The 144,179-nt window shown below is 42.8% G+C and overlaps 1 protein-coding gene and 1 non-coding gene across 2 annotated transcripts; both read right to left on the bottom strand.

The window, feature by feature from the left end:
- Positions 1–28,176: 28,176 nt before the first annotated feature.
- On the bottom strand, positions 28,177–136,213 carry LOC147895896 (nuclear pore complex protein NUP93A-like). Its single transcript, XM_087382612.1, has 16 exons — positions 135,940–136,213; positions 134,802–134,893; positions 131,866–131,932; positions 129,699–129,758; positions 127,570–127,659; positions 126,713–126,967; positions 108,788–108,883; positions 108,492–108,626; positions 108,347–108,400; positions 108,152–108,235; positions 92,365–92,451; positions 49,081–49,980; positions 48,495–48,676; positions 33,406–33,697; positions 28,657–28,734; positions 28,177–28,597 (listed from the first exon to the last, which is right to left on the bottom strand). Exons 1-15 carry the CDS (start codon positions 136,039–136,041, stop codon positions 28,657–28,659), a joined length of 2,574 nt encoding a protein of 857 aa, XP_087238738.1. The 5' UTR covers positions 136,042–136,213; the 3' UTR covers positions 28,177–28,597.
- LOC147895897 (small nucleolar RNA SNORD36) lies at positions 108,730–108,792 on the bottom strand. The gene has a single exon (XR_015541939.1). It is a non-coding gene; the product is annotated as a small nucleolar RNA SNORD36 (small nucleolar RNA).
- Positions 136,214–144,179: the final 7,966 nt, after the last annotated feature.

Raw genomic sequence — 144,179 nt, 5'->3', positions numbered from 1 at the left:
TTGTGTATGGGATATTATGGGGTTTTTAGCAAATAGGAAGAGTGAGTCATATAAACAGGTGGGCTCATGTCCATGTGTTCTAATAATATAAGAGAGGCCACATGCCAAGTGTGTGGAAGGCATGTGGAGGAGTGTGGAGTCACAAGGAATCCTTCTAGAATTCCCATGTGGAATAAGGAGGATGTGGACATATGGAAAAGAGAGGGTCCCTATGGGCTCCATGTGGGGAGACTCTTAACTTTCTCAATATTTTAGGAGTCTTGAGCATCTTTTGATGGGACACATGGTAAGAGTAGCCAAAAAGGACATGGATGGTGACATGCGGGCTTATGTGATTGATGGGGAAAGGAAACTACAGGCAGCAATTGTAAATGGGTGAAGGAGGGTGACGAAATCTCTATAAAAGGAGCCCTCCTCTCCCTTGTTCATCATCTCTTCCACCATTAGGCCTCATGTTGCTGTAGCTCTAGTCTCCTCAAGCCTCTTCCAAGAGCATTCTCTCCCTCTTATAGATATTCTCTTATGTAGACTCTTGAGGCCATCTCTCTCTAGTTTATTCTCTCTCTATGAGCAGTCTTGGAGCTTCTGCTCCCTCTTTTTTTACCCCCTTGGAAGCTAAGAGGTGCGTACCCCCAACTTCATGTCACATCTTTTGGTGGAAACACCGAGTACGTTTTGTATTGGATTCATCCCACCTTACTAAACGGTCTCGGGTATACTTGATTGCATGTTATGCCTAGTATAGGCATGTGTTTTCTGATGTGATATAGAAGATGCCTGGAAGAACTCCGTTAGAAGAGATTATAGCCCGTTTAAGAGAACTAGAAGATTGTGAAGGTGATACTCAAGCTATTCGCACGGTCATTATGATCATATCCTTTATGTTTACACTCTTTGAATATGTTGGTGAATCAACAACGCCGGCAACAAGCACAATGATAGATTGGGGATTGTTTTATGCACTAGCAACTTGGTGTGAAGAAGAGTTGATCTTTGGGTAGTCTTTGACTATAACAATGGAGTGGTGATTCTCAATGCTTTCAACTTCTTTTGCTATGCAAATGATGAAGAGTACAATATCTTGAAGCTATTATGTGCACTTCCAATTGTGAGAAGGGTGATTCTTAAATGCATGTATACACAATGTTTTCATGGTGCTGGTTGGTCACTTATTTTTGAAGATTTTGTTGAGGATCACATTGTGGAGGGTTTTCAACAAGTGGTTATGCATAATAAGTTGGTCTTGGTATACTAAGGCTTGGTGGGATCTTGTTTTGATCTTGTTTGGGAAATTTGTTGGATCTTGGTGTTTCCTTTTTGTGTTTCATCATGGTGAAGATTCTAGTGTTTCGAGGGACGGAAGACCCGGAGTCTTATCTTCGGGATTTTGTTCGAGGATGCCGGCTTTCTGGATGGTCAATGAAGGATCGGGTGGAGATTTTGCCTGATATTCTTGAAGGTATAGCCTTGAGTTGGCATGAGGCCTTGCCGGACTCTACCAAGGAGGATTGCGATCAAGTGGTGGCAGCAATGAAGCAGAGATTTGGGATAGTGGAGTCACCAAATGCTTTGATGTTGCAGTTGGACCGGTTCTATCAAGGAGAGGGTGAGATGGTCTCTGCGTTGGCAATCCAATATGAAACTTTATGGACAAAGTACGAAAGGGTAGCTTTGCGAGCTCTGGCATCTACATCATCGGCACCTCAAAGTCTCTCAGGGATGGAGCACTTAAAGATGAGCAAATTTGTTATGGCTTTGGAGCCTCGCCTTTGCTCAAAAGTAATGAGTAAAGATCCAACAACATACATGGAGGCACTTCGCATTGTGACCAAGAAAGAAGCTTCTCTAAAGATCGAATCCTCTTTTGTGTCTTCAACAACTTCAACTTCTAAGATGGAGGTAACTCAAGTACCAAAGTCCTCTGAGTTAGATCATAATATCTCCCAATTGATGGCAGAGTTTGCTGATTTAAAATTGCGTTTGGTTAATGCACGACAACCTAGACCACCAAAGAGTGAGGATAGGCCTCGAGATAAGAGTGGGATCACTTGCTATGAATGTAATGAAAAGGGTCACTATCACCCCGAGTGTCCTAGATTAAGAAAGAAAGAAGAAAAACAAGTATCCTTGTTAGAAGCTTCTTCAAGGGATGAGGAAAGAGAGGTAATGATGGCTAAATGGGGGTGTGGTAAAGCAAAAGAAGAAGAAGAAAGCAAGGAAGAAATAGATGAGGAACATCAAGAAGAGAAATGCCGTAGTAAGAAAAAGAAGGCATCTGGAAGGAGAATTAGCTAGTCAGACTTTCCTTTAGGACAAGGCATTGGAAGCTATGACTTCTTGTCCAACCTTAAAGAAAAGGAAGCTCATATCACCTTTGGTCAATTACTTGCTTTGTCTCCAAAACTACAGAAGAAATGGGGAAAGCTAGCAAGCACAAGAGTGTTAAAGAGGAAAAAGAAGAAAAGTGCCATTTCTATTGTTCAAAAGGTAGATATAGATGTTGTTGATGATGTACCTATGGTTGATGTGATCATTGATGATCAAGTGATTTCTAATGTTTACATTGATGGAGGTGCATCGATTAATGTCATGGGTGAGAAGACCATGATGGATGCTGAATTAAAATACTTTAGTACTACCTCTCCTTAGCACATCAAGTTGGCTGACAACACTACGGTTAAGACCTTGGGAGTTGTGAAGAATCTAGAAGTGGATGTATGTGGAATTTTTGTGCCGACTACTTTTCAAGTGATCCCTACCAAGCCAAATGCACGTGCCTATGCATTGATTTTGGGAAGGCATTGGCTACGCAAGGTGAGGGCTATTCAAAAGTGGGATACTGGACAATTGATTTTGCAGGGAAATGATAAGAAGGTGCGCTACAACATCAGAAGCCACAAAAAGGAAGTTGTCAAGGAGGAGTCTTCAACATCAGAGTTTTCAAACTATGACTTAACCGATGAAGAAGAAGAAACAGGGTGTAGCTCCGAGGAGTCCAACTCAGAGGGTGAGGTGGAAGGAGTGGCCTTTGGTCTTTGTCTTGGTGCTGATCGAGACGAGTCAAGAAGGAACAAGGTGGTGGTGCATGAAGATCCTGTAGAGACACTTCATGTGGAGGATGTGGAGCACACTAAACGACTCCAACGCAATGAGGAGCTTCTTGGTGATTCTCTATCAGGTAGTGAGAAGCTCTAGTACTTGGATATGTTAGATTATTTTCCATGTCTCTTTGCAACAAGCTATTCACAGGTTCGACCAGTCTCTTTTGTGGAGCACAAGATTGAGTTGAAGTTGGAAAGCAAGCCAGTTGTGCAACGCTTAAGGCGATTGGGGGTGATCCAAGCTGAGGCACTAAAGAAAGAGGTAACACAACTACTTGAGGCGGGATTCATCTTTCGTGTTGATGATTCAGAATGGATATCTCTTGTAGTTGTCACACCAAAGAAAGGAAATAAGTGGGGGGTCTATGTGGACTTTCATCCTTTGAATGCATGCACTAAGAGGGATCCTTTGCCATTCCAAGATGAAATACTAGACCAAGTAGTAGGGCATGAGATGTATTCTGTATGTGATGGGTATTCTGGGTACTTTCAAATTCGTATTCGAGAGGAACATTAAAACAAAACATCATTTGTCACAATTTGGGGAGTTTCTGCTTACAGAGTGATGCCTTTTGGGTTGACCAATGCACCAGCTACATTTCAAAGGTTCATGAGTCAAGTGCTTGAGCCTTACTTGGGAAAGTTCATAAGGGTGTTTTTGGATGATTTTTGCATTTATTCTCGACACATAGATCACATGGAGAAGTTAAAGATGGCCTTAGCTAGGATTGATGAAGCAAAAGGGTGTCTAAATCCTAGCAGCTGTCATTTGGATCAAACAAAAGTAGTCTTGTTGGGGAATATTATATTTGAAGAAGTCCTGCAAATGGATCCTGACAAGGTTCAAGTAATCATGGCATCGCCAACTCTTGAAAGTGTAACTGGTGTTCACAGAATTCTAGGAAAGGGCAAGTCTTATCAACGCTTTTGTGATGATTTCACAGAGATAGTGCATCCCATGAACTTGTTGACAAGAAAGGAGTTTCTTTTTAATGGGGTGTGGAGCAACAAGACTCTTTGTAGCAACTTAAGGAGGCCATGAGTAAGGGCCCAATATTGAAGCCCCCTGGTTGGGGTCTCAAGACTTTTATTTAAATCCAAGTGTATCTTTGCATTCAGTTGGTGCTGTATTGCTACAAAAAGGAGAGGTAGGAAGAATGCAACCCATCTATTATGACAGCCAACAGCTTACAAAGGTGGAAACAAGGTATGAAGAAATGGAGCAGCAAGCTCTCTCTTTGGTGTTTTCAGTCAGAAAGTTTCGCTCTTATTTATTACCTCGACCATTTTTCTTCCTTACCACTCAGTTTGTATTAGCATATCTAGTTCGCAAGCTTTATCTTGGGGGGAGATTTGCAAAATGGTTGTCAGAGCTTCAGGAGTTCTCTTTCTCTTTTGTCACTAAAAATACCACTAGGTCCACTATGGTAGATTTGCTCACAGGACGGGAGGATCTAGGAGAAGAAAAGAAATGTAAGGAGAACATTAAAGATGAAAGGGATACACCACCAACATCTTTTGTTTTGTATTTTGATGGGGCTTTTAGTCCACACCAACACGGAGCCGGGGGGATAATCTTAATGAATTTTGAAGGTCAAGAGGTGTGGGCAAGAGGACAAGAGCTTTCAAGTATCACAACTAACAATGCAGCTGAGTACGATGCTTTGATTCTTGGTTTGGAGGGTTGTCTTCAAGGTCCAGTTAAAGAATTGGAAGTAAGAGGAGATTCTCAATGTATTATAAAGCAAATGCAAGGGCATTACAGGACAAGAAGTCCTCATTTGAAGGAGCTTAATCAGAAGGCTATGGCACTATGTAGTTAGTTTGATTTTCGCAAGTTTGTTCATATAAACAAAAAAGAAAATCAAAGGGTAGATGATATACCTAGTCAAGCCATTGTAGTACAAGACCGAGGGGTGGTTCCTTTGGTAGACACTGGATGGCCAGAACTGCAAGATGTTCAGCAATATGTGGAAGTAGAAATTGGTAAGGAAGGCTTGTCCCTATACTATTGTTGATGACATTCTTTATAAATTGGGAAAAGACAAGGTGCTCCGTCGGGTGGTCCATCCCATGGAGACTAGCAAAATCCTAGAAATGTGTCATGAATGCTCCTGTCATTTTGCTTCAGCAAGCACAGCTAGGAGAATTCTTAATGCAGGTTACTTTTGGCCATGCCTCCATAAGGATGTATATGAATGGTGTCGAAGTTGTAAAGTATGCCAAAAGTTTGGAAGGCGACGATTGATTCCTGGGCCCTTGAAGTCTATTCCAGCATATGGACCATTTGAGAGGTGGGGGTTGGACATTGTGGGACCACTCCCTCGCTCATCTCAGGGCAAGCATTATTTACTGGTGACCACATATTATGTGACTCGGTGGGCAGAGGCCAAGGCCATAGTCAATAACAAGGCAAGCACAGTTGCAAAATTTCTCTTTGATCAAATTTGTTCACGCTTTGGTTGTCCTTTGAAAATTCTCACTGATGGAGGAACCTCTTTTAGAAATGAACTAATTGAAGATGTGGTGCATAAGCTAAAGATAAATCATAGCATGTCCACACCATACTATCCCCAATGTAATGGCTTGGCTGAGACAATAAATGGATTGTTGTGCAATTCAATGGGAAAGCTTGTAGACACCAAGAAAAGGCATTGGGATATGGACTTGGCAGAAGTTTTATGGGCTTACAGAACCACACACAAGCTAGCTATTGGGTTTACACCATTCCAACTAGTGTATGGAATAGAAGCCATTTTGCCTGTTGAATTGGAGATACATAGTCTTTGCACTGCTGTTGCAAGAAAAGAAGGATAGGAGGATGCCTATGCTCAATGCTTGGTACAGCTAGAAGCCTTGGATGAATGCAGATTATAGGCCACACAAAACTTGGAAGCTTCTCAAAAAAAGGCGCAAGGCCCGTTTTGACACCAAATTACGCAAGAAGAAAGATATTGCAGAAGGAGATTTGGTAATGAGATTTGATAGCCATCTGGACAAGTGGCTAGACAGAAAGTTTATCGGCCGATGCGAGGGACCATATCGAGTCAAAAAGAAGTTCACAAATGGAACCTATCAGCTTGAGGATACTGACAGCATGGTGATACCCGGATGCACCAAGGAGTATCACCTTAAATTCTTCTATGCTCCACCACCTTGAGGGCCAGCAGACCCTCTCTGTCATTAGAGAGGATTTGCTGGGGGAGGGAAAGATGTGACACCAGAAATTGATATTTTTTATTTGGCATTGGTATTGTTTGCTTCTATGTTTGATAAGAGTTTGAGTATCAAGTGATAGCCTAGCGGCTCTCACTTACTTCTATTTTCTAAGATATTGTGTGGGATTGAGAGGATGAGTGGAATGGATCATTGTAAATACCATAGGTATGAATTATAAATACCTTGGTATGGGGTGAGAGTTATTTGTGTATGGGATATTATGGGGTTTTTAGAAAATGGCAAGAGTGGTATGGCAAGCACTAGCAAGACACGAGGAAAGGGAAAAACAAAAGGAGGAGAAACGTAGTTGTATGCCACCCAACCGCCTAATCATATCCCACCAATCATAGCACTAAACCCCATTTCCAACCTGGAGAACCATCTACCAAAATAGAAGGGATAACACACATGTTACTCCCCACTAGCTTCTTCTAGCCCACCATCACACGGTGACCCTAAAAAGGAAACTTGATCCACTTCACAATTTAATCTTATGCAAACATGCCTTACATGATAAAGTCCACCATAGAATTATGACTACCCCATATGATATAATCATCTTGCATTTACAAGGTTTAAAACTGAAAAGAATTGAAGGAAATCTTTCAATAATTGGAGCGCAGTATTAAGGATTAATCACACCATGTTTACCATAAGGAGGTGGGTAGCATGAGAAAAGGAAATCCACAATACTACAATACCATTCATTTGCATAAAGTGGCATTGCAATTACGTTGTCCAAACCATATAAGCAAATGATAAAAATTGAATACATGTGGAACATATAGGCAATATGTATGCTTAATTTATTGCCCGATAACAGAGTAATTCCAAACCAAATTACAACTTGCAAAAAATGCTAAAAATCCAATCAAAGTAACAAAGTACTAGAGCCAAAAATATAGGACATTCCAAAATATGCTTTGTCCAACTGCTAATATCCAAACATTGCAAAAGTAAAGTTATCAACAACCCCACACTACTATCATTCTATTATCCAAATCACACCATAATAGAATATGCATGAGCCAACATATGACAACACAACACTACTATCATTCTATTATCCAAATCACACCATAATAGAATATGCATGAGCCAACATATGACAGCACAACCCACACCAATCAAAAGTAGGCACAAATAAAATCTCCTTGCAATTATCATATTGATAGTATACTATCCTCAAGAATATTCTCCTAGTGAATCATTCCTCAAGAAAAGTGATGGTCCCTTGCATTACACATATCATGCACAAGGAAATGAAAGTGTAAGTACTACTACCAATTAGTATATATCCACAAAAGGGAATGTGGGCAATGGAAAAATCAATTAGCAAAGCAAAAGCATCCCATAGCAATGTGTGTGTGTGTGTGTGTGTGTGTGTGTGAGAGAGAGAGAGAGAGAGAGAGAGAATGTGTGTATTTGTGTGTGCAACTAAGTGTACTTGTGTGAGTATATGTGTATGTAAGTGTGTGTGTGTGTGTGTTCTCACAAAAAAAAAGTGTGTGTGTGTGTGTGTGTGTGTGTTTGTTTCACCAAAAAAAGTGTGTGTGTGTGTGTTCAAAGCAAATAGTCATGACACGAGTCGTAGGCATGTGCATTGGGAGGACGGTATGCTCATATCTTTAAAGATTTTGTATTGAGCAGTCGATGCAGAAGGTCATGATTCATGAAGTCCACGGAGCAAAGTATATAGCCAGTCGACTATTCCACCATGCGTGAATTACTATGCTCACCATGTGTTATCTATAGTCGTGTCCTTCCCATAAATGAAGGGTTACCCAAGAAATGAAGCGCCACATTGCCTTTTCCTATTCCTATGTCCGCAAATAGAAGGGTCACTTGCTAATTACAAATATCCCACACCCTTTTTCATACATTCTTATTTTTTAACCAATAAGCAACAGTTAATAATATGCTATTGGGGTAAATAAGAAACCCTTTGTGTTTGAGTGATTTTGTCACAAATAAAGGTCATGTGCTAATTAATATATGACCTGAATTTTACAGGGTTACTTAAATTCTTTTATCCCTTTTTTTTCCATAGCCTTATGACTCATTAAAAGCCAAAAAAAACATTTTGTTGGAACTATTATAACGAGAATCAATCTTTGATCATAAAAAGCCACAAACTTTTTGACTTGTTGAATGTTATGCAAAAAGATGGAATTTACAGTACATGAATTCTTGCATTTGATTGTTAGGATGTGTGTGTGTGTGTGTGAGAGAGAGAGAGAGAGAGAGAGATGTCAATAGACATGCATAGATCACTCCACAATAGAAACATAAAGGTATCAATAGGCATGCAAAAGCACGTACCTGCGCACTCCCCAAATCCTGGATAGTCATGCATGGTCTACATTAAAATTGCCCTAACGCGCATGTGTGCAGCTCGCCTCGAGGCTCTAGAAATATTAAAGACACCTATGTCCCTCCCTAGGGTCTGCAGCTCCTTGATCAAGGGTGTCATGTACACGTCCATATTTTTTGCCTTGTACTTCCCCGGCATAAGTAAGGAAAGCATGAGGTGTCCCTTCTTTATTATTAACCATGGCAAGATATTGTAGCTCACCAAGACTATGGTCCATGTTGACCAAGATGTGGAGCATAACCTGAAAGGGTTCATGCCATCCATTGCAAGCCCGAGATGTAAATTGTGTGGCTCCCTTGCAAAGTATGGCCACATGTGGTCTACGTGCTTCCAAGTAGCACAATCTGCTGGGATCCTCAAAGTGTCATCGGTGGACTAGTGTGTGTAGCATGCCACATCATCAGTTGCACAATGGAGTTGCATCTAAACATGTGCTATATTCTAGGGATGATGGGAAAATGTCTCAGGACCTTCACTAGGATCGTCTCCCCCAGTAAGTCCTCTCTATAGCAGTGTGCTCCACACTCTGGGCAATTAACCAAATTGCCATACTCACGACGAAACAAAATACAATCATTAGGGCAAGCATGGATGGTGTCATAATCCATCCCAACCATCGTCAACATCTTCTTTACTTCGTCTTTGGAATTGGTCATGGTATTTGGGATAGGCAACATGTTGTGGAGCAACCTATTACAATTTGGATATCCAAGAAACTTGTGAATGAGATACTTACTTAATAAAAAAATTTAGGAACGAGATACTAAGATCAAGGCTCCAAACCTCATCAAGGCTGAGACACTTGTGTTTGACCATCCATACTTTGCTTGCAAATTCAAGATTGAGAGGTACACTCGTAGTTTTGATATCCTTGCACCATCATACAACAGTGTGTGTCATGCTCTCATGCTCATAGATATCATCCCCATCTCCCGTGGTGCCTCCAAAAAATGAATCCATCATGTGTGCCATACGCTCGTCTCCTCTAGAGGATCATCCTCAAGATCATCTTGATCGAACAGTGGTGGTGGTGCATGTGCTCCCTCATACTCTCCTCATCCTATATAATATAATGATGCAAGGTTAGTCCGTACAACAAGGACAAGCAATATAAATATCCATGAATCATTCAAATATCATTGGTTTACTGATGATATACTAGCATGTCAATGTACATCCTCTTTTGGTGGCACCTTTCCATACATTTGCAAGTGGCACATGGCAATACAGCACTGATGATGAACCCCTCACCTGCAATGCATGCAAGGACAAAGGCAATCTCTCACAAAGCCACTCCAAACTCTAGGGAAGTGTCCCCCTATCCGATTAGCTATCACTACTCTCATTTTCTCCACCTGCACACATCCAAATCTCCTAGATTCCCTCAAACCCCCGTATCCCCTCTCTTTTACCAAACACCCAAGGGCGTAAATCCCATCAAACACCCACTCACCCTCCAAAATCAAACCCCACTCCCCAGCCCCCCCCAAAAACACTAAATCCTAAACCCCCAAAAAACCCTATTTTGCCGGTATGTGCATTGATATATTCTAACGACCTTGTTTCATCGGTATGGGCATCGGTATATACTGATGGCTATACTGATGATCTGCTTTTATATACCCACAGTAATACCGATGCCTGTACCAATGTTTTTTGGGAACCAAAATCACTCGATGTTCAACTCGCGACGCCATTCATTTTTTTGTGCGTTCTACTCCCTCGCTTTTGCTTTCACCTTGTGAGATCACCCATAACCCTTGCCTCCTCACTCCTCCTCCCTCCCCCTCCCACCTCTCCATCCTCTCCCACATTGTCCCCCTGCACCTACTACAAGACTTGCTGCAGCTTCCTCTCCATCTCAAGGTAAGAATTCCTCTCTTCCCCTTCTATTTCAAGTTGTTTGGTTTCTTTGTCTTTCTTTCTACCTCTCCTCTTGTTTCCCTTCCTCTACTTTCACTTTCCCTTGCTTTCTCTAAAGTGTCTCTCCTCCTTCCTTTCCTTTTCTTTCTCTAAAGAAAGAAACAATACCCAAAAAACAATTATGAAAGAGAAGAGTATGAAAGCTCTTAGACTACCGATTGTTTTCTTGCTTTCTCCTTGTTTGTAGGCTTCTCTTTGTCTCCTCAATCCAATCCCTTTGTAATGTTGCTACTCCAAACTCCTCCTTTCACTAATTAGTTTTCTTAAAATGATATGTTTCTTCTATTTTATAGAACCAGGACACGAAACACCTCCTCTTTCGAGCGGGATCATGTAGTGCCAGGACACGTCATTTCCAAGTAAGAGTTTGCTTTCTCTCTTTTCCTATTTTTGTTTTTGTGATTACATTGGCCTGCAACTAGCACCTTAAGCGATAGTTGTAGTGATGGGCGTAGGAACTCTTTTCCTCTCTTCTCCCCTCTTCTCCTCTCTTCTCCCCACTCTTATTTCCTCTATTCTCTTTTTTCTCTTCTCTTCTCTTTTCCTTTTCCCCTCTCTTCTCTTCTCTTCTCTTCTCTTCTCTTCTCTTTTCCCTCTCTTCTCCTTTCTCTTATCTCTTCTCTTCTTCCTCTCTCTTTCCTTCTCTCTTTTCCTCTCTTTTCCTTCTCTCTTTTCCCCTCTCTTTTCCTCTCTTCTCTTCTCTCTTTTCCTCTCTTTTCCCCTTTCTTTTCTTCTCTCTTTCCTTCTCTTTTTTCCTCTCTTTTCATTCTCTCTTTTCCTCAATTCTCCTCTCTTTTCCTTATCTCTTTTCCTCTCTTTTCCCCTCTGTTTCCTTCTCTCTTTTCCTCTCTTTTCCCCTCTCTTTCCCTTCTCTTTTCCTTCTCTCTTTTCCTCTCTTTTCCCCTCTCTTTTTCTTCTCTCTTTTCCCCTCTCTTTCTTTCTCTCTTTTCCTTCTCTCTTTTCCTCTCTTTTCCTTCTCTCTTTTCCTCTCTTTTTCCCTCTCTTTTTCTTCTCTCTTTTCCCCTCTCTTTTCTCTCTCTTTTTTTTTCTCTTTTCCTTCTCTCTTTTCCTCTCTTTTCCTCTCTTTTCCCCTCTCTTTTCCTCTCTTTTTCCCTCTCTTCTCCTCTCTTTCCCCCTCTCTTTTCCTTCTCTCTTTTCCTCTCTTTTCCTTCTCTCTTTTCCACATTAAGCTTCAACAACTGAACATTGAGCAAGCATATGCAAACTTGAGTCATTACACCCCTCTCCAAATCATTCTTTGAATTCTTGAAAGTCTCAGTTGTCTCAAATGCATGTTGGACTTTTGTTTTCTGTGTCATGGCAATTAGAGGCTAAGATTTGAGACCCATGAATTCAAAGAATGATCTGAGTCTGTAAATGCTTGCTAGGTCCTAGGCTGCACCAGTGCAAGGAGCCTATCTTTTTCAAACTTTTTCTCCTATCTTTTCTCTCTTTTAACACTTTTTCCCCTATCTTTTCTCTCTCTTTTCAAACTTTTTCCGCTATCTTTTATCTCTTTTAAAAAACATATAGCATAACGAATAACAAAGAGAGGGATACAAGATAATCTCATGATATATCATAACAAATATCCAAGAGGGGTTAGAACAAATATCCAAAAGAGGGCTCCCTCTCATACACCAGAAACTGTAGCTAACATTCTCCAAATCGGAGTATTTTATAAACTATAAAGACATTCTTCATCGAACACATATGGTAATGTAACTTATGGAGATATATGATAATATATGATGAAGTCTTAAGTAAATAATTGTCTTTTCATACTTTTAGTAAATTGAATATGAGTTTCAAGTAATAAATTGTCTTTTAAGTAAATTGTATGTACTGTATTTTCGCTACGTACCCGCTCTTTTGTTTGTGTTTGTTTTCATGTTTGTCTATGTTTGTCCAATCCCCCCAAATTAGACATGTGAGCATGTCATGCGCTAGGAGAGTACGAAACCCTTTGTAGGAGGAGACATCATGATCTGTGCCCTCTAGAGGACTTTGATTCCACTCAACCAACTCCTTAGGGGCCTACTCCTGTGACTACCCCTAGGTGGACTCCCCATGGGCCAACTCCTCTCAGGCCTACCCCTGTGACTATCCCTCAAGGAACTCGTTCGCTAGCAGTCCATGGTTTCGTCAGGAGTCCCGATGATTTTGCCACATCCATGAGGGATGCGGAGGCAACAAGATTCTTCTCTTTGCTGTCCCAGAGGACCTCAGCTATTCCCTCTCCTACACCCCTCGCGGGTAGATCAGGGCCATCGACGGCTTTACCTACTTGACAGCCATCCGCTGTAGACCCTTTGATCAAGGGGTCATCACCTGGGCATGCCCATCGTAGGTCCAAGAAAGAATCGAGGTGGTTGTGGTGGCTCAAGGGATGTAGACAAGTCTACAATCACATCCCTATAGGTCTCCAATTCGTCATGAGATGCAGTACCAGTCATGTCCCTTACCCTCTCCACTCCTAGGCCGCGGCACCCCAGAGTCCACTCCCTTCGCTACTCCTCGCTCCTTAAGTGCTCGCACCACCCCTCTCTCTAGCTCTGCTACTCCATCCACCCCAAATCCTTCGTACTTTGTTTTGCGCGAGGACCTTTCCTACAGAGTGAATAGCATTGGGGAGGTTATACAGGATGAGGAGAGAAAGGTGATCAATCACTAGATACATGAGGAGGTTGGTGAGCACCCACTTCCCCAATGATATATTCAGACCTTGGAAACAACATGACAAAAGAGCAAAGGATGCCTGCTTAGAAGCCCTTAAGAGACAATTTTCAAATCCTAAAGGGTTTAAGTTTGAAACAAATGCCATGCTTACTCGCATGGGGAGCTCCTTAGGTCTCATAGATATGAACTAAGAGATGTTGTAATCAAGGGTAAGCACAAGCTAGGGTGGGCATACCCAAAGGATTGAAAGAAAGTGAAGAAGTTTTATAGGGAGAATCCAGATGGGTTTGAGCCTCAGCGATGATGGCGAAGGACAACAAGGATACGCCTGGAGACTATAGGTCCTTCCCACCTCGAAAGCAGTGGAAGACTCAGCAAAACGAGGCATGGGTGGTAAGTATATATTTATCTTCTACTGAATTTCTAATATGTTCAATCATTTAAATGTCTTATCATTCATATCTAACTAATTGAATTTGGATCCATAGGAATCTGTGATTGGAAGGCCTCCAAACAACAAGGAGTATAGAAAGGCCTTCAGGATTTGTGCCAAGGCATGGTTTAAGTAGAAGGAGAGAGAATGAGTCAACATCGATTGGGAAAGGGTAGCGGCATGTCATGTGAGTATACCCTATTCCTCTTCATTATCGTTTGACTATCACCATTGCCTTACAATTAACGCTCTTAGTTTTTCTAACTTGTTTCATTCTTAGGGAGGCACGTTCAACCCATCCGGAGATCCAGATGGAGAGACAGGATCTGAGGAAGAAGCGCTAGGTATGCAATAGAGGAGGGCAAGGAATCGGGCACATGTAGAGAGACCGAGGGCAAGGAGGGTGACAAGGAGGCCACACATAGACTAGAGACCAAAGGCAAGGAGAGCGACAAGGATGAGGAGGAGCAATAGTAGGATAGGACAATATTTAGTGGTTCAATATTTCAGCACTTCTGCCATTTTACAATAGATTGCACGCCTCGGCAGATTTGCCATTTTGGAGTTCAGCACTTTTGCCATTTTGTAGTGCATTAGCGCAATACTTCAGCATATTTGCCATTTTAAAGCATATTGACATTACTTTGTAGACTTTCATTGCAAAATTATGATGTACACCTCCGCATTTGTAACATTTAATTGTGATTTTGTACCATATTATCATTACTTTGTAGACTTTCATTGCAAAATTGTAATGTACACCTCCGCATTTATAACATATAATCGTGAATTTAATGGGAAAAAAATTATGTGGGCCAAGATGGGACTAAAACAAGCCCCATCCTGCCCCACATTATGTTTTTTAAGCTTCTATAAAAACGTCACTGTATATACCGATGCTAACATCGATGCCCGCACTGACGCTTTCTTTGCGACATCCACACCAATGGAGTTTCTGACTCTTTCCACTCATTTTTTTCTTTTTAATCTTCATATTTAGCATCAGTATCGGTGTTGAAAAGAGGCCCGTGTCTTGTAGTGTCTTCATTGTTCAGTTTGTCAGGGATCCACCTAGTGCATTGCTTTATGCCAATTCCACGCATCCCATGCTCCAATATATGGATCATCTGGTGGCAACAGACATGCTCCATGGTTTGGAGATTCCTGAAAGTGGTACTATGATTGCTCAAGCTTATGCTGATGATTTATTTTTTACGCCTCAGAATAATGAGTAGGATCTATCTTCGCTGATGCATGCACTATCCCTTTGCTGGTCTTCATGTCAATTTTCAAAAATCGAAGTTGTTACCTTTTCATTCCAAAGATTGGCATTCTATTGTATGGCCGAGTGAAATTGTATGCAACTTTCTCAATTTCCTCTTTTTTCAAGCACTCTTTGTAGCAATTCTTTTATGATTGCTTGTCCATAGACCATGATGTATACTTCTCATGTATTGAGATCTTCTATTGATGTATTTGAGCACATCCCATTTTGGGATAGTGACATTGTAATATAATGCCAAAAAAAAATCACCCAGAAAAAAAGGGGTGTGTGTGTGTGTGTTACCTATTATTTCAATGGATCTAAATCTCCACTAATCCATGCTCTTAATCAATGCCTTTAAAGACCCTTGGCAACCATTGCTTTATCAAGGCTATCTTCACCTTCACGTTAGTGCTACGGGGTGCAGTAGAGTCTACAGATAATCCTCAAGAAAAGAGAAATACATTTAATTACTCTAGCTGCATTTTCAATCATGAATCCAAGGGGATAACACTGTGTCAGTTATTCCAATGGTGAAAGCCATAAGACAATTTCTAAATTAAGCAAGTTGCAAGGTAGTTCATTTTCAAGCTCTTAAATTGCAAATACATATAATTGTGTAAGCATGCATAACAGGGTCGAGAGCACTATATCTCTCTCAAGTGTATTCCTCAAGGTTGCCAACGTGTTCTTTCGCAATGTCGACTCTCCTTGCAAATCCGATGGAGAGGTGTGTCAACTCACCTGGCACCATCACAACAAAAATGAAGGTTAGAACAATACATTTTTGATGTGGAAGCCAGGCTTCAAGGCTAGCACACAGTTGTTATCCGTGTCACTCTATCTAGATTAGCAATGAACAAATCTCGGCATTTTAATGCTTCAAAAGTAGTCAGAGGTTGGCAGGCAATAAGTAAATGAAATATATTCAAAATTTCTAGAAGATTCCAAGGGAGTAACTAGAAACCCCAGCACTATTGGGGACCTTAAGGTAAAGGCATTAAGGATGAAATGGAACCTTGTGGTTTCCATTCCAAAGTAAGTCATGCCCATACACCTGCAAGATAAAGTGTTAATAGGGCCTCCAATTCCTGCATCACCATGGTTATTCCATTCACAAGTAGTAATGGATGTTTATCGATCTATTAAACTATTAAACCCTTAGTGGTCCAAACATTTTCCTAGGGGGATCCCCTCAGTTGTGGGATAGGAAATCCAAATTTTATTTTAGAATTGGCAATAGCCCAAGGTCTCTTCCTTTCGATTACCTTATATATAAGAATCTAATAAGATCTCCAAGGTAAATTCCTCTTCAAAGAATGTCTTGAAAAAACCTCGTAAAAAATGTTTAAAGAGTAGAAAGGTCCCATAAGAAATAAAGGGGATATCTTATGGATATCCTAAGTTAAAGAGCATGTTATAAAAATGGCAATGGCAATCGTTATTGCTCATGAATCTTATTTAGTGGATTATTCAAGAAGCCACTAACACTGCAAAAACCTTCAATTGCTTTGATCAACAGCTACACCTTCCTCCTATAAGACGTTCAATCGTGTTAATCAACATCTGCCCCCCTCAAAAGAAATTAATTAATACCCCCGAATTCAATCTGGTGATACCTATTGATTTCAATTGACAAGGGAATTGTAGGAGGTGCAAATGCTAGCATGAAGCATCTAAATTTATGGCTTGACAAGAAGGTGGAAGACTCTTGTAGGATTGGGTGAAGGCTCTTACTCCAAGAGGGGCATGACAAACCCTTCCAATGTGAAGGGTCCCATGTATGCATTGAATTAATTGGTTGTGGGAGGGCTGTGCAGTGTCCATGAATGTGTGAAGGGTCCCATGTACACAAACCCTTCCAATGTGAAGGGTCCCATGTATGGATTGAATGAATTGGTTGTGCGAGGGATGTGCAGTGTCCATGAATGTGTGCATATTAGGCTATTATAAGGGGAAAGCAGAATGTAGTAGCAAGCATCTTTGTGCCACCCTCCACTTGTCCACACAGATGCTTTGTGTGCATTTTAAATAAGGGAAGGGTCCAAGGAGGCGAGTCATCTAGTCTTGACTTTGGGGATTGGTGGATCTTGATCCCAGGGGATTCACAAGGGGAAACTTATGATATCACGTGAGTGTACAATAGGGGGTTTTTTAGAGATGAGGCATAAGCTTATACATTAGGGTTGGGGGCCCTTTTTTAATTTTTCCCAATCTTAAATGTAAGTTAAGGGGGCCTTGACATCTATGGGGTGGAAGAGGGAGGGGTGTAGGGAAATACAAGTTTTTACCCCTAAACATAAAAAGTACACACACATACACATTTCACTAGTGACAATTAGTCATGTACAAGTGTGCATGAACTAAGCTCAACTTGTGGCTAGTTTTACGCCATGGTAAGGAAACAATTGAATATTACCCATTGGTGAATATTTGAAGATGATTTAATCAATATCATCTAAATTTTCTTATGGTCTAATCTAAATAATTGAGAAAGAACATACATTTAAGGAAAGGGGGACATAGTGTGCTTTTGGTGGTATCCTTATAAGCTTAAATAGGGGTGTTTTATTATGCTACATGGACCGTATATAGGGGTTTTCTTGAAGTTCATGCATGTAGGTGACATCCCCCTTGTACTAAGAGTGAATCCCTCGGGATCTTGATTTTTTGAAAAATAAGCTAAGGGCAGTCTCACCCCATTGAGATGTATTGAACAAAGATTCTCACATCAAAGATACCCTCTAAATTGGTACACACTTTGAAATGAAGGGGGTGCATCCCTTTGTAATTCTTCTCCACACTGTTAAGCACTAGATTCCCCCTAGTTGATGTGTCATGCCTACAACACACACCAAGAGTGTAACAAATGGTTGCCCAATCCATGGCTCAAGGTACCTCCAACCACAAACCTTAACAAGTTATAGGTGGAGTATGATGCATTGAATATGTCCCTTCACTACCTCAATTGAGAGGCAATCCTTCATCTACAAAAAATCAAGTGATAATGGAGACAAATAGAGTAGAGCTTGCTAAAATACATCAGTAGGTTAAGGCATAAAGACATATGGTCTAAGAACTTGACTCAGCCTTGTTGTCGGAGCATCAAATCCTGCCCCCATAAAGAGCTCAACAAAGTGTGAGCCACAAATTCTATCCTCATCCAAATTGATTGTGCACTCTAGAGAAAATTAAAAAGTTGATGATGTCACACTAAATGCTTGATGAAAACCCAAGCAATGTGCCACACTGATGTGGCCTAGATGACAAAGATGTTCTAATAATTCAAGGTGCTTCCCATTCTACTTTGCAACCCCCCTCAAAGTTTCACACACTAGCAACATCTACCAAGATGATTGGCTTCAAGATAGTTGCCTCCAAGGACACAAGTTGATAGGTCCAAGCACGCAGGTGTCTAGACTATGTCAACAATAACACTCAACTCAAATGATGGGTCTATTGCCCACACATTGCTACTAGTAGGCGGCCTCATTCGGGCTAGCCCTTCTTACCCCAAGGAGTTAGAGTGACAGCCTCTTATCTCACATTTGAAGGTCAAGGATCTGGAGGGATTTATGTTGGGATAGAGGACACACATCGGATGGCCCTAGTGGGATAGGGGATGTCCCAGCACATGCATGTGGGATGCCAGTTAATGAGGGAACAATCCACTATACGTGAGGTGTGTGAGGAAGGAAGGTGTGATTCTATTTTATGCACCTTCTATTATTCATATCTCCTATCATCTATATGCCAACATTCTCTCTAATTAAGCTACAAAGTCTTTAACCCTTCCTTCATGGATTCTATCCTTTTCCATCCTTCTCCCGCCATGACTTTCACCATCCTCTACCTATGTGTATATTTCCCTTCCCCCCCATGTGTATATTTCACTCCCATTCGTGGTCCTCTCCTTCCCTTCCTCCTATATTTATGCCTTGCTAATGCACTCCCACAGATTGCTAGTGGAGATATGGTGTGGCACAATAATACACACAAAGCACAAGATTCTATCTCTCTCTCTATGTGTGTGTGTGTGTGTGTGTAGATTAAAAATTCCCATCAATAATTGAGCCATACAATTAATTCCATCAATTGGATAAAAAGTTAAAGAAGGAAACATATAAGGAAAAAATGTTTGAGACATCTAAGTTGAAAAAGGTAACTAGAGCTTGCAAAAATTTTGATCAAATTAAGAATTTTTAATAATATTGAGTTTGACAAACATAATATTGAACAAAGATGTCAAATCCTTAGGCAGTCTAGGTTCGAGGTTGGGGTCCACTTACCTACCACCATCCAAACAAACTAGGTGTTAGAACATCATAGTTCTGTTTGGGTACACAGGTAATGCCTATTTTCCCTGCCTTGTTATCGCTTTACCTAGGAATATAGACAACCATATGGATTCTTAGATAATTTAAAAAACAATTTAGCACAAATGAAGTTTAAGTCACAAGTGGAGTAAGGAGCGAATGAGTGCATGGGTTAAGAAGGGATTAAAGGAGGTATGGGACGATTAGTGGGCTTGGTAGGTGGGGTGGTTAAAGAAAGTGTAAAGGGAATATTTCAAGGGGGTACATAAAACAATCATTCATAGTTACAGAAGTATTTGTGTGTGTGTGTGTGTGTGTGTGTGTGTGTGTGTGTTCGTCTATAAAGAAATAAGTGTCTATGTGTGTGAGATACATTTACTAATCAAATTTATTTTTTGTGTGTATGTGTGTGCGTGCGCACGCACATGTGTGTGTGTGTGTGTGCACGCATGCTCATTGAACATAGGCACACACGCACACACACACACACATGCCTGCACACATGCACGCATGTGTGACTCCACGTACACATCTTTTAATATCATATGCCACCCTATGGATCCACATTGAGGAATTCCACATAGCAAAGGTCATTCTTCAATTTTATGTCATTTGAATCATTTGATTCTTCTTGCTAAGAATCTACTTGTTGCTTATGTATAACTATGTATATAGTTCCCTCCCATGTCCTTGTTGAAGATAGAAGCATGAAGATATATATAAGATAGTTATAGCCCTAGTGTGTGATTTGACTAGGGGTGGACATATTTGCTGGTGCTAGGCCTATTATAGGCTTAGGTTAGCTAAACATAGGTTCATAAAGGAGAAAATAGGTTGGATATGAGGTCATGCATTGGCCCCATTCAAGGTATTGATTGAGGATTGAATTGTACTATCTAGGATATATTGGCTACAATAGTACATTGAATTTATTGTTTATGCAATATTGTACAACTCAACGTTCAAATAGATAAAATTCCCAAATTATTATCATTCTAACAAACATTAAATGTTAATATAAGATTGTACTTGATTGTGTAAGTCTTATTTTGGTTCTTAGAATATTGATCTAACCTAATCTTCTATGAGTATACTTAATATGCTGGTGAAATTTTCAAATATATATTTATTACATAAAACTTTGCAAATTCTCATGGAATTTATTAACAATTTAATAATTTTAAAGGCTAAACTTACCTCTTTTTTAAATTTTAGTTTCAAATCCTAGAGATCTTTCATTTTTATAAGAGCATATAAACTTTCACAAGACATATAAAAACTTTGCTTATTAACGAAACTAACAAAAAAAAATCATCCCTGCTACAAACAAAGCATGACCAGCTCTAGTTTGATCATGACCTCCTCTTACATCAATATAACAAGGCCATGGGTTCTCTCTCACAAGGAGTAGCTTGGAGTGGGGGCTCTATCAACATTCCTTCAAGATCCCAACACGTGAGCCTACAAAGGCTAAGGAAAGCCACAAATGAGTATAGTCGATTGATGTTATTTGGCTCTTTATCATTTCTATGGCATGACAACATCTACATGATGGAAAAATTGATGTAATGGGATCTAGAGTCCTAAGGTCTAAGGTTGTGAGTGTGTGAACACATGGTGTGCTTGGATAGGTGTCAGCAAGTGTGATTGAGTGAATCTAGGTGTGTGGTGTGTGATTGAGAGAATCATGGAACTGATTGAGAGATTTGTGGATCTAGATGCTCTACTGAGCTCACATGTGATGTCACTACTGGATGTATCTGGAGCCTATATATTGGGCCTATCTCTCTTGAATAAACACTCTCTTTTGCTTCATTTCCTCAATCCTTGTTGCAACTCCAACATGTGGTATTAGAGCCTTGGTTCCACTCTGCTTGAGACCTCCTTGAGTGCTATGTCATCATCTTCTTCCTCACACTCTCTTCTTCTCCATTTTCTTTTTGAGAGCAAATGGTCAAGGGAATGAGGGGAAACTAAGGAAAGACCAATTGGGTTTTGAAGAAGACATGTTTTTGGAGGTGGAGAAGATGCTGCTGCCCTTGGAGGTGTGAAGATTCATTTGGTTTGAGACTGCACTGAGTCTTCTACTTCCAAGTACCTTTGATTGCACAATAAATTCCCTCTACTTGATGCTTTGTGGAGTGAGGTAGCAACCCTCCAAGGTTCCTCTGTTTTCTACAAGCATTTCTAGACTATTTTTGAAGGTTGATGCTACACTAAATGCTAAGGTGATGCTTGAGGAGTTAAAGTATAGATCAGAGATTTACAAATTGCTTTTTCAGTTGTAAGAATGCTCTTTGAAGTTCAGTTGAATGCATTTTTTATCGTTTATATTGAGGTTATGATACTTTGAAGTGGATTTCAAGTCATACTATCTTGTTGACTAGTTGACTAGTTGACTAGTGTGGGTTGACTATGACAAGAGCTTTCATCAAGGAAGAATATATCATAACTTGCATGACGATTTCCAATGGATATTATTGGAACAAAGGTCTCAACTACATCCATTATGATTCTTATTTTAAAGATGCCTTAGTTATGGTTTCAGTATCTTTCATGATGTATGAAATGTACTTGCATTTGGTTGACTATACCTTGCCATACAATCATGACCACCTCTTGTACAAGAGTAGACATTGCCCTTGCATGACAAGTGGTAAGACCATCTTCATTACATACGATTCACAAAATGTTTTTAAGGCTTGGACACTCAAAGAAGGTGAAGGACTACAAGGATCTCGTATTGCAAAATATGGACAAGATACATTGAAGAGTGTAGAGAACGACAAAGAGCAAACGAGTTACAACGTTGGCTACACCAAGAACCTCTCCAATGACAATGAGCCTCACACTATGGTATATATTGGGCTATCTCTCTTGAATAAACACTCTCTCTTTTGCTTCACTTGCTCAATCCTTCTTCCAATTCCAACACATGAACACGCAGGCAGTAAAAACAAGCATTGTTCAACAAAGCATCAACGAATTGTTACCATTGCGGAAGGATGGGTCACTATCAACGTGATTGCAGACTGAAGAACAAACCAAAGTGTCACCATTGCAAGAAGCTAGGACACAAAGAAGAAGACTGCAGATTGAAGAACTAGCAAGTCAGCTATGTGAGTGAAGAGAAATCACAAGATGAATAGGTAAAGGTCAATGCTAGAAGTAAGGACTTCACTTTACAAGGTAATGCCTTCACAACTCTTCAAAATTAAAAAGGCAGTCTCAGGCAAAAGGAGCATCCCCTCAAGTGAAAAGCCCCAACCCTAGGGCTAAAAGGGGGCTCAAGAAGAATTCCAAATAATGTTATATCTCTCCTAACTCTTAATGTTAGGGGCCTAACTGACCTAGTAGGGGAGAGGAAATTGCTCATTAGCTTAGAGATAAATATTCTCTCCTACTTTCCTAGCATTACAAGAGGTGAAGATCTCTGGAATCAATTTAGAGAGTATTCTTAAAACCATAGATAGTAGGAGAAATTGGTTATATTACACCTCTCATAAGGAAGGGAAGGTGGCACTGCCATAGGAGTACTCTCACACTACAATGCAGGGGTATCTCATATTGTTTTAGATGCTCAAAACAAATGGATAATGTTAAAATGTTCGATGGAGGGTCCAGATTTTCATGTCATTTCAATATATTCCCCCAATAGTGATGTAGCAGATAGAAAGATAATGATGAAATCTCTTCATGTTGTAGAAGGTGAATGTATTGCCCTTGGTGACTTTAATATGGTAGAAATAAGAAGAATAGAGAGCAGCTTAGATGGAAAACTTAGCTAGAAATTAGAAGAGATTTTTCCTTAAACAACCAAAGTCAAGCTCGTGTTAAGCAGGATTGGTGGGTTGTGGCAAGGTGACACTCAATGGAAGGGAGGAAGTTTTTTATATATTGCAAGGAATTCAGCTGGGTGGGAGGTTTTTCTTTTTTTCCCAATCCCCACACCTTCTTCTAATATTGAGGATATTTTCAAAACCCTTAATCTAATGTGGGACCTCCAGGATAGCACGGATAAATGGAAGGATAGATTCTAGAAACTATGGAACAAAAAGGTACGTGAGAAGATGTCCTTTTTTACTTGGCTCAGTATGCACAAAGCAGTGTGGACTAACTCAAGTGGCTTTTGAAGGACAAATTGATGTAATGGGATTTAGAGTCCTAAGGTCTAAGGTTGTGAGTGTGTGAACACATGGTGTGCCTTGATAGGTGTTAATAGGCGTGATTGAGTGAATCTAGGTGTGTGGTGTGTGATTGACAGAATCATGGAACTGATTGAGAGATTTGTGGATCTAGATGCTCTACTAAGCTCACATATGATGTCACTACTAGATGTAACTAGAGCCTACATACTGGGCCTATCTCTCCTTGAATAAACTTTCTCTCTTTTGTTTCACTTGCTGAATCCTTCTTGCTACCCCAACATGTGGTATCAGAGCATTGGTTCACCCTCCTTGAGACCTCCTTGAGTGCCATGTCATCATCTTCTTCACCATGAAGGTCTTTGAAGCCTCTCTTCCCCTTCTTCCCCATGAAATTTTCCAAGTGCTTGTTCTCTTTCATCTCTGGACCATTGCTCTTGCCCTTTTAGATGTAGTTTCCCCTAGTTAGGATGCACTTCCACCTGGGAGTAATTGAAGAAATAAAGCTTCTACGACCTGTGCTGCTTCACGCTTCATCCCGCGCCATTTCTTCAAATTGAGCCTGTTGGAGCCACCATTGTTCAAATGCTCTAAGATGCTGCTGGGCGACCTTCTTAGGAAGCTCCTGATGAATTTTGAAGGGCAATGGTCCACTATCTGAGGCGTACTGACGAAAAAAACCAGTCGGGGTTGAAGCTCTTAGCTATGGCGACTTGACGCATTTCTTTGCCCAAGCTTGGTTATAGGTCTTCTCTATCAGTAGACCTTTTATTGTGCACCAAATGCCCTCAAAGAGTTGCTCTCTATCACCTCAATTTTGGCCTCCAAGATCTCTGTATGAAGCTTGCTATTATTGGCTAATTTGACTAAGTTTGACTATATGTGTTGACTGAATCTCAATCAATCTCAGTCAAACTGATCTTTGACTGTCAGCATTGGAAGGTTAAATGCATTTTTCATCTTTTATATTGAGGATTGAGGTTATGATAATTTGAAGTGGATTTCAAGATACTTCTATTCAAAACTTGATAAGCTTGAGAGAGGGACACCTGTAGCTTGGACACTTGTAGATTGGCAAACTAGAATCAAGTTTGTCCTCATGGTCAATTGTTTGACTATCTTTGATGAATGTTTGTTTTGATTATCTTCCATTGTTGCTTGAAATGAATGTCATATATTTGGATGACATAATCATGGCATTTGTGCCACTTGTAAAGGGAGTAGACATTGCCTACGAAGGTAAGACCTTCCCTATGACTAATGAAGGTAATCCATTATTGGTTTCATTACTCACAAAATCAAGGGAAAGATCTGAAGGCCAAGATGATTGTTGAAGATGTAGTAAAGGACAAGGATCAAAAGGGCTACACCAAGAACCTCTCCAATGACAATGTACCTCACACTATGGTAGCTTGGAAGACGAGGAAAAAGACAAGACATGCCATCAAAGGGGGGGTATTTCCCCACATCTTCAACTTAGAATTTTTGTGTCTATGGTCAATAAGGGTTCTCTACCTTGGGATGTCCCCCTCAAATGATTGTTAGTCTTATGTTTTACCTTGCTGGATCTAAGGATACTCCCATGCATCATTGTCTATCTCCCAATTGTAAACCAAAAGACTAAAAGTCACCTTAGAAAACGTAGAAGTCCATGGTGGTGACGCAGGCTCCTGCTCATAATAAGCAAGTGTTGTTCTCTCACACCTCCTCCTCATGAGCTGGACTATCATGAGTCAAAATGTGCATGGGCTCCCCAACCATGCATGGAAACAACCATAGTATTTGATACTTTGCCAAGAGTTATAGAGAGTTGTGCTAGGATGCTCAATGGACTTTCAAATATTAAGGCAAATGGCATGCAAAGATATCTATTCTCTATAGCTTGCCAAATTGAATTGTTTAAAGATTACACATGTTTTGGATCAAAATGTATATGTTCAAGAACATAGGGAAAGCATTATGGGAGCATATAATGGGAGATAATTAGAAAAAGGTATACAATTGCTTCAAGAAAATATCCAATACAAGACCTCACCTATGTCCAAAATGCAATTGTATAAAACCTATTCAAGAAAATACCTTCAAGTAGCCAATCAAAACCTCCCTCCAATGGGGTGTTGGTGATCACTTTGCTCCCAAAATCCATAAGGATGGGAGACCCTCTAGTTCACATAACAAGGATAAAGATGTAGACGTGTCTATCCCCTATCAGAGGGATGATGCTAACGTATAGTCTATTTTTGTTGCTCCCTTTTTGCTTGCTAGACTAGTCACAGAAAACTGATCATTTTGACAACAACAGGCTTATGCTCCTTTTTCCTCTTGTGAAGTGGAGGTTGATGATGTATAAAGTTCAAATGATGATAATATAAATCTCTCTTTTTCTCCAAAAAGAAAAAAGATGGGATAGATTTCTTTTGCCTCTTAAGTAGCACTGAGGCCAAATGTGCTAAATATTGACTTGCAATTGCTCTCAAAATCTTTTCCTTTTGAGTGGAAGATAGCTTTTGCCATGCTACTTCTTCCTGCTTTCTTATCATCACAAGAATAAGCAAGGATACCACGCTTTGTCTTGCCACACTTTGACTTTCAATACCAATGATTTCAAGTGATACATCTAGTTTTACTTCATTGGCATTTTAAGGCATTCCTCTAAGTGGGCAATTTATGCATGCAAGGCCAACTCCGCAATCTCTACACATAGGTTGAAATGTGTTTAAGCTACTTCTATGTGGGCAATCCACCTTATGGTGGTTTCCCCTACATTTGAAGCAATTGATGAGTGCCTAGTAGGTGGTCTATCTTACTTGATTTTCATACACTGGGATGATCATTTTGCACCTTCCATGTAGTGAATGGGATACTTCATATTGCAGCTCTAGTTCTTCAAGTTAGCTTTGTTGAACTGGGACAACTACAAGAGCAAGATTGGGAGCTTGACAATACTATGGAGGATTGGGATTTCTCAAGAGTTGGCACTTGTATCCTCACAAGGATGGGCTTGAGCCTCAACATCTGTATATTGGGTACAAGTGCTGGGTACCTCTACACACCAAGATTGGGGATTGTTGGTACTGGGTTCTGCAACCCTCATGTATAGAAGCATGTATTTACATCATGGCTTAAAAACTTTACAAATTGTGCACGATAACATTGGTGTTGGGATAATTCCACCGAGCTGAGTCTGCTTTCATGATTAGGCATTCATTTGCAATGAGGTTGGCCATACAATGTGAACACCACATTTTTCATTCTTGGGTATTGTGCTTGAGAGACTCACAACTTCTGCTCTATGACCTACATCATTTCTTATTTCACACTTAAGGCCATGGCTTCCACTCAATCCTTAGTGTGGTGATCCTTGGAGAAAGTTCTCTCCTTTTTGGGATTTTTGAAAGACTTCATGGCCTTCCACTCAATCCTTAGTGTGGTGATCCTTGGAGAAAGTTCTTTCCTTTTTGGGATTTTTGAAAGACTTACAGTGACTTGATTAATGGTCATCCATGTAGGTGTTCAAGTTAGTCATGCCATCCTCCATGTCAATTGAGGCTTCATGAGCATCACTGTATGCTCATAGTTACTGACTTTTTTCATTCATTTTGGATAGGATTTTTCTGTCAAAAAATAAACCATGCAATTAAATACTTTGAGCTACTAATATCTTCATTCTTCCCAAGCATGTTTTGTCTCTCTTCTTTTACCCTATTGGATATTGCTAAGCCGGAGGGTAGGGTCATGTTAGTAGCCTTTTGGGTTGAAATATCCTTTTGAATTGTTCAACAAGGAGATCCCACATGGCTCTTTTCTCCGCAAGACTATCTAGATGCCATTCAAAGGATCCGTTGGTTAAGGCCATGGGAAACCAAACTGCTTTTGTTTCATCCAATTGGTCCCTGCTAACATGGCATGTTGTGTCAAAACTTTGGATAAATCTTTCAAGATCTCCCTATCCATTGTACTTTGCATCTCCAATTTTCCAAAATGTCATCCTTGATTGTTTTTGTTGGCATTGTTGCGTTGTTAATTGAAAACATTTTAACATCATGCTTGATTGTTTTTGCTGGCATTGTTGCATTGTTAATTAAAAACATTTTAGCATCAGCATCTTCGTTCACTTCTCCTTCATCATGTTGTCATTCTCGCCATGTTGCTCGTTGAGGGACAAAGATTGAATTGTTAGAGAGGTTGAATTGTTGGAGAGAATCGAGGGCACAAGAACGTTCTCAAAAGTAGGTAGATTCTAGCCTCCTCCTTGACCTTAGGTGGATACACAATTCTTATTTCTGGATTTTAAGTAGGTGCATAGGACTGAGAAGTGCACATTTGATCTTTGTAGGCCCAAAAATGGCCAAAAATGTGCAAGCAATGGGTCAAAATCATTACCTATGTGGAGACATCTAGTGGAGCCCTAAATGATGGAAAACAGAAATAGTTGCCATGACAACCTATCCAACATCAAACAAACAAACCAATCTCTAAACTTGGAAGGATGACACCAATGTAACAAAAACGCTTTTAGTTTTTTAGTATGCAGCAGAAAAGCCTTTATAAACAAATGTGGCCTGCCAAGTCCCCAAAAATAAAATATCTACCATTCCATAAACACCTAGCAGACAATGAGTAAAATATCAATTATGAAAACCTATTGGCACAGTGTCAGATCTTGTTAGTTTTAGAGTATGCAGCAGAAAAGTCCTTATAAAGAAATGTAGCCTGCAAGTCCCCCAAATTTATTTATTTTTTTAAACTCCATAAACAACTAGCACACCATGAGTAAAAAATCAACCATGAAAACCTCTTGGTACAACTTCAGAAGATCTGACTGTTTAAACATTGACAATAGGATACAAAATGTCATCCCGCCATTGTGCAAATAAAAACTCTTCAAGACTATTCTTTATCCATACTCCCTTACACGTTAAGGGCCTCTGTATTGTACGTGCCTCTGCCGTGGCATACTTTTGTGCCAATTTGATTTAGCTCTCATTATGGTTCTTGTATTGGGTGTACTCCATTTCAAGCTCATAGATCCTTGTCTGATATACAAATAATTTCATCCTTTATTTGTCACTTTTAACAAAAAGAAACCCAGAAACCCATCCAGAGGATCCTGTTTTAGTAAATGTCTGAACCGGCAAGCCACCAACCTTGACTCCCGTTATATGGGCGGATAAAGTGACTTTCTAACAACATCAAAATCCCTTATAACATTCGTGCCACTCTCTCGTACAGCTCATTAGGCAAATTCTTTGGCAAGGCATTCACGACAAAGCTTGCAATCTGTGAAATCAATACAAAATTTACAGAAAATCAAGTACTCCACTTATGATACCTTGTACAAATCCGATACCATAAATACCTTGAAGTTCTTAACTTCTACTGATAGAGCACGTGAAAGCAAAAGTTGCATGCCTACCCCAATCCTTCATTCAATTATCGAACAAGAAATCTCTCAAGCATATATTATGACAGTGCACAGATGACTCCTTAAAACGGAGGGGATTACCTATTATTCAAATGTCAAGAATATATGTGAGCGGAAAAGATTGACAGGTGAGAACTCTGACCTCTCCTCCTCCCTCAGCCCTTCCTTCTAGCCCTCAGCCTCTTCAACCCTGCCCCTTTTCCCTCTCTTCCTGCCTGACCACCTCCCTGCTCGTCTGCACTGTTCTCCCTGCTCAGTCGCAATGCCCTCCTTGCCCTTCATTACAGTCACTGTTGTATATCCGTACTAGTGTACAACGGACTGTACAGCCTCCTGCCTTTCATCCTGCCCCTCAAATCCTATCCGTCGCCTTGGATCCCCCACCCCCAGCCCAAACTCTCCTCTCACCTCCACCTTATCTACCATCCTTCTGCCTGCTCTACTCAGCCTGCAACCCCCTTATTTCTTACACTTTTCTTTTTGTGAAATCCATATTTGTTTGTATTACAAGAAGCAGTTCCCAAAGAGGGAGCTTGCTATTACAAACATCAGAAGATTTCAATATAAGACAACTAAACAGAGGAATCTATCTGACGAACACTGAGACAATGATAAAAAGATTGCCTAAGTGACATCTGGAAATAGTGAAACTAGGTCTCCAAACACCCTATGATTTCTGTCCTTCCAGAGTCCAGCTTCATGTCTTCACACACACACACACACACACACTTACTTTCGCACTAACACACAGCAGCCATTTTAAGCAGCCCCCCCCGCGGTCCCCCCCTCTCTCTCTCTCTCTCTCTCTCTCTCTCTCTCTCTCTCTCTGTCACACACACACACACACACACACACACACAGAGCAGCCCTGTCCCTTCACCTTAGATAATGGTCATACCTTGACTGGTGGAGTACTTGGTTCTCATCCTTCAAGGAGCCAGGTTACAAATTGGTAACTCACAATGCTTCTTTCCAAAAAAATGTGTCACATCAAAGACATCACACTTCTTGGTAAGGGCTTCTTCCTACTGGACTTTGATGCCCTCGAGGTCGCCACAACCATCCTTGCTCTTAGCCCTCTTCCCATTAGGAGACATTGGAAAATGTTCATGAATGCTTATCATAGTGGTAAGAGGCATAAGAGGTGTGCGGTAAGAGGTGTGTAAGGGACAAGACTCGAAAGACTCTTAAATTTAAGAGGCGTAAGAGGCTTTGGTTATGTTTTTGTACTTTATTTTTCCAAGGCGGGAGTAGACTTAAACCACAGATTCACAAGACATGTCTATACACATAGACGACATAACCATCAATGATCAGCCTGCGTTATAGAAATTTAAATTGCCTTGAGCCATGAGAATTGAGGCTAGAATCTAGAGAAGTTTAACCCTCACCACATCTAACAAGTCAAAACACAATTGAGTGCCGATATATCACACATGATAGGACTCGTAACTCATCACGTAAATTAAGAACTTGAGCATGGATGAGCATGAGGTGCTGAACATGAATGATCAAACATGAGATCACAACCTTGAGCAATGGAGAGGCACTGTAGTGATGGAGATGCCATGGAGAGAGAAGGTAGAGCTAGAGAGACTAAGGGTATAAGCATATCAATGTATGGGTAGTATGCATATTTAAAAAGATGGCAGTCTTGACCATGCAAGGTATGAAATGCTTTGACCTATGTTCTTGGAACTAGTATACGAATTACCAACATCAATACCCTACCCAAGATCCAATTTCGAAGTTTGAACAATCTCAATCTTCCTCAACTTTCAGCTTTCTTTCATAATCCAATCCCCTACCCCACACACCACAAAAAACTCCCCGCCCCCCCCCCTTTTATAATAATAATAATAATTATTATTATTATTAAAATCGCACGCCTCATACGCGTAAGAGGCATTACCAGATGCCTCTAATGACTCTATTGCCTCTAACCATTATAGTCGCGCCTCTGTTCCAACTATGATGCTTATCACCTCCACTTTGAACAAGTTCTAAAGGAGAGAGACTACATTGCTTGCCGATGCCTTCTCAAGTCTAATTGAGTCCCTCAATTCAATCAGAGAGGCACTTTGACACATCTTGAAGATCCACCTATAACCTCTACAGTCATTTAATGGGATCAAAGGCAAATACAGTCACTTCAAGATTCAAATCAATGATGTATTGTAAGTCTAACAAGAGATTCAGGAGGACCATTCATGCCAGCATTGATCGGTTCTACATTGTGAATAGAGGAGGGTGCACTTCATCTCAACACATACTACCACATCTAACCACCTACCTATTGCCATATTTATCACTAGTTGCATTTTCATCTGAGCAACTAGCACATTTGAACACCTACCTATTCTCTTGTTCATCAAAGACTTGGTACGGACAGTCTCATCTTCCAAACTAGTTGGCTTTTTATGTCTAGAGGAGGAGCTCTCAAGCCAAGTTAGGAATAATTGGACAAGTTAATGGCTCCCATGTCTTTTCTATAGCACGTCAGCTTAGAAACAACTACTACCATCAAGCAGCAACTACTAGGAAGCCTAAAGTTCTTCTACAGGAAAGAAAAGCAAGATGCAGACTGGTTACTTTTTAAAGAGAGTAGGAGAGGCATCCCTTAGATCCTTGGATTCATGTTAGGACGATAGGAGCAATAGCAGCTTCTAGATAAGAAGGCGGACTAGAGTTTCTTGGAACAAACTCTCTGACAAATGGGTGTTTCCGAGCAGAAGATTACAAGTCTTTCCTCAATTTACCACTCAGCTCACTTAGGATGGCATAACAGATAGATTCCAGATCTCTAGACCTATCGCCAAGGCTGCCCTCTTGCCCCATTCCTTTATCTTTGTAGCTGAGGCAATCAGCCACTTCCTCAGACTATGTTTTCCCATCCAAAATGACAAGGAACATCTTGACTGTGAGCTTGCAGATGACACAGCCATATTCCTACAGGCTTCTCTCGAGAAGCTTTAAGGCAGCTTTGGATGATCTTTGCCTAAAATACTCGGAAATGGAAATTTCATCAGATGGATAGAGAGGGGCACCACCGCCTAGCTCTTTACTCCAAGCCATAGACATAGCTTCCAAAGCCTTGGTGGTGAACCAAGCTCTATTAGCATCCACATGGTATATCACATCTCATTGGTGCCTCTCGATCATGAACTAGTCAGATCATGAGATTGTCTAGGTGCCACCTTTGGTCTGAATCTAATGACATAGCTGGCATGAAGGCTAGGGTGGCTTGGAGCACCATCAAAGCTAAGGGGGGGAGGGGGCGCGGCAGCAAAGCTAGGGTGCAAGACTAGGGCGCAAAGGCACTAGAAAGTGTATTCACAAGTGGAGTTGTTTTTTTTTTGAGTTTTTTCAGCTGATGAGTTTGTTCAGCACTGCCTTTGGAAGTGCAGACAGGCCAAAGATCAGGCCAAAGATCATTTGGACTGGACCTCGTCCTTGATGTTTTTCAGCTGCTGAGTTTGTTCAGCACTGCCTTTGGGAGTGAAGACAGGCCAAAGATCATTTGGAGTGGGATTGCAGAACTGTTGCGCAATTTTTCCTCCTCACCCTTCTTCATTCCTTGGGGTTCCATGGCCTGGCTCTCTCACTGGGACTCAGATTGTTATGAGTCAAGATTCCTATTCAGCAATCTCGGTGCGGCACCAAGGTGTACAGGTTTGCAGACATCAGGCCATCCCTTCTCCTCAGTACAGACTTGCACATGCATCAGTGGACACTTGCTGGGAGATTGTAGCAACCTTACTGCCTGGCATGTTTGGAGATCTAGATGCACAAAGGCTACTCCTGGCACCGCCATAAAGTGGTACTTTACCACCAAATCGTCATGCATGATGTATTTCTGCCTTAAGTTTCTTCTATTGGCTGTTTCTTTCATTTTTAAAAGATGTCTACTTCACGCAAAAACAAAACAAAACAAAGCAAAGGGTGAGCAGGGAGCATTCCATGGCACTATCAGGATGATCACACTTCCAACTTCATATTTCTATTTATCTTGCAAAGATGTCACATTACAGTGCATTTAATGAGCTGACATAATCATAAGCTCGTTCGTACCAGCATAAAATAATAACTTATTTCTTTACAACTAAATGTGTTTGAAAAATACAATTAAATATATGAGATCACTGTGAATTGCAGCACCATAAACCATGCCTTTGAAGTTTGAATTAAAGGGCACAGATTGATCAGAAGATATCTCAGACAGAAGCAGATGAAGCATGATCCAGATAGGAGCATTTGAATAATGGTGCAATGCTAAAAGTTGCACGACTAAGAATGATATAAAGGCATTTCAAAAACTTAAAATTTCAATAATTTGGACAACTTCTTACTTATTGCATTACAGCCTTTACCTTAATTCTGCACCCGATTAGCCTTAAAGCACAATTTTCACTTTGTTTTAAGATGAAATGTACTAAAAGAGGACAAAGCAATTCATCTAACAAGTCCTGCAGATTTAGATACCAAAAATAAGAAGTTCTCACACAGATGGGACATCAACAACATACCTTAGACTTCATGGAGCGAGCAGTACCATCAATATCAGGGACATTATCCAGACACGTAAGCGCAGCCTTCAAAAGATCAGGGATGCAAGATTGAACAGCAGGAGAAACTGTGTGTAACATCTCTATGTGTGTATCAATACTCCGATTATCCAAAGGGAGAAAGGATAACTTAGAAAGCTCCATTAGCGCATCTGTGTACTTCGCATTCCTTGCAAATCTGTGAAATGTTAACATTGTTTCCAATTGCCGTAATGCAGTTTGCTTTTGAGCAATTAACTCCCTGTCTTGTGGGCTGTCAGTCCACATATCCACACAGTCCCATCGCATCCTTAGTCTCTCTCTCTCTCTCTCTCTCTCTCTCTCTCTCTCTCTCTCTCCTGCAAGCATAGAAAAATGTATCCAAGACTGAGCTTTATTTTAAAACTTGGAAAGGCAAAGGTAACCACGAACACTAGTGTCATATAAGGAGTCCAAAGGCGTAGTAAAGAGCAGAACATGTAAAACAATGATATGAAAGAATAAGCAATATACTTTATGAGTAACGGGACAGCAAGCCAGTATTTCCAGCAACCAGCTAGGAATATAAAGGGGTTTAGGCAAACGAATGTACTCTCATACATGTACAATATGGGAGAACAAAGCATATTTCGTTCCACTGGTGTGACTGTAGCGATCCCGTCGCCCCGTCAAACTTAAACGGGGATGGATTTTTCCTTCTTCTTCTTCTTCTTCTTCTTCTTCTTTGTGTGTGAGTGCGCACGCACGCACGTGTTTTACTGGGTTCGTTATTATGGACTCTATGGAAGGATCGTACCCATAGAATCTTTGGTGATCCCTCCTTGGCTAAATATCAGTTCTTCCAAGCATACTTAAGGCAATCTCTTTATGATTGTCTACATGCACGGGATATAAATTATCCTACTTTCTTGTTATATAATGATATCTTCTAATGCTTGTAACTGGCTCTCCCTTTTCGTGGGAATGTTCTTTGTGATATAAGGGCAAATGGGTTCCCCCCCCCCAAAAAAAAAAGTGTGTGTTCATGCGTGCGTGTGTGTGTGTGTGCGGAGGGAGACATTTATTGACGTACAGAAGACCAAAAAGGATTGTCTTGAGAATACACCCCCATGGGGGGATCTAGAGGTGTCTATCACACCTCCAAGAAACTACTCAAACTCCATATGTCAATAGTCATGTCCTAGAATGTGACAATCGTTAGTAGTTGAGCTCTGCATGGGCCCGACTGAGGTCGCATTTGGAGTTTTCGTTTCTCTAGGACACGTCCAAGATATGTCATTGGCATCCTAGACTCCTCTCCATAGGGTGTACTCATGGCCGATGTGAGGCAACTTGATGTCGACACCGCAACTATGGTATCTAGAATGGGTTGGGTGCCCTTGGACCTGTGTCAAGTCTCCTATCGAACTGGCATGCTTGAAAGTCGAGGTCTTGATCCCAACATCTTCCAACCACTTCTCCTGTGAAGAAGTGTATGATCTACTACTATTTAAGGCCATAAATCATGGTGGGTCTCAAGAGCCTAGATGAATCCAAGAACATTCCCAAGCTCATCCTCTAAAAACACAACATAGTGCAGTTTCAATCTCATGATAGTCACTCATAAGATTGAAAACCATAAACTCCATCACGCATAGTAGGGACTAGCTACTATGACATCCCCACTAACGTCATTAGTACCCAACAGTGAGAGTAGACAGTAGTATAAAACGATGTTCTCACACATACAAATCCACACACCCACAGATACTTGAGCATCCATTTATACAAAGTCTTCGTACTGAGTTTCTGTCGGCACTACAGAGGTGAAGGGTTGACTCAGCCATGACGAAGGCTAGCACTAAAGGAGAAGGCTAATCAAAAGTAGTCCCAAATCTCTTCATTCAATCTACAACTGCTTGTGAAGTCTAAATGATTTCATTTTAGTCTCTCCCAAACGAGCATCTAAATCTAGCTGATAGGGCAACGCACCATTTAGGATAGAAAGAATTATCGCAATCGCAACAGACCGCAACATGGACGAAAACTTTACAAGGTGAAATTTGCATGTCCGCTAATACGGCAAAAGCATATAACTAGATGAATCCAAGAACATTCCCAGCTCATCCTCTAAAAAGACAAGCTAGTGCAGTTTCAATCTCATGATAGTCACTCATAAGATTGAAAGCCATAAACTCCATCACACATAGTAAGGACTAGCTACTATGACATCCCCACTGACGTTGATAGGACAAAATCTATATCAAGTTTTTTAGCACTGTATATAGCGGTGGGTAGGCACATAGTTGTACACATCCAAGGTAGGTGTGGGCTTTTGGCATTTGTGGATTTTTCTTTCACAAGCATGATGGACTGATGTTTTTTTTTTTTGAGATAATAAAGTATGTTTTGCAAGGACTTCATGGGAAATGATGAAATGCAATGTGGTTGTACCAAACTTCCAGAGCAAGGGTGTCCAGTGTGTGGTCAAGCGAAATGTTTATGGGGTCATGTAAAGTCAAGTCATGAAGGGTTTTATTAATATTTTTTCTGAGTCAATGTGCATTTGCATGTTACAGAAACTTGGTGTGTTCTGGTGCCCATGTCAAGGGGCTTTTCATGTGTGTGTATGGGGGAGCATGCAAGCTTTAATGTGCATGCTAATGTGTGTGGGAATTGTGTGACTAAAGGTCCAAAATGTGCATTTAATGTGATTTGGAGGAAATGTCTTGAGAGTGGTAAAATGTCACTGGTGAGGTGGCAGATTAGGCTGTCACTGGTGAGGTGGCAGATTAGGCTGTCACTGGTGAGGTGGCAGATTAGGCTGAGGTGGCTGGACTGATTGGGAAGACATCCTGCTCATGCATGTGGCTACGTAATAGAAGAGGGAAGCTTCTCGTCGATGAGCAAGCATGGTACGTGGAGTTTGGGCTTGCAGAGAGAGGAAGTGGCAGGAGAGAGCGGAGAGACCTGGGCTGCTAAGAGCTTGCGGGCTGGCTGGAGGCCATTGCGGTGGTGGGAGGCTCGTAGGGTGAAGAGGAGAGAGCAGCTGAAGGAGCGCAACTGCGAGCTGGTTGAAGGGCTACACTGTAGGAGGAGGGGTTCCGTAGATGAAAAAGGGTGTGTGTGCATAAGCGAAGGGCTGAGCGCCTATGAAGAAAAAGGCCTACGTACGTGATGAGACGGGGATTTTCGACTGCATGCTTGGCAAAAAGGGACTCCAGGTTTGGAAAGGATAAGCTTTGGGTGCTCCTGGGCTACGATTACGTGGTGAATTTAGATCGAATGGGAGAGAAGGGCTATTGCGGACGCTGTTAGTTATCTTCACATAAGGGAGTTTGTGAACTTGTGTGCGCTGAGAAGACCTTGGCGCTGAGGACCTCCAAAGATAGCGAGCAGTTTCATTGGCTGAGCATAGCCACAGGTAGGACAGTCGTTTGCACGTGAGCTGATGCAGAGAATCGTGGTCTGGCTGAGATCATATGGAAGGACTCTATTTTTTTTGCTTGAGGAAGCTACGTGGCTGTGCGGGTGACGCCATAAATGTGAGCTAATCTCTCCGTGAGTAATGAAGGCAGCAAGGCTATTGCTGGAGTGTCTTCCGTTGGGTTTGTGCATAGTTGGTGATGATCTATGGATCAGGACAGCTTAAGGCATAGCTGTGTACCATTGTCTGCTAGCTGAAGAATTTTTGACAACAGAGACTCCATGAACTCCGTATGCAAAGATATAGGACCAAGGAGTTGCAGGCTAAGGCGCAATGGATCGTGACCTTCATCGATGATGGTTGTCCTAAAGGAGCTGGGCCATTGATGCTTGCTGCAGATGTTCATCAATCACTGATCTTCTGCCTTGTGAGGGAAGAGAAGCTATCCTAAAGGAATCAGAAGTCTCTTTGACATGGTTGTGATCTTAGGTTGATTTGATTGTGGGAGACTTTTGGATATTGATCGAGAGGGAGAAGAGGAGGCGATGTTGCAGCTTTGTGGGAATTACGAGCTGTTGTTCTTGATGGAAGCTTAGGAGTGTGGGCTGTGGGTTCATAGTATTTTGAGGCTGATTGTTTTTTGAGTTTTTTTGGGGGGAAGTCCAGTTCTGAGTTCAGTCTGTTTCGGGCTGTGTAGTCTTTCCCCTCTTTCAAAGAGTTTGTGTGTGTTCTAGTCAGATTGTGTAGGAGATTGACTTGTTATTTGTGTGCTCTGGCTATCTGCTCTAGAATCTGGTTTATAAGCTCACCCTCTACGAGCCCACATTGCGGCTGATCCCTATGAAGTCTCACCTATATGACGTGGTGAAGTACATAATTCCTGGTTGTCTTTCCATATTTTTTTCTTATCATCTTTTTTGGCGATCCTGCTGAGGACAGGAGAAGTTTTGATTTGAGATTGGGTACACAAGACAAAACGGCCCAGAAGAATTGGCTAGGGAATGTGGCTTGAATTTATGTGTGGTTAAGGATTGAAACTATGAAGACAAAGCCTCGTATGAGAGTGGTTCATTGTGAGTTATGTGAGGAGTGTGGACACAGGAGAGATAGATGCCTTGATGTTGAACTTCGGGTGATACGTCTCCGTGCTAAGGTTCAAAAGGCTTTGAAAATGATTGCTCTTAGGAAGAAGAATGCCAATCAGATGCAGGGTAAGCTTCCTTCAGTAGAGTGATTATTTTTTGCTTTCTTCCCAGAAGAGGTTGGGTGGTATTTCTGGTTGGAAGTGTGTTTGAGAGAAGTCAATTAAGAGGAGAGATGGCTCATGAATTTCCTCGATTTCACGGGTTGCCCAATGAAGACCCAGAGAGATTTTTAGAGTGCTTGGAGTTTACAGCTCTTATTAAAGACAGGAATGCTCCAGAAGTTCTTCTTCAGATTCTATCCTTTTGTCTGTTGGGAGAAGCGAGAACTTGGCTGCAGATTTTCTCTGCAAGGATGCGTGATGATCAGGGTGCTCATAGAAACCCGACTTATCCAGAGGTGAGGACAGCTTTCCTGGACAGGTTTATGTGTGTTAGAGATCCTCATGGCATTTGGAGAGAGCTATGTTTATTGCAGCAACAGCCGACTCAGTTAGTGGATGAGTATGTCGGTAAGTTCACTGTGTTGCGGAATAAATGGCAGGTGGCCTTATTACCTAAAGTTCCTCCCAGAGTTATAAAAAAGGATAGATTTGTTGCTGGTCTGAAGTCGGAGATTAGGATAAAGATTGAGTGTAAAGAGCTGGTCACTTATGAGGATGCTCTCAGGGTAGCAAAAGTGAAGGAGAGGGAGCAGATAAGATTGTCACAAATGATGCAAGAGATGCCAATGGTTCAGCATGTGCCTGAAATTCTCTCTCATGTGAAGCCAGAAATACGGAAGCCTGAAGTCAAGAAGGAGGAGAATATGAAAGAAGAAATTCATGAAATGTCGAAGCTTATGAAGAGTTTGAGTTTGAACTTGATGAATGGTAGGGCAAGAGGTAGATCATCGGGTGGTTATGGTAGAGGCAGCATGCCTTCTTCAAATAATCCAAGCCCGTGGCAGGCAGGACGAGGTCAAGGGTCATTTGCACCTTGTGTCCAGTGCTTTAATTGTGGAGAGTGGGGACATTACAGCACACACTGTGATAAGCATCCTCATGCTGGAGGTGATGTTTATCCATTGCCAACAGGGTTGAATAATAGGGTGAATGATCATAGTGTAGAAGTAAAAGATGCAGGTCAGCCTAGTACCTCTGGAATCTATAAAGCCACTCCAGAAGAGAAAGGGAAAGGTAAGGCAGTTACATTTGGCTTGTTGGAGTTGGAGGAAGTTAAAGATGTCATGCCATTAGGGAAGAGAGATAGAGAAGAGGAGGTTGGTCCGAGTGCAAAGAAGGGGAAGCAGTCTGAGGAGATGCTGACCTACCAAAAGAAGAAGAGCAAGAAGCCTAGAAGGAAGTACAGAACTTCAGATTATCCCATGGGGAAGGAGCAGGGAGATTATGATTTGGTGGAAGATCTTTCAACGAGGAAACAGAACATTACATTTGCTCAAATGATTGGTCTATGCCCAAAGCTTAAAAAAGAATGGAGGCGGGCTGTAAATCCAGCAAAGAAGAACTCTCATAAAGGTACAACTAAGCAAATGTCTGTCTCAGGGTTGCCGGATCTTTTACCTGCTGTACAAGCCTGGCATAAAGGAAAGGGTTTTGGAGAGGCCTATATAGATGGAGGTGCACAGATTTGTGTGATTACCCAGGCTTGTGTGGAAAGATTAGGATTGAAGATATCCCGCTCCTCTAGTTATCGCATCAGAATGGCAAACCACTCCAAGGTGAAGACTTTAGGGATAGTACCTCGTCTGGAGGTTGAGGCATTCAGTGTTTCATGTCAAGTGGATTGTCATGTAATGCCTGCAAGATTGGGAGCCTATCCTTTGATTCTTGGAAGGCCGTGGTTGAGGAAGGAAGGTGCAATTCAGAATTGGCAGAAAGGAATCTTTTCAGTACATACGAATGGGAAGAAATTCAATTTCGATATGGTAAGCAGGGCTGAAGTTTCAGATTCAGCAAGTGAACAGGAAGAGAGAAGTGAAACCAGCAGTGAGGATGAGAGTTCGGTGACTTCAAAAAGTGATGAAGGAACAATAGCATTGGTGGATTTGGTAGATGAGGAATTACAGGTGGATTTTGTAGGAGCAACAGGATTCAGTGAGGAAGAAGTGGATAGATTTGAGGTTATCGAGGATTTAATGCAGCCCAAATGTTCTCTAGAATCAACCCAGGTGTTGATTGAGCAATCATTGAATCATGATCTCAATGTTGAGGAGAAAGAGGAATATTTGAAGATGTTGCAGAAATACCCCAATTTGTTTATCACTTCTTATGAGGAGATTAGGGGATTTAAAGGAAAGCCTCTCAGGATTCAGCTGAAGGAAGGTGCCAAACCTGTTTTTCAGAAAATAAGGAGATTAAACCCGGAACAGAGAGATGTGCTAAAGGAAGAGGTGGATAAGCTTCTCAAGGCAGGAATAATTTATCCTGTAGTTCATTCTGATTGGATAAGTCCTGTGGTCATAGTGCCAAAAGGTGTAGACAAATGGAGAGTCTGTGTTGATTACAAACCTTTGAATGCAGTGACAAAGAGAAACCACTATCCTCTGCCTTTTTTGGATGATATTCTTGATAAAGTGGCAGGTCATGAAATGTACAGCTTATGTGACGGATATTCAAGGTACTTCCAAATAGCCATAGCCCATGAAGATCAAATCAAGACTACCTTCACTACCCCCTGGGGCTGTTTTTGTTACAGGAAAATGCCTTTTGGAGTTACCAACGGCCCCTCGCACTATCAGGAGAATTCAGACCTGATTTTATCACCCTTCCTGGATAAATTTTGTAAAGTGTTTATTGATGACATCTGTGTGTACAGTGGAAGAAGGGAGCACTGTGGAAAGCTGGATCAAGTATTCTATGAGATTGATAATAATGGTGGTCAATTAAATCCTAAGAAAACTCAGTTAGCTCAGACCAGCATTAAAATATTGGGGCATATTGTATCTGAGAATGGAGCCGGATCCAGGTAAAGTAAAAGCTTTAGTTATGCTGTCCTCTCCTGAGAATACCAAGCAGTTGCATACCTTTCTCCAGAAGGTGAAGTATTTGTCGAGATTTATTCATATGTTCTCTCAGATTTTGTATCCCCTTCAGCAAGTGGTAAAATCTGAGCCTCTAAAATGGACGGCAGAGAGTGAAGAGGTGTTTGAGGCAGTTAAGGAATCCTTGACTCATATTTCAAGTGTAAAGCCACCAGATTATTCCATGACTTTTTATGTGAATCCGTCTGTGGGACCAGATGCTATTGGTGCTATTCTTTTGCAACAGGGAGAGGGTTCCAGATATATGAGGCCAATCTACTATGCCAATAGGGTGAAGAGTGAAGTAGAAAGAAAGTATTCAGCAGCTGAATTGGTCCTAGCTAGCCTCTTGTATGCCTGTAGGAGATTTCGGTCTTATCTATTGTCCAGGCCTTTTGTGGTTCTCACCTCATGTTCACTACTGCCTCATATGTTGAATAGTACAAACATCTCCAGGAGCATGATTAAATGGATAGTAGAGTTACAGGAGTACTCTTTTACCTTCTTGGTTGAGAACTCTACCAGAGCTTCCTTGGCTGATCTCCTCACCTATAAGGACAGACCTATTTTAGTTGAAGATGTGGAGAAGAATACTGACATGAATGAAAAAAAAATGTTAGAGAATGCATTTGTTTTACACTTTGATGGATCTTACAACAAAAGTTTAGATAAAAGTACACGAGGAATTGTCATTTATGATCCTGGAGGAAATGAGATTCGGAAAATGGGAATTCAGCTTGAAGCCAACAGTAATAATGAAGCTGAATATGCAGCCCTCTTCGAAGGTTTGAAAGTATGCATTAGTCTGGGTATTAAGAGACTCATGATTAAGGGAGATGCTCTGTTGGTTGTGAAGCAAATTTTAGGTGTCTGGAAGGTTAAGCATGTTCATCTGAAGATATGGATAAGTGCGATGAAGAAACTGTTAAATCAATTGGATGCCTGGACACTCCAGCATATTGAAAGAGGTAAGAATGTAAATGCACATGATGCTGCGCAAGAAATTACAACAGCTTATGTTGATGCAGTAGGAGTGCAAGAACCCTTATACAAAGAAAGGGAGACATTAGCTTGTGAGGAAAGCTTCCTGTTAACTGGTAAAGTGCCTGAAGAAGTTCCAAAACAAAGAAAATACAGATTTATTAAAAGCTGTACTTCTTATTGTCTAATAGATTATGTTCTTTACATGAAAGGGGCTGATCTGGTGCTCAGAAGAATTCCTTGGCATGAGCAAGTTTTTTATATTTTACAAGCTAATCATGAGGGAGTATGTGGAGGACATTTTGCCTTCAAAATCATGCTAAGGAAAATACTTACACAAGGATATGTGTGGCCATCCCTCCAGAGAGACATAAGACATTGGTGCAAGTCATGCCTACAGTGTCAGCAAATGAGTAAGAGGATCTTACATCCAGAACTCAAAAATATCATGTTTGCTTATAATATTTTCGAGAAATGGGGAATAGATGCCATCGGTCCTCTACCCATGACAGCCAGGGGAAATTGTTATATGCTGACAGCTGGGGATTATTTGACGAGATGAGCCGAAGCACGAGCAGTACGAGCTGTCAATGCAAAATCTGTATGTAAGTTTGTGTATGAGGATATATGTCGTAGATTTGGTGTACCATTGGAGTTGCTTTCTGATAGAGGTCCAAGTTTCAGCAGTGAACTGATGGATTTATATTGTGGTAAGCTGAAGATTAAACACAAATATGCAAGTCCGTATTATCCTCAATGTAATGGGATGAATGAAAAATTTAATGGTTTGTGTACTAATATCATGGGAAAGATCATGAGAACCTATGAGAAGGAGTGGGATCTTGCTTTGCACTGGGCTTTATGGGCTTAAACATTGATATGCAAGTCCGTATTATCCTCAATGTAATGGGATGAATGAAAAATTTAATGGTTTGTGTACTAATATCATGGGGAAGATCATGAGAACCTATGAGAAGGAGTGGGATCTTGCTTTGCACTGGGCTTTATGGGCTTACAGAGTTGCAGTAAAAGAAGGCACCCAGTTTTCACCATTTCATCTTGTATATGGGAAAGAAGCTCTATTGCCCTTGGAAGTAGAAATTCCTGCATTACAGATGTTAATGAAGATAAATGAGGATTCAAATTCTACTTTCCAGAACCGGTTATTGGATTTGCAGGAAGTACAACTAGATAGACAAAAGGCGGTGGAACATTATGCTTTAGTTCAAGACGAGAATCAGAGCAAATAGGATATTCAAGGATAAGAAAAATCAAGGAGGGTGATCTAGTTTTGAGATACAACAGTAGTCAGGATTCTACCTTCAAGAAGAAATTTGTGACCAAATGGGATGGACCTTTTCGTGTGACAAAGAAATTCAAAAATGGATCATATCAACTTGAGGATTTGGATGGTCAGCAGCATAAGAATAGAGTTAATAGTTTCTGATTAAAGAATACTTTCATAGGATCATGAGTGTCGACGGCTATGGACCTACTGTGATGAAACCAGATAAGCCGGAAGACCTCATGGACGAGGATATCTCTGAAGAAATGCAAATCTTATATCCCTCTATCTGCAAGACATGAATGTCTGCAGACTTGGGGATGGGCAAAATGATAGGACAAAATCTGTATCAAGTTTTTTAGCACTGTATATAGCTGTGGGTAGGCACATAGTTGTACACATCCAGGGTAGGTGTGGGCTTTTGGCATTTGTGGATTTTTCTTTCACAAGCATGATGGACTGATGTATATTTTTTTTGAGATAATAAAGTATGTTTTGCAAGGACTTCATGGGAAATTGCAGTACCAGACTTCCAGAGCAAGGGTGTCCAGTGTGTGGTCAAGCGAAATGTTTTTGGGGTCATGTAAAGTCAAGTCATGAAGGGTTTTTTTAATATTTTTTCTGAGTCAATGTGCATTTGCATGTTACCAGAACTTGATGTGTTCTGGTGCCCATGTCAAGGGGCTTCTCATGTGTGTGTATGGGGGAGCATGCAAGCTTTAATGTGCATGCTAATGTGTGTGGGAATTGTGTGACTAAAGGTCAAAAATGTGCATTTAATGTGATTTGGGGGAAATGTCTTGAGAGTGGTAAAACGTCACTGGTGAGGTGGCAGATTAGGCTGAGGTGGCTGGACTGATTGGAAGACATCCTGCTCATGCATGTGGCTACGTAATAGAAGAGGGAAGCTTCTCGTCGATGAGCAAGCATGGTACGTGGAGTTTGGGCTTGCAGAGAGGGAGAAGTGGCATGAGAGAGTGGACAGACCTGGGCTGCTAAGAGCTTGCGGGCTGGCTGGAGGCCATTGCGATGGTGGGAGGCTCGTAGGGTGAAGAGGAGAGAGCAGCTGAAGGAGCACAACTGCTAGCTGGTTGAAGGGCTACACTGTAGGAGGGGGGGTTCCGTAGATGAAAAAGGGTGTGTGTGCATAAGCGAAGGGCTGAGCGCCTATGAAGAAAAAGGCCTACGTACGTGATGAGACGGGGATTTTCGACTGCATGCTTGGCAAAAAGGGACTCCAGGTTTGGAAAGGATAAGCTTTGGGTGCTCCTGGGCTACGGTTACGTGGTGAATTTAGATCGAATGGGAGAGAAGGGCTATTGCAGACTCTGTTAGTTATCTTCACGTAAGGGAGTTTGTGAGCTTGTGTGCGCTGAGAAGACCTTGGCGCTCAGGACCTCCAGAGATAGCGAGCTGTTTCGTTGGCTGAGCATAGCCACAGGTAGGACAGTCGTTTGCACGTGAGCTGATGCAGAGAATCGTGGTCTGGCTGAGATCATATGAAAGGGCTCTCTTTTTTTTGCTTGAGGAAGCTACGTGGCTGTGCGGGTGACACCATAAATGTGAGCTAATCTCTCCGTGAGAAATGAAGGCAGCAAGGCTATTGCTGGAAGTGTCTTCCGTTGGGTTTGTGCGTAGTTGGTGATGATCTATGGATCAGGACAGCTTAAGGCATAGCTGTGTACCGTTGTCTGCTAGCTGAAGAATTTTGGACAACAGAGACTCCATGAACTCCGTATGCAAAGAGATAGAAGGACCAAGGAGTTGCAGGCTAAGGTGCAATGGATCGTGACCTTCATCGATGATGGTTGTCCTGAAGGAGCTGGGCAATTGATGCTTGCTGCAGATGTTCAACAATCACTGATCTTCTGCCTTGTGAGGGAAGAGAAGCTATCCTAAAGGAATCGGAAGTCTCTTTGACATGGTTGTGATCTTAGGTTGATTTGATTGTGGGAAATTTTTGGATATTGATAGAGAGGGAGAAGAGGAGGCGCTGTTGCAGCTTTGTGGGAATTACGAGCTGTTGTTCTTGATGGAAGCTTAGGAGTGTGGGCTGTAGGTTCATAGTATTCTGAGGCTGATTGTTTTCTGAGTTTTTTTGGGGGGAAGTCCAGTTCTGAGTTCAGTCTGTTTCGGGTTGTGTAGTCTTTCCCCTCTTTCAAAGAGTTTGTGTGTGTTCTAGTCAGATTGTGTGGGAGATTGACTTGTTATTTGTGTGCTCTGGATATCTGCTCTGGAATCTGGTTTATAAGCTCACCCTCTACGAGCCCACATTGCAGCTGATCCCTATGAAGTCTCACCTATCTGACGTGGTGAAGTACATAATTCCTGGTTGTCTTTCCATATTTTTTTCTTATCAGCGTCATCAGTGCCCAACAGTGGGTGTAGACCATAGTATAAAAATATGTTCTAACACATATAAATCCACACACCCACACACATACTTGAGCACCTACTTATACAAAGTCTTCGTACTAAGTTTCTGTCGGCACTCCGGAGGTGAAGGATAGACTCATCCATGACGAAGGCTAGCACTAAAGGAGAAGGCAAATCAAAAAGTAGTCCAAAATCAGGTCACCTCATGTACAATTGCTTTTGCCCTAGTGTCATCTAGAGTGGATTCTTTCTTGCGCAACCAAGAGATGCATGAACTCCCAATAACGAAACAATTTTGACTACTAGAATGTATGGCATCATAATCTCTAGACTAATCTAAATCACCAAATGCATGCAAGTCGCGAGTCACCCCCCCATGCATAGATCCAAGAGACTAGGTACATTGCAAGTACCTAAGTATACGCTTTATAGCACGCCAATGCTGTGTCTTTGGGCTCTGTGTATATATGCTAAATTGACATACATTGAACTGAATACCTGGACGGGTATTGCACAAATAAATAAGGTATCCAACAACCTGATTGTATACAACAGCATCAAAAGGTTCACCTTCATCATGCATGGACAGTCTCAACTATGGTTCCATGGGAGTTGCAATGGGCTTGCAGTGGAATAGTCCCTAAATGTATTGACTGTTTGAGCACAATGCCTTCATTTGTTTGCAAAAATTGAATGTCCAAATAATATGTAATGTGCCTTTCAACAGCATATCATCCACGTACATGATGGCAATAAACAAATCCTCTACTCTCTTCTTGATATAAAGGGTACTCTCAATTCAACTATTCTGTAAGACCTTGATTGGTCAAAAATGTATGAGATTTCTCATATCAAGCTAGTGGGGCTCGTTTGAGCCCATAAAGCGCCTGCTCTGCATACTTTATGTTCCTGACCAAGCATTTGAAAACCAACACCATGACTCAATACAGTTCTTCTTGCAAGTGCCCATTGAGAAAGGCTAGTTTTATATCCAATTGATGTACTTTCCAACCAAAATGAGCACCAATGAGCTGGGACTAAACCCTGAGCTGGGATGGCGGTTTAGCCTCTCTCCCTCTCTCCCACCCTCTTCCTCCCTCTGTCTCCCACCCTCTCTCTCGACCGACCGACCGACCAACCGACCGACCGTCGCTCGGCCTCCCTTGTTCTCCCGTCTGTCGCTCAGCCTCCCCCATTCCCCGTTCATCGCTCAGCCTCCCCCGTTCCCCGTTCGTCACCCAGCTCCGTAGCACTCCAGTTCGTCACTCGTCGTCGTCACCGCTCAACCCGTCCGTCGTCTGTCTCAACCGCCACCTACCCCGCCTAACCTATCTAATCTAATCTAATCTAACCTATCTACCTAGCTAACCTAGCTAACCAGCTAGCAGAGCAGCCACCAACAGTCGTAAGTCACTACCAGCTGTCAGCCCCCCCTAGCCCGTCGTCACCAACAAACCCTCTAGTCCCGTCGTCAACAACAACCCCCCTCCAACCCTAACCCGAACCCTAATCTCGAATTAGGCTAAACCCTACCCTAATCCTAACCCTAACCCTAACCTCGAGTTGGGTTAAACCCCCAACCCACCCTAGGAGTTAGCTTCAGCTAGGAGGTTCTACAGACTGCCAATTATGGACTGGCCTATCCTCTCCTCTCCTCCAAGTCCCCCTCAACTCCTTCAACCTCCATCAAGACTCGATACTCTACAGTTGCAACAATGACACCCTCTCTGTTTGCACGCAATTATCAACAAGAAGGCTCCAAACGACCCATCCTTGGGCAACAAGATCAGATTTTTTATCTACAGCAAGCAGTGAGAGAGCTACGATTGGAACTAGTAGAAGTAAAAGCTCGACTTCACATATTAGAAGGGCCTAGTAAGCAGGCAGTAATTGATGACTCCTCCCCTACCCCACAGCTAGTCTCTACAGTCAAAGATCTTGTTCACATTGAAGTACAAACTACTAAGAAGGAAGTGATTGTGAAAGTGGATACCAAAGCAAGCAAGTCTGATATTCAAGCAAAGATTAAAGAACACGAAGCTAGATGTGATAATGCGCTGAAGATTAGAATAGGGGGACTTCCAGAAGATTGGTACAAAGAGAAGTACACTTATAGTGACATATTGACAAAGATCAAAGCAGGCTTGCCTAACATTGAATGCATGATGAGCAAGATGATGACAACTCCAGGCCCGCTTCTATTATGCACTACAAAGGTCAGGCAATCCTTACACTGAAGTCAAAAGATATGCAAATCAAGCTTCTTCGACAATCTTACAAGCTGAAGGGTACCAAAGTATGGATAACTGAGGAGCTTACACAAGCTCAACTCAAAAAAAAGGCAACTGAATTAGCTAAAGTCAGGGCTGCCAGAAAGAATGGAGAATGGGCAGTTTACCATGAAGGCGTAGCCCTAATCAAAGACTTAAATCAAAACCAAAAGACTCTCAGTCTTAAACTGATGTATGGCTGATTACACTTTCAAACTATTATGAAGGTACTCTAAATAAATGGGGGTTGCTTTTGTACTCCTTGGGAGCTGCCATGCGCCCTCCCTAAAGCAGTTGTACTAGAGGGTTTCTTGCTGTTCCATAGACCTTTTGGTCTCCAGTGGACATTAATAAACTTTCTTTCTTTCTCTCGCCAATGAAGCCTCCCGAGGAGGTTCATCTCTCTCTCTCTCTCTCTCTCTCTCTCTCTCTCTCTCTCTCTCTCTCTGCGCCTGTGCATGTGGCCATGTGTTTACAACCACACACAATTCGGGTGTGTGCACATGTAAACTCCTTCATGCATTATGTTATTTGTGTAGGCATGTATGTGCCTCAATGTATGAATCAAAAATAATAATAGAAAGCAGACCTGGAAGCACCAAGAACTCTGTATGATTCTAAGATACTGTTTCCAGCCATAATGATCCCTTCAGCTCTTGTTTCTGCATCCATCCTACCCCTGGCAATGGCATTTATAGCCTCAGAAAGACGCCCATTAACTATTTCTAATGCCGGTGCAAATGCTCCAACCCGCTTGAGTAGCTCAATTGCCTGTCAATGAAAAACACTATCTCAGCAAGTGCAAATCTTTTGCAACCACCTCATCAAGAAACTTCTCCTGATTAATGAGACTATCCAAACTATTTTATAGGCCTCGGTCCAACTTCACTAAGGAAACTTGCAAGAAAATAAAACCCATCTTCCCATTGCAACCAGAGGGAAAATATATCTTCCAGAAACCCCAACTTACATAGCTGATGTTTGATCCTATAATAACATTTGTAAGTCTTAACACATTAAGAAGCAAACATTCCGTTACACAAAAATTCAAGCCTTGAAACCAACCTACAAATCCTTGCCATGAGATTCAAATGAATACTTTCAAAAATAAGCAATTAAAAGTCCAACAGCTTGAACCAATCTATTGATAAGAAGGGTCTAAATAAAAAACAAACCTTGTCATAAAGACCAGAATCTTGACAGTGACGAGCCACTTCCAGCAAAAAATAATGCTGTGCTTGATAATCTGGAAGAAACCTTTTCAAAGAACCTTCAGAGCCTGTACCAGATAGACCCAGGAGAAGCTGAACTCCTCCATCACTAAGTAAAATTTCTGTGAGAAGTTGCTTTAGCATCATTTGGCGCTGCCTTATGAGATCACTACTCGTATGTCCACTCCATGAAGCTGCTCCTCCCCCCATGCCTGCTGCTGCCTGTGCATAATACTCAACCGCTAAAGCTAAATTTCCCTGCCGCTTGTAAGATAAGCCATAGTACCGAATAACACTGGCAACTTCAGTGACACTATCCATGGCCCCAAGTTTGTGTGAAGTACCAACTCCTTCAAAGAGGACACCATGATCAGCAAAAGCGATGGCTACATGTACTGCATCTATGCTATAACCTTCGCCCCCTGATTCATTTGTCAGATAAGAGACAAATGCATGCAATTGAAGGCTTAGGAGAAGCACATAAGGATAAACCAATGGATCCTTGCCATTTCTGGTATAATAAGCAGGCTCAAATTTAAGCAAGTACGATTGAAGATCTTCAACGGTGTAAGGATGCAACCCCACACTAGTGGCTGCTGAATCGCTGTAATCATTCTCTCTGGCCACAGCAAGGTTGAACCACAAGAAGTCCTCGATGGTATTGAAGAGTGTTGGAATGTCCCTCAATAGTTTATCCATCAGCTGTCTGCTTCCAGAAAGAATTGCATACAAGAGTAATCTATTCTTGTCATAACCAGACCGTCCTGGTCTTTCCCCTGTTCGCATCATTCGTTCACATTCTTCTGCTGCAGCTGCTGCAGTGGCCTCTGACACCCTCCCTCCCATAGATATCCATTCTGCCAGCTGGAAAATCATGGCAAATCAGAAAAACAATGAGCCTGGCAGACACATATTATAAATAGATCTCATACAAGTTCTTATATGAAATTGAACATTTTGAAATTCCTCTGGGCAAAGAATCGCCTTGGACAACATTGAGAACAGAAAACCAGACTTGTGACTAATTACACGACATGAATGGAAAATGAAACCCCACATTAAAAATGTTATAGCAGATGTGTAACCTAAGAACAGACTGCTCATCACAAAGCACAACAAAAACATGTGAAAATGGTAGCTATCCTTTGGTTCAGAAAATTTTTCAATTTGAAATCAACCACTCTAGAAAAATTCCCATCAAACTGTATGTCCTTGGTGTCTGTAAACCTTCAATCAAGCACTCTTCATGCATACATAATATAAAACACATTCACACAACCTATCCATCTGAAAATTAAGGCATGACCTAAAAATTGTTAAAGTTCACATTATAGTCTCCCAATCCACTCCTATATTGGAGTGCCCTAATAATCTGAAGACCATTCATAAGTTATAAGCACAGCAAACATAAGGCTTGGAATACCAAAGAAGAACATATAGCACAAGACTTTCCTTATATCAAGGATGTGAGGAAACAGCACATATGACTAAATGAGATGCATTCAAAGTTTCTCATCATTAACCAAGATTAGAAAGATATCTAATGCATTCAAGATTTAAAGTTCCAAATTTTATTTTATTTAAGATTAAAAAATATCAAGTTCATTTGAGATTTAGTTAGTTAGTTTTGTCTCTCTGCATGCGTGCGTGCATGTGCACGCGCGCGTGTGTGTGTGTGTGTTCAAGATGCGGAAGTGCCTTTTTTACTGGAATCTTTTCATCCCATGTTACAAGTTTTTGACCCTATGATTCAGAAATTTCGGGTATCAACCTATATCAAGAAGAATCACAAAGGTAAAAAACAGCTTGTTTTTATTGATGGCGTGGTTTCATCACTGCATCAGTTTTTACAGAGCAATAATTTGAAGCTAGAGGATGCTGCGTTTGATCCTCCTCCAGCTTGATATGTAACTTTTTACTTGGCAGCCTCATGACTTTTGCTCTAAGGCTTTACTTGTAAATTTTTTCCTTGTACTTATTGGTGGGTTTTTACCTCTTTTGAGGTTTCCCACACAGAAATATAAGATTTCACTCAAAAAGTGTGTGGGGTGTGTGTGTGTGTGTGTGTGTCTGTGTGGTGAGAGGAGGAGACCAGCTTGCAGCCAACATCCTACGCACCCCTTCCTGCTCCTTTTCTTGGTTCCCGCACCTGCCCTCGTGCTCCCATGATGCCGGCGCTTCTCCGTACGTTTTCGTGTCAGCCCGCCCCGTACATCCGTCCGTACTGTCAGGGGAAAATTTTTTGGTCAACCGTCCGTACATCCGTACAGAATTCTGTACTATCAGAAAATTCCGTATTGCCAAAAAAATCGGTACAAAATCCATACTATCAAAAATTTTATGTGCAGATTTCCGTACAAAAATCCGTACAAATTCCATACTGTTAGAAGAAATCCGTACTTTCGGATATTTCCGTACAATCGCGTCCATACAATCAGATCTTGTCAGTTTGTGCTATCTGTAGAGAGAGTTCTCAACCTCTCTCTGTTTTCCTTTTGTCTTTCCCTTTCAGCATCTCCTTGTTACTCCTTTCATTTTCCATTGGAAACTGTCAGCTTGCAGCCAACATCCTACGCGCCCCTTCCTGCTCCTTTTCTTGGTTCCCGCACCTGCCCTCGTGCTCCCATGATGCTGGCGCTTCTCTGTACGTTTTCGTGTCAGCCCGCCCCGTACATCCGTCCGTACTGTCAAGGGAAAATTTTTTGGTCAACCGTCCGTACATCCGTACAGAATTCTGTACTGTCAGAAAATTCCGTATTGCCAAAAAAATCGGTACAAAATCCATACTATCAAAAATTTTATGTGCAGATTTCCGTACAAAAATCCGTACAAATTCCATACTGTTAGAAGAAATCCGTACTTTCGGATATTTCCGTACAATCGTGTCCATACAATCAGATTTTGTCAGTTTGTGCTATCTGTAGAGAGAGTTCTCAACCTCTCTCTGTTTTCCTTTTGTCTTTCCCTTTCAGCATCTCCTTGTTACTCCTTTCATTTTCCATTGGAAACTGTCAGCTTGCAGCCAACATCCTACGCGCCCCTTCCTGCTCCTTTTCTTGGTTCCCGCACCTGCCCTCGTGCTCCCATGATGCCGGCGCTTCTCCATACGTTTTCGTGTCAGCCCGCCCCGTACATCCGTCCGTACTGTCAGGGGAAAATTTTTTGGTCAACCGTCCGTACATCCGGACAGAATTCTGTACTGTCAGAAAATTCCGTATTGCCAAAAAAATCGGTACAAAATCCATACTATCAAAAATTTTATGTGCAGATTTCCGTACAAAAATCCGTACAAATTCCATACTGTTAGAAGAAATCCGTACTTTCGGATATTTCCGTACAATCGCGTCCATACAATCAGATTTTGTCAGTTTGTGCTATCTGTAGAGAGAGTTCTCAACCTCTCTCTGTTTTCCTTTTGTCTTTCCCTTTCAGCATCTCCTTGTTACTCCTTTCATTTTCCATTGGAAACTGTCAAGACCTACATCCACAAGAAGCAAAAACATGACTCGAGTCAGGATGACTCAATGCATGCTTCTCTTGAGGCTCAACTGGTTTTTGATGTTATGCATGAGGGCTTTGAAGACACGCGCCGGGATTGGAAGGACTCTGTTCCCTCTGTTGGGCTCATGGTGGAGGTGGATGACATTGTTGATCCGGTGCATGAATACACCAAGCATGCTATTATTTTTTTTTCCCGAGACGCATGCCTATTGCAGCAGATGTGGGAAATTGGCTACCTGGACTTTGGGTGGTTGTTTTGTTCGGAAAGTGCATTATGCTGCTCGGGGGTTTTTTGAGGTTATTATGACAGATGAACTGCACAAACAAATACTCCTTGAACACTCCCCTTTGTTTTATGGGCAACAGATGGTACATGTTTTGCCATGGTTGCCCACCAAGGATTATCAGGCTTTAATTCGCCATCGCTGTCCGGTATGGGTGGAAGTGGTTGACTTCCCTCAGTGCTTGGCTTCTCTCTTACCCAAAATTGCAGCATCGTTGGGTAAGGTGATGTGCCCTCCGCAGCCAAATGGGAAGTCCAACTGATTTTGCATTTTGTGGGATACTAATCATCCCACTTCTGACTCCTATTCTGTTACGATGAATCAAGTGGATATGGGCAGTGCTTTTTACAAGCTCAAGTGGGGCCTGTTTCCAAGTACATGTTTTGAATGTAAGAAGTTTGTCCACATGGCTTCTCAGTACCCTCTTGTTAAAAACAAAAGGCCTTTGGAAAATATGCCTTCTCAGATGCCTACTAAAGAAACAATGGGTCAGCCCATTTTCAAACGGGCATTTGGAATCTCCTCCAGAAAGTTTGTCTCCAAGTCTTAACCAAGAGTCCATTATGCTAGAAGAGCCAAAAAAACAAGCTTTGGAGTTCTGGAACGGGCGGAATGGCGTTCCGTGAAGGAAGGGGGAACCAGAACGTCCGAAACGCATCCCGAACATCCAGCAGACGAGGAACGCCAAGGGAACAGGTTCAAGCCTAGAGAAGCGAGGGGAGATTGCCAAGTGGAGACTCGATAAGGGGCTAAGAGAAGAGGAGACTGAGAGAGCTTAGAAAGGGGATTGAGTGCGTAGGAGGTGGCTGAGAGGGTAGTGTATAAGTTGGAGGTAGTGTAGGAGCAGAAGCATGCAGATACAGAAGACCCAAATGGCACCTTTACCAAGCCTGCACAGTGCATCATACCAGAACACCGGTTTGCCAACCCCCTTCTCTCAGTCCTCCGCATTCTCAACCCCCCCTTCTCTCAGCCCGTTCTCTCCACTCTCTCCCCCTTCTCTCAAGCTTCAGCCCTTTCTCTTAGCCCTCTTTATTCTCAGTCTTCCCTTCTCTACTCTCGTGAGAGTACTTGTTTCTATTTCGACCTACATGCAAGGTGGGGAGAGAGAGAGAGGACGAATGAATGCAATGTGGTAGAGAGAATGCTCCGTGAGATTCAGAATGAAGGGTGAATACATTTTCATTAATGTTCCTTGAGATCACTCAAGTTCCATCTTCCCATCTACACCTAACCTTGTCCTATGACCCATGCACCTACCATTTAATGCACTCTAATGCACCCTTCCCTTTCCTATTGCCCCTAGGACCTAGACACGTACGTGCACATCTTTATTACTAATCATTGGCCAATGTTACATAGTTTAGCGATACTACTTGCGCAGCTTGATCAATCATAAATACAACATATAACCGCACCATCAAATTGACGCCTACCAATAATAAGATTCTAATGACTATTAATTAACTAAATAGTCATTTCTCTTGTCATGACACTCCCTCTTGCTTAAATGAGCAGAAGTCCTCTTCTGGATTATTACTTTCTCTTCCTCTTACGTGCACTTTCTCTTGTTACTTCTACAATTGCATCGCATTTTTATAATCTGCGAGTATCTGTGGAAAATTTGTAAAAACTCTTCTTCCATCCATTGTGCATCACTAGCTGGCTAGTTTTTAAACTTCAGTAAATACATATATCTCTTCTTTCCACGAGTACTCTTCTCTTTATGGTACACAATCTATTCCGGAGTAAGAACTTTAGTCCCACCTTCAAGTTCAAGTTCTTCTTAATGCTGAGTATCCAAAAACGCGGAAGTATCGCCATGGTATCTCTTGAAATTGCTCCCATGAAATATATTCTTCATACGTCAGTGGGTTGGTAATTTCAACTCATACGCTCTGGATTCTTCTTTTGGATATAATGCTGCTGAAATCTGAAATGGACCATAAAACTTCGGTGCTAACTTGACATGTTTTGTACTTCCTCTCACTGACTTGATTCTTCTTTTATGAATCTTCAGTAAAACCCAATCATCCTCCTGGTAATAAACTTCTTTTCTTCCTTATTGCCTGCCTTGGATTGTTGAACCTAGGCCTTCTTAATATGTTATTTTACCTGCTCAATAACCTGTGACATATCCTCAACAAACTGGTCAGCAGCAAAAATTCGCTCCCCCAAGTGTGTTATTGATGTGGGTAAACATTGCCCATACATGATTTCGAATGGGGCTTTCTTGGTGGAAGTGTGTACAGTGTTATTATAAGCAAACTCTTAACAAAGGTAAGAATTCTCGCCACCTTCTAGGTTGGTCATGGACATAAGCTGAAACTAAAGTAATTATGGTTTGAGTGGCATTCTCACTTTGTCCATCTCCTTGAGGATGGAAGGCTGTAGTAAATCTCAGTTTGGTTTCGAGATTCTCTAATAGGGCTGTCCAAAAGTTGCTAATGAAACGGCCATCATTAACGGATACAATAGATTTTGGTAACCCATGTAACCTAAAGATTTCCCGAATGAATAACCTGTTGCTTCAGGAGCATACAACTCCTTTTTACAAGGAATAAAATAACCGTGTTTACTCAGCCTATCTATAACAATGAAAATCTGCTCAAATTAACCAACCTTGGGGAAACCTGACACAAAATCCATCGTAATGTGTTCCAACCTTTCAGATGGAATAGGCAAAGGCTGCAAAAGACCAGCAGTCTTACTTATGTCAGATTAAATGCGCTGACATACGTCACATTGTTGAATGAAGGCTGAAACTTCTTTGCGAAGTTTAGGCCAATGGAAGTACCTCTCAATATTATCAATGGTTCCTCTAATGCCTCTATGTCCAAAATATGGACTCGCATGTAACTCACTCATGACTAGATACCAAAATGATTTGGGTACACATGGCACGTCCCAACAATAGGTCTCTAAACCCCCGACCTCATTATGTTGAATCTTCCCATAAATTTCAATGAAGTCCTCATCTAAAGGATAAGCTTCAACCATCACTCCTAATGATTTGTTCCAATCACAAAAATGTGGCTAACTTGGGGCCATCTACTCAAAGCATCAGCTACTAAATTCTCATTTCCTGGCTGATATTCAATATTTGGTTGCCCAAAGGATTGAATATATTCAACCCATTTGATTTGTCTTCAAGAAACAATGGGTTGAGAAAACAAGTGCTTGATACTTTGATGGTCAGTCTTAATCTTGAAAGCAGAACCATATATATAATGCTTCCATAACTTCAAAGCATGCAAGACTGCCAATAACTCCTAATACCTGATATATCTCAATTCAGCCCCTTGAAGCTTTCTACTCTCATAAGCAATAGGATGCCCTCCTTGCATCAACACTACCCAATCGAGGTACCACTCGCATCCGTACATACAACAAAGAGCTCTTTGTCTATATTAGGAAGTGTTAACACTGGTGCAGTGACCGATGTTCTCTTAAGCTCCTCAGAAGCTACTTGGTGAACCTCTTCCCACTCATATAAGGTCAACAAATTTATTAGTGGAGAAGCAAGACGTGCAAAATTATTAATGAATCTACGATAATAACTACACATCCCTAGGAAAGATCTGAGCTCATGTATATTCTTGGGTATTGGCCATTCAATTATGGCCTTGACCTTTTTAGGATCAACCCAAATTCCTTCAACAGACACAATGTGTCCCAAATGGCAAATACTCTATTTATGTCTTGAAGAACTCACTCTTCTTGGTATATAGGAACAATCGATCCTTCCTCAGGAGCTCCATCGATGACCTTAGCAAGGTGATTCTTATGCTCTTAGTCTGGCTGAAAACTAAAATGTCGACAAAGAAGACTATGACAAATTTTCCCAAGTAGGGTCGCAAAACCCTTCTCATCAACCTACTAAAAGTGGCTGGAGCATTAGTTAGGCCAAAAGGCACTCATAATGTCCGATGAGAGTGTGAAAAGCAGTCTTATATTCATCTCCAACTTTCATCCGAAGTTCATGATAACCAAATTTCGAATCCAATTTGCTAAAAACTTTAGCACCTTTTAGCATATCCAATAAATCATCCACTCTTGGAATCAGATTCTTAATCATAAGTTTATTCAAAGCACGGTAATATACACACATACGATATGATCCATCCTTCTTCTTGACCAATAATACAAGTGCTCCAAATGGAGAACTGCTTGGTCGAATCAGGCCTTTTTGCAATAGATCTTCAATTTGTTTTTCCACCTCCTCTATCATGTTCATTCTGTATGGGGCTCTACATAGAGGAGAAGCTCCTGGCTCTAAGTCTATGGCATAATCATCTTCTCTCTCCATAGGCAATTTGAATGAGTCATCTCTTGAAAATTGATCCTCATAAGCTCTAAGGAACACATTTCTCTTCTGATCTTCTTTTGAGATATGAAGATCTCGTGAATCCCGTATATACACAAGATTACAATCTTCCCCTTACCAATCTTTTCGCTTGGATAGGAGTAACCAATGGAATCGTATACACATCTCAATTCCCTAAGATCCTTATGTTTTCATCCTTATGTAAAAAGCAACAATGATGAGTATGAGGATGAATAGCAAAGTTAAAATCATACCGCCATGGTTTACCTAGAATCATGGCAACGTCTTGTAAAGGAGCTACTAGAAAATCCCTTCGATCTCTATATTTTTATATACGAAAAGGGATATTCTGTACTATGGATGTGTCTTCTTCATTATGTCCCCTAAGAGTGACATGTTTTTAACAGGTTCTGGTTTAAGATAGAGTAATTTTACCAATCTATCACTCACTAAGTCATAATTACATCCATCATCTAGGAGAACCACTATTCTCTATCCATTCACAAATCCATACACCTTAAAAGAATCATGAGTCCCGAAGGTATTGGCTGAATGGACAGCATTCACTATTGGCTGAATAGTCACGGTAGATTTTAAGGATGACGAGGTAGAAGCCTCTCACCCTCTTGCTTGGATGCCTTGGCTTTCCCTTTTACCGAATTCATCTTGGCAATTTTAGCCAAGAGAACGGAACACTTATGCCATACGTGCCCTGGCTTATATTTCTTACACCCGAAACATTTTCCTTCCTTAATCAATTTCTTCTCTTCATCCGTCATAGAAGGAAATGGAACCCATCCAGAACGTGATTGGTTGTTCACATTCCTTACAAGAGCTTTACCCTTCCCTTTATTATTCTTAAACCGGTTTGATTTCCTAAAAGTGGCTATGTTGTTGGTCTTAGATGTTAACCCATCCTCCTTATTGAAGGGCTTACGAGGATTCAATTTCCTCTCAGCTATTTCAGCCAGCTTAGTGAGGTCCTTAAGCATAATCAGGTTAAACATTTCAACCTCGTATCCTACTTTTGGGCTTAAGGCTGCTAAATACTTCTTTCTCTATCTTCCTCACTCTTTTCGGGTAACTCTAGAGAGAGTTTCTAAAACTTGACTGTAAAATCTGCATTACTCTCATTATCGAACTGCCTAGACCTCTCCCAACGAAAGGTTAGGTTCTCTTCATGCCTTGGTGGCATGAAAGTGGCTTTCAATTGCTCCACAAACTTAGGCCATTCACGAATAGGCTCTTTTCCTGTTTGTGACAAAGACCACCACATTAGAGCGCCCTTTTGTAAGTGAAATGTAACAAGAGCAAGCTTCTCTTGCTCGATTTTGTCTTGATTGGCAAAGTATAGCTCAAAATGGCAAATCCAATTAAGGATTTTGTCAGCCTCCATTGCCCCATCATATTTGGCGAACTCGATTCTCTCTCGCGGTTGAAATTGTGAGTTCTAGTCTCAAGGTGTGAGAGAGAGATCCCGTGCTGCCCTCGTGCTCCCATGCTGCAAGTGCTTGTGTCTCCCTCAGTTTGACGCCCTCGAGGTTCCATTTGACGCCCGTTTTGTGTCCGTGCGCTCTGTTAGAAAATTCAGGGAAAAAAATCGTACTGTCAAAAATCCGTACGACTTTGTCCGTACCAGCAAGAAAAATCCGTACAGTTTTGTCCGTAAAGTCCTCTCTTCTATGGCCGGCAGATGGTCCATGTCTTGCCCTAGTCTCCCATCCAAACAACGGGCATTTTTGGATAAAGACTGCTCTTCCAAGCAATTTTTTAAGAGTTTACACTACAAAAGACAGGCTGCCAATATCTATCGGATCCGGATGCCTGATGGCTCATGGTCAACATCTCGTTCAGAGCTTGCTGATTTATGTGTGCAGCACTTCTCCACTCATTTTGGGCATGTGGATACTCTTTCTCCTTGACTCGTGTCTGCACGTCAGCTTCTTTTGCAGCATATTCATCCAATTCTGTCTGATGCTCAGGCTCTGGAACTTGAGCATTCCTTCACTGAAAGGGAATTGTCTGATGCACTGAGATCCAGTGGCAAATGGAAATATCCAAGATGGGATGGTCTCACTGTTGAATTTTTTCTTGCATTCTGGGATCTTAAATTCACCTTGCTGCAAATGGTAAATACAGCATGGCAAAATCAACAGATGCCTGTGTCATGAAAAAATGGTCTTCTCAAGCTGATTCCAAAAAAGCAGCTATGTGATTAACTTGGTGATTGGAGGCCAATCACGCTCATGCCAATCATTTACAAGATCATTGCCAAAATGGTGGTTGATCGGATTAAAGGTTATTTGCATGATGGGTTGCATCCCTCCCAATATGGCTTTGTTCCACGTCGCCATATCACAGATAACATTGCCAATGCTTATATTAGGATTGAATATGCCAAATACACACAACATGATGTTCTACTCTTGCAGGTAGATATTGCAAAAGCCTTTGACACAGTTCAATCGAATTTCATCTCGCAAACTATGCGAGCTTTGGGATTTGGACCAAAAATGCAGCAGGTTATTTACTAGCTTTACAGAGTTAGCAATGTGGCTTGCATTCTTTCTAGGGATATCTCTGATGAGTGGACTCTTCGTTGTTCGGTCCGCCAAGGATGCCCTCTCAGTGCTTTACTGTATGCCATTGCTACGCATCCTATACTGCAATATAATGATCATCTTGTGGCTACACGATAACTTCATGGCTTGGAATTGGATGCTAATCACAGCATGGTTGCTCAAGCTTATGCTGATGATTCTTTCTTTACCCCGAAGAATAAGCCCCATGATCTTAGTGCCTTGATGCAAGCCCTCTCTATTTATGGTTTGGCAACTGGTCTTCATGTTAATTTTCAAAAGTCTAAGCTGCTCCCTTTGCATTCCAAAGGCTGGCATAGTCTATGGCCCGGGGATATCATTCCACCCACTCAATTTATTCGTCATCTTGGTTACCCTTTGGCATGGGAACTCACTCGCCGACAACAAACTGATTGGGTTTTGGGTAAGCTTCAGAAAGCTTGAGTATTGGAAACTGGCAACCTGGCGTTTGCACGTTCATCTTCGAATAGTGCAGTCCATCCTTGTGGCATATATTCAATTTTACTTGCCATTGATCATGTTCACTAAGGCAGATCTTACATCTTTCATGTCTGTCTTTATGGAAATCTTCTGGCGATCCAAACATGGCAGAAAAAGTCTCAGGATGCTTTCGATGCATCACATTCGTTCTCCCAAGATGCATGGTGGATTAAACATCACGGATATTCATGTGCATTTTCTTGCCCACAGGGGGAAAATGTTGCTGCAATTTCTCCAAGGTGATCAACCTTGGGCTCTTATGATTAGGAATCTGGTCACTCATATCAATATTTCTACGTTTAATCATTGACAACTCGATCACTAGGATCTTTTTTGGCTGCACTGATGGCACTTTGCTTGGCTGTCCTTTTGTCTCCCGCTTGCTTCTTGATTGGAAGCATGTTCTTTCTCATCTGGAATGGAATGGACGGCAATCTTTGCTTGGGAATTCTTTGAGAGCTAAAAGCATTCACTAGTCGAAAGTCTTTCAGCATCCCTTGACTTTACAGGAACCTCGACGTTCCTACTTTGTCTCGTTTAAAGGCATCACCTCGGTTGCTGATGTTATAGATGATGCTGGTACTGTGCTCCCCTTTTCTCTAGCAACCACTACATATGGATTGGGCTCTCATTATCGTCCTTTGTGGCGACAAATTACTTCTATGCTTTCGCCTTTTGTTCCGATTCCTCCTTTGGAACTCCAGGACCAACTGGAAGATTGGACTTTGACTTCTCCAGGGTCCTCTTCTTGTCCTTTGAGGCTATCTCAGATTATTGTACCTGCATTGTATAAAATCCTTTAGGCTCAACCTTGGGTTTCAAAGAGATGTGATTCTGTTTGGTGAATGCATCGCCCAACCAAGTGGTGGAGGAAAAGATTATAGCAACTTTGGGCCTATAAAGTACTGCTTCGATAACAGGTTTTCTTTGGGCGAGTTCTTTTGGGAGTGTTTCCATCTAGACAGCTAGTAGCTCATCAACACATTGCTCCTGCATTTTGCCACAGATGTTCTGCTTCTTCGGAGACTGTGCCTCACTTGTTTTGGCATTGTCTACGCTCTCGTGAGTTTTTCTATCTGCTTCGACAACGCCTGCGAGCAAGATTCCCATCTGTTCTGTTTGGGAAGTTCTTCTAGCTATTTGGATTTCATCCATTCAGACCGGAGTTCATCTTTTCTTCATTTGGGTTCGCTACTGGGCACTATGGACATATAGGAATTCTAAAGTCTTTGGTGATCCTACTTTCTCTCTGTTTGGCTTTTTTAGGCGTTCTCTACAGCAATCTTTCTTTGATTGCTTGCAGACCCGCTGCATAGATCATGAGGTCTTTTTGACATATACTGAAATTTTCAGTTGATGTAATTGTAGCACCTTATTTTGAGGTTGCTACTCATATAATATAATCAATGAAAGATTTCACCCACAAAAAAAAAAGTGTGTGTGTGTGACAGAGAGAGAATGGCGAGCTCAGCCTCTCCCTCGCCCGTCCCTTTACCTTGTCCACAGCCTACTGTTGCTGCTGCTCTGCATGCATCCGTACCCCCTGTATCAACCCCCATACACCTTTCGTCTACACCTGTACCACACCCGCTGCTGCCCATACCTTCTAAGTAGCAGCCTCTGCACAAGCCGCCCTCGCCCGTACCATCCTTGCCTGTCCCGTCAGCGTTCTTTGCTTCAGTCCCTTCCTTTGCCCCTGCGCAGGCCGTACCTGCTGTGCGGTCGTCTGTACAAGCTATACGATCGTCTCTACAACCTGTACGGATGTCCGTACACCCCCCCTCCGTACAAGTACCTTCACCCGTATGTTTTCCTTCCTCTGTACCTGCTCCCATGTCCGTACAGCCAAAATCCGTACCGAATTTGTTTTTCCCTCTATCTCTGCAGCCTTTTGCTCTTCTCACGCCGGATTCTGTACATTATCTTCTTCATGTCTCTTCCTCCCCTCTTCCTGTTGCTATGACAGATGGCTCTTTCGTTTTCTCTGCTTCAACCCCCCCTTCTGTCTCTACTCCTCCTGCACGTGTCTTCTTTCGACGGAAGCATGGTGGTTTGCCTCCCTCCACTTTGTTAAAATCAGCAAAGCTGGATGTCATGGATGGTCCTTCATCTTCCCTCCAGCTGGACCTTCTTCGCCAGATGTGTTTTGCTTCTGTCACACATGTTCCTTCATCGGGTTCACCGCTTGTTTGTTCTTTGGACTCTGCCCTTCTGGTTTTCGGTCTTCGACAGGCTCAGCAATTTGAGGTATGTCTCTACTTTATGGGAAGGGTTTTATTTGCAGCTCAACTTCATCGTTGGGCTAAAATTGCAGTGGGTCAGGATTGCCTTTCCTCCTTTGTCTTTCTGGGCAAAGATTTTTATTATGCCCACTGCTCTTCATCTGATGTGGTGGAGCGACTTGTCAGTCATACTGGTATTCATGGGGCTGGTTTCTTTGCTTATGTGATGCCCTAGGATCCGCTTTTTGATCCGTCTGCCTCTCTTCTGACTCACTGTCCGGTATGGATTACCCTCAAAGCATTGTCTCTACCTCTTCTTTAGCATCTTCCTACTCTTGCAGCGCTTTTGGGAAGGCCTCTACATGTTCCGAGACAAGAGTTTTTGTAGGCTACCCGAGATGTTCGCCTTTGTATTTTATGGGATATAATGCAGCCCGTGCCCTCTACTCTGGATCTTGATTTGGGATTTGCCCATCAGGCTGCATTTTGCCTCTTTTCCTACAACATGTTATTGGTGCCGACAGGTTGGTCATTTTGCACGTGATTGCCCTTTTGCTTCCAAGACCACTCCTCCTGCTCCTTCTTCAGCTGTCAAGATTACTCTTCCTTCTCCTCCGGTTTCTGCTATGACTTCATTCGATAAGCCTTCTTTCACTGCTCCGAAGCACTACTAGAGGAAGATATATAAATCACAGGCCAATCTTTCTGTTGCTAACGAAGCTCAGGACCGGACTCCTATTGAGCACCACCAACCTCCTCCTCCTCAGGATATGAATGTGCCCCTTGAAGAGGGGATCATTCAGGATGTTGCACATGCTATCTCTCAAGTTGATACTCGGAGTGAAGCTGAAATGATTAGTCCTGATTTATCATATGCAGCTCCTTCGTCAGAGGGTACAGATGTTGATCCAGTTCCTTTGCCTGTGATGACTGTGCCAGAGTTTATTTCTACTCAAGATGCATATGTTCTTTTTTCTCTTTTTTTTTTTCATCCTATGTTGCAACATGTTTTTGACCCTATGATTCAAAAATTCCGGCTGCCAGCTTATATTAAGAAGAATCACAAGGGCAAAAAACAGGTGGTTTTTATTGACGGTGCAATTTCTTCATTGCATCATTTTTTACAAAGCAACAATCTAAAAATGGAGGATGCTTTGTTTAATTCTCCTCCAACGAATCTATAACTTTTTACTGGGTTGCCTCATGAGTTTTTTCTGTAAGGCTTTACTTGTAAATTTTTTCCTTTGTACTTATTGGTGGGTTTTTACCTCTTCTTGAGGTTTCCCACACAAAAATAAAAGATTTCACTTAAAAAAAAGTGTGTGTGTGTGTGACTAGTCTGGCTGTATATACGTCAATTGCAGCCTAATATAGTGGCTTTACAAGAGCATAATCAGCATATGCATGCTAGTAAATCTAGACATTTTGCTGGTTATGACATTTTCTATGCTAGAGAGCACTCTTTCTCTGGGGTAGCCTCTTTGGTTAAGCATGATCTTCACCCTATTGTGGCCTTCAATGATCACCATGGTGGATGGATGATCATACAATGCCTTGTTCAAGGCAACATCTTTGAATTTGCATCAGTATATGCTCCTCAATCTTCCGAGAATAGAGCTTTGATTTGGGATGCTATGCATAAATATCCCTAGCGGCATTATGCTTTTATCTGTGGTGATTTCAATAATGCCCCACAACCAGGAGATAATACCTCGGGCCACACTCACATGTTGGCTTCTGAAAAGCAAGCATGGTCTGATTTTCTGCTTCGTTGTCTCTGGTTGATCTCTAGAAGGAATTGCAGCTCATGCTTATGGGCTATACCTTTCAACATAATGCTCAATTGGACAGCTTGACAGATGGTATCAGGTTGATCCGCAGCATTCTGATGCCTTCACTTGTCAGCTTTGGATTGACCATGCTTTCACATATTCTGATCATGCTCCTCTTTGGCTAAGGCTCTCTTTGCATGACTTTCCAAATGATAGATTGGCCTGCAGACACCTTTTGCTGATAAATAATGGTTACCTTGACCATGCTGATTTTAAAGCCATCGTTTTTTATGCCATTCTCATTGATCTGGATTATGAATGGCAGGCTTTTGTTGCAAGAACGCTATTCGGGATTATGGTAAATCCTACATGCAGGCCACACGGGAGACTGTGAAGCATGCCAAATACACTTGCCAGAGTTTGACTAAACTCAGTCTTCAGCCTTTGTGGCAACAAATTGCTTATATGCTTACGCCTTTTGTTCCGATTCCTCCTTTGGAACTTCAAGACACGTTGGAGGATTGGACTTTGACTTCCCCAAGGTCCTCTTCTCGCCCTTTGAGGCTATCTCAGATTACGGTCCCTGCATTGTATAAGCTTTGGGCCTACAAAACTCCTCTTTGCCAACAGATTTTCTTCTGGCAAGTGCTTCTGGGCATTTTTCCATATGGACACATGTTGGCTCGTAGACACATTGCTCCTACTCATTGCCATAGATGTTTGAGTTCTCAGGAGACTGTGCCTCATTTATTCTGGTTTCGCCTATGCTCTCGTGAGTTCATTGATCTTCTTCGGCAGTGCCTGCGAGCAAGATTCCCGACTCTTCCTTTTGGAAAGTATTTCTGGCTCTTTGGTTTTCATTAACCCAGACCAGAGTTTCATCTTTTCTTCGTTTGGGTTCGCTATTTGGCACTCTGGACTTTCTGGACAGACAAGACCTGTAAAGTCTTTCGTTATCCTATATTTTCCTTGTTTGGCTTTTTTAAGTGTTCTCTGCAACAATCCTTCTTTGATTGCTTGCAGACGGGCTCCATAGATCATCAAGTATATCTAGCATACACTGAGATTTTCAGCTGATGTAATTTTGGCTGCCTCATATTGAGATCGTTGCTCTTGTAATATAATCAATCAAAAGTTTTCATTTAAAAAGTGTGTGTGTGTGTGTGTGTGTGTGTGTGTGTGTGTGTGTGTGTGTGGCCCTCCTCCTCAAGATACACTCCCCTTTCAAAACCACCAGCCTATCTTGGATATTCTTCTTTGCCAACGTTAGCGACACGCTCTAACTCTGTGTGTGTCTATGTGTCTATGTGTGCGAGCGCGCGCATGTGTGTAGGGGTCTTACCAGCGCGTATATTATTGGCTGCTCGACATATAGCTCCACTTGTTCACATCCGAGGGATACTGTGCTACATCTCCTTTGGACAAGTCATACTGCTCGGGGTTTTCTTTTTAGGCTAAGAACGGATCTTCATGCTCGTTTTCTTGGGATTACCTTTAGAGACACTTCTAGTTGTTTGGTCGCTATGCCTCTAGACCAGCCTATTTCCTGGTGTCGTGTTTGGACTCTATGGTTTGACCTTCCTCTAGCCCAATTAGAAGTTTTATTAATGTACATTCTTCTTAATAAAAAGTTTCTTTTACCCACACACACACAAAAAAAAACGTGTGTGTGTGTGTGTGTGTGTGTGTGTGTTTACTCTCTCTCTCTCTCTCTCTCTCTCTCTCTCTCTCTCTCTGTGACGATGGACAAGATTTCCAGTATTATTTTGGTTCTCAGACTCCGTGACACCTGGACTTGTATCTTTGCATTGGCATATTGTACTCATCCCCCCATTTTGCACCCAGGGACGGTTTCCTTGCATCTAGTTTACTTTGTATTTAGGCTCAGATTTGACATTATGTACTTTCACTTGCATTGTATTGCGTAGCACTTAGATGATATTCGACGATGCCTCTTCTTTGTGGCACGTTGATTTTGTGCTATCTTGTATGCAGAGTTCTTGATGTCCCATGGGCCCATTTTGGTCTTTAGTGGACAATAATACTCTTTCTTTCTTTCTTTCTTTCTCTCTCTCTCGTATCTCTTACACAAGCAAAGGGGAGTAAGGAGCGCCGCCAACAAAAGGGGGGACACTGCTAATCAATAGAGCGCCGCCAACAAAGGGGAGGCACCGCCAGCCAACAACTCGCCAACAAAAAAAAGGGGAGCGTCGTCAGTCGACAGCTGCCAACAGGTCGAGTCACCAGCAAGTCTTCTAGGTCGAATTAGGAGGGGCACCGTCAGCCTTACTACAGATACACAATGAAGCAGCACCCACACCACAATTGGTTACCAAAGTCTTGGACATGGTTACCAATCGTCAAGTTGATAAAAGAGGAAATCCGAGCAACAATGGACAATAAAATCAACAAAAGTAAAGTATATGGAGAGGTACAAGAACAAGAAAAAAGGGCTGCTAATGCTCGATGTCTACGCATTGGAAGACTTCCTGAAGCTTGGTGTGAAGGGAGCCTGGCAAAAAAAATGACAATATCATAGCAACAACCCCTCAGATTGAATAGGACTTAAAGGACATAACTATTGTGGCTCCTATTGGGATACAAGCTAAAGTGGTTCTCAAGCCAGGCAGCCAAGACTGACGACGAAATCCCGTAAGTAAGCGCCGTCTGACGGAAATCTTGTGAGATCATGGCGCGAGGCGAAATGAAACTAGCGTCGGCTGATGCCTTGATCTGGAGTATTGTGGTTTCGCTTTCAAGGTCCCGTGAAATTTGCAAATGGAATCGTTTCTTCTGAGGTCTCTGCGCTGCACACAGACGGTTCCAGTGAGCGTGCCAACAGGTCCAGCTGACGTGGCGCAGGAGGACACGTGGCAGATACGCAGCTGATAACATGGCAGACACGTGTGGGCGTGGCAGTACACGTGGCATCCAGCTCAGAGCTGACGTGGCACACTGACACGTGGCAGCCAGGCTGGCAGACCTGTGGTTAGTGTGACCTTGTTAAAGTTAACTGCAGTTAGCTGACCCTGGTTAGAGATCTGGTCAGAGGACAGCCTAACTAGACTAGACTGGTGCAGTTAACCAGTTTGGTTCAGTTAGTGGCCAAGTTACAGACATCTAACCAGACCAGAACAGGACTGATCTGGTTAATGTAACCAGCAGTACCCCCAACCAAAAAAAAAAAAAAAAAGAGAGAGTTGCAGAGACAGTTTTTGCCATCAATGCCCACCTATCTGGTAATCATTTTACTGTCAGAAAATCAGCAGAAAACAGAGAAAATCAGAGTTTTGCAGAAATAAAAGAGATGCATGCCTTTGTGCACAGAGAAGGGGAAACAGATGCCTTTTGAAGCCATCTGCAGCAGCCAGAAAAGGGGAATATATATTGTTGATGCTTTGGCAATTGTGTGGGTATATGCCTTGAACTGACAGCCAGTACTGGCATAGATTGTAAATGCAAAACACCTCTTGTTGAGGTACCTTTTCTGTTGGAAAAGTAAAGGTAGTGTGCATCAGTTACCCGCACTGTGTGAGAAATCTGCAGATCTCAGAATATGGATAAATCACCTATCCAGTGGGATTCACAAGATAGGGATGTACATCCAGGACAGAGAAATGTGCCGCAAACTCAACAAGAATTTGAACAAATGGTACGCACTTGTATACAAGAGCTGGAAAATCTAAAAAGGGATCCCAGGGCTCAGCATTTGTTTCCAGCAGAAGCTATGCTTAATCCAGTATATGACGTGCCAATGCCGGAGGCACATTCTCGTGTACAGTCTGAGAGAGAGAGATCTCATAGATCTCATAAGAGACGGTCCCATAGAAAAAAGAGATCGAGGCATCATCACCGATCTCCTAGTCCATCACCGTCTACCTCGAGTTCTCGACTTCTGTGTCTTCTTCTTCCTTATCAGATAAACCATCCAGGAAAAGAAGGAAACACGAGAAGTCTGGGAAGAGAAGTCTTCCAAAGCGACCAAGGAATTTAAAGAGGGAGGAAAATCTGTCAAGTTTATGACCTACAATGGACAGTATGGTCATACAGACAAAGCATTGCAGTTTATCAGACAGTTTGATGCTGCATTCGGTACAGAGAAATTTTCAGAATCCTCCAAGTTAAGAATGGTCAGCCTACACTTAACAGCAACGGCTAGTACATGGTGGAGTGCACTGACTACAGATGGGTCAGCCCCAAGAAAGTGGAAGGGCTTCAAGAAAGCCTTCTACCAGCAGTTCATGCCTAAACAGTTTAGAGACCATGTTCTTCAAGATTGGGACAGCTTGCACATGGATGCAGGAGATACAGTGGATGGGTACAACCAAAAGTTCTGGGATGCTTATTTGCAGGTTGCACCGTTCAAAAAGATCTCCAAAGGTACCCAGATGAGGAAGTACAGAGCAGGTCTCACTCCAAGAATTCAGGCAGTAGTGAATGCTTTGGGGGCAAAGAATATTCAAGATCTTATGCATTCAGCCTCAGTAGCGAGTCTTGTGCCACTACAAGATCCATCTACAGTGCGATCCTTGCATGCAGGACGTGCTGATAAAAAGAAAACTGATTTTACAAAATCAGAAAAGAAAGAGTACCCCAAGGCTGAAAAGAAAGGGTTTCAGCCTCAGAAGCCGAGGGGTACTCAGTTTTCAAAGACTTATAAGGGCAAATCTCTATTTACCCCTGAACAGATAGCGGAATTTCGTAGAGATGGGAAATGCTTCAGGTGCGGTAAAGAGGGGCATGTGGCTGCCCAGTGCCCAGAAAAGCCTTCAACATCGAAGGGAAAAGAGGCAGAGAAGCCACGAGGACCGCAAAAGCCAATGGCGGGGGGAATTCCTGATATACTGGGTCATGCTTTGAACCCAGAAGAACGAGAATTGCTGCTATCATGGGGCAAAGTTAGAGACCAGCAAGCGCTAATTTTATTTGATCCAGGGGCTACTGATAATTTTATATCAGAGGATCTAGCCCTGAGGCTGGGAATAAAGACGGAAGAGTTAGGCAGGGCTTTGGATGCCGATCAAATGTTTTGTGGGAATCCTGTGCCAGTTACTCCCTTGATAGGGAAGCTCCGTCTTCATGTTCAAAGTTATGTGGATCAGGAAGACTTCCTCATTTCTCCACTGAAACATTATGATGTAGTTTTGAGGATGCCTTGGTTTCACCGCAAGGCAGTGAAGTTGACTCTTCCTGAAAGAGTGCTGGAGTTTGTGCATAGGGGGAAAAATCAGTGTTTAATTGCCAGGAATAAAGGGGACACTATCCCCATTGTATCTGATGTTTCATGCAGTAAAGCAATAAAGTCTGCAATTTCTGCGTACATGGTTTTTGTAAAAGAAAAAGAGAATGATATGCATGCTGAAATGAATGATGCAGACAAAAATAAGTTCCAGTTTCTTGTAAACTTTAAAGATTGCTTTTCTGATGTTTTGCCAGGGGAGTTACCCCCAGAGAGACAAGAAGATCATCAGATAGAGTTAATGCCTGGTAGTGAGCCACCAAACAGACCCCCTTATAGAGTCAGTGCGACTCAGAGAGAGGAGATTATGGCTCAGGTACAGGACTTGCTGTCCAAAGGGTTGATTCAGCCCAGCTCGTCTCCTTTTTGTTCCCCTGTACTGCTAGTACAAAAAAAAGATGGTTCATTCCGTATGTGCGTCGATTATCGCGCACTGAACAAAATGACCATCAAGAATAGATTCCCTATTCCGCGTATTGATGATGTCCTGGATCAGTTAAATGGAGCTTCAGTTTTCAGCAGGATAGACTTAAAGAGTGGCTACCACCAAGTGAGGATACAGCCTCAGGATGTGCATAAGACAGCATTCCGCACAACATTCGGGTTGTATGAATACTTAGTGATGCCTTTTGGGTTGACAAATGCTCCAGCCACATTCAATAGAATGATGGATCGCATCTTCCGGAAGTACAGGCATTTTACGGGTACTTTCTTTGATGATATCTTAGTTTTTTCTAAGACAGAGGAAGAGCACAGAGAACATCTTGCTATAGTGTTTCAAGAGCTGAGAAATCATCAGCTCTATGCAAACAACAAGAAAAGTGAATTCTTCCTGGAAGAAATCCACTATCTAGGGCATATAATATCCAAGAATGGGATACAAATGGATCCAGCGAAGATCCGTGCCATTCAGGAATGGCCAGAGCTGAAAACTGTGCATGAAGTTCGAAGCTTTTTAGGCTTGTGTTCTTACTACAGAAGGTTTATCAGACATTTTGCCGATATCGCAGCTCCATTACATGACCTCACTAAGAAAAATGCAGCCTTCACATGGGGATTATCACAGAAGAAAGCATTCAATACACTCAAGGAAAAGTTGACTACAGAGCCTATTCTGGTAGTTCCGGATCTGTATCAGTCTTTTGATGTGGATTGTGATGCTTGTGGAGAATGTGTTGGGGCTGCATTGCATCAGAATGGTCATGTAGTAGCCTATGAAAGCAGACGACTTCGGGATGCGGAAAGATATTTAGGAATCTATGAGAAAGAGTTATTGGCTGTAATTCATGCCATCCATACATGGAAACATTATCTTTTGGGTGCAGATTTTACTGTCAAAACAGATCACCAAAGTCTGAAATACTTTTTGACTCAGACCAAGCTTTCAGAGAAGCATATGAAATGGACAAACATGCTGTCAATGTATCATTTTCAGATTGTCCATACTCCAAGAATTCGGAACAGAGCGACAGATGCCTTGTCCCGAAGACCCCAGGTCAATAATGTAACTATTGCTTATCATCAGGACCTGGAAGGCATGAGGGAACAATATGCTCATGATTCTGATTTTGGTGAAATTTTACAGCAAATGCAAGAAGGGCAATCCACCAGTCACTATTCCCTGAAAGATGGGTATTTAATGAAAGATGATTGCCTATGCATCACCCAGGAGATGAGGAAAAAGATTTTGGGGGAATGCCATGCACCTCCCTATGCTGGACATAGAGGAATTACAGCAATAACTCTAGCCCTGGAGAGATATTTCTTTTGGCCAGGAATGCGGAAAGATATACACCAGTTTGTTACGGAATGCCTTACGTGTCAGAAAGTGAAGTATGATAGACGGAAGGCACCTGGCCTACTTATGCCTCTTCCCGTGCCTCAGGCACCATGGGAAAGTATTACAATGGACTTTATTTTTGATTTGCCGAGATCAAAGTCAAGGGAATTATGGAATCTGGACTACCATAGATAGATTCAGCAAGCAAGCTCATTTCCTTCCGGTTCGTAAAACCATAAAGGCAGATCATATGGCTAAGCTGTTCATGGCACAAATCTTTAAACATCATGGTATGCCTAAGTCCATTGTTAGTGATCGAGATCCCAGAATGACCAGTCTATTCTGGAGAGCTTCATTCGATAACATGGGGACGAATCTGAATTTTTCTTCTTCTTTCCATCCCCAGACAGATGGTCAAAGTGAAGTAGCAAATTCTACAATTTTGGATATGCTGAAATGCTACGTGGGTGACCAAAGTTCAGACTGGGAAAAGTACCTACCATTAGTAGAGTTTGCTTACAATAATACAGTACATAGCTCTACAGGGAAAGCCCCTTTTGAAGTCATATATGGGAAGGTGATTTTGCCACCTATATTGAGGACTAAAGATGAAATATTTGCAGCTGATCAGTTTGTAAGAGACCTCCAGACAGCTTACAGCCAAGTCCGCACAGCAATTGAAAGGTCTCAAGAGAAACATAAAAGAGCTGCAGATAAACATAGGAGACAACTAGATCTCAAGGAAGGGGACTGGGTACTTTTGAAGTTTGAAAAAGCTAGGCTCCGCAACTTTAAAGGCAAACAGAAAGTGTATGCAAAGTTATCTCCCAGATATTATGGCCCTTTTAGGGTTACAGAAAGAATAAATGAGGTTGCATACAGATTAGCATTGCCAGAGCATTGGAGGATTCACAATGCATTCCATGTGAGTCTTCTAAAGAAATTTCAAGGACCAGAGCCTACAGAACCAGTATCAGAAGATCCACCAGAAGTGGATGAGCTGGAGGAAGTCCTTCAGCCAGAGCAAATTGTGTACCATACTGCACGTAAAGGCCCTCAGGGTAAGGAATTTTACAGATATCTTGTAAAATTCAAGAATTATACCGCATTAGATGCCAAGTGGATGGACGAAGACATGTTATCCGATCATCCACAGCTTTTGGGTGTTTACAAGGAAGCTTTTCAGTTGAGGTCAACTGAATAGAAGCCGAGGGGATGTCACCACAATGTAAATATCCTAAGTCAAAGTACAGTTGACCATTTATTTGATCATAATTAAAGAGTTTTATATGTGTTAATTACGGTCAAAGAGTTATTTTAATGGTCAAAGGATTGACTACGGTCAAAGATACTTGACTCCAGTTAAGTAAATCTGACTGCGGTCAGAGAGTGTTGACTTCGATCAACAAGACTTGGCATGTGCCAAGAGGGTTAACCCCGGTTAACCAAGATGTGCCAACTTCGGTTGGAGAGACTTGGCTATAATTAAAGCGCCCTGACCCTTAGTCAAAGCTCTTTAATTATAATCAAGAGTGTTGACTCCGGTCAACCAGAGAAAATATATATTTATTTATTTGTATATATATATATTTGTTTAGATGTGCACGTGTTTAGTGGGGACGCCCACCGTGACTAGGATTAGTCCACAGTGTGTTATTTGCATGCAAAGCGCTAACAATTAATGGGTACCATGGTGGTGCGCTTTAATTAATTGTTGCAGGTACTAGGAAGGACTATTTTTCCTAAGCGAAATGGGAGCCTGACAAGCATCTAGGAGGCAGTTCGTGTGACCGAGAGCTTTGAAGACTCCAGGATGGCCCTTAGTGGCTTGTAATAGGATTTAATCTAGATTTTAGACAAGTGGCATGTTGCCAATTTGAATGGAGCTTGAAGCTCTTGTAAAAGAAGGGATTCTTTTCACGTTTTGGAGAGAGAGACTTACGAGACGGCTCTAAGCTGAACTTCTGTAACAGATTTTCTTGAATGAATAAAGACCTTCGGGGGGGTCCAGCCCGACGATTTGTCCTGGGCCCTAGTGTATCTTCAGAGAGTGGGAGTGAGGGAGAGTTTTTGGGAGTGAAATTCCGTCGTCGTAGTGAAACCATAGCTGTTTTTCACTCACCCGTCAGTCAGGTTGTACAAGGTGAAATCCACAAAACTGAACAAAGTGAGGATGCTCACAAAGAAGGAAAATGGGCTGTCTACAGAGATGGAAAAGCACTTATCAAAGACTTTAAATCCAAACCCAAGGACTCTCAGTCTTAAACAAATGTAATATAGGCCGATTATCTTATCTTACTTAGCAATCTATAATAACTTTGGGAGTAGTATATGCAATTCCAAGAGACTCTCAATCTAAAACAGATGTTGAGGTTTATCATTTTTGGGGTGTGTGCTTTGTCTTTGTGTGTGTGTGTGGTGTGTGTAGTAGAGTTGACGTAGAGGTGGGAAGCTCTGGTGTGTGAGAGAGAGGACAGCTCCTACGCAACCCCCAACCTAGCCTGCCGTACAACCCTTGCTTCTTTTCCGTACAAGCTTTTGTAAAGTGTCCGTTCAGCCCCCGTGGGGTTTCCGTACAGTTTTATTTCAGGTCCCGTACAACTGTCATACGTTTTTTGTTCGTACTTCTCTGTTCTGTACATCTCTGTCCCGTACGTCGTACGTACGTTTGTACCTTTGCTTAGTGTACGTTTTCTGTCCGTACATTTTTGCCCTCTTTTCTATCCGTACGTTTTTGTCAATACGTTTTCTTCATCCGTATTGTCCGTGCATTTTACGTACAATCAGGTTTTACCTTTTCCCATACGTTTTCTTTAACCGTACTGTCCGTACGTTTTACCTTCTTCCATGCATTTGTCAATGCTTGTCTGTACCGTGTCTCCGTACAACCGTACCTTTGACCACACCTGTCCGTATAGCCTATTCGTACAGCCTTGCTATGCTTTTGCCCGTACCTATCCGTACTTCTCTTGTCCTATTGTCTGTTTCTTGGTTTTTTCTTTTCTCCCTCTGCTACAATGGCAAATTGTCCTTATCAGAAGACCTTTCACAAAGAAAGATCATGTCACAATAAAAAGCAAAAGCATGTAATGGGACCCCCTATATGCCTCTACAGAGGCTCAACTGATATATGACGTGATGCATGAGGGTTTTGAAGATACAAGGAAAAGTTGGAATGATCCGGTTCCTACCACAGGTATCATGATTGAGGTAGATGATATCTTCGACCTCGTGAAGGATTATGCAAAACATGCCATCATTATTTTCTTTCCGGGACGGATGCCTGCTGCTGCAGATGTTGGCAAATAGTTGACTAGAACCCTGGGTGGTTGCTATGTCAAGAAAGTGCATTATGCAACGAGGGGTTTTTTTGCAGTGATAATGGTTGATGAAGAGCACAGACAAATTTTGCTGGAGCACTCTCCGCTCTTCTATGGTCAGCAGATGGTCCATGTATTGCCCTGGTCTCCTACCAGGGATTATCAGACATTCATTCGGCATCGCTGCCCTGTATGGGTAGAAGCTGTGGATTTTCCTCAGTGCATGGCTTCTCTATTGCCAAAAATTGCAACCTCTCTTGGTAAGGTGGTTTGTCAACCGAGACCAAATGGCAATTCAAATCGCTTTTGCATTTTGTGGGACACAGATAATCCCACACCGGTTTCTTATTCAGTTGCTGTCAATAATGTTTCCATGGGCAATGCTTTCTACAAGCTGAAATGGGAGCTGTTTGCAAGTGCTTGCTTTGAATGCAAGCAATTTGGGCATATGGCTTCGCAATGCACTTCCCAACCTCCCAAGATGCCAGTACAAGCTGAAATGGTTCCACCTCAGAGCAAGAATGCCAATGCCCCTTCTCTAGTCAAAAACAAAGAGGTAAAACAGTTTTTTGCTGTTCAAAACAAAGGTAAAGCCCCGGCTGTCTCGAATGCTACTGCTCCTCCTCCTATGCCTTCGGCCTTTCTGTCTCAAGTGAAGGATAAAAATTTGGATGAAGAATGACAAACTCCTCGCAAAGTTCTCTCTCCTAGGAGACCTCTGCCATCCAGGACTTGGAATAGTGCATCTTCACAGGCCAAGACACCAGCTGAAAACTCTGGCATTGGTTTGACTTGGGCTGTAGTCACTGCCAATCGTACCCTCTTCCCAAAAGAGGACGTTACTACTATATTGATTCCTCTTCTCAGGGAAGAGGTCCAGATATTGAGGTGGAGATGCAAACATAGTCAGTTTGTTTATTGCTGTACATAACTGTCCCATAGATGTAAATATGCTTGACCACATCAAATGCGTTACACTCAATGTACAGGGTTTGTGTGATCATAAAAAGTGGAAACTTGTGTGGATGTATATCAAACAATTGCAATCAGACATAGTGGCTTTGCAGAAACATAACCAACACATGTTTGCTGGTCACACGGGACATTTTGCTGGTTATGATATTTTCTATGCTGGGGAGCACTTTTTCTCTGGAGTGGCTCTTTTGGTGAGGCATGATCTTCAGCACGTTGTGGCTCTCAATGATCGCCATGGTAGATGGATTATAATGCAATGCCTGTTTCAAGGAGAAATATTTGAATTTGCATCGGTTTATGCCCCTCAATCTTCCAACGATCAAGCATTGATTTGGGATGCCATGCACAATTATCCGTGGAGACACTATGCATTCATCTGTGGTGATTTCAACAATGCTCCTCAACCGGGAGATACTACTTCGGGCCACACTCATATGTTGGCTTCTTAACAACAAGCATGGTCTGATTTTTTGGTTCAGCTGTGTTTGATGGATCTATGGAAGGAATTACAACCCACACTCCCAGGCTGTACCTTTCAACACAATGCTCAATCTTCCTATTAGGCACGCCTGGACAGATGTTATCAGGTTGATCCGCAGCATTGTGATGCCTTTACTTGTCAACTTTGGGTTGACCATGCCTTCACATATTCTGATCATGCACCTCTTTGGTTGAGGCTCTCCATGCATGATTTTCTTGATGACAAATTGCCTTGCAAAAGGCTTTTGTTGGTGAATAACAGTTATCTGGAACATACTGATTTCAAAGCTATGGTCTCTGATGCCATTCAGCCTCTCTCTTCTTAGATGCTTTTTTATCTCGATTATGCATGGCAAACTTTTGTTGCTCGAATGCAAGCTGTGATTCGAAATTATGGTAAATCATTTATGCGAGCCACACGGGAGACTGTTGTGCATACTAAACTCACATGCCAGAATCTGGCTAAGCTTAGTCACCTTCGGCCTTTGTCTTCAGAGGAAAGCATGCACTTATGTCAAGCCAAATTCTGTCTCCAATCAAATGATCAAAGAAAACTTGCTAAATGGGAAACTTGATCTCGACAAAAGACTTTTTTGGATAAAGGTTGCTCTTCAAAGCAATTTTTCAAAAGTTTGCATTACAAACGACAAGCTACAAATATTTGTCGAGTCCAGATGCCTCAGAGTTCTTGGTCTTCATCTCGCTCTGAGCTTGCTGATTTTTGTGTGCAGCACTTCTCCTCCCATTTTGAGCATGTGGACCTTCCTTCTCCTGCGATTTTGTCTGCACGTCAGCTTCTTTTACAGCATGTCCATCCAATTCTTTCTCAAGCTCAAGCTTTGGAACTTCCCTTCATCGAGAGGGAATTGTCAGATGCAGTTAAATCCTTTGATAGATGGAAATCTCCAGGATGGGATGGCCTCACTATTGAATTCTTTCTTGCTTTTTGGGATAGCCTCAAATTCCCTTTGTTGCAAATGGCTAATTCAACTTGGGAAAATCAGCAAATGCCCTTGTCGTGGAAAAAGGGACTGGTAAAGCTCCTTCTTAAGAAGCAGATTTCTAATTTTATTACTGATTGGAGACCAATCACGCTCATGCCAGTCATTTACAAGATCATAGCTAAAATGCATGTTGACCGTATCAAAGGCTATCTACATGATGGGCTGCATCCTTCTCAATATGGCTTTGTTGCTCGTAGGCATATCATGGACAATATTGCCAATGCTTATGTTGGAATTGAATATGCCAAGTACACACAACAAGATGTTTCGCTCTTACAAATTGACATTGCCAAAGCTTTTGACACAGTTCAATGGGAATTCATCTCGCAAACAATGTGACCCTTGGGCTTTGGAATAAAAATGCAGCAAGTTATTTATTGGCTCTACAGGAATAGCAATGCTACTTGTATTCTTTCTGGAGACATCTCTGAAGAATGGACTCTTCATAGTTTGGTTCATCAGGGCTGTCCCCTTACTACCTTACTATATGCCATTGCTACTCATCCTATGCTGCAATACATTGATCATCTAGTCACTACAGTCTCCATGGTTTGGAACTGGATAAAAATCGCAGCTGGTTGCTCATGCCTATGCTGATGATTCTTTCTTTACTCCAAGGAATACGTAGCCTGATCTTTCTCCTTTGATGCAAACCCTTTCAATTTATGGTTTAGCAACTGGCCTTCATGTTAACTTTCAAATGTCTAAGCTACTCCCATTGCATAATAAAGACTGGCATAGTCACTTATGGCCAGGGGAGATCATCCCACCCACTCAGTTAGTTCGACACCTTGGATATCCTTTGGGCTGGGGACTTAATCGTCGACAGCAAATTGATTGGGTTTTAATCAAGCTCAAGAAAAAGCTTGAATACTGGAAATTAGCAACCTGACCTTTACATGTTCGTCTCCGAATAGTGCAGTCCATTCTTGTAGCGTACATTCAATTTTATTTGCCTTTGATCATGTTCGCCAAGGCAGACCTCGATTCCTTTATATCTGTGATTATGGAAATCTTTTGGCATTCCAAACATGGCAGAAAATGTGAGGGAAAGAGAGGGGGTGGAACGATAGGAGAGAGAGACACCAGGAGTGTGGGTGTGTAAAAAAGTGTTGAGCCACACCACAAACTCAAAGGTTTTATTAGGATTAGGGATTCACCCTATGACTGTCTTAAGACAGTCATAGGGGTCATAACTTTTAAAGGGTGGCAATGTGCCTTTACCCCAACAACCTCCCACCTAAAGGCCAATGTGCCTAAAGGGGAGAAAAGAATAAAAATTACAGCAATATACAGTTACTGTATACAAGACCATAAAATAAGAATGGTCTCATCCTAATCCCATGATGTGGCGACAATGTGCAAACCGCTCTGTAGGCAAGCTCTTAGTGAGCAAATCTGCAAGATTATCATCAGTATGCACCTTCACAAGCTCAAGTCGCTTGTCTTCCAGTACCTCCCTGATGAAATGGTATTTCACATCTATGTGCTTGGTCTTCTGATGAAAGACCGGATTCTTTGCCAACATGATAGCACTCTGACTATCACAATGCAAAACTGGCATATCTCCTGTAATGCCCAAATCTCCCACCAGCCGAGTAAGCCATATTGCTTCCTTGCAAGCCTCAGTGGCTGCAACATATTCAGCTTCAGTGGTTGACAGTGCAATGCATATCTGCAACCGAGACACCCATGATATAGCACCTCCTGCAAATGTGAAAATATAACCAGTAGTAGACTTCCGGTTATCTGCATTCCCTGCATAGTCCAAATCTGTAAAACCATGCACCAATACATCCTGCCTACCATAGCATATGCACAAGTCTTTGGTACCCTTGAGATACCTCAAGACGCCTTTCACTGCTTCCCAGTGCCGCTTGCCTGGATTTTCCATATACCTGCTGATGACTCCCACCGCAAAAGCAATATCCGAACGAGTGGCAACCATGGCATACATCAAAGAACCAACTGCAGATGCATACGGAACCTTGGCCATCTCAACCTTATCGTCATCTGATCTGGGGCTGTCCTTACTGCTGAGTTTTAAATGTGGAGGCAACGGGGTACTAATAGACTTCCCTCCCTCCATTTTAAACCTCTGCAGTACTTTGCCAATGTACTCTTCCTGTGATAGAAACAAAAGTCCCTTAGACCTGTCACGAGTAATCCGCATACCCAGTATGTGATTTGCATCACCCAAGTCTTTCATGTCAAAAGACTTATGTAGTTGCTTCTTCAAAGCAATAATCTCCTGCTGAGATTTGCTGGCAATCAGCATGTCATCCACATATAGTATGAGTAGCATCAAACTGCCATCCTTTGCCCGTTTGGTGTACAAGCAGTGATCGGTCTCACACCTATGATACCCTTGGGACTGCATGAAGGCATCAAACTTCTTGTACCATTCTCTTGGCGCCTGCTTGAGTCCATACAAGCTCCTCTTGAGCTTACACACAAGCTGCTCTTTCCCTTTAACAGCATATCCCTTTGGTTGACTCATGTAGATCTCATCATGGAGATCTCCGTGAAGAAAAGCAGTCTTCACATCCATCTGACATAAATCCATGTCCTCATGAGCAACAAGAGCTAACACTGCTCTCAAAGTAGTCAAGATCTCATCAAAGTCAATGCCCTTCTCCTGCTTAAATCCCTTGGCAACCAATCTGGCCTTATACCTCGGTAAAGCATTTGAATCCACTTTGACTTTGTAAACCCACTTGCATGGCAAAACCTTTCTGCCTGCAGGTAGCTGCACCAAGTCCCATGTATCATTTTGAAGTAGGGAGTCCATTTCTGATTGCATGGCTTTCTCCCACTTCCTTTTCTCTGTTCTTCCCATAGCTTCCTTGAAGCTGGAAGGCTCACCACAATCTGTCAGCATGATAAAATCAGCCACATTATTGGCTCCTGGAACAAACCTGTCAGGAGGCCGTTGTACACGGGTGCTCCTCCTAACAAAAAACTCCGTATTAGGCTGCTGTCTAGCCTGTTCATCATGCGTGACAGGTGGCTGTACCACCATATTTGGCTGTCCTACAGCGCCATTTGCTGGCATATCCAGTGGTGCATCGTTGGCAAAATTGTCTGGCTGATTTTCAGCCTGTATACCCTCTTGAACAGGGTTATTTACAGCAGCCTGCTGCTGCATATTAATGGGCATTCTTTGCTGTCCGACATCATCATATACAACCCTCCTGTATTCCACAGGTTGCACGGGTTCTCTGTGTACACAATCCTCTTTAAAGATGACGTCATTGCTGCGTATAATCTTCCGTTTGACGGGATCCCATAACCTGTACCCCATTTCATCTTCGTCACCGTAACCCATGAAGATGCATCTGAAAGACTTTGGCTCTAGTTTGGTGCGCAGTTCTTTGCGTACATGAGCAAAGCACTCGCTGTTGGAATTATAGATATAATTCAGCAGTGACCAATGTAATATAATAAGTTAGTTAGGGGCACTTTTCCCTCATTTTAGAGGTTTTTCCCCCTAACTGCAGTTAGTTCACTAACTATGGTTAGTGACTACTAAGGTTTTGTCACTAGGACAAAACCTTATCCTACTCACTTTGTGTAGTACTCTTTTACACTCTATTTTGCAACTACAGCTTCCAAGCTTTCGACTCTCTCACTCTCTCTAGCTCTCACTCTCTCCATTTCCTTCATTTGGTATCAGAGCAGGTTCTAGGCCTTTGAGCCCTCTGCTCCTTCTCGTACCAGCGCCTTACCTCCAGCTCCAGCCCGCTCCAATCTGTCCGTACAGTCCGTACGACTGTACGGAATCCTGACGCAAGTGTCGCCATCTGCCGCCGTACCAGCTCCGTACGTTTCGCCATCTGCAGCCGTACATCGCCGTACCAGCTCCGTACGTTTCGTCATCTGCCGCCGTACAGCGCTCTGCTTCCGTACCTGCGCGCCGTACAACATCCGTACCTGTTTGTCGTGCAGCTCCCGTATCTGCTCGACGTACCTGCGCAGGAAGCCGTACAAGTTGACCGTACACCTCTTGCTTCCCGTACTGTACGGCCTGTTCCGTACTTACCGTACAGTACGTACAATCAGTATTGACCGTACAGTTTGGACTTACCATCTGTACTTGCAGATATAGACCGGTTGTTGTCAACCTCGGGTGTTCTTTGACAGGCTTCTCTTGCAGAAAACTACAGTTTGGTGCAGTTGTTTTGGAGTACATTTGGGGCATTTTTGCATATTGCAGCCATTGCAATCATTGTGCAATTTTGGAGCTACATCTGGAGAAAAATTGGAAATATAGTCTGAAATTTGGGGCTTTTGTTTTAAAATTGCAGATTTGCCTTTCTGGCTGCAATTTCTAGCCACAAATTGGGGCTTTTGTGTTGGGAGAGCATTTTTTGGAGTATTCAGTACATACTGCCTTTCTTGGAGTGTTTGGAACACTTTTGGCAGATTTTGGAGAGTGTTTTATGCTTGGACAGATTTCTGACAGCTCAAGTGCAGAAATCTAAGTTGCATATACAGCCCGTGCTTGGCTGTGTTTTTGGGAGTTGTGCATTTTATTCCCAGTAAGGGAATTCAGCTTTGTATCTGCTTCAATCTCTTTCTCAGATATGGCCCATCAAAATCAGAATGAGTTCTAGTTCAGTGGTCTTTCACAGGAAGACAAATTGGATGGTACCAACTACTCCCTCTGGAGTTTCATGGTACGTAATATTCTGATTTCTCGCAATTTATGGGATTATGTCAATGGGGATGAAATCCGACCAGCAGATATTGCACCTGCTACCCCTCCTCACCAAGGAGGTGGAAGAGGTCGTGCACAAGGTGCAGCTGCAGGACAAGTTGTTGGTGCAGCTACAGTCAATACTCCTGAGCAAAAGAGATGGGATTCACGGGATGCCTTAGCCTTGTCATGCATCTCTCTTTCAGTGAAAAGATCAATCATTCCGCATATCCGGTCGTGTAAGACCTCCAGGGCAGCGTGGGATATTTTGGAAAGCATGTATGCAGCACGGAATGATGCCAGGGTATCTTTTTTAAAAAGAGAGTTGAGCAATACACATATGGAGGACGGTGAATCCATGTCAGCCCACCTCACTAAGCTACAGGATCTCAGAGAGCAGTTGTTAAACATAGATGAAATTATTCCTGATTCAGAGATGATTACAACCACTCTGAATTCTCTTCCTGAGTCTTATCTCAGCTTTCACACTTCGCTGAATTTATCATTGAGGGGGGGTGCAAATCCTCTTTCTTTTCATGAGTTGATAGGACTTCTGCTTCAGGAAGAGCAGACCAGGAAAAATTTGGCTTCACGTGCAGGTGAACAAGCCATGCTCTCAAAATTCAAATCAAAAACAAAGGGACAGGCAAAAACAGCAGCAAATCAGCCTTCCAGTGAGTCAGGACAGCCTTCACAAAAGGCTAAAAGTGATGCAAGCAAGCCCAAAAAGAAGGGTTTTTGTCACTACTGCAAAAAGCCAGGTCATCACATAGCAGAATGCAGGAAAAGGATTGCAAAGGAAAAGAAAAACAGCTCAAGAATGCTTGTTTCAGATTCAGCCCCTTGTGCATCTGACAGTGGGGATGCTGCAACCAACTTTGTTGGTCAAGATTATGCCTTTTTATCTTGCATTTCTGATTCTAGGTTGGCTGTTCCAGATGCTCGGGATAGTACAGCTTCTTGCAGTGATGATACATATGCATTTTTGACTTGCAGTTTTGACTCTCCTTCAGATGCATCTGCTTTCAGTGTTGATGAAACACTGAACACATGGTATTTTGACAGCGGTGCATCCAAGCACATCACTTCGAGGAAGTGTCTCTTTACTTCCTTGCATCCACCTCCTGTTGGTAAGAAAGTCACTTGTGCCAACAACTCCTCATATTCAGTACGTGGCACAGGAGAAGTTGAGCTCACTGCAATTGATGGCTCAATTTTCAGACTTTCTGATGTCTTATATGTGCCTGGCATAACCAAAAATCTCCTTTCAGTGTCCACTCTTAACAGAGGGGGATATCAGGTCATCTTTGAGGATGACAAATGTGCTGTCCGGGACAGGGAAGCTAACTATGCCTTAATGTTATCTGGTACTCTGCTGCGTGGGCTTTTTCAGCTTGATATTTTTCAGAAAAGAGCAGCTCATGCTTTGGCAATTTCTACCCCTACAGTTGCCATGCAAAATGCAGAATTATGGCATGCCAGATATGGCCACATGCATTACAACAGCTTAATGACACTTCAGAAATTTTCAATGGTTGATGCATTGCCACCTCTTGAGATACCTCCTCCACATGCCTGTGAAGGGTGCATTTTAGGTAAAATGCATAGATTTCCCTTCAAGAAGGATGGTTCAGTTAAAGCTGTTCGCAAATTACAGCTTATACACAGTGATGTCTGTGGTCCCATGAGGACTCCGTCATTGGGTGGTCATCTCTACTTTGTCACATTTATTGATGACTACTCCAATTTTACTTGGGTTTATGGGCTGAAAAAGAAATCTGAAGTGTTCACAGTGTTTAAACACTTTTCAGCCATGGTTGAAAATGAAACCGGGCTCAAGATCCAGACATTACGCACGGATAGAGGTGGGGAATACCTATCTGCAGAATTTGATGCTTTCCTCAAACAAAAGGGTATTGTGCATCAGCTCACAGTCAGGCTAACCCCTCAGCAAAATGGCAAAGCTGAGAGGAAAAATAGAACCCTCATGGAGATGGACAGATGTATGCTGAAAAGCAAACACATGCCTCATAAATTCTGGTTAGAGGGTTTGACGTGTGCCAATTACATTTTGAACAGGGCTCCCACTAAGGCTTTAAAAACAAAAACTCCTTTTGAGGTCTGGAATGACAGGAAGCCTTCAGTGGATCACTTCCGAGTCTTTGGATGCCTTGCCTATGCACATGTGCCAGTTGAATTTAGGCACAAATTGTCAGATAAAGCCATCAAATGCATATTTGTTGGATACAGTGCAGAAAGCAAGGGGTATCGTCTCTACAATCCTGCTACACGCAAAATCATTGTAAGTAGAGATGTGATATTTTCTGAAAATTCAGCTCACACTCAGGCTGATTTTCAAATGCCTTCACCTTCAGAAGATGTCTTTCAAGGGTTGCTACCCATTGCTTTGGGTTCCCCTGCTGATTTTTCTGATCCAAATCAGAATTTACAGCAACCTTCAAATGCTTCAGTTCCGCCACAGGATGTCATGCCTCCTCCACAGGCAGTGGAACAAGTGGTGCAGCAAGAAATTGCAGACATACATGCAGCACAAACAGTCCCAAACTGGCTGTTACAGACTCTCCGGGAGAGTAAACTTGATGCTCCGTTACCTGGCAGGACTCGCAGTGCAGCAAGGCACATGGAAGGTGCTAATTCAGTGGAATCAGCATATGCAGGTACTCTCCTTGATGAAGAGGAGCCTGCCACATTTGAAGAGGCACAAGGTAATGTGCATTGGATGAATGCCATGCACGATGAGTTGCAGTCCATTGCAAAAAAACAGACTTGGGATGTTGTGGACTTGCCATAGGGTAAACATGCTATTGGCACACGATGGGTATTTAAAGTCAAACGGAAGCCAGATGGCTCCATTGACAGATATAAAGCCAGGCTGGTTGCTAAAGGCTATGCTCAGAAAAAGGGCATAGATTATCAGGAGACTTTTGCTCCTACATCCCGGATGACTACCATCCGATCAGTAATTGCAATGGCTGCACATTTTGAGTGGAATGTTCATCAGTTGGACATCAAAACAGCCTTCTTAAATGGGGACTTGCTGGAAGAGGTGTATGTCAAACCACCTCCGGGTTTTGGAATTACAGCAAATGCACTTCAAGTCTGCAAGCTTAATAAAGCTTTATATGGGCTGAAACAGGCCCCTCGTGCATGGTATGCCAAGATACATGCCTTTTTGACCAGCAAAGGGCTGCACAATAGTCCTACTGAGAGCACCCTCTACATCAAGATGGATGGGGGGGGAATATTAGTCATCCTTCTTTATGTTGATGACTTACTGCTCACAGGGTCCAATGAGGACAAAATTGCAGATTTCAAAACTGATTTGCAGACCCACTTTGATATGTCAGATTTGGGGCTGCTTCACTTTTATTTGGGGATCCAGTTCTCTCATGAGAGACGTGGCACTGTTATGTCTCAGTCCAAGTATGTTCAGAAACTTTTGGACAGATTTAACATGCAAGAGTGTAAGCCCATATCTACTCCTATGGAACCGGGGCTGAAACTCACAATGCATGATGCAGGAGAATCAGTTGATGCCACACTTTACAGTCAAGCTGTTGGATGCCTCATATATCTCTGCAATACTAGGCCTGATATTCAGTTTGCAGTATCTCAGGTGAGCAGGTACATGCACAGCCCCAAAACTATGCATTGGCAGGCAGTTAAGCGCATCTTCCGTTATTTGCAAGGCACCAAGTCTTTTGGCTTACTATTTCCCAGGGGGGGTGACTTGCAGATGCATGCCTACAGTGATTCAGATTGGGCTGGTGATTATGACACTAGGCAGTCCACTAGTGGCAATTGTTTCTTTTTGGGAAAATCTTGCATTTCATGGCTGAGCAAGAAACAATCTACAGTGGCTACCTCATCATGTGAAGCTGAGTACAGGGCAGCTTTCACAGCAACAGTTGAATGTGTCTGGCTGAGACGTTTATTTGCTGATCTTCATCTGTCTTTGGAGGGTCCTTCTCCAATTCTCACTGATAGTCAGAGTGCCATTGCAGTGGCAAAGAATCCAGTGTTTCATGCTCGCACGAAGCACATTGAGGTTCACTATCACTACGTCAGAGAGAAGTTGCATGCAGGAGAGATCAGTATGATCTTTGTGTCTACACATGACAACGTTGCAGATATTTTCACCCAAGCGCTACCACGTGAGAAGTTTGAGGCATTTCGCAGTGCCCTGAACTTATATCCGTTTGGTGATTGATCAGCCTTGTACATGACATTGGCACTGCAGGGGGGTGTTGGAATTATAGATATAATTCAGCAGTGACCAATGTAATATAATAAGTTAGTTAGGGGCACTTTTCCCTCATTTTAGAGGTTTTTCTCCCTAACTGCAGTTAGTTCACTAACTATGGTTAGTGACTACTAAGGTTTTGTCACTAGGACAAAACCTTATCCTACTCACTTTGTGTAGTACTCTTTTACACTCTATTTTGCAACTACAGCTTCCAAGCTTTCGACTCTCTCACTCTCTCTAGCTCTCACTCTCTCCATTTCCTTCACTCGCAGCCAAACACACGTAAGTGCTTATATGAAGGTGGCTTGCCAGACCACACCTCCTCTGGCACTTTCAACTCCAAAGCCTTGTTCGGCGACCTGTTAATTAGGTGAACTGCTGTTTGCACGGCTTCTGCCCAAAAGCCATGGGGCAATGCAGCATAAGACAACATACATCCAACTTTCTCCTGAATAGTTCAATTCATCCGCTCACTCACACCATTTTGAGATGCATTATGAGGGGCTGTGAGTCTTGTTTAATGCCCTTAGCTTCGCATAACTGTACAAAAGCATGTGACACATACTCACCCCCATTATCGGATCTGAGGCATTTCAGCCTACGTCCTGTCCGATTCTCAACCTGAGCGACAAACTTCTTGAAAGCATCTAAGGCATCGCTCTTATGCTTCAAGAAATAGACCCACACTTTGCGTGTGGCATCATCAATAAAAATAATAAAATACTTTGCACCCCCTAGTGATAGCTGTGGCATCTCACACAAATCAGTGTGCACTAGATCAAGCGGTGCTCTATTCTGGGGAGTTCTCCTCTTATGAGGAGTCATAGAATGCTTTCCAAAAATGCAATGATCACAAGTAGGCAAATCTGAAAAAGAAAGAGACAGCAGATAACCCAAACGTGACAATTCTTGCATTCCTTTAACGGACATGTGTCCCAACCGGCTATGCCACAATGAAACCTTCGGCAGCTCGGTTATGGCAACAACATGATTACCTACACTGGAAACATAAAGAGGGTACAAGGTATCACTCTTATAACCCTCAGCCACTACAACCTGGCCATCAGTAATTACCCATTTGGAATCCCCAAATGTGGTGTGATAACCACTGTCATCCAACAAGCCAGTGCTAATCAAATTTTTCTTGATTTGCGGCACATGGCGAACACCATCAAGCATAAATATGCGTCCGTCAAGGAATACTATCTGTATACTGCCAATCCCTGCAATCTGACATGCATAGTTGTTCCCAAGGTGAACAACTCCATGAGTACCTGTGTAGAAAGTAAACCACTCCCTATGAGGCATAACATGAAAAGAAGCACCTGAATCCAAGAACCAGGTGTGCATGTCATGGCCATCAACAACCAATGTATGTGCAATTACAGCAGAAGAACATAATACATCATGTCTGTCACTGTCACTGTCCTCTCCTGCAACATTCACTGCATCCAAGTCATCTGCCTTGGCCTTGCCTTTGCCTTTGCTTCCACTGTCTGCATCCTTTGCCTCAGCCTTCTTGGCTGTCTGATCCCGTATAAACTTGAAGCACTTAGACTTCACGTGTCCCTTCTTGCCACAGTAAAAGCATTCAATATCCTTTTTGCCACGGGACTGACTGCGGGATTTGGACTTGCCAGCAGATCTCCCCTTCTGCTGAGTCCTACCTCTTTCCTGCACCTGCAAAGCATTGGAAGACTTGCTGCCCATATTATTCTTCCTGCTCATCTCCTCCATAAGGAGAGAGCTCTCCACATCAGCATACATAAGAGTGACATTTGAATTTGACAGAGTGGTCTTGAAAGTGTCCCAACTCTCACGGAGGGTACACAACAAGAAAGTAGCCTTGAACTCCTCATCAAGGTTCAATCCCTGTGCGATAAGCTGTGTAAAGATGGCATTGAACTCACTCAAGTGTGAGGTCATAGCTGTACCTTCCTTCATGCGAAGGTCGACAAGCTTCTTCAACCAATAAACCTTACTGGCTGAGCTCTTTTGGGCATACAACTCTTCTAGCCTCTGCCATAGGCCATAAGAGGTCTTTTCTGCCTGAACATTGAACACAAGAGAATCAGTGAGAGTAAGCATGATAGCCGCCCTTGCGGACAAATCAAGCTCCTCCCACTCATCATCTGCCATCCCAGATGGCTTGACACCCTTCACCCTTATGGGCTTAGAAATCTTCTTTAGCAGAAGTACATTCAAACACTGTTCTGCTCATAATGCATAATTGTGTGCCCCTTCCAATTTCTTTATGTTCAGTATTGAGGATTCACTTCCCCCTGATGCCATATCAGACAAGGAAAGTGCCTGACTCCCTGTAAGTCAAAAAAATGACTAAATAAAATTCTGATTTCTCAGAAAACCTGCTGTATCAAGAGCCAGGAGCACTCACAATAGTGCTGTTTTTTACTGTCAAAAAATCCTGCAGCAAAACAGAAAATTTTCCCTCCAGTCACTGTACCTTCTGACACACTGTACCGTGCTCAAATAGGCATAAAACAGTAACTACAGAATGCTGCAGCTGTTCCACAAGTGCTTTACAAGTGCATCATCATCTGACGAAACACAAAACACTGATGTCCTGATCACTTCTCCCACCTCAGATGAGGTATTGCACTGATTTTATATGCATAAACCACTTGTCATACACTGTTTTGTCCACTGAAAAAGGCTCCAAACACCTCAGCCTGTCACAAAACCTGCAACAAAGTATGGGACAAATCCCAAACAATCACCCTTCTGCCAAGGGGATAAAAGGCATCTGAAGTTCTCAAATAGTAACTCAAGTGCTCACAAGCAAAATCTGGGCAAAAGCCCCTTGATTTGACACCTGTACCAAGTGAAAAACACCTCAACACTGAGGTAGCATACAAAATACAGCGCTCTCCTGGCACTTTCACCTGACAAAGTAATGCATAAACTGCCTGTGTGCACAGTGGCAACACAGATCCCAACGTACAAACACCGAAAAGAAGATCTTTTGAGCACTGTCAACGATGGATAGTTAGGGACCGAGTAAACTCAATGCGCCCTGGCCAAGCGTGGCTCAACTGAGATTTTCAAAGTGTCGTACACAAATTGTGACCTGCAAAGAAATGTCACTGATACACTGCGGAAAACGAGACCAATGTGGGCACCCTGGCTCCACACTGCCTCAAGGCATACACTGCATACACTTCCAGGCAAAAGCCCTATGAAATTGTCACCCGAAAACTGAGATTTGCACTCAGCAAAAGCATAAAAGCCCTCTGCAAATTAAGGCATCTGACCTTCCCAAACAAAATAACTGTGCAACCACCACACACTGTGGCACTAGTCACCTCTAGCACGAGGGACACGAGTGTACTTGTTGTACCTCAAACACACAGTTTTAGAACTGAAAAATTCCAAGAATGCATCAAGAAAAAACCTCGTACTTCTGTACCTGCATGTACTTGCAAGTACCACGCAAAAGAGCAGAGTGCTCTCCCTTTTTCCTTCTTCCCTAAGAAAAAATTTCTGTGCCTGCTGTACCTGCAAGTACTTGCTGTGCCTGCACAGTGTACCTGCTGTACCCTGTACTTGCGAGGGCACGGATCCCCAAAAAAATGTCAAAATCTTGGCTGAGGGTACAGCCGGTATGGCTGCCTGTACGTGCACGCGTCCGTACAGCCGGTACAGCTGCCTGTCGCGGCGTCCGTACAGCCGGTACGGCTGGCTGTACGGCTGGTCGTGGCTGCTGCGTTGCAGCCGGTCGACTGGCTGCAGCCACTGGCTACGGCTGCCTGGCTGGCTACGGCCGCCTGGTAGGCTGCGGCCGCCTGGCTGCTGGTAGCAGCTAGCTGCTGCTGCAGCTATGGCTGCTTGCGCGCCTGCTGCGTGCGGTGGGTCACGCACCTGCTGCGCGTGGCTGTGCCCTGGCTTGCTGCTGCCCTGCTCGCTGCTGAGGGTACGAGGCCCGAGGGGAGAGGGAGGGGTAGACCGGAGTGAGAGGGAGAGAGTGGCTCTGATACCACTTGTGAGGGAAAGAGAGGGGGTGAAACGATAGGAGAGAGAGACACCAGGAGTGTGGGTGTGTAAAAAAGTGTTGAGCCACACCACAAACTCAAAGGTTTTATTAGGATTAGGGATTCACCCTATGACTGTCTTAAGACAGTCATAGGGGTCATAACTTTTAAAGGGTGGCAATGTGCCTTTACCCCAAGAAAAAAAGTATCAGACTGCTTTCGGTGCACCGAATTTGTTCCCCTAAAATGCATGGAGGATTGAATATCACTAATATCCACGTGCACATCCTAGCTCACAACGGGAAAATGTTGCTGCAATTACTGAGAGGTGATCAACCCTGGGCTCTCATGATTCAATCTCTGGTCACACATACCAATACTCCTGCTTTTGGTCATTAGCAACCCACTCAGTGGGATTTCTTGTTTGGATGCATTGATGGCGCTTTGCATGGCTGCCCTATGGTCTCCAACTTGCTTCTTGACTGGAAGCATATTATGTCTCACCTTGAATGGCATGTTCGACAATCTCTGATGGGTAACTCTTGGCGGACTGAAAGCATTCACTGGTCAAAAGTTTTCCAGCATCCACTTGCTTTACAGGAACCTCGTCGTTCCTGCTTTATTTCTTTTAAAGGGATCAATACTGTTCCTGATGTTTTTCATGATGATGACTCTATGCTTTCCTTTTCTCTGGCAGCCACACAGTATGATTTGGGTTCTCATTATCGTACGTAATGGCAGCAAATCACTTATATGCTTTCCCCTATGGTTCCGATCCCCCCTTTGGAACTCCAAGATCGATTAGAGGATTGGACTTTGACTTCCCTTAGGTCCTCCTCTCGTCCTTTGAGGCTATCTCAGATTACTATGCATGCATTACACAAAATCATTTTGCCTCAACCCTGGGTTTCAGAAAGGGGTAATTCTATTTGGCGAATGCATCGGCCAATTAAGTGGTGGAGAAAAAGACTGCGGCAACTTTGGGCTTACAAAGTTCCACTTCAGCAACAAGTTTTTTTATGGCGAGTGCTTCTGGAAATTTTTCCATCTGGACAATTTCTGGCCCGTAGGCACATTGCTCCTACTCTCTGTCATAGGTGTCTGATTTCTCAGAAGACTGTGCCTCATTTATTGTAGCATTGACCGTCTTCTCGATAGTTTATGGATTCTCTTCCACAAAAGCTACGAGCGAGATTCCCGACTCTTCTCTTTGGGAAATTTTTTTGGCTCTTTGGTCTTCATCCACAACGACCAGAGTTTCATTTTTTCTTTATTTGAACTCGTTATTAGGCACTTTGGACTTTATGGACAGACCGCAATTGTAAAGTCTTTAGTGATCCCAATTTTTCTTTATTTGCTTTTTTTAAGTGTTCTCTGTAGCAATCTTTCTTTGATTGCTTGCAGACTCGCCAGATAGATCAGGATGTATATTTGGCTTATACTGAGACCTTCAATTGATGTATTTTCTAGCGCCTCTTTTCTGAGGTGACTATTCTTGTAATATAATCAATCAAAGCTTTCACTAAATTTAAAAAAAAAAGTGTGCGCTTTGTCTCATAGTCCCATGAGAGCTTCTAAAGACGTTAATCTCTCTCTCTCTCTCTCTCTAGATTGCTTTTAATGTGTGTGTGTGTGTAAATATATTTATTTGCTTGTTTGTTTCTATAAATTTAAATTGATTTATGTATTTAACTGTACTTATTTACACACGTACATTAAACATGTAGGTCTATGTATGTGCGCGTGTGTCATTCTCAACACATACAACCATTAAAAACACAAGCAGGAGAAAGGGGGGGCAGAGAGCATAGTGGGTCCGCACGTGTATGGCTGGCTGAACCATGCACGTATGAATAATTATTCCGTACGTGTATGGTATGGCCAATCATACTAGGCTTTTTTATTTTATTTTATTTTTTTTTGGGGGGGGGACGAGGTTCCCAGACCTTTATGAAAACGTTTTTTTATCAATTTCTTGACGTTAAAATTAATACAAGTTTAAAGTTGAAATTTTTATAGCTCTCTATGAATTAAATATGAAAAAATTAGGGTTACATATGATTCAGCCCCAGGGGCTGATCCATATTTCAATCATACTTCCGTACCCATATGCAGTATGCGTATGGTAATGTATGGAAAAAACTATAAGAGAGAGAGAGAGAGACGTGCATGCCACAGCTCATATACGCATATGTTTGTTCAAACTAGTATTGAAGCAACAACAGATAAGGTATTTCCATTATCTAAAATTGTTGATACCAATGGAAGATGTACACCTCAAATCCAAAAGTTAGGAGAATACAACACACCTGTGAAGCAAAGCTCCTACTACCCCTCGAGGACTCAGCAACTATTTTGGCTTCCTCATAGTATCCAGTCCGCAAGCAAAAGAAAATCTACAAATAGAAGCCCTTAAAGTTAGATATTAAATTTTTAATTTTCCATAATAATCCACAATATACTATTATTGGCTACAAGAGTACTCATAATAATAACTCCCAAGATATTCCTTACTAGCTATTGTTACAAATGAAATTTTCAAAAGACTAAAAATTAAGTCCTTTAGGTTGGAAGGAGAAGAGAATGGCAAATTTACATTTTCTCTTTCTTAGAGGGATTGTACAAGACAAACAAGAAAGCACAATTTCCAATTCAACCTTATATAAAATTAGGCGTGGACAATATTGCGATGTCAAAAACCATCGAAGCAAAGGATGTCAAAATGCAAGAATTTGATGAATTAAAACACCATTTAACATAGTAAATGCGAGTAAATTCAAAGGTATATAAAATGGTAGGCAACCCAAAATACAACTACAATGTAAATGTGGTCTAAAAACTCACTTGCAAGCAGTATTAGCACATGGATGCCATCTATTTTGTGATGTAAAGGATTGATAGTTTATATGAACATGATAATGAGCAATTGGCAACAACCATCATGAAGTCAATACAGAACATCAAAGATGCACGTGGATGGTTAACTTGCATGTTGTGTATATAGGCTGACAATTTCTAGAGAGAGAACAATAATAGATATATTTAGTATTACCTTTAGAGAGTTAAAGTCAAGGGATGTTTGACTATGAATGATATGCTAGCTCAACTTGGATAAAAAGTTGCAGGTTATCAAAAAGAAGAATCATAAGTGGCTATCTCAAAGAGAATGGTAGATTGGAGAGCATTCGTAGAACCTAATTTAAAACAAGGAGATGATGCATCCATAATAACACTCCAGTGATGCAATTGGAAGTACTACTCAGTGGACAGAGATAATTTATGAAGTAAGCCACCTACTTCGTTAGAAATAACAACTCCATTGGAAGAAACTTCATTTGTTCTTACAAAAAACAAAGCACTTGACATTGATGAAATGAAAGTCCTGTAAGCCTTCATTGAACATGTTAGAAATATGATGCACTTTAATATCCCAAGCAATCCAAAAAAAAAAGGGACCGAAGTCAATTGAAGTCCTTGTAGAAAAGCCCCATTTCCTTATAGAGATTTAGATGCCACATGTCTCATTATTAAGGCACATTTTTTATGCACCTTTTTACCCCACTGCCTCTTTATAGGGTTAAAACTCTCTTATTGACTCTCCCCCACACACATATACTTTATCTAAGGACAGTTCACTCAAAGGCAATACTATCTCAAAATATCCTTTGATATTTCTTCGATAAAACTGGACAAACAATAAGAATGATTGTTGTTTTCTTGATCCTTTTTTAACTAAACCCGATGCTCATGTTATCACACTTTCAACTAATGTCATAGGGGCTATCAAGCTAACTTTTTCGGATCCATTTCAACCCCATCAAAAGTTATAATTGACCCAAATACTCGAGTTCACCCATGCACAGCACGGTTTTCTTTCAATTAACAAATAGACTGGCTTCAATTAAGTATTGAACACTTTCTTCAAGTGTTAATGATTCTTGGCAATACTTATGTTATAAACAAGTGAGTACAAGTACTCATGAGCACTGCCTTCAGTTCTGCCAGATGCAAACAATTGTCAAGATGAATGGACAATGCAACCGCTTGCAAATGCAAAGAGATTTACAAAGTGTGGTGATGGAGCTACTAAACGAGCATCCACACCAATGCAAATGCAAAAAATGCAAAATGACAATACGAAGTCCTAAGTACAACATTGTCATGTGTCGACTATCTCATCATCATCATCATTAAGGTGGATGAGGCAATGGAGGCATGAAATCGGCAATAGAGTGTTGTCGGCCACTCAAAGGTGCAACCCTGGCATGTCTCCTAGTCATAGCTCTGCATCTGACCAGGGCTACTATGACCCCCGTCGAGCGAGACCCAACTCTAAACAAGGAGAAGATGTCCCCAAGTGCGATGTGTGTGTCAATCCTCTGTCTGAGCTGTCGGGTCACACGCTCTGGGTCACGATCATGTCGAGACCTCATCTCGTGGAAGTCCATGTGATCTGGCTGAAAAAACTCCATGATAGAGCTCTGAGAGGGATCAACCAAGGAAAAAGTATGCTTCTGTCTCCGTGCTCGAAGTATCCTCTCGCGGTGTCTAAGTACCTCATGAACGAAATCTCGCAAACATCGCTGGTCTGGGTAGGAGATGAATCGGGCCAAAATCCCATAGCTGTCTCTCAAGAGGCAATAGAAACGCCCTCGGATCTCATAGTAAACAGGACACCTGAAGATGAAGTGCTCCTCTGTCTCAACCTCCTGCATGTCACACAAAGTGCATATGCGTCTCTCCCTGGGCAGTCGCTCTACTCTGCCGCTCTCAATACGAAGTCTATGTGAAGAGATCCGGAACTGCCCAAGAGAGATCCTCAATGAGTGAGGTGAGTAAATATGCGCATATTCGGGTGGGTCAATGAAACCCTCCGCTGTGATATGTAAGAAGCAATCTCTGTAGAAGCTAAGCTTCACTAGAAGATCACTCGGTCTCAAACAGGTCCAGAATGTGTGTAGTTGTAATAGATCCTCACGGATAACCTGGTTGACCTTGTGTGATAAGAGGGAAGAAAATGGAGCATCCATGTTGTACTAGAAGGGAGGTAGTCTGTCCATGTGGAGCCCCAGTCCCTCAAACCATCTCTGTGTGCGTGCATACTAGCACCACTGATCCCCTCCTCCTCCAAGTGCCATAGAAGAGGACAATGCTAGCCATGGTAGCCTGCTACGCCCAGAGGTGTAATCCCCAAACTCCCTGACTCGATACAAATAATACGTGATGACCTGAAATACAGCATCTAGTTGTAATGGGGACGACCCAAACTCCGCCCAAATAATCTGGTGAGGAACGGATGGCTTACCACAAATCATCCGTGATAACATGAGAACCTGTAACCGCTCCACACGGGCCCACTCTGTATCCGACAAGTTTGGCCTCCAACATGGGCTGCCATACATCCCCGCTAGACGGACCAAGGAGTCAAAAAGCAACCCTTTGGTCCGTGGGTCCTCAAAGTGTGAGCCAAAGCATTGCCTCTCTAGTCTATCCAATGAAGCATACCCTCTGCTCAAGCGTGCCTGCATCGCGTGTCTCATAGTGAAGATGGATCCGAAAAAGACAACCCCAAGATAAGTGTATGATGAAACTATCTCAACAGGTGACCCATCAAATGCGAACTACTCTTGGCGCATGGCGGCTCGAGATATATTAAAGATCATAGCCTTGGTTTTACCCAATTTGACCTTCAAATCATGACTCGCAAAAGGTTTGTAGTGCATCAAGGTGTCTCTGGAGCCCCTCTGCTGAGAAAGACAAGAGAGCCACGTCATCTGTGTAAAGTAATATCCGGATCAACGGGCCTACACAAGAGCAACCTACCCCCCTTGTGTCTGCATCACTATCTCAAGCTCGTCAATGTAGAGACCAAACAAGATAGGTGATAATGGACACCCTTGTTTGACCCCAATAGTACTCATGATCTCGTCTATCCACCCAAATCATGTTCAGACTCTGCCTGAAACTCTCTCGTAAAGTGCCAGGACCACTCAAATGATCTCTTGGTCGTAACCCAAATCTTGTAGGCGCTGTATGAGACAGGCTCTCGGAACCGTGTCAAATGCCTTGCGGAAACCAACAAAGCAACAGTAAGCCCTCTACTTCCGTGCCCTCACCTCCTCGATGATACATCTGGGTGTGAGAATGTGATCCATGGTTCCATGAACACGCCGGAATCCGGCCTGTCCTACTGCTCTTGTTACGAAAATTATATATTTCTAATATATCTTGCTTTGGACATTATTATTTTATTCAACTAACTATGGCAAAGTACTCCATAGGAGCGCACCGAAAGCAACGGGGGTCCTAGTGGATACTTTGTGTGGTTAGTTGGGGACGAGAAGAGCCGCCGCCACCATCATCTCCGAAGTCCTACAACAGACAGCCTTCATGGACGCACGGGAAACTCTGCCATCACGGACTCCATGTTGGGATATCTCAAGGTGTATGCCTCAGGCACACCTTATGTTTCTATGTGTGAGTGCTAGAGGCACAGTTAGGTGCCCACAAGCACAGTTAGGTGGTGGAAAAGCCACATAGGATGATTGAGTGAATCTAGGAGCAGATTGAGGAGATGATTGTGGAGCTCTGAGGTCATCAGTGATGTCAGTGACCTTGTATGAGGTGCCTACTTAAGGACCTCTTTCTTCTTCATTCTATAAGCAAGTATTCTGATTTTGTGTCAACTCTACTCTTTCCTTTCAGTGTTCCAACATGGTATCAGAGCCCTTTGATCCCCCTTGAGCCCATTTCTGCCACATCATCATCTTCTTCTTCATCTTCTTCTTCTCCATTTTCCTCTTTCTTCCCAAAATCTTTGAGAGCTTGGTTCTCCATCTACAAACAGCCATTGCCCAAACCCTCTGAGCTGGAAACTCCTCTAGTATGGGCGAACTTCCACCTGCAAGCAATTGAAGAAAAAACGTCTGTGGTGGCTGCCATTCTCCAAACAGCGAATTTCTTCTGTTGCTCAATACTCCCTGCATACTCCGCCATTGCCTGAGCCCTCTTAGGAGTAGATGGGCGACCTCAAGACGAAGATTTTGAGCCATTTTTCAAGTCATTTGGTTCAGTAACGAGGGAGAAATCGTCAAAACTCAGTTTCAGCCTGTAGCAACTCTCCCGGGCAAAAGTGCGCACCATTTCGTCCAACCTCTGTGCTGGACCTTCTCTGGTATATGAGCTTTCTTTTGCTTCAGAAAGCCCTCTTTTCTTTGCTTTGAAGAGTGTGATATGAGCCCTCCAAGTTCAGCTCTCTAGTTTTGACAGTTTTGACATACTTTTGAAAATGATGCTACATAAAATGCTACTCTAGCATTTCTGGTCTTTTGAAGTTTTCAATAACTTCACTACAAGTGTTGCTTCAGTTTTGTTTTGACTTGCTAGACCTGGTTGTGATTGGAAAGTGTTTATTTCATTCACTTCTATGAAGCATGCAAAAAGTAGCATCATTGTTTGAAAACTAGTCACTACTATTTGCTACATCAAGTGCCTATACTTTGGAAGTATTTCAGTTCTTTTTGCCTTGTAAGAGAGATAGACACTGCCCAATATCTGGGTTAGACCCTCTCATGGCTACTTTATATAATCTTGAGAAGTTCAATGGAAAGGGCTTCCATACATGGCAAATGAAGGTAAAATTTGCATTGATGCGGGAGAACTTATGGGGACTTGTCAAACCTACTCCTTCAGCTTCTTCTACGGCCTCAAATGCTGGAGAATCTTCAGCTCCGACACGACCGGCAAGGGATCCAACAAGAGAAGAAAAAGCATATGGTATAATTGCTTTAGCTTTGGGTGATGATTACATACATCATATATCTGACTTGGAGTCTCCATCGGAAGCATGGCAGAAGCTAGATTTGATTTTTGGTGCAAGCTCTCACATATCTAAACTATCACTTAAAATCTCTTTCTTTGAATTAAAGATGGCAAGTGATACTACTTTAGCTGCTCATGTCAACTATATGCGGAGTCTTATGACTCAGTTAGCTTCTATCAACTCTCCTATCACCCCTGATGATGCTATGGCAGTACTACTTAAGAGTATGCCTGAAAGTTTTGATCACATTGTAAGCACTTTGAAGAATCTTCCCAATCCAAACCTTGAAGGCATTATCTCAGCTCTCCAAGAAGAAGAAAGACATATGGAGTTAAGAAAAGGCAATGACACTGCTTATGTTATGAAATTCCAGAAGGGCAAGTATACTCCTTGCAATCACTGTGGAAAGACAAATCACCTTTCAAAGGACTGCTTCAAAGTAAATCCATGCAAGCACTGTGGCAAAAACAACCATAGTGAGAAGTTTTGCAGAGACAAAGCAAAGACAGAAAATGCAAATCTACTTACAGTGAATGAGCCTCCACAAGATGAGGCATCCTTTGAAGATTATGCATTTTAAACTCATCTCTATGTATGCTCCAGATCTCTTTTCTTTTTATGTCAAGGTACTCAGCCTGGATAGTCCTCCAAAATGAATGAAAATAAACTATTGTGTTGTAAACACCTCTGGTCACCTTATGATGTAGGCCATGTGTATGTTTTGTTCGTGTATGTTTTGTTCCATGGTACCTCTTGCAGACATTGTGTGCATATACATGCAAGGGAGATAACCATTGGAAGGTCTGTTTGTATCCCTTTCTGTTTACCTTACACCCAAGGGAACCCTTGCTAGCATGAGAACCTAGCCATAGATTAATCCTTGACCACCATGAGATGGCATGAGAAACTATGAGACTAGATGTATCCTTGACATAGCCTGAGGCATTTCCTTGAGGGGGGGTTTGTTGGGATATCTCAAGGTGTATGCCTCAGGCACACCTTATGTTTCTATGTGTGAGTGCTAGAGGCACAGTTAGGTGCCCACAAGCACAGTTAGGTGGTGGAAAAGCCACATAGGATGATTGAGTGAATCTAGGAGCAGATTGAGGAGATGATTGTGGAGCTCTGAGGTCATCAGTGATGTCAGTGACCTTGTATGAGGTGCCTACTTAAGGACCTCTTTCTTCTTCATTCTATAAGCAAGTATTCTGATTTTGTGTCAACTCTACTCTTTCCTTTCAGTGTTGATTGTGGAGCTCTGAGGTCATCAGTGATGTCAGTGACCTTGTATGAGGTGCCTACTTAAGGACCTCTTTCTTCTTCATTCTATAAGCAAGTATTCTGATTTTGTGTCAACTCTACTCTTTCCTTTCAGTGTTCCAACACTCCAAAACACCGTCGAGACTCGCATGCACTGTGACTCCGGAGACGGCAATCCATAACACAGTTGAGCAAGGTATAAGGCTCAAAGGCCTCATTGTTATTTTATTTTTATTTTTTATTTTTTTTTAAGAGAAGTTTTAAAACCCTCCTAAGGGAATCAAAGGATCACAAAAGAACCTTAAAGGGAATCTCTCAAAAGGCAACATTTTAGCAACATGCAACACCCAAAGTGAGAGGCCACTCCACCAACTGACGAAGGCGTATTAAAAAAAGAAGAAGAGAGACAAAAGCAAAATCTGAAGACGCTTGAATCAAGAGGGCAATTCAATAAGGAAACGATCTCCACATACACTGATAGGTTTTGGCAAACGTTGATCCAATTACAATCCTTGGAGAAAGTTAATGAGCGAGATCAACACAGAAAGTATGTGACAGGTCTAAAGTCTAAGTTAAGAGCCGAGATTAACATGTTTCATCCTCGCTCACTGAACTCTGCGATTTCTCTTGCAATAAATTGAGAGGAAGAATGGGATCCCAAAACAAGGAAAAGATTTAGAACGGCATGTATCCTTCCATAAGAAAAAGAGATTTGATAAAAAGCCCTTCTTTAAATCTAAAAATGGTTTTGTTCCATAGAAGATAGATTCTTCTTCAAAGCCGAACGGTGGAAATTTTCCAAAGAAAGAAATAAGGTGTTTCAAGTGCAACAAGGTGAGACACATAGCCACTGAGTGTCTCAAAAGAAAGAAGACCCTGACGACGAAGGTACACATGATTGACGACGAAGCAACAAAGCAAGAGGGAGGTAAGTATAATTGTCATGCTCTTCTCAAGATGAAAGGTTTCATTAATGGCAAAGAGGTTGTTATTCTGCATGACGATGGTAGTACACATGATTTCATTTCGGAAAGAGCCTTTTTAAAGCTAAACCTAGAGTCTTTCCCATCTAACTATAAGGTCAAAGCTGCTTTTACCAAAACAAAGTACAATTGCACTAGTACAATTGCACTAGAGAAGTCAAGAATCTTGAAATTTCAATCAAACCCTACAAGGATAGACGAGACTTTCTAGTGTCACCCCTACAGAGAGTGGACATTATCTTAGAAATGCCATGGAGGCATCAATATAATCCTAAGATAGATTATGATTCACATCAGATGTGGATTGAGAAGGACAGACAAGAAATATGTCTGAAAAGCTCAATGAAACCTGAGATCAGTCCTTTACTCAACCACACACAAGCCAAAAGAGCAATTAGAAAACGTGAGAAGACAGCTACTCAGCCAAACACTAAGCCTACATACCAAAAGTTTCTTTCTCAATTTTCCCATTGTTTCTTAGAGGATTTACCACCTGGAGTACCATGTTCTCCATCTCAAGATCATAGGATAGAAATCCTACCGAGCAATACTCCACCTTGCAAAGCTCCTTATAGAGTCAATTAACTAGAACAAAAGGAAATTCAAAAGCAAGTGGAGGAACTGATAGAGAGAGGATTGATAAGACCCAACAGTTCTCCTTATGGAGCACCTGTCCTATTAGTCAAAAAGAAAAATGGAACCTATCAAATGTGCATAGACTATCGTGCACTAAACAAAATCACAGTGAAGAACAAATATCCAATCCCAGGATTGATGATCTTTTGGACAAATTGACAAGAGCCAAAGTCTTTAGTAAGATAGATCTCAAATCCGGCTATCATCAAGTTCGTATGGTAGAAGAGGATATATACAAGACTGCCTTTAGAACTCAAACGGGACATTATGAGTTCCTAGTTATTCTTTTGGGCTAACTAATGCTCCAGCTACTTTTAGTAGAATAATGAACCGAATCTTTCTTAAACACCAAGATTATGACTTGGGACAAATACATTCATCTCTTACAGTTTGCTTTGAGATTATCTATGAAAAGGTTTCACCTATTCCAATCACATGATTGACCCATAGAGTGGAGGCAACAAATGCATTTACCCATGACTATCAAAATATTCTCAAAGAGGTTCGAGAAACCATTGCAATCGCTCAAGAGAAGTACACAAAACAAGCTAATAAGAAACAAAAACACATGCTTTTTAACGAAGGTGATTACGTACTTCTTCGGATTGAGAAAAGAAGATTGAAGAGTGTTGAGAAATGGTCAATAATCAAGATGTCCTCACGTTTTTATGGACCATTCAAGGTGATTCAAAAAATCAATGATCTGGCTTATAAGCTTGAATTACCTGATAATTGAAAAATACATAATGCTTTTCATATCAACCTCTTAAAGCTCTTCAAAGAACCTTTACCTATGAAGAGGCTCCATTGATTGTTGATGAAGAAGAAATTCTAGAACCCAAATGCATTATTGATCATCAACAGACCTCGACCAGAAAAGAAAATGTCTATATTAAATACTTGCTCAAATTTAAGAATCATCCGAGAGATGATGCTCAGTGGATGCCTGAAAGGTTCTTTCGAACTTTTTCAGACCTCCTTAGTTCCTATAATCAAAAACACGCAACTGAGGTCAGTTGCAATCCAAGCAAGAAGATGTTACGAAAATTATATATTTCTGATATATCTTGCTTTGGACATTATTGTTTTAGTCAACTGTGACTATGGCAAAGTACTCCATAGGAGCGCACCGGACGCAACGGGGGTCCTAGTGGATACTTTGTGTGGTTAGTTGGGGACGCTTGACTAGCTTGTGTTTTGCCATGCTAGATGGTCGGTATTGTAGGTGATTCCATGTTAATACTAATGTCGCTGGTGTTATTAGTGTTGTGCTTGATTATTGTGCTTTGAGCGCGGTTATGTTGGGATCGGTTGATTCGATGATTCGTTCAATCGATTGTTAATAACTAATGTAATTGGCGGCTTGAGTACAGGTGATGAAACTCATAGTGAGGATTGGAGTTAGTGTGAGGGTACCGATCGAGGTGTCGCACAGCGCATTGTATATGGCCATGGGCCAATTTTGTATTTGCTTTATTATTGCAAGTTTAAGCAATATATTTTGTAATTCATTTTTGGGCCCCTAAGATGGCTGTGTAAAGCAAATCCCTCATTTTGAAAGAGAGGGATAATTTTGGCTCCTTGGTGCTGTTTATGAAATGTCATAAATACTCTAGATGAGTAAGCATGAGCCACTCATCTAGGGGAGGGAAGATTGTACCCACTCTGCTGTTGCTTTTGTGGTGTGATGGTGTTCTTCTCCAATTGATTATGTGGTGACTTTGTGTGTGAAAAGAAATACCTTTTGGTTTCAGCTCTAAGTCCTCGACACTCCGCAAATCTGCTGACCTCTGAATCAAGGACTGATGCATAAATCTTAGACATGACATGTCCAATCATAATGGTTCTATATTTGTCCAAGCTCATGGGATCCCCTGTCTTATGGATGGAGAGAGAGAGAGAACCAAAATAGAAAGAGCCACTTGGCAACAAAGTGTGTGGGACAATTTTTAACAAAAATGTAACTAGAGCGCTGCCTGGAAGGCAACGCTAATAAAATTATCGTCAAACAGTATTCTACGAGCTTCAAAATATGCAGATGTAATAAGTCATTCATAGACATGAAGAACGTAGCCAAAGCATTAGTAATGCTTAAACAACATTACCAAAAAATCTTAATGTCCAAACATGCTTCTAAAAGCGATTTTATACACATCCTCGGCTCTAATCTGGATCTGATAACTACTATTAAGATCTATCTTGCTGAAGATTATCACTCCATGTAATGCATCTAGCAAATCATCAATCTTAGGCAATCGGATGTCTGTGCTTAATGCTGATATTGTTCAATTCTTTGTAATCTAATACAGAGACAAAAGGTATCATCTTTTTTTATTTCCAATATCATTGAGAAAGCGAAAGGTGAGAGAAATCTGCCCTAGCTTAAGATATTATTTTAGCTACCTTCGCATCTCAGCTTTTGCAGTGAAACTTAACCTATAGGGAGGCCTATTTATTTATATCCCCAAGATACATTCAATCTTGTATCGAACATTCCGCTTTGGAGAAACCATAAGGCAACTCGTCCCTAAAACAATTAGAGAACGCTCTTTAGTCTAATCATCCAACTTGGCTATTGTCCCATCTTGAGTAGCCTCAGTGCTAGTCGATGCATCCTTGATCAACTCTATTGATGTTGTATAAAGAAATTAAAACTCTTTCGGAGTTTTTTGAACCTCCATCACGAGACCACCAACTCCGAAGTGATTCCTTTTATCCCTATAGAACGTATTATTGCTCATCTTGAACTAATAAATGTGCTTCTACATATCAATGGCTAGATTCTTCTTTAAATGCCATGCCATTCCTAGGGTTTTATCTACATAAGCAAGCCTCGTAAATTCATAATCCATCTTCCCTATATAGTCATGATACAAAGCCTTAACTAGGTATCCCTTTGGTCCCATACTTCAATAGGACTTCCATGTGCTAATCTGACTACGCGTATGATGACCTGTTTGGTTTTCAGTTTCAACCTCTTTATGAGCTTAGATTCGATCACATTGTGTGTTTACGCTAAGTCAAACAACACAATGACATCATGATTGGTTGCTTGTTCTTTCATCTTAATTAACTCCGTTTCATGAAAGGATGTATACCTTGTTGCTACAAGCTTAGACAAGATGTTATTATGTGCACTATTTACTAACTTAGCAACAAATAAACATAATAACACAAATACTAAACTATAAGAACATCCCACTAGTTGCAGCTGCACTTAGCAACAAATAAATATAATAACACAGATACTAAACTCTGAGAATATCCCGCTAGTTGCATTTCATGTCACATTAAGATGACCATCTCAACCACTTATGTCACGGGGACGGGATGGCGAAGTGATTAAACTAACCGTCACTAAATTTGGCCTAGGAGTGCCAGGCTAGGGACATTAATTAATGTCCAAAGGGTACCTATGATTTAATGTGCAACAAGTGCAACCCCTAGTGCTATTAGCTTAGTCCTATTCTCTAGGGTCTTTGGTTTAGTTCACTAGGGTCATGCTTTAAAAATTGACCCACTAGAGGTCCTATATACTAGGGTCACTGGTTCCAAACACTAGGGTCATGATTTAAAAAGTGACCCCCTAGGGGCATTGAAATCTGCCATGTGTCCTGTGTGTGAGCATGTGTGGCCTCTTTGCTTGACTTGTGGCACCTGTGTGTCCCATCTGGAAGCACCTGGAAGGTCTTGGAGCCCTTCCCTATCCTACCCTGTTGTTCTAAGTCTTCTCCCCTACCAGAGGAGTCTTTTGAAGAAGATGGCGGATTTTGATAGCTCTCTCTTGGCTGGCTGAAGACGTTTTTTAAGCTTTCTCCGCGACAGATCTTCTCCCCTTGGTGTATCATGCTGCTAGCATGCTCCTTGGACCTGGGCGTCCCCATTTTGGGCCTTTTCTGAAGCTTTTCTCGACATTTTTCGCGACAGAATGCCTCCTTTTCTTCGTCTGAAGCCATATTCTAGGACACCTCTCTCTTGGCTCCTGTCTGGTGCAAGGCGCACTGAATTCTGAGCTTCCTGTGAGCTGGAATCTTCATTTTGGTGGACGAATTCATGGCAGATTTGCTGCTGATTGCTGGACACCCTCTCTTGTGACCTTTTCTGGGGTTGGAAGGCAATCAAGGACAGCTCCCTCCTACCAGAGTCTACTATCTGCTGTTCGACCATCTTCTGAGGCTGTTTTGACCTGAAACAGGCTCCATTTGTTGGCCAAATTCTTGTCTTCTCCTTCTGCTTTGTGCTACTGCCACTCTTGCTGAGTTTTTGGAAGCTTGAATGCCTTGCTGTTGGCCCGAGACAAGATTGGGACACTGATTGTGATACTCTCTTCCTGGGGAAGCAGTGGCAAGCCTTGGGCTCATAAATGGCTTTGATTTGTGTGGATGCATTGCTTGGCATGATGTTGGGTTGTTCTACTTGAGATATGCTTGGCTACTGAAGGGAACCAAGAGAACAGCACTGGGAGTTGGTCATTTGCACAACCACAGGTTGGCATTGTATTAGGTTGCACCTGCGGGTGAGTTCAAGAAGGGAGTCCCTTGCAATTGAACTAACCACAAGGGGCGCCAAGTGTAGGGACCTACAGGTGTCACTGTGTATGTTATTGAGTAGGGGCATTCTAGCCTCCCTTGTTTTGTATGGTTTTGTGGAATTGTATGCTCTAAGTATTGTGTTTGGGCATTGGCAATGGAACATGGTGGTTGTATTTTGGTGTTGTGAGAAAGTAGAGTAATATATACTGCCCTTTGTCAGTCATGTGCAGTTTCGTACTTCGATAATGGTGCTTCTAGGCTCATCTATTCCAAGAAGAACTTATTTACAAATTTGCATCCTGCTCCAACCGACCAAAGAGTGTCTTGTGCCAAGATTTCTTCGTATGCAGTTATGATGCCAAACCATGAGGTTGCCTCACTTAGTGTGAAAGATGTCTTAGATGCAGTTTCGTACTTCGATAAATGTGATGCAAACCATGAGGTTGCCTCACTTAGTGTGAAAGATGTCTTAGATGTCTTAGATGCAGTTTCGTACTTCGATAATGGTGCTTCCAAGCACATCTATTCCAAGAAGAACTTATATACAAATTTGCATCCTACTCCAATCGACCAAAGACTGTCTTGTGCCAAGATTTCTTCATATCCAGTAAAAGGCATTGGGAGGGTTGTGTTGTCATAAGTTAGGGATTAAGAAAAATCTACTCTATGTGTCCACTTTTGGGAAAAGAGGCTTTGTGAAGATGATAAGTGCATTGTCAAGGATAGAGAAAAGGACTATCACCTAGTCACTACAAGTACTTTGAATCAGGACAACAATGACCGCAGAAATGAAGAATTATGGTATGCAAGATATGGCATGTGAGCTATGGCACTTTGCAGTCATTGCAGAGACATGGCAATGTACCTTTTATGCTTTCTTTGGAGACGACTCCTAGACATGTCTGTGAAGCGTGCTCTTTGGAAAATGTCTTTCTTAGAAATGGATCTGTTAGAGCCGAGATGAAATTACAGCTCATACACAATGATGTGAGGGGTCCTATGAGGACACCATCTTTGGGACAATATTTGTATTTCGTAACCTTCATAGATGATTTACCATATTTTCATGGGTGTATCCCCCAAAAGAAAAATCAAATGTCTTCAATGCTCCAAGCAATTTGTTGCTATGGTTGAGGAGTCTCGGTGCAAATTGCAGACTTTGGGAACAAACAGAGTTGGGGAACATATGCCAAAGACCTTGAAAGAATTCTTGAAGGAAAGAGGGATTATGCATCAATGTACAGCCCCATATACACCTCAACAAAATGGTGTTGATAAGAGGAGGAATAGGTCTCTGATGGAGATGGACAAATAATGATCAAAGGGAAGAGGCTGCCACACAGATTTTGGATGGAGGCAATAATGTGTGTGCAGCACACATTTTGAACAAATGCCCACTAAGCCCTTGAAAACTCTCTCCCCCTTTGAGGCTTGGTATAACAGAAAACCCAAGGTAGACTTCTTCAGGGTGTTTGGTTGTGTAGCTTACACACATATGTCTAGTGAGTTGAGAAGCATATACCTAGATGAATCCAGGAACATTCCCGAGCTCATCCTCTAAAAACACATATGTTTAGTCAGTCGAGAAGCAAGCTGGATCATAACGCAATTAAATGCATTTTTGTTGGCTACAGCATTGAGAGCAAGGCTTACCCCCCTCAATAGAGATGTAATTTTGCAGAAACTCAAATGAGTCCATGACTGAGTTTAATAGACGACTGCATACAAGTACTCATGAGGTGTTTGAAGGCTTGCTTCCATTTGAAGTTGAAGGCACTTCAGAGCAGCCAGTAGATCAGAATATTCAGCCTGCACATGCTGATGCGCAAGCAGCCTCTGGATGCTCCAGATCAGGTCCAGAATCAACCTATCACACATAAGGATGTGCAAGAGTTTGTCAAAGAGGAGAGGGCTGCTTCACAAGAAGCTAGAACAGTCCATAGATGGCCCCTCTCTCCAGTGGGACAAAGGCTGGTTCAAGAGGGACAGGTGGTGCAAACTGTGTTGATGCAGATTGGATGAGTTCATTGTATGACTATGACTGTCTCTTCATCCATGGATCCACAGATATGGGGAGAGTCTTTGATTATCCAGACTAAAGATGTGTCATACTCTTCGTGCAGAGGTTACCCAACTCATATCTAGACGCATGAGACTGCCATGGATCTGGCCGTTGACAGCAAACAATCACAAAGTAGTGGTCGAGAGACATCATGATTGTGACTGTGACTCTGATTTCCAGACACACCAAGTTAGCAAGAGATTGGACACATGCCTTGCAAGCACCCACCCCATCCGAGTTTTGCTGCATCTCGGCATCAATCCAATTCACACCGCTCACGAGTACACCCTGTTCACACCGCTCACGAGTACACCCTGCAGAGCGGAGTCGAGGATGCCCGCAGCAGATCTCAGACATGCTCCAAAGAGACCGAGACTCCTTATGCAGTCGAGCACATGGGGAGCTCAGGCTACTCATCATAGACAAATGATACATGACATGCTAGGACATAACAGAAATTATTCCCGTCACATGGAGGTTCCCCCCCCGGTTGGTCTTCTTAGGTTGATCGGTTATGTCTAGGATGAGTGATAAACATTTCTAGTTTGGGTTGTAATCTCATGTTCAATATTCTCATTTAGCCTTTCTCAGACATTAATAAACCTTCCGTTCTTTCTTTGTGCGTGTGTATGAGTGCGTGTTTTTTTGGGAAAGGGAGAGCATACACACTTTTGTGCGTGTATGAATCCATAGACTCATTCAAACTCATAGAAAAAAACGGATAGTAACCAAATCACCATTATCTACTATAGCTCAACCAGCATTGTTATAACCGAGGGGCTTCGAGATATAAAAACAGACCTGATGCCAGGTCGTGTCAGCTGGCGGCTGCCTCCTCAAATCATGTGCATCGAAGTCTAGCACACCATGATCTCGAAGGCGCACCTGCAAAAAGAATGTGGTCAGGACAAGTAAGGTAAAAATTGTGCCTCCCAAGTTTCAATTTCCTGTATAATAAAGCCATTACACCTCTTGTGAATGCGGATTGTCAAATACCCGTAAAAAAGCTCGAATTAATTGCAGTTTGCCTGTAGAACCACCAAGTGCTGCCTGCACACAACCATCACCATACTCTTCGATCATACTGTATATGTAACCCCACCATAATAATCATAATGATGATGATAAATGAAGCCACTACCTGTGCAGGGTGACTCTGTATCGTATCAAGAATGTATTTCTCATGACCTCCTTCAAGATGGCGTCTAGCACCAATTATCAACTTCATCTTCTTCGTCATACTTCCAGATCTTTCAGTGTCCTCAGATAGTAAACACTGATATCCACAGAACTGTCAACTGTGACGTCTTTACTCTACAAAAACTATGGACAGAACAAAGCATGACAGCACAATGCATGGAAAGAAGTTCCATCTTACAAAACAGTCAGTTAAGCTCATACTTCACAGAGTTTTCAGGATAAGAAATCTTTCATTACTTGTACAAGATGCCAGATTTTGACCATACTGACTGACTTTGCACTTTGTGCCTCTTCTGATACACTTTCACAGGCTTCTTTGAATGCAGCTGCAACCTGAACCCAGATTTTGCTTAGAAATTTATGTCCTGTTCAAACAATAGCTGGAAAATTAAATTCAATTAATTAGTTGCTTGTGCACGCTCGCGTCAAGCATTATCATAGGTTAATTTGAAACATTAAACCTTGTACTCCGCCTGTCTCGTCCTTGCCTCTCACTCCTGCAGTTGCCCTCTCCTCCTCGCTCGATCTCTCCTCCCCTCTCCCTCTTTGCCCTCCAGCTCTGGGGGGTGCTGGTCTATATATATTGGCACGGAGAAGCTGCTGGAGAAGCTGCTGGCGGCAGAAGCATCGAGAGGCAGAATCTGGCAGAAGGATCGAGAACCTGAGCGTGCATTAATTCGCGGGTGGCAAACCTTAGCTTAATACTTTCATTAGATGGATTAATTCGGGCATCCAAGCTTACCTTAATACCTTCTTCCAAGTGCGCGGCAACTAATTAATTAAATTTCCAATTTTTTCACGCTGGGGGGACCTATTAGCTGGATAGGTTTGTGTGCATTCTTGCAAATAGATCAAACAAGTTTGAACTTCAGTACCAAAATACTGAATTCCTAATTCTGTTGAAACAGACCACAACTAGCCATGCCATACAAAGTATCAAGTGGCAATCTAGAACACAATCAACTACAGAGCCATTTCTCCCCCCTCCTAGGTGCCCCTTGTGTCCAAGTTCAACATAGAACTCATGAACGGTGGAATGTGAGGAATATTTGTAGCACATGGGGCTCAAATTTTGACAACCCATTGAGAAACTTGGATACATCACCTTCCCATTAACTCCTGAATTTAGATTTGCTTCTGCGAGTTTCCTTGCATATATCTCACTGAAGCTATTCAAGTGTGAACTTTGATACATGAAATCCTCCCGTATTAACATGGTGCCAGTCAGCTGGCTCAACATCCATCTTAGCATCAACAAGCCAAAGCACCCTTAGCATCACACAGGCTATTTACGGTGAGCGTTATCCAGTGTTGCTACAGTAATATCCCCTTTAGCATCAGCAAGCCAAACCATTAATCCACACACACAGCATTACTAAAACAAAAATCCACTCGCATTTTTGTTATTCTTTTTTTCAGCACAGCTTTCGAAGCCTGATTCAAGCCTTATTCATCCATTGTTCTTCCAAAACTGCCACTGAATTTATGACTAGGGATACTCAGCAGGGCACAGACCTCCAAAAGAGTCAACCAAATTTCTATAAAGTTTCACTCAAAGTCAAGCAGTATTAAGTATAATGTTCTTTCATTCACTGAGCGAGGTATAAGGTGGCAATACACACCACTCATAGGTCCTTCGAAGATATAATTCAGGATAGAGATGGGTGTGTGTTGGCTCTCCCGGCTATATGATTTGTTCTTTTTTTCTTTGGTTGCCTCATGATTGGGCTGATATGTATCAAGATGAACCTCGCAAGATGCACAAAATCATCCTCTAAAAACAAAATGAATACTGCAATTTAACCTCCTGACAGTCAACCACAAGGTTTACAAACATAAACTCCAGCACACATAGGAGTGTCTAGCTGCTGACATCCCCACGAGCCCAATCAGCACCTAACAGTGGGTGCATACCCTAGTCAAACATATGCTCTCACACATACACCGATATCCACACGTCCACACAGGTCCCTATATTAAGTTTCTGTCAACAATCCGGAGGTGAAGGGCAGACTCAGCCGTAATATTTTATTTGTGAAGGGACTTGCTGACTATATGTGTTAGAGAAGTGGAGGTAAGTTGCTTTCTTAAGGCCAGCACTACTCCGCAGCGGATGATTCACCCCGAGATCACAAGATACTAGTGTGGAACACTACTCAACCTTCCTCTAGTACCAATCACACCAGACCAAAACGTACAGCCAAAAAAAGAGTTTACCAGATCTCATGCAAGGTGTTTCATCCAGCTTGTGTTCTATAAAAGAAGAATTCCAATAGATGTAGTGGTTTCAGATCATCTGTCTATGGCGGTGATGAGGACCACCGCCTAGACCCTAAATGCTCCAACTAACAACCCTTATCCATGGGTTGCATAAGACTGGTCACTGACATCTTTCCTTTTCCATCACTACCTAACTTCAGTAGCAAAGGCAGTCAGAATGGATGGACCCTAACCTTAGTGATGACCACATTATGTAGATGGTTCTTTGTTTGGATAGAGCATTGAGATTGCAGGATCCCAAGATCAATGCCCATTTGTAGATTCTTTAGGCATTTTGACAGAGATTGCCCAAGAAAAGCATCCTAAAAAGAAGAGAAAGGGTTCTCTTCAAAATCAGCAGGATAACTAGGATCCTTCTTTTACTTTTATGCCTCGTCATCAAAGATGGATGGTAGTTCCAAATGGTACGGTTTTAGTTCCAGATCCAGCACACATAGATCCTCAACCTCTCTCTCCATCTTTTTAGCAGTTTGCTTTTCCGGTTAACAAGTCAATACAAGGACTTCCACTTGGATTAACCCTTTGGTCAATCCGATTGTGCCTATGCCTCAGAGGATAGCCATCCCCTTTCAGATTGTATAGAGGAACGTGTACACTCTTTTAGCGAATTTTGGGACTCCAATTGTGCTTGTTCCTTCCACCGTTCCTAACATGTAAAGCCATGGTATTTCACCTTCTGAGACTAGTTCTCCACTCATGGGAGGTCATCGCCTTTCATCTTCAATGGAGTCTTTTACCTTTCTCCTATATCTGCTAGATGTCACTAATACGACGGTAACTCAGACTGTTTTAGCAGAAATAGCAAGAAATAAAAATAAAAGTATAGGGATAGGGACAGGGTCTCTCTTACATGAAGTACAGCTCCATGGGGCTGACTAGCTAGGCTAGGAGCCCTATTTGGGATTATGGCAATCATGCTTCCTACATTCCAGGTGGACTGTCGATTGGACAGAAACAACTCCAGTGTATGGAGGGTAATGATGGAGTCAGTGTTGCAATCATATGACTTAGTTGATTTCATATGATCCGGAGGAGGAGGCTGATTTCATATGATCAGGAGGAGGAGGATCTTGGTATCATGGATCGGAAGGAGCAGGAAACCTTGGCACAATTGTGAGATTGTGCTAATAGCCGATTACATTCCTTCATCTTCCTCAACTGTACCCCTCAAGTGATCAATCATGTGAAGCACATGATGCTGGTAAAAAGGAATTCGGGAGCGCCTGCCATCTTTAATGCGTCTTCATGGAAGTGCCGATGCATGTCCTAAACCCTGCAAGGTCAGCAAAAATGCCGGAGCACATCAACAAGCTGCAAGCTCTTCAACAAGAGGTGCGGAGGATTGGAAGCCTTGGCTGGCCCGTAGGCAAAAGGGTGGAGCAACAACAACAAGGGTAAAGGAAAGTCTTCCAAAGAAGTCCAATGCGGATCGTGAGGCCATGAAGGCGAATCGGACCTGTAACCACTATGGCAAGAAGGGCCATTACTAGAGGAAGTGCCCGGAGCGGAGGCACAAGAAATGTACTAGTTCCTCTACTCAACCACGACAACCCCTGCATTTGTACACGGGGAGATCATGGACACCGGAGTTCCATCTTCTTCAAGGCAGCAAGTCACACTGTTGGTGAGTCTCAGGAGTGGCGGTGCTTCCAGGCACACGACTCTTTCCAAAAAGCGATTCCAGGACCTTCGGTGGCGGTCATGTAATGTCTGCATTGGCGATAAGTCCACTATGCCAGTTCTAGGTTGTAAGAGTTGGTCATCTCCTAGCCGTCACTTAGGAAGAGAGGGCTTCTATGTGGATGTGCCTGCCCGGATAGAGGTGTACCATTTTCATCCGTTCTGAGTCTATTTCTGCAGGTTAGGAGGGGGCCTAGCCAAGGCACGCTGCCAAGCTTAGAGGCTAAGTCACAAGACCTGGTTTAGGCTGGTATAGGCCTGGTTAGTGGCACACCAGTTAGAGGCCATTTATGGGTTGGTTTCGGACCCTGGCCATGGTTGGGTCAACCAGGTTGCGTTAACCGACCAAACCAGGTTGGTTAGGTCAGCCAGGTCAGCAGACCTGGTTGGCCACATCAGCAACCCCTTGCCCCTTATATATAGGGCTATTTTGCCCTGGTCTTTGTACAGTTCTTGGGCAGTCTTCTGTGCAGTCTCTAGCAGTTTCTGGACAGCTGTGTGTGCAGTTTCCAGCTTCCAGCATGTAGTTGTACTAGTTTGTAGGTGCAGTTCAGCCTACTCTACGTGCCATGTAGTTGTACTAGTTTGTAGGTGCAGTTCAGCCTACTCTACGTGAGTTCGAAGGTGCAGTCCTGCCTCAGTTTGCAGTCCACTAGTGGCCCAGTTCTGCTCTTGGGTTGTGATCATTCTTTGGAGGTTCTCTCAGCAGAACATGCAGAGTTTTCTCCTGCATACTCATGTGCAGTCTATTCTCTCTCTAGCCGCAGTTTGCTCTACTCACAGATCTGCTCTCTATCTCGCTGCATTTTGGTAGAGGTGAGGGCAGGTTGCAAATCACTCCCGACAGCAGAGGGGGAAGGCATACCTCCCAAGTATTGTCAGCCCGAATTTTGCAAGACTTGTGAGCATATGGAGTTTGAAGAGGAGTCAGTAGCTACCAGGGACAAAGTAACAGGCCAGGTTGTTTGGGAAGGAGCAGTTGACGACGGGATCTACAAACTCCCTATACTTTCTTCTCTTATACGTACTCATCTTGGTGATTTTGTTAATATATGAGCAGTGAGTGAATATAACAGGAAAGCATAAGACACCAGTAGGCCTGAAAGGTTGCTGTAATTCAGCTCTCAATGAAGCAGTAAAATGTAGATACAATCCTCATAAATAGAGGAGAAAATACTGCTCTATAACAGCAATACAAAACCTGTAGTACAGCCTGCTAGAAGAGCCTGAGAGAGACTGTAGAAAGCAGAGTAATGCTGTTCTGAATCTCAGCAATGCGGGCACTCAAAGGCAGCAGCGGAAGCTGGAAGGAGAGGTGCAAATATGAGCTGAGAAGCAGGAATACCAGGGCTGAACTGAAGGACAGCAACAGGCAGGGGTGAAAGATCTGCAAGGGGAGCGAGGGCAGGCAGCAGGGCAGCAGAGGAGCACTGGAGGAGGCAGAGAGCTGCAGGAGGCCTGAGGAGCTGCACCAGAAGATGATCAAAATGAGGAGGGGGAGGGCCCTTATGTAGGGGAGGCCAGGGTAGGTGGTCGGCCCAGTTGACCTAGGCCGACCAGCTGGTCGGTCAGCCAACTGGGCCGACCAGCTGGTCGGCCAGGAGCTGGTCGGCCAGGGGCTGGTCGGCCAGAGTTGGTCGGCCAGGGTTGGTCGGCCTGGTCTGTCCCCCTCTGTCCCCCACTTCGGCCCTGTCTCGTGGGTGCCGGAGTTGTGCTGGAGCGAGTCCTGTGGAGGTCAAAAAAGAGCCTGAATACGGACTAACTGAGACCTCTCTCACTGGGCGGGCACACCCACATCAAAGGCCCTCACTCTGTACAGAACACCTGGAGATGTCAATCTCAACACCCCCTCTCAGCTGCAGGGTGTGGCACAAGACCCAGAGAGCTGGCATGACGCTGGAGGAGGGGAGAGGAAACGGGTTTGGTGAAAATGTCGGCGACGTTGTCGGTAGTGGTGCTGAAGAGGAGCAAAATGGTACCGTTAAGAACCTTCTCCCGAGTGTAGTGGTACTGAATTTCGATGTGCTTTGTCCGAGCATGGAAGACCGGATTGCGAGCAAGGGCGAGACAGCTTTGATTGTCACAAAAAAGTGTGGTAGGAGGATGTTGCTGAAAACCACAATCGAGAAGAAGGCGCCGAAGCCACACAGCCTCACAAGTGGCACTACACATGGCACGATACTCAGCCTCGGTGGAGGATAGGGCGACCGTGGGTTGTCGTTTACTGGACCAGGAGATAGCCGCAGAGCCAAAGGAGAAAACATAGCCCGTGGTAGAGCGACGAGAATCGGGGTCGCCAGCCCAATCAGAGTCACTCCAACCTCGGAGAGTGAGCGGGGAAGGAGAGGAGCCACCGGCAGTATATAGGAGCCCGAAAGTAGAGGTTCCCTGAAGATAGCGGAGGAGACGACGAGCAACCTGCCAATGAGAAAGCGAAGGGGTTTGCATAAAGGTACTGAGGGTGCCGACAGAGAAGCCGAGATCCAGCCGAGTGTTAAGGAGCCAGATAAGAGAACCAACAAGCTGGCAGCAGAGGGAGGCATCAGGATAAGCAATGGACCCAGAAGCAGAGAGTTTAGAGTTGGGATCCATGGGAGAAGTGATGGGCCGACAATCAGCCATGTGGAAAGTTTCGAGGAGCTCGTGAACATAGCGCTGCTGAGAGACAAAATACCCCCTCTTGGTCTGCCAAATCTCAAGACCCAAGAAAAAATGGAGGAGGCCCATATCCGTCATCTCAAATTCAGTTTGAAGAGCAACTTTAATGGCAAGGATATGAGTGGTATGACTCCTAGTAAGAATCAGATCATCCACATAAAGAATGATGAAGGTATGAAGCTGTCCTTCATGAAAGAGATAAAGATTGGGATCAGCCAGAGAGCGATGAAGCCCTTGGCGGCAGAAGAAAGTATCAATACGCTGATTCCAGGCCCTAGGAGCTTGCTTGAGACCGTAGAGGGCCTTGCGAAGGCGACAGACCATGGTAGGAGAACGAGAATCAATGAAGCCGGGTGGCTGATCCACATATACCTCTTCTTGAAGATCGCCATTCAAAAACGCAGATTTGACGTCCATTTGAAAAATGGGCCACTGATGGTGGGCCGCAAGAGCAAGGATCGTTCGGATGGTGCTCATCCGGGCGGTAGGTACAAAGGTCTCCCCATAGTCGATGCCGGGTCGTTGAGCATAGCCTTTAGCCACCAGCCGAGCTTTATACTTGTCGACAGAGCCATCAGAGGCGTACTTTGTTTTGAATATCCACCGGACACCGATCACGGAACGGTGAGAGGGACGAGGAACAAGGTCCCAGGTGTGGTTCCCAAGAAGAGCATGAATTTCCGCTTCCATAGCCTGTTTCCAATGAGGCTGGGCCAGAGCCTGAGGAACGATAGTTGGCTCGCGAGTGGCGAGGATGCGAGACATAAGGGCGTAATTGACATGGAGGGGATCAGAAGAGGACGATGGGGGTGGCGATGAGAGCGACAAGGACCATCATCAGGGTGCGGTTCGGAGTAGGGATCCTCAAGACCGGAGGAGCAGAGAGTATCAATGAGCCATCGCGGAACACGTACCGAGCGGGGTTCCAAGGGAGGAGCAGACGAGGTTGGAGCCGGAGAAGGAGGCGGAGGAGAGGGAATAGGAGGAGATGTAACGGGGGACGAGGCAAGTGGAGGGGTAGAGGGCTCCGGGGCATCAGACGGATCTCCAAGAACATGAGGAGAGTCGGAGGATGGCGGAAGGACCTGCTCGTCGAAAAGGACATCCCTGCTCGTCGAAAAGGACATCCCTGTTCACGCAGATGATGCGGCGGCGGGGATCATATAGGCAATATCCAGTGGAGACAGAGTTGTAGCCCACAAACAAGAGCTTGTGGGACTTAGGTTCAAGCTTTCCACGATCAGATTTAGGAATATGAACATAAGCATCACAGCCAAACACTCGAAAATGAGAAACATCGGGCTTAGAACCATAGTAAGCCTGATAAGGAGTCATGCCTGGAACCGCTGATGTCGGAGAGCGGTTAAGAGTATGGATCGCAATCATCATGGCCTCAGCCCAGAGGGACTGAGGGAGCTGACTGTGAGTCAACATTGTCCGAGCCATTTCAATGCTGGTACGATGTTTACATTCAACCACGCCATTATCAGAAGGGGTACCTGTGTTGGCAAATTCCCGTTTGACACCATGACTACTCAAGAACCGATCAAACTCGAGAGAGGTGAACTCACCACCCTTATCAGCACGAAGAATTTTGAGCAAGTGGTTGGATTCTTTCTCGACCAGGGCCAGCCAGGTCTGGAATCGACTGAAAGCCAGATCCTTGTGGGAAAGAAAATAGATCCAAGAATAGCGACTGAAGTCATCAACAAGGAGCATGTAGTACGAGGCTCCCCCCAGTGACATAACCTGCATAGGGCCACATAAGTCGAGGTGAACAACGCCAAGCGGAACGGTGGCACGGCGAGAGGCATGACGGGCGAACGGCTCGCAATGTTGTTTACCCAATATACAAGAGGGACAGAGACCTTGGCGAGTGCCAACGTCAGGGAGGCCGAGGACAAGCTGGTCACGGAATGCACGATGGAGAGCATCAATGCGTAGATGACCAAACCGGTAAGTGCCAAAGGTCGCCAAAGGAGGTGCCTGTAAGGGAGGGAAGGGCGACAAGCTTGTAGATACCATTGGTAGAATGGCCGGTCCAAACCGGCTGTCCTGTAGCACGATCGCGGATGGTAACAGAGGTCACTTCAAACTCGACCTTCATATTGTTTTGACAAATCTGATGAACCGAAAGGAGATGAAAGCCGAGAGACGGAACATAAAGAACACGAGAGGAGTGTTTACCCCCTTTGCCATCAGGAATAATATCAAGAGAGCCCTCTGAATGAACAGGAATAGAGTGCTTGTCGCCAATGCAAACACGACCAAGATGAGGAGTGAGATCCTGGAGCAACGAGGAGGAGGGGGTCATATGCCGAGAAGCCCCACTATCAACGATCCATTCACGAGCATCGGAACTATGGAGAGCCAATGACTCTACTTCAGAAAGGGGTACCGAATTCAAGAGCTCAAGGTGAACAAATGTAGGGGTGGTGGTAAGGGAAGCATCAGCCGCAGCGGCCATGGGTGCGTCGGCTCGTTTGTGTTTGCGGTAGGAACAATTGCGCCAATAATGGCCAGGAGTGCCACAGTGATTGCAATTGCCTTTGGGAGCAAGACGGTCGCTAGAGGGATCCGAAGAAGATGGGCTAGCGGCAGAGGATGGAGCATTCTTGGATCGAGGTTTAGGACGGTGGGCCACAAGAGCCTCAGAAGGGCCATCAGAGGATTTGATGAACTGTTCTTCCTGATCCATCATCATGGGGACAAGTTCCTCCCAAGTGATGGTGCTGAGGCGGCCAGAGGTAATAAGAGAAGAATAGAATGCGGCGTATCGACTGTCTGTAATAACATGAGATAAGAGAGTAATATCCATATCTTCGGAGGAGATATCCTTGCCTGCATGGAGGATGTCCTGATGCATGCTCTGCATTTTATTGATGTGGTCCCGTATGGAAGAGGAAGTAGCCCGATCGAGGCGACGAAGCTGAACTTCCGAGGAGATACGTTTCATGGGAGTGACGCGAAGATACATGCCATCAAGGAATTCCCAAATAGCACGTGCAGAAGTAAGGTGCTTGATATGATTGAGAACCCCTGGTTGACAATTGAGAAAGCTGAACGAGCGCACACGAGCATTCAATTTGTCCCAGATAAGAGGAGCATGCGGATCATCCTCAGGAGTCGGACGAGGGATCCCGGGATCAACAAACTCGGCAAGATCATAAGATTCCAATACGGATGCCATCTGAATTTTCCAAAGGGAATAGTTGGTCCCATCCAACTGTCAAGCATCTGGAAATGTAGGAAGGGTGGGGATGCGTACAGGCTTGTCAGACTCTTGAAAGAAGCTGGACATAGGGGGAACGCAGAGATCCGGAGCGGAATCCTTTGTTTCAGCAGCCATGACTGGAAACAGGGAGTGGACAGCAACCAGGGGCTGAAGAGGGCAGCCGACCAGGAGAATAGGTGCTGGTGAGCAGATCAAAATCTGGAACGGGGCTGCCGACGAGAGGAAGGCATTAAAAATATATATATATATATATATATATATATATATATATATATATATATATATAGGGGAGGAAGAGAGCTCTGTAGTCAGCGGGAAAGAGAGTTGCCGACGAGGACGAGCTCCTTCTACTTCATCACTACAGGAGCTCCAAGATCAGAGAGTATTCTGGTGCTCTGATACCATGTTAATATATGAGCAGTGAGGGAATATAACAGGAAAGCATGAGACACCAGTAGGCCTGAAAGGTTGCTGTAATTCAGCTCTCAATGAAGCAGTAAAATCTAGATACAATCCTCATAAATAGAGGAGAAAATACTGCTCTATAACAGCAATACAAAACCTGTAGTACAGCCTGCTAGAAGAGCCTGAGAGAGACTGTAGAAGGCAGAGTAATGCTGTTCTGAATCTCAGCAATGCGGGCACTCAAAGGCAGCAGCGGAAGCTGGAAGGAGAGGTGCAAATATGAGCTGAGAAGCAGGAATACCAGGGCTGAACTGAAGGACAGCAACAGGCAGGGGTGAAAGATCTGCAAGGGGAGCGAGGGCAGGCAGCAGGGCAGCAGAGGAGCACTGGAGGAGGCAGAGAGCTGCAGGAGGCCTGAGGAGCTGCACCAGAAGATGATCAAAATGAGGAGGGGGAGGGCCCTTATGTAGGGGAGGCCAGGGTAGGTGGTCGGCCCAGTTGGCCTAGGCCGACCAGCTGGTCGGTCAGCCAACTGGGCCGACCAGCTGGTCGGCCAGGGGCTGGTCGGCCAGAGTTGGTCAGCCAGGAGCTGGTCAACCAGGGTTGGTCGGCCTGGTCTGTCCCCCGCTTCGGCCCTGTCTCGTGGGTGCCGGAGTTGTGCTGGAGCGAGTCCTGTGGAGGTCGAAAAAGAGCCTGAATACGGACTAACTGAGACCTCTCTCACTGGGCAGGCACACCCACATCAAAGGCCCTCACTCTGTACAGAACACCTAGAGATGTCAAGCTCAACAGATTTGTGATTAGCTTGGGGAGTACGAGGAGATAAAAATCAGAGGACTGTTGTACCCTTGATCCAAGAGCAAACTCAGGCCTGGATGCACAAAGGACATGAAGCCTCTTCAAATGCTCCATCAATACTCCAGCTCCATAGGTTTGGTTTGAAAATCCAGGAGCTGAGAGGGGGTGTTATCTTGGGCATCTCCTATCTGTGCTATAGGAGCGAGGGTTGATTTATTTATTTTTCAAGAAAATTACTTCATTAAGTATGAATGAAAACCGCAAGAGCAAGCTCAAATGCGGGAGCACATCATGCAATGCATGAGGAAAAACAGCTCAAAGTGAGCTAATAAAGAACCAAGGCAACGGCTGAAAATGCCATCTCAACCCTGAAGGAAACTCAGAGAAGAACGGAGATCCCCTCCAAACTCTGAAAAAAGTAACTCTCCTGGCAATGGTTGCTCTGGAGGATCCTTGCATGATTCGCCCAAATGGCCATCAAAGTGTGTACTGTGTCAATCCAAATATTGGCCATAGTCTAGGAAGGGTGAACCTGGATACCCTCTATCGCCTCTGTACACCTGGCTCTCAAAATATGCCAAGCTGCATTGCTAGCCAAAATCTCCCAAGACGTGTCTACTGAGGCACGAGCAGCTATGAAAGGAGTGAGAGGAACATCCTAGAGGGAACAAGACTCCATTGAGTGTCGCCATACAATGAAAGCTAGATTTGGATCATGTCCCTCGAAAAATACCTATGGGCCAGTAAGAGATAACCAAGCCACTGAACCCCAAGCCATATGAAAGATGATGAAAATCCTAGCAACACCTTTCCAGATTGTCCTCACCCGTCTGCACTCCCAAAGGCAATGTTGTACTGACTCAACTGCCATGTGACAACGAGGACAAGTAGGGTCAGCCCCGAACCTGGATCTCCACAGGCTCACTGCAATCCCTCCATGAATAGAAAGCCAAAAGAAAAGAGTAATGTTTCTATTCCTGAGGGATTTCCAAAGCCTACGCCAAAAGTTCTTCCGAACAGCTGCAAAAATCTGAAAACTATCCCAATGTGGTGCTCTGGAGGGCCTCCAAACCTCTACTGATGAGTTGAAACCTCCGAGCATTTCTAACTATGTAGCGAAAGAAGGGAAAGCTCTTCTCTCGGTGCCCCTCATCAATCCATTCCCACTCCCCTGGGTCCCACTGTAAGAACCTAATAGGGAAACCACCATACAACCAAAGTCTCCAAGAACCCAACGCAAGGAGAATAGGATCAGGGTCAAGATACCACTATGAATCCTTGCCCCAGTCCATGAATCCTGCAATCCTGACAAGCTGAAATGCAACCTCCAAAAGAATATCATCAGAAGATCTTATAAGTCTACCTCCCAACTGAACATCAAAGACAAGGGTATCCTCATGTGCATCCTACAATGCAATGATCTGCAACAGAATGCATGTCCCTGAAAACGCTCCCCACCAAGTGGACTCTATAAGCGGCATGTCATCTGTGTCAATCCACTCTAGCAGAATGGCTGCCTGTATCTGTTGTATCCTGAGTGCACTCCCTCTGAGGTGGCCAACTGCTAAAAGTCTCTGATCCTCTGAAAGTCTCATAAAGGCCTACCAAGCCGCCTATCGTAAAGGCAAGTTAAAACCGAAAACTGAGAGTGGGAAATAAACAGCAATATCTTCACGCCATCGACGGAATTACATGCTCCAAAGGCTCTCCCTCACTCCCTCTCTCTGAACAAACACTAGGGCCCAGGACAAATTGTCGGGCTGGACCCCCCCGAAGGTCTTTATTACTTTACAGAAATTCTGTTACAGAGTTCAGCATGAGCTGTCACGTAAGTCTCTCCTCAAACCTGAAAAGAATTTCCTGACTTACAAGAGCTTCAAGCCCCATTCAATTTGGCAACATGCCACTTGTCTAAAATCTAGACTAACTCTTATTACAAGCCACTTAGGGCCATTCTGGAGTCTTCAAGGCTCTCGGTCACACGAACCGCTTCCTAGGTGCTTGTCAGGCTCCCATTTCGCTTAGGAAAAATAATCCTTCCTAGTACCTGCAACAATTAATTAAAGCGCACCACCATGGTACCCATTAATTGTTAGCGCTTTGCATGCAAATAACACACTGTGGACTAATCCTAGTCACGGTGGGCGTCCCCACTGAACACATGTGCACATCTAAACAAATATATATATAAATATATATATATATATATTTTCTCTGGTTGACCGAGGTCAACACTCTTGATTATAATTAAAGAGCTTCGACCAAAGGTCAAGGCGCTTTAATTATAGCCAAGTCTCTCCAACCGAGGTTGGCACATCTTGGTTAACCGAGGTTAACCCCTCTTGGCGCATGCCAAGTCTTGTTGACCGAAGTCAACATTCTCTGACCGTAGTCAGGTTTACTTGACTGGAGTCAAGTATCTTTGACCGTAGTCAATCCTTTGACCATTAAAATGACTCTTTGACCGTAATTAACACATATAACATTCTTTAATTAAGATCAAATAAATGGTCAACTGTACTTTGACTTAGGATATTTACATTGTGGTGACACAAGTCCCCTCTCCCATCTAGACCACTACATATAATGTGACACTCCAAGTGGCCTGCCATGATGATCCAAAATCGAGTCATTCCACATGACTGGCTGCCTGTGAATGTCTTCACGAGAAGTGGGTGGAACTCTGCGAAGTGTATTTCCGAAGCAGCCCCAAGCTTTCAGAATAGCAACAATGAGAGGGAAAGGGGGGGATTTGAGATGGAGTGAAGTAAAGATCCATCTACTGCTGTCTAACCAATCTACCCCATGAGAAGGGGTGCAAGACTAAATGCTACATGAGAAAAAATCCTTCCAAGGCTCCTGTCCAGGCATCAATCCATGTACTACAAACTTGCAGAGCAAGACCATACACTGCAAGCTCGGGTCAATAATATTGAGACCCCCTTCTCCTGTGGAGAGAATGAGGGTCTCCCAAGCCACCCTGGCTACATCATCTGAGGTGCCATCTAAACCGCTCCATAGAAAGTTCTTGATAAGTCTCATGAGCTGAGCGATACAACCTCTAAATCTACACCAACATGAGCAAACAAACCAAGCAGTGGCCAACAATACCTGGTTCACAACCACAACTCTGGATGCAAGTTCAAGTCTGACTGAACTCCAAAAGATGAGTTTCCTCTTGATACTCTCCAACACGGGAGCGAACTGCTGTGCCGAAGAGATGCCCAACCCAACTTGGCATCCCAGATACCTGACCGAAACTCCCCTCTGAATCCAAGTGAACCCTGTGTCAATCCCCCAGACTGGAGTGTCCTCATCACTAATCCAAAAGCCATTGGATTTGTTCCAACTAATGTGTGCACCTGCTGCAATGCAAAACAAATCCAATGCTGTCTTGAATGAATTCAGTGTCTATGGAGTGGCATCCAAAAACACAACCGTGTCATCTGTCAACTCACTGTCTAAGAGCTCATCCTCCTGCCTCAGAGGAATCCTGAGCCCTACGATTCCAGCTTGAGTTCTAATGTAATAGCTCATAGCCTCAGCCACAAAAAGGAATAAAAAGGGGCTAGGGAGCATCCTTGACGAACTGATCTTGTAATCTCAAACCTGTCTCCCCTGACTCCACTAATAAGAACCTGGCTATGGGCTGATCTGTAGAGGACAGACACCCCTCTGATCCATGCATCTGAGAAGCCAAAACGAGTAAGTGTGCCCTCCAGAGAGCCCCAGTCTACCTTGTCATAAGCTTTCTCAAAGTCCAAGAGTAGAATGGTCAACCTGTGGCCATTATGCATGGCCCAATCCGAAGCCTCCCAAAATGAGAAGATGTTATCAAAGATGCTCCTGCCATGCACAAAACCCGTCTGCATATCATGGATAAGATCTGATAGAAAGGACTACAGACGAAGGCTGATAGCTTTAGCTAGGATTTTGTACAAGGTACTCAGCAAGGTAATCGGTCTCCACTGAGACACTAAATTCTTGCAACCCCCTTTCGGAATCAAATGAATGAGACCCTCCGTAAGTGAGTCTGGCATCTCACTCGAGTCCCATACACCCTACAGGGCTGAGGTAATGTGATCCCCAATCTGATCCCAAAAAGTAATAAAAAATAAGGGGATAAGTCCATCTGAACCAAGACACTTGCCCTTGTGAAGGACAGAGAGAGCAGTCCTAAACTCTACGTTGGTGAAGGGTGCATCAAGTGAAACAATCATATCCCCCGTCACCAACCCAGGTAAGTGTCGCCAAATAACCACTCTAGCATTATCTGTGGCTTGAGTGTCTGGATCTGTTGTAAGAAGGGAGACATAGAAATCGATGGCAACTTGCAAGACGGCATCTAGATATGTTTGAAGAACTCCACCTGAGTCAACAAGCTGTGAGACTCTCTCTCTACTATGTCTAGAGCCAAGAGTAGAGAAGAATTGCATGTTGACCCTACCTCCCTTTTGTGTCCAAAATGACACTGGCGTGAAAGGCATACTCTGCTCTCTGATCTAAAAGTGACTACTGTTGAGCCCTTGCTGCAACAAGGCGCTCCTGAATCCAAGCATCTGTAGGCCTCTTCTGCTCCTCCCTCTAGAGGACACCCAACTGTTGGCGAATACCTATCTCACACCTGAGGATCTCACACCTTCTGATACGAGCAACTGAAAGATAAAAGTCACTGATATCAAAGAGGGTTGCGGCTAAGTCTAAAGGAGAAAGCTGCCCATCCTGAAAATGAGATGCCCAGGTCCTTAACACTGTCGCTGTAAGGCCCTCCTCTACAGAGAAAGAATCCGGAATCCTAACACTCGCAGAGCGGCGCCTCACATGGGGATCTGAGACCATCAAAACCACTGGAAAATGATCCGAAGTGAACACCCCAGCTGCAATGCAAACAGTACCACCTTTGTCAAGAGTCCAATCATCCACATAAAATCTATCAATCCGTGCATGTATAGGCATCTGCAATCTCCTATTCGACCAAGAAAACATGAGAGAATGTGGCTGAGTGTGAAGCATCATCATGCCAAGCATCCCTGCCACTGTACTGAAAAAGGAAGGCATCCCACACTGCTCTCTCTAGGGAGTGAATGCCACCTTCCCTACCACCCCTTTTGTCTGAGAGCATTTCAACCATGTTGAAATCGCCTCCTATAACCCAACCAAGAGAGGAGTTCCTCCAAATAAGAAGATGATCTCCTCTAGAATTGGGTGCATAAAGGTTTAAGAGACCAACCTTATAAGTTATGCCCATCAATCAGAAGTATAATCCACTAAGCTCTGGAAGGAATTTATAGAAGAAGAAATAGAAATGCAAGTACCTCCCCTGGTGCCCAAGGCGGGTGACCAAAAAGTGTGGCCTGAAAGAAGCTTACCCGACAATCCCTGGCATCCAATTTGTGTTCCTGAATCATCAAAATGTCCATGGGACCCCCAATAACACCTGAATGAAGTTGGTTACGAATCAATTGCCTGTAGTGGCGGTGAGGTACATCCCCGAGGCCCTGAACGTTCCAACTGACAATCCTCATCTACGAGAGGAGGCGGCCGAATGGAAGATCCTACCCGACCTGGTAGCGGAGAAAGCCCACTCCTGCGAAAAAATCCTCCTATCAAGAGAAGGGAAGTCAACTAGGGAAAGCACACACCCCCTTGCTGAGGGGGAAACTCTGTCTTGAAAGATGTGCTCCCCAAGCATGGAGGGTACAAACTCCTCTGCCTCAAACTGAACCAAGTCTACCAGAACTGAAAATGAATTCCTGCGAAGAACCTTTGGCGCAGGAGTGCGAAGAAGCCCTACGGAAGGAGGAGTGGAACCAATAACCCCCTTACCTCTATCTAGTGTAGATAGATGTGGCCACAACTCCATGACCTCAGCCACAATTTTGTCAATGTTTTCAAGTAAAGCACGGGTCTCTGCAGAAAGGTTCTCCCTAGATGAGCGCTCCTATATCTGAACAGGGTGAGGAGCAGTCTCATTTGCACATGGAACCAAGACAGGGATGTCTCCTACCTAAAGAGACGAGTCCGCGGCCCTGTCAGTGGTAGCCTGAGGTACTGGCTCACCAATTCTGACAAGCACCCAGCGGGAGACGACCGAAGCAGGACGGTTGACTGTCCTCTCCGCGCTGTAGAAGTACCAGGACAAGAGACTGATGGTCCTGGCTGTGAAGTCAAAGGTTTAGCAGCGCGTGAGGCAGTAGGAACTGGTCGTGCAGAAGGTCCAAAGATAGTGGTAGATTCTTCCTGTAAAATAGTTAGTTGGGGACTTTGCCAGGGCATTTAGTCAAGGCAAGCAGTCATGGTTGGGGGCTGAGTTAAGGGTTGGAACAGGGCCAGGTTTATGGCCTGGTTAGGGCCTGGTAAAAGGTAATTTAGGGCTGGCTATTGCCACCCAACCCAAGGAGCCAGACTAGGTCGGCAGTCCTATAAATAGGGCCAATGTGCCCTTGTATTGTGTGATCTTCCATGTGGTGGTTTTCTCAGCAGTAAAGAGCAGAGTCCAGCATATGTTTTTGTAATTGTTTGCAGTTGTATTGCACAGAACCTAATCGCAGTGCATTCTCTCTCTAGAAACAAGCCTGCATCTCACCTCCACAGGCATACTTCTGCTGCATACTCTGACATCTCTGACAGAAAACACATAATACTAAACCATGGGGTACCTCCCGGATTACAAAATCTTCAATTGTTTCAGATTTTCAATGCAACAGCATCACAGATGATACAATTATAACACCACAGAAATCCTGCCAAAAGATAGTGACGTCACTTCCAGATTGCCCTCAGCATATCGCCACACAAAACAATCAGCATACAACCAAAAACCACAAACCATTGACAGTCCCTCTCTCTCTTCTACCCTGTTCATGGCCCTGATGCCATATAGATCTCGAATACTATGTTAAAGCGCCCCCAACATGGAAGCAAGGCTTTCTTAGTAACCAAGGCAGCAAGTCTTGATAATAGCTCATCTATTTGACAATGCCTTATACCTTTGACAAGGTATACCACTTGTGATGAAATCGATAAAACCATTGTCAGTCCATTTTTGTCAACAAAGGGAGAAGCTCGTATAAATAGTATAGAAAGGCCAATGTACAGGAACTTACTCTGAAGGATGTTCCATGCTCTCTTGCAGCATTCAATTTGATGATTACGCTTGCATATGCTGCAGCCTTTCTTTCAAGCAATGTTTTATGCACCAAAACATTTGGTTGCATCACTTGTAAAGACTTTGGCCCAGATGCCACCATATGACTCCGTAAGCTTTGCTTTGTGCTCACAGATGGGGACCCTAGAGCAGGTGTAAGTGGCAAACGGCTTAAATTGTGTAAAAAATCACGCTTTTCCTTCTGCCAGTCATCCTGCAAGGACATCCAAACCAAGAAATGAGATAGATTTGCCAATGTGCTCTGATGCATGCATCAAAATAATGCCTCTGTATGAATTCAGTGATATTACAGTATGTTGAAACTGTATTCCTGAACTAGTACATTTCGTGAAAGATTACACAGCGTGTCCAGCAAGAAAAAAAATTTGCAGTCAATACTTATTGAAGCACTATACAAAGTAAAATTATAATGAAGGTTATAAGCTGGTCCTGATTCATCTCATCAAACTCCAGAAAGAGAAGGATGTTAAGTATTTCCATTTCGACGAGCACCGCTAGTGCTAGTCTTGAAAAGTCAGCCAACAAAGTTGCAGAGGATCATAAATATTCAACCTAGCCAACAATGCCAAGTTAAAGCTCCAATATATTATCCTGGTGATTCAGCACCATCAAAACAGGGATTGTAAAAAAACTCATTTGACATTGAAGAAAGCAGAAACCTTGTGGGGCATTCATTGCTGAAAGTCAGAAAAGCATTCCAAAATCAAGATTATTCCAGAACTAGGCAACTAAATGTTCGTGGGAATCCTTAGGGCCATGGGAGAATATATGTTCATTAGGAAAGAGAACACTTGCCTCAAGAGCTTTCATCATAAAGTCATTGAATGCCCGAAGGTTGTCTTTTTGAGCTTCTTGTATTGCAGAAAGCATTGTCATTTCATGCACCTGTCCGAGTAAGCATATTAATATGCATCAAATCTTACACAAAAGTGACCAGTAAAAAAGTGAAGAATCTCATTCTTGAGCCATACAACGTCAAAATCAATTCTCAATCTTTGATCAAAACCCAACTGCAAGCAGGACCTTAGCAACAAAAGTGCATGTTAATACACATTACTTAAGCTCATGTCAAATACAGCAGTGCTACTCATGGACATCAATCCAGCATCGATAAACTCCTCCTTGCGAAAGGCTTGTGAAACATGCTTACTCATCTGAGAAGATTTTTATCTAAAGTATACTAAGATGACCAAGCTAGAGACACCACACGTCCTCTCAACAAAGTATGCAAGGTGCTAGCAGGAGTTGGAGAGGGAAGTACATAGCCTTGGGAGTTGCAAATGGTCTGATAGGCTTGGTTGGCGGTCAAGGATGCAAGCAAGAGGTAAAGAGCCCATAACAAAAGCCCTTCACAGTTGCCAATACATTCACCAGTCTCGCTAGGAGCACAGTAATGCAAAAAGAGATGGAGAGCCAGAACCATATTTGAGCTACAAAACTAATGACATGGTTTGTACATTTGGCATTCTATCGATGCCCACATACCCTCACATGAAGCATGACCTTTCACAAGAGCAACGTTCCAATATAGAATTCTCCAAAGCATCAATATCATATCCACGGTGTGGCAGCCTAGTATATTTCTCCAACCCTCAAGGGCAAATTACTTCAATGGTAGAATCACTAGCAACAACCATTTGGACGGTTTGGTCCATGGACTACATCCATGGTGCTCCCACAATGATTCCAAGCTACAACCAACCTTAAGGATTTAGAGTCGGAAGTTTTTAGCCACCATACAATGAAAGTGCCTACACAATGAAATATCATCACTTCTTACCACAAAAACAATAGTATGAAGGTCCAAACCACAACCTCCTCCACACCAGTACATGTATCTTAAAATGGTGTTATAGACAAAAGTCAATCAAAATTGTCCAAATGCATACTAAATGACCCCACTAGAAAAAATTACCATATGAACTACATCTATATTAAATACACATATACATATATAAATGAATTCAGGAATATGCCCTAGAGGCATTATGTGTATGTATGTATGTATATAGAGAGAGAGAGAGAGGAAGAAAGTTTACTGAAATTCTTCAAAAGAGAGAGAAAGAGAGAGACACACACTTGCCTTCAAAACGCTAGAACATATCCAATCTCACAATGAGTAAATGAGAAAAATGAAAGACAAAAATAACTCAGTAAGCCAAGCTACGCTTATATTCTCATCGCCAAGGATGAAATCCATTAATTCCGATACTAATAGAAGCGCACTTTCGAGAGAATGTGTTCATTACAATTTCATTGAGCCACAACGATTGTAGACATACACATTTAATTTAGAAGCTCGCTTGTGAGAATTCCTTGCAATTTCATTGAGCCAGAATGATTGGATTGTAGACATGCACATTCAATTTAGTATGGTTACCAGCAACTACTCCAAGAAAGTAATTGTAACATGGAGTTACACAAATGCACTGATAAGAATAGTACCTTCACATAAACATCTTTTCTGCACTCTATGAAAACCCTTAGCTGTGAGGCTTCAGCATTCCCAATTCCAAAAATAGGCCCAGTTCCAATCCATATTTAATTGACCTTGTTTTTCCTAATAACCTACCAGGGGCAAGAATAGCGACCTTTCAAGGATCAACCATAAGTAGGAATAGCAATTCAATCTCTGTTTATCTTGCCGAGAGCTAATTCACTGAAGTATGGTTTTTGAAAGCTATATTCTATAATTAAATAGACACTATATGCAATTTGTCAATTTCTATTTGTAGATTCCGATGAAATATTCTCTCTAAATCGGTGTGATAAAACTTTGCAACAAAAACAGTACAGAGAGGTGCTTCAGAGCTCAGGACCGCAGGAAACTGTGCATTTCTATTATGTACAAGTCTCTATTCCTAGCTTGACAAACTGAAAATAAGAACTTGTAATATCAATCAACAAGCAGAGGACAGCACTACCTGCTGCAGATACTCCTCCACGCTTGTTGCCTCCACTGGGAAAACATCTTCAAAGCTTGTCTACAGAAAAAAATTCATCAGAGCTGTCAGACAGGACAAGAGAAGGCTTTGTGCCTGAACGAATGAATTGGAAAAGCAGTCATGCCAAAATATGATGAGTGTGTTCCCATATTGCAAATAAGTTTTCTCTCATGATTGAAGACTATAAACTTGCTACAACTGTCCACTTGCTGCATACGGTGAAGTTTTGTCCCATGCTGGTTAGAGAGCTACAACCATCCTCTTCCATTACATTCAAATTTTTTAAGAAAATCTATGACAAACTTCATATTCATATATAAGGTGAAGAGATAATATTTACATAAAGCATTCATACAAAGACAGGACACTTATGATATTTCGTAGCAACTTAGTTGACTGAATAACTTAGCATCAGGCCATAGCCAACTTGCCCGACTACTTTCCTAGTTATGTTATAAATGTTTAGTGGAAAATTGTGAGCAACTATTTAGTTCCATATTATTAATTTCATGGACTCATGCATGCAATTCCGTTGTGGCATTTGCATTTGCCTTTGAGAAGAACTTAAACAACATCTTCAGTACCCACACGCACTTGCGCACTCTTGTTTCAAGGTGGGGTAACCTTCTGAATTGGCTGTAAGGGTGGTGGGGTAACCTTCTGAATTGGCTGTAAGGGTGCAGCTAGCTAGCTCTCTCTCTCTCTCTCTCTCTCTCTCTCTCTCTCTCTGTGACTATAGTGCACAATGCACACACACATAGAAATGATAAACAATTAAATTGAGATGAGGGAAGTCTCTCTCTCTCTCTCTCTCTCTCTCTCTCTCTCTCTCTCTCTCTCTCTCTGTGACTATAGTGCACAATGCACACACACATAGAAATGATAAACAATTAAATTGAGATGAGGGAAGAGAGTGTGCGAGGAATGACCCAAAATGCAAAAGGTAAGAGGGAGAACTAGCTGGCTGTCCAAAACAGCCAGCTCGGGCTTCCAAAAGCCCCAAACTTTCCAATAGGGCACAAGGGCCTGCAATGACCACAAAGGACAGACCCAAAAGTGGCCCATGAGGGGAGGGAAGGAGAAGTGAGCTGACAGAGGGAACACATGGAGGAAAAAAGAAGAAGAAGAAAAGAGCAGGGGTTTAGGGGTGCGGGAAGGCGCACGCGGGGGGGGGGGGGGGGGGGCATGGAGATCCCCTTATAGGGGCTGGAGGGCTGAGCCAACCTCCCCAAACTGGCCGACTTTTCAGTCGGCTGTTTGGCTAGGCCCTTGGCCCTATAAAAGCAGCCCTTGGGAGCATAGTGGCCAAACAAAGTGTTTTTTCAGGTCGAACGTCACCAGATGTTTCTAGCAGAAACGTTTCTAGAAAAAGTGCCACTTCCAGATGAAACATAGGTTTTTTCCTTTTTTGTTTTGGGGTGGGATTTGGGGGGGGGGGGGGGGGCCTGTTTGTCCTTTCTGCTTTTTGCTCAGTAAATGGCATGACTACTAAGAAGTGAGATTGGACACAACAACTTAAAGGGTATTCATTCACCTTCATGTGTTTCAACTTTCTTCTTGCAAAAATGGAGCCAAAGTTGTGCACAGCTGGAGAAATGATACATGCATCTCTACGTCTGTACACATGGATGCATGTGCATGTAGAGAAAAATAATTAAGCTTCGATACACCAGAAATTGATCTGTGATCTGCTTATGTCTTTGCTTTCTTCTTTGAGTTTGATTTGAAAAGAAGAGGCAGAATACATACAAACAAGCATAAAATTATCAAGAGCGCAAATAAAAGATTATGCTGCACTGCCCAGAAATGATACATGCATCTCTACGTCTGTACACATGGATGCATGTGCATGTAGAGAAAAATAATTAAGCTTCGATACACCAGAAATTGATCTGTGATCTGCTTATGTCTTTGCTTTCTTCTTTGAGTTTGATTTGAAAAGAAGAGGCAGAATACATACAAACAAGCATAAAATTATCAAGAGCGCAAATAAAAGATTATGCTGCACTGCCCAGACCAACTTCCTTTGTCAAAACAGGAGTCTGTTGACAAATGTTTAAAGCTACAGGAGAATATAGTCAGCTCTTATAAATAACTACATATATATCACAATTTTGACAATAAACATCGGTTTCAAAGCTCTCACCTTTAGTTCAAAAGACTTCAAATCTCGTGTAAGTTGATCTGCATCGATTCCTTCTCGTGCAAGTAATCTAGAAAATGAAGGATTCAGTTTCATGAAGCATGCACTCTTAGAAAAGCAGCATACATCACACCAGATTATCAAGTCCGTGAGGCCAGAAAGTGCATCGCAACAAAAATAAAAATTAATGAATAATCTTTCAGCTGAATAACAATTTGAAAATACAACACCACAAGTTTCATTCCATAACATCCACATAGAAGCACAGAAGGAAAATGAAACAAAAAGTCATCATATGCCTCTATCAAAAGAATCGAAGGAGAAAACAGCCAACTTTCACTAAGAAAAGCTCGCGGAAAAGGAGATGCAAAGCATGTACAAGAGTGCAAAAGATCACACCAAAACACAAGTCGATCCCTATTGTAGACATAAAGTGTGTTTCCAAACCCTAGCTAATTATTGGCCAATCTTCAGGCAAGCTGCCCTACTCAGCTTATTTGATGCATGCTTTCAAAACTTGATCTGAAATCATGTACCTACACATTAACTTCTAGCACTCTCCCCCAATTCTCCTACAGCCCAGCTTTGTAACCAAACATCTGGATAGCCAAACAACAATCATGGAAAAACAAGGTTTCAAATCCAAAAAGAGTCCCTCAAAGTGTATACCACAGAGATCATGAGGCAAAGATAGCATGGGTTTCAAAACCGTGCAAGACAATAGCCCCAATGGCTGACTCTTGGACAAGAGCTCCAATGGTTCCTTCTATGGACATTCTCATTCTTCAGGAGCATAGATTTTTAAAGGGCAAACATCCGCATGAGTGGGCCTCCTCTAAGAGCATTTCATCCCCAGCAATGAAGTGTCCCCTTCCTTCCCTATTCCCCCCTCCATTGCTCTTACCTTGCTTCCCTCTCTCCTCCTTCCTTTGCCCTCTTTGTGGAGCAACATTATTGTGGCAGTTAAGGTGGCCCCTCCGAGTCTAGCTAGAGGACCTCAAACGGTAGCATCCTCAATTCCCACCTCTAATCACATTCCGCTTATACTATAGGACAAGAAGCAAGTTGAGCATGCACTACACAACCTCAATGATAGAGCAATCACATTCTCTCCCCTATATGTCTTAATCTCTCTTTTTGTTTGAGATCTTGCTTATTTTCGGATTAGCAACATATAGGATACTAGATTTAGTGCTTGTTACAGACAAAACGAGATGTCCTTTCAAGAGAGAGCATAGCTAGACCTGCTCCTATGGGAGTCTTTGGCTTGGTCTAGGAAGGTGTCACCTCTTGTTGATGATGGGAAGGGGGAAGGACATGGTCTCCTTGCCGATGCATGCAAGATGAGAGGGGATCACAATGGCATCTATGGCTAGCTAGTGGGGAGGTGGGAGAGGCTGACAGTAGCGACAAGGGAGGAGTAGGGTGAGAGCCGTATTTTGAGTAGAGGCAAGTGGAGGAGCTTGGGGGTGGCTCCATGGGTGGAGAGATCGAAGGAGGCACAGGGGCTATCATGGGGAGGAGGATGTGTGGGATGGGGTCTATTAGGGAGCCTCCAAGGCAAAAGTCTCAAAAGCTAATGGAGCCTTCACGACTTTGTATCCATAGGTTTCCATGCAATTCTGCTCCTAGTCTGTCAATTGTAGTAACTCTGTATGCTCTTGTAGAAACTCAAAACACAATGTGCAATAGGAGTCTTTTTTTGCCCAACCACGCCCTAGGCACACTACTAAGAAGACTTTGGGTGCACCTATTGCCACCGCTATGCATAGTGGTCACTTGCTATTTTGGGTGTCAGTCCAATCAAGACACTAACATCACTTAGGACCTAGGACCCATATTAATTGTCCTAACTAACCTCTAGGCCACTTAAGCCCGTTGTTAGGTGACTCAAAGCTAACCACCAATGACCATTGCCTTACTCCTATCTTCCTAACCTAAGGTGTTCTCCTCCTAGAAGAAGGGAAAACTTGCATTGGTAGTGGCGAGGGAGGAGGATGCCAGGTGGGCTCTTGCTGTTGTGGCTTGACTAATCACCTTCCCCTCCTTGATGGCCAGTAGACCTTGGGCCAGCCTTATCCAAATCGCCAAGCTCCTTACAATGATGACACTGTTTAGGAGCCTAGCAACCTCCAAATGCTAGTACACAAGCCCTCTGGTTGGGTCTAGGGTGGAGGGGTCCGTGACTACAAGTCAAACCTTTGGCACCCCATCATCCACGAGAACTGAGGTTGCTGTCGTGGGGGATCCCAAACCTGGCACCAATTGAGGAGATGATACTCTTGCACTCTTGTGAAGTATCTAGTACTCCTGTGGCATGCCCGGGAATTGCAAAGTCACTGGGTGCCTTGGGATTTTATGATGTGTCTTCTATGTGAAATTGTGGTACCAAGGTGTGAAGAAAACCAAGTGTGGTTCGGGGTATATGTGTGAACTTGGAGAAGTGTCTGAGCCTTTTTAGGACTAGACATCCGGATCAAGAAAGCCCCACGTTCATATATGGTCAGTTTATGGATGTGATCACCTTTAAGAGCAAGGCTCGCCTGAACAGTAAGGCGCATCAAGTGCCCAATGCTGAGCGGCTTGCCAAAACACTATTTGCGTGAGGTTATGAGTGACATATTGCTTCATTCTAATGAATTTGCAAAGGAGCAGGTCTAAAGAAATCTGATAGAAAAAGGAGAATATTTTGCAATAACAGGCAAGGTCCTTAACCCATACTATTTTATAGTCTGCAGTTAAGGCTACACCAGGGGGAGCTGCTCCCAACCTCAAAACAGCCGCCTCCAACCTAGCCAAGAGGGCTTCAATTCTCTTGATTCATGCTAGCTGCCTATTATAAAAATGATACCCATTACGAAGAAGAACGGTAGTGAGAACCACATCAGTATGCTTTTCTAGGTATGCAGTTCATCAAAGCAGGATTATAGAAAACAGACCTTGTAGCCGCAATAGCCTGACTGGGAGCTTCTAGTCGTGACGTTCTTGATTTTAGCTTCCTCGACAGGGTCTCCAACTGGTCCAGGTTTCTCTGATCAAATTCATGACCGATTTTAAACAAACTGCTATCAAAGATAACACAAAAGTTGACAGAAACCCACCAAATATGTTTTTTTCCTATGCACAACCATTCCCTCCTGCCTGACCACTAGTTGTTACTAATACGCCCACCTTCGTATTGGTAATTCAAAACATTGCAATGTATCGTTAACTACGAGAAGCAGATTCCTGTAAACCAAACTAAGCATTTTGATCATCATGAAGAGTCCTGCCAAGTTAAGAGAAACAGATTGAGGCTTAAACACGGTTGAATCGCAAATCCATTCAAGCTTCCAATCCAGTGTTCACAGAAAACCTGCAAACTATATACCATGAACCTGTAACATTTTCATTTTCACCTGTAAAAATTATTTTCTCAATTTTGTAAAATCTGCAAAATTTTAGGCAATTTAGTTATATTTTAGCTAAAAGGTCGGCAAATTCTCAGGAAAAACCTTCAAAATTTGAAACCCCAAGTTTTATGGTTTGTTGAGAAAAATGTTTTCTGTAAACACTGTTCCCATCAATAGCAACACAGTATGTCAGGCACAATAACACTCTCTTGCTGGTGCATCAAATGGTAACTTTATGTTTCTCTCATTAGGATTGCATTATGCTGAGAGACCATATGGCTCCTTTAATATGTCGACATGGTAGCTTTGTGAATCACATAACCGTGATCCGCCAATTCCTTTTTTTCCCAGAGAATCATCGTGAACAGCCAACTCCGAAAATCTAAGTAGGTGCAGGCTAATTCTGCCGAGTTCTAGGATCTTCTGTCGTGATCAGAACACCAACAAGATCGGCTCAGAAAAGGTGGCGATGCAATGGCGAACTTTAGATTTCCTCATGCAAACAAGAGACGCAAAAACAGCTAGACTGAAAATCCCAGGCTATACTGTTGTGTGAAGGTCAAAATGGAGGGAGCTAGGCTGCGAAGCAACTACTGTAAACGAGAAGGGGGGCAAAAGAGATTGCAAACAACACACAGCAGCCCAGTTGTCGTCGTGAGAGCCAAAAAGGGAGCGAGGAGAGCACCTGGAGGGGGGGGAACTGAGCCGAAGGAGTGGCAGACTGCAGAAGCTGAGTGGAGTTGTGGAGGAGATCGGCCCAGGTCCTCATCTCTGTGTCGCTCGCCATGGCTACGGAAGGTGGATGACGGGAGTAAGCACTGTTTTGGCGCCCTATTCCATTCTATTTCTATTGATGAAGCACCTCCTCCTCGCATTTGAACTTCATCAATCAATACCTTTATAAGGTCTTCCTTTTTCAAAAGTTTTTGCTTCCAATGTTTTTGCTTAGGGTCTTTAACACCTTGAGGCAGCCAATAGGAAAAAAGAAAACCGCCAAAGGCTTTACACATTGAGGCTCTGCCCTCCGCACAATGGGAAAAAAGAAAACCAATGGCCCCCGCCAACTTCTTCCCACACTGCCCACCACACTTCCTACTTTGACTGGGCTGCCATGTTATTCCCAAAATCTCCCCATCCATCTTTGGCTGCCCACACATGCACACCCATTCTTCCTGCCAATGGCTTACTTTCTCGCTACATGAATCCAATAAATGAATGGGTTGTTTAAATTTCTCAAGTGGGCCCTGTATCTATAAAGGCTCTGCCCATGACAACCCGCTGGTCCCCCACTTTTTAAGTGCCCCAACAATGGGCACCCTTTGGGCAGTTTTGTGCAGTCTGTAAAGACCCTTCGTTTTATATGTGAACACGTAGGGTGTTTACATAGTACGTGACTTAGGTGCCCATAATCTCCGCTCAGTCTGCTGGTTAGGCCCCATTCACAACCGGGCAAAGGAAGTAAGGTTCTCTGGAGTGGCATCCAAGAAAATAGCAATATTATCACAGCCAACTCACTATCCAAGAGCTCCTCAGCCTGTTTTAGGGGAAGTCTCAACACAATCACATCTTTCTAAGATCTCAGAAATATGCTCATAGCTTCCATCAAAATAAATTGGACAACAGGAGTTCAAAAAGAAACCGCCTCCTGATAAAGCAAGCATAAGATGCAAAAGAGAAAGCACCACAGTTTTTAAAAGGGAATTGGGCTATTAAAAGGGAGCTTTTTTAGGATGAACAGCAATTTGAAACACACAACTTAATTAATCTTTTCCAAAATTACAAGTCCAAATTCACAAAAGAGTTCTGATCCTTCACTATAGCTTTAAGGAGACAGTGTTGATAAATGTTCCCACTATTATGAATGGCTTGGTGGTAGGGTCTTTGGATTGTGAACACTACGTCAAAGGTTTGAATCCTCTTTGGAGCAATTTCGCTTGTCCTTTTGAAGGCGAACACCTTGATGGGCGGTCTTGGGAGGCGGCCCAAGAAATTTGTTTTTTTCTCATGCCGTGCAAGATTGACCCTCCTTCACGGGCAGACATGTGTGAAACACTTTTGAAATCTAATTGGTGGAGATCCCCTTTTCATTCATTTCTGTGAACGAGTGTGAATCCAGCCTTAGGCACCTAGAGTGGATTGTGGGCACCATGTCATGATCCATTAACACAATGTGGATTGAATCCTATGAGAGTAAAGGTTTGTCGAAGCATGTGCCATTCAAATGAGCAATCTATAATAATTGTCTCCTAATAAAAGCCTCAAATGAGCGGGTGGGAGGAGTGATTGGAGAGGCACATGGCGCCCATTGTTTGGGCGGCCATGGGTGCTTAAAAAAAGAAGTAAGCTTTTGGGCTCCAATTAGCATCCAAGTACGCATTCTAAATTTTGGGCTTCCACCAGTCTATAACCGTCCGATGGAAACATGGGTGGCCTATATTTGACACTCATTAAGTATTTGAAAGAGAGACTTGGGCTTCCGCCCTAATCTATAAACACCCTTCATAATTCGCATAATCAATTTCAATTCCCATCTTTGATTAATTTAAGCTTAACAGCTATGAATTTTAGAGCATTCTAGTTTAAATTTTGTTCAATGGGGGGACATATGTAGAGCATTCTAATTTGATTTGTGTTCTATGGGGGGACATGATGCACTAATTAATTCTTGTGTTGCCTCAAAGCTCTTCTTTCGAGGGGAAAGAGAATGTAATGTCTAAGTGGAGAAATCAAAGCACCCAACATTAGCAAGATGACGAGGATGGACAAAAGCAAGCAAATCTCCATAACAAAATCATGCTCACCGTTTCAAATATTCAACACATCAAGGCAGATGGAACTTACAATCTACTAAGAAGTTCGAATGCTTTGCAAACAAATGATTCATACAAGCTCCTACACAATTTTGCAGCCACATGATGCTACTTCCAAAGCTTTTGATTCGATTTTTCAACGGATCAAAGTACACAAGAACAAATGCAATGCAATCCATTGAAGGATTTTGGCAGTAGCGCAAGGATTACGTTGCTTTCTAGGTGCACCTTTCTTCTTACTTTTTGCAATTTTGTATTTGAGTCCTTCGACTCTTCTCCTATTTGTGGGCAATACTTTAAGCAAAAAAGTTGCTAGCACTACATAACATGAATCTTAGAGTATCTAAAAGTGTACACAAGGCAATAAATGTTACTAGTAGCTTTGGCACTTCAATGTATACAATAGGCATGATGTTTGTGAATTTGAGGAGGGGGTAGACCTTGAATGTAGACTATGGGGTTAAACTACATATCCTAGTTTGGTTTGATCACTTCCTCATGAGAGTTCATGACACACATAGGTCAAAGTCATTATTGAGAAGGTCAAGGGATCCTTTCTTATGGATATGCCAGAAACGTAAGGGGATTTGATGAATCAAACAACCCATTTCAGAGATCCAACACCTATTTCTTGTAAGTTGTAGTAGCTTTGTATAGAGTCACAAAAAAGGAGTAGATTTGGTAGAAGTTAGTGAGAAATCTAGTATTGGAATTTCAAGTGCCCATAAAAGTATGGACACTATAAGTGCCATCAACCGTCATTTGATGGCCAGAGGGACAACAATTGCAAATGCTATTGTAATTTTGAAGCTAAGTCTAGCCTATGGGTGTAATCGATGCTACACATATAAGTATTATTACATCTTCTAGTCCTACGGCTCATGGCTACTATAGGAGGAAAAAGTACATTTAGTTGTGTTGCAAGACTCATCCCATGAGATTTTAGATGCTCTCTAGGTATCCTGGAAGCACTATTAGCAGAGTTTTAAAAATTTTTGAACTGTAGCAAAATTTAGAGGGGGGAGATTCTTGTAGGAGAGAGTGTAGTGATTCAGACATGCTATCAAGCTTGCCTTTATATAGTTGTAGATGCAAGGTGTCCTTTTTGGCATGGCTTATAGTCCCTTATAAAGGGCATACCTTTAAGATTCTTACCATTCCCACCAAACGAAGCACCCTAAATGGTTCATGCATGTTACATCCTATATAATATCCCTCTTGACAGAAAAGACATGGATCAAAGTGATATTGTGGAGGAATTTCTAGAAGAAAGCGAAGGCTCCAACAATGTTGAGAAGTTTTAGAGAGGCTCACAATGAGCAAGGAGAAGCATTAAGAAAGTAAATTGCAATCATATTGAGCAAAGAGAAGCATTGAGAGATCAAATTGCAGAGGCTCCAACAATGTTGAGAATTGGAGAGGCTCACGGCGGTGAGCAACGAGAAGCATTAAAACATGAAATCCAAAATATTTGGTCTGAAGATAGACAAACCAATAGTATTTTCACGATGTAGTTGCATGGATGGATTAGATTCCATCTACAGGTAATACCCTCATTGACACATATGCCAACTATGGTAGCCTAGTGAACAGATGATTTGAGTGTTCAAATATGGCCTTCAAGATCTTGCTTATTGGTGTTTATGCCAAACATGAGCCCTTAATGGATTCAAATTATGTTGCATCAAGAACATTTTATAAATGACATTATGAGTTTAAATGTTGGCATGCATTTCTGCATGAAAAGCAAAACTCATGGAGTGGTTCTATTTTAATATGCTATGGTAGTGTATGAAGCAATGGTAGTATATGCAATAAATGCAATGGTAGTGTATAGCAATTATCTGCTATGGTAGTGTATGAAGCAATGGTACGATATCGAGTAAATGCAATGGTAGTGTAGTGCAATGCAATGGTGTAGTGCAATGCAATGCAATGGTGGTGTTTTCAACAGTTTAATGGTCCCTTGATTCTTTTCTTTTCTACCTTAGGTTGTAAGTGCTGCGGTTTGAATGTTGTGTTTTATTTGCCTAATCATCTTAATGTTTGTTCAGGTTCATTCCCTAGCAATATAGTGTTTATGTAGTGAAATGAAAATGTAATGGTGATGCCATGTAAAGTAATCAGAGAGAGAGAAGTGATACAAAATGTAGCGATTGTTGACATGAGGAATATATGCAATAACAAAGCAAGGGGACTATATATATAACACTACAATGGCATTATATAGTAATGCAATGCCATGTATATAGCGATCTAATGTTTTTGTTACACAAGCTCAACTAAAAAATAAGGCAACTGAATTCGCTAAAGTCAGGGTTGCCAGAAAGGATGGAAAATGGGCAATTTACCATGCAGGCGTAGCCCTAATCAGAGAGTTTAAATCAAAACCAAAAGACTCTCAGTCTTAAACTGATGTATGGCTGATGACTCTATCAGACTATTATGTAGGTACTCTGAATAAATGGGGGTTGCTTTTGCACTCCTTGGGAGTTGCCATGCGCCCTCCCTAAAGCAGTTGTACTAGAGGGTTTCTTGTTGTCCCATAGACCTTTTGGTCTCCAATGGACGTTAATAAACTTTCTTTCTTTCTTTTTCTATCTCTCCTCACCCCCCCCCCCTTCTCTCTCTCTCTCTCTCTCTCTCTCTCTCTCTCTCTCTCTCTCTCTCTCTCTCTCTCTCGTTTCTAAGGTGTAGGAAATGGTAAGTACGCACTTGAGATCTATGAAACAGGAGATGACAGCACACGTAAACAATAAAGTGAACAAAGCCGATATATATAGAGAAGTGAAAGAGCAGCAAACCAGAGAATCCAACAAGCAGATCTTACGTGTGGGGGGGCTACCAGAAGGTTGCCTTGATACAAAGAAATTCACAGCAGATAAGATTGATTGCCTAAAAGAGAAGATACCACAAGTGGAATGGGATCCAGATGCTATTTGGAATATTGAGCTGAAGGGAACACAAATACAGATCACTCTCAGTGACAAGGCAGCCATGACCAAGATTCTCCGACAAACACACAAGCTGAAAGACACAAAGATATGGATATCTGACGAACTCACTCTAACACAGAGCTCAAGCAAGAACCATTGAGCTTGTAAAGGTAAAAGAAGCCAAGAAAGTAGGAAAGTGGACAATGGAGGAAAGGCAAGGAGGTTCTTGTCCAACCACAATGCTAATAAAGAAAAATGTACATTGGCTCAAAGCACCCTAGGTTGGGAGTATTGGAAAGCTTTGTGTGACTACACTACAAATCAAGCTTCACATCCGTGAATTGCTACTTTGAGAGCAAAACTGTGGACAAAGCTTCATGCATTTATAAAGTTGCTTAGACAAGGTCAAATAGATGAGCTTTATTATGAGAGATTCAGGACATCATTGGGAGAATTCATATCATTGATGGTAGAAGCATGGTGGGAGTCACATATTACACATTACATGGTAACCCTCCTTAGGTTAAAATTTTGTGCTTTAAACTTGAGTCAGTTTATGTTTCTAATACGATGTTTTTCTTTACAACATATTCTTTACACACATGCACCATGGCTTGTGGAGCAATGGGGCCCTCTATCCATTTGGAATACTTAAGGAATGGAGAAATCGCACTACAGAGCAAAGGCAACATACTTCAAGAATACAAGGCACGGGGGTGGTATCGCGTGAAGCAATGCACTACATGAAATGTTCAACTGGTTTTATAGATGTCTAGAGGCCATGACTCTCAAGCGCGATAAGGTAGAGGTCTCAAGTCTCGCAAAGGCGGTTGAACATGTCAAGAAGATAAGGAGATGTGCTGCTTGGAAGTCCTCAATAGGGAGCACCTAGAATTAGATAGGGGAGGCGTTGGGTCCTAAGAGAACCCCAAATGTAAAATGTTTGATGAATAAAGTTAACACTATTTTGAGTCAATTATAGATTCCAAAATTCACAAATCTGTTTGGAAATTGTAGAATTGCATGTGTGACATGGCAAGGCAAAGGGGTGGGTGGGTTGGGAGGGAGGGTGGTGAAGATTAAGCATTATCAAACTAGCGACAAAAGACCGAGGACGGAGGGGGTGCACTAAAAAAACCTTAATTTCAAAGGGCCTATAAATAAAAACCCTAAAGTGCTTTAAAACAGACTATATAAAGCACTTCAAAATCCTAAAATCCCTCATTTCTATGGCACGAGTTAAACAAACTGCTAGACCCACTGGACGCCATTTAGACGCTACCCGCTCTCCTCCTCACAACTCCATGGCCTCCGAACACACTGCAAGCCCCAGTGGCCAAGAGGGCAATGATCAGCAGGGATTTGAAGGCGGTTCTCATCATCAGGAGTCCTAGTAACACGAGTCCCCACCATCTAACTCTCATAGGGGATCCCAGGGATCTCAGCACCATGAGGAATCCCAACACGATCAGGGGTCCTCTCAGTCCTTCCACACAACTAACTGTGGAAGTAGAGAGGTCTCCCAAGAGGGACAAAATAGTCCAATCAATCGTGATCAACTGCCTCTCCCTCCTCCGTGGGGTCCTAGCATGAAGCATCTAGACCAACAAGGGGAGCAAAAAAGGCAAAGCGAGGAGATGGAGAGATTAAAGGGGACACAACAAGAGGAAGTATTTGGCGGGCTCACAGATATAATGAACCTTGGCCCCAATCCTCCAACCAAGTAGACCGCATGGAAGAGCACCATCAACCCTATGTGCCTCGAGATTGTCACATATGAGGAGCCTCTAGTACGAGCTGAGCAAGAGCCTTAGTCCTGCTATCTCACAGCCTCATCAAAAGGGAAAGGGAACAAGGACAAAGCAGACCCCTAGGCACGATAGGCCACCTCGAAGGACCCACCAGACACAGGAAGAGGAGTCTGAAGAGGAGGTTGCGAGGGAGGAGAGGCGAAAGAAGTTCAAAGTGGACAAGCGGCCATGGAGCCACGTCCAAAGACAAGTGCAACGTCCCTCAAAGATTAAGAGGTGCAAAAAATTAGGCATGAAGGCACTTCAAGAGATCCGCAAGTTCCAAACAAATGTGGACAATCTCATTCCCCGTGCACCCTTCCAGCGTGTTGTACGTGAAATAGCACAGCATTACAAGGATGATGTGCGTTTCACTTCAGGTGCTATGGGAGCAATTCAGGAGGCAACGGAGCAGATGAAAGTAGGTCTTTTTGAAGACGCGAACTTATGTGCTATCCATGCCAAAAGAGTAACAGTGATGGACAAGGACCTTGCACCCGCTAAGCACATCTGCTCAAATCCCTCCCTTAGGCCCTAGATGTTGTTTAGGTTCATTTGGTGTAATCTGAATCATTTTGTAAATCTCTACCCTTTGAGGCCAATGAATAAAAGATATTTTTATGTTCTATTACTGTTCCCATGTTATTATACATGCTATGTGATGCTTTCCATCAGTTTATGTAAGTTTAGCATGAATTTGAGCGGTCAAATGATGTTTTTTGTCGTGGCGCAAAAGGGAAAAGTGTTCAGCATCGTGCGGGGAGCCCAAAAGGTCAAATAGGCTCCATACACGCCATAGAGGGTTTTGACCTTTTTGGGCTCCCTGCATGATGCCGAACACTTTACCCTTTTGCGCTAGGGTGAGATTCTTACTGGATTGCTAAAAAATGACCATTATAGTGCACAAATTTATTTGAATAGCATGCTTTTCAACAAAATAGTGAATGAAAATATTAATGCCAACAACAATTAAAGTTACAAAATACAATGACAGTATAAAATAAATTTTGTAAAAGAACACAAAATGGACACTATATAAAAAGTATATTTGTATTCATATAAAATAAAAGTTATATATAATAAGGCTTCACATCCTTTCTCTCTTCTCTAAAACACTGAGAACATCGGGATTTGAATTCCCAAATACACTCCTAGCTCTAAACCTAGTCGATAGAGCATCAACGCTATTGTTGTTCTAGCCAGGGACATGGCTGCTGTCGTCAATGCCATACCTTGAAAATTGGTTCCAAAAGCATTGAGGGCAGCCATGCGGTTCAACAAAATGACCTTGTTAGCATTGCGATTAATGTCAGCATGACTAATCACTCGTGATAAGGCCTTGCACTTCAGGAGGTCATTAGTGCCTTTTTGTGGATAATCACAAAGCGC

The sequence above is a fragment of the Dipteris shenzhenensis genome, chromosome 12, assembly GCF_047967505.1.
Source record: "Dipteris shenzhenensis isolate YYH24624 ecotype China chromosome 12, Dip_SZ_1.0, whole genome shotgun sequence".
Classification (NCBI taxonomy): domain Eukaryota; kingdom Viridiplantae; phylum Streptophyta; class Polypodiopsida; order Gleicheniales; family Dipteridaceae; genus Dipteris; species Dipteris shenzhenensis.
The sequence above is the reverse complement of the archived record's forward strand: the minus strand, read 5'-3'. Positions and strand labels throughout refer to the sequence as shown.

Coding starts and splice junctions, on each gene's coding strand:
- LOC147895896 (XM_087382612.1), bottom strand. CDS start 136,041: ATGGCGAGCGACACAGAGATGAGGACCTGGGCCGATCTCCTCCACAAC. Junction 49,981..92,364: donor GTAGGAGCTTTGCTTCACAG/GTGTGTTGTATT, acceptor ATGATTTTCCAG/CTGGCAGAATGGATATCTAT. Junction 48,677..49,080: donor ATTCTGGTCTTTATGACAAG/GTTTGTTTTTTA, acceptor TTTCATTGACAG/GCAATTGAGCTACTCAAGCG.